At 32.3% G+C, this 106738-nt stretch overlaps 8 protein-coding genes across 11 annotated transcripts in view; 5 read left to right on the forward strand and 3 right to left on the reverse strand.

The window, feature by feature from the left end:
• Nucleotides 1–460: 460 nt before the first annotated feature.
• On the reverse strand, nucleotides 461–2202 carry LOC11441359 (RING-H2 finger protein ATL60). Its single transcript, XM_003627419.4, has one exon. The coding sequence runs from the start codon at nucleotides 1828–1830 to the stop codon at nucleotides 865–867; it is 966 nt and encodes a 321-aa protein (XP_003627467.1). The 5' UTR covers nucleotides 1831–2202; the 3' UTR covers nucleotides 461–864.
• A 22427-nt stretch (nucleotides 2203–24629) lies between these two features.
• Nucleotides 24630–32118, forward strand: LOC11445927 (receptor-like protein EIX2). Of its 3 annotated transcripts, none has more exons than XM_039828962.1 (4): nucleotides 24630–25482; nucleotides 26066–26175; nucleotides 26440–31636; nucleotides 31797–32118. In XM_039828962.1, the coding sequence occupies exon 3, from the start codon at nucleotides 29158–29160 to the stop codon at nucleotides 31618–31620; it is 2463 nt and encodes an 820-aa protein (XP_039684896.1). In that variant the 5' UTR covers nucleotides 24630–25482; nucleotides 26066–26175; nucleotides 26440–29157; the 3' UTR covers nucleotides 31621–31636; nucleotides 31797–32118. The 3 variants fall into 3 exon arrangements, with proteins under 3 accessions (XP_039684896.1, XP_024627529.1, XP_024627528.1); XM_024771761.2 differs by having other exon boundaries at nucleotides 29302–31636; XM_024771760.2 differs by lacking the exons at nucleotides 24630–25482; nucleotides 26066–26175 and having other exon boundaries at nucleotides 26182–31636.
• Nucleotides 32119–33873: 1755 nt separating this feature from the next.
• On the forward strand, nucleotides 33874–59718 carry LOC25500573 (DNA-directed RNA polymerase III subunit 2). The gene is made up of 37 exons (XM_024771759.2): nucleotides 33874–34129; nucleotides 34223–34344; nucleotides 34954–35046; nucleotides 35289–35361; nucleotides 35445–35535; nucleotides 35625–35677; nucleotides 36019–36083; nucleotides 37902–38007; nucleotides 38153–38263; nucleotides 38802–38864; nucleotides 41606–41644; nucleotides 42052–42102; nucleotides 42267–42365; nucleotides 44044–44103; nucleotides 44193–44285; nucleotides 44993–45097; nucleotides 45172–45282; nucleotides 45501–45617; nucleotides 47902–48018; nucleotides 48106–48186; nucleotides 48767–48871; nucleotides 48949–49029; nucleotides 49109–49240; nucleotides 49355–49399; nucleotides 52038–52115; nucleotides 52184–52323; nucleotides 52491–52572; nucleotides 53613–53734; nucleotides 53826–53958; nucleotides 54043–54173; nucleotides 54697–54822; nucleotides 54898–54953; nucleotides 55275–55345; nucleotides 55766–55850; nucleotides 57180–57283; nucleotides 58549–58677; nucleotides 59358–59718. Exons 1-37 carry the CDS (start codon nucleotides 34052–34054, stop codon nucleotides 59406–59408), a joined length of 3399 nt encoding a protein of 1132 aa, XP_024627527.1. The 5' UTR covers nucleotides 33874–34051; the 3' UTR covers nucleotides 59409–59718.
• Nucleotides 59719–63056: 3338 nt separating this feature from the next.
• Nucleotides 63057–66941, forward strand: LOC11444636 (O-fucosyltransferase 36). The gene is made up of 3 exons (XM_003627426.4): nucleotides 63057–64485; nucleotides 64979–65228; nucleotides 66485–66941. Exons 1-3 carry the CDS (start codon nucleotides 63284–63286, stop codon nucleotides 66659–66661), a joined length of 1629 nt encoding a protein of 542 aa, XP_003627474.1. The 5' UTR covers nucleotides 63057–63283; the 3' UTR covers nucleotides 66662–66941.
• A 1661-nt stretch (nucleotides 66942–68602) lies between these two features.
• Nucleotides 68603–72508, forward strand: LOC11441901 (uncharacterized). 2 transcript variants are annotated; one of them, XM_013589044.3, is made up of 8 exons: nucleotides 68603–69027; nucleotides 69108–69172; nucleotides 69285–69383; nucleotides 70142–70189; nucleotides 70303–70393; nucleotides 70516–70587; nucleotides 71146–71271; nucleotides 72159–72508. In XM_013589044.3, exons 1-8 carry the CDS (start codon nucleotides 68821–68823, stop codon nucleotides 72303–72305), a joined length of 855 nt encoding a protein of 284 aa, XP_013444498.1. In that variant the 5' UTR covers nucleotides 68603–68820; the 3' UTR covers nucleotides 72306–72508. The 2 variants fall into 2 exon arrangements, with proteins under 2 accessions (XP_013444498.1, XP_003627475.2); XM_003627427.4 differs by having other exon boundaries at nucleotides 68607–69027; nucleotides 70303–70372.
• Nucleotides 72509–74676: 2168 nt separating this feature from the next.
• On the reverse strand, nucleotides 74677–75863 carry LOC11445681 (lectin 1-like). The gene has a single exon (NM_001424935.1). The coding sequence runs from the start codon at nucleotides 75807–75809 to the stop codon at nucleotides 74976–74978; it is 834 nt and encodes a 277-aa protein (NP_001411864.1). The 5' UTR covers nucleotides 75810–75863; the 3' UTR covers nucleotides 74677–74975.
• A 20488-nt stretch (nucleotides 75864–96351) lies between these two features.
• Nucleotides 96352–100100, forward strand: LOC11443391 (26S proteasome regulatory subunit 7). The gene is made up of 10 exons (XM_024773347.2): nucleotides 96352–96521; nucleotides 97263–97344; nucleotides 97681–97772; nucleotides 97862–97939; nucleotides 98107–98168; nucleotides 98277–98421; nucleotides 98502–98720; nucleotides 98805–98986; nucleotides 99311–99486; nucleotides 99686–100100. The coding sequence occupies exons 1-10, from the start codon at nucleotides 96435–96437 to the stop codon at nucleotides 99841–99843; spliced, it is 1281 nt and encodes a 426-aa protein (XP_024629115.1). The 5' UTR covers nucleotides 96352–96434; the 3' UTR covers nucleotides 99844–100100.
• Nucleotides 100101–101994: 1894 nt separating this feature from the next.
• Nucleotides 101995–106738, reverse strand: part of LOC11446302 (protein STRUBBELIG-RECEPTOR FAMILY 6) — a 7212-nt gene continuing 2468 nt past the window's right edge. The window contains exons 7-16 of the mRNA XM_003627433.3: nucleotides 105795–105866; nucleotides 105644–105709; nucleotides 105473–105535; nucleotides 105036–105349; nucleotides 104603–104889; nucleotides 104042–104313; nucleotides 103656–103788; nucleotides 103165–103301; nucleotides 102640–102796; nucleotides 101995–102339 (exon numbers count right to left, since the gene is read on the reverse strand). Coding sequence (XP_003627481.1) covers nucleotides 102190–102339; nucleotides 102640–102796; nucleotides 103165–103301; nucleotides 103656–103788; nucleotides 104042–104313; nucleotides 104603–104889; nucleotides 105036–105349; nucleotides 105473–105535; nucleotides 105644–105709; nucleotides 105795–105866 — 1651 coding nt within the window. The 3' untranslated portion in view covers nucleotides 101995–102189. The remainder of the gene's footprint in view (nucleotides 102340–102639; nucleotides 102797–103164; nucleotides 103302–103655; nucleotides 103789–104041; nucleotides 104314–104602; nucleotides 104890–105035; nucleotides 105350–105472; nucleotides 105536–105643; nucleotides 105710–105794; nucleotides 105867–106738) is intronic.

Genomic DNA, 106738 nt, shown 5'->3' on the forward strand with positions numbered 1-106738 from the left:
TTAAAGTGAATATTCACTCCATGTAATGAGTGTTCTTTGTTTCTTCCTTTGAGAGGCCAAACAAAAATACTATATTGGTTCTTGTTCGGGTTTGGTTTATGTCTCCCCAACTTTCTTCGTATTTTTTCCCTCTTTTTTACGAATTAATATAAGGCGTGCGACGGATGATTGTTAGTGGTTGTGGTGCCAACCTAATTGAAATTTCAGCCACTATTGTGGTGCCTTTGTATGGCCTCTTTTCCTATTAAAAAAACTCTAAACAAAGGCTAATGTTTCTTAAACTCTATTCAATTTTAGGAGAACAATCAACATCATATATGAGCCAAACAAAAAAATATCAACATCATATTATCTGCACATGTTTTAGTCACATCTCTCAATCTTTTATCTCTTGCCAGAATCAATATTGATCCCATCTGGAAATAGAAAAAAAGAAAAAGAAAAAAAGGTTTGGAGTTTAATTTGAATGACTATCATAGTCCCATGCATGTAATTCATTCCATTTCATCCATATCAGTAAATGTAATCAGGCTAATTGCAAGTAAAGTTCAAAATGGTAACAATAACACTACAAATCTCATCTTCTGAATAAACTAAATAACCTATCATAATTTATACAATATAAACACTTCAAACTATTCACTTAATGTGCTATAGTTATAGCACAAATACTAACAAAAAAAGAAATGGATTGAATAACAAGACATCATATTAGCAGCCATCCTTAGCCATTATGTGCACAAGTATTGGAATGAAAGTAGCATAACTCTTGTGAAAGTAATTAAGAATACTAATAGCAAATCTCCGATCATGGTTTTAAATTGCAGTCTGCAACCGTAATTGCAACGATTTTAGAGGTCACTACTAGCTCTGGCCTTGTTCCACATCCATAGAACTTGGAGTTGAAGGACTAAACTTTTTGTCTCTACTTAAAAGCCTCTTAAATGACCTCAATCTTGATGCCATTGGTGATTTCATTTCATCTTCAACATACCTATTATCAGAAGGTGACAATGAGGAAGAACTAAAGTCACTTGGTAATGGTATATCAATCACCAACATTCCATTTCCATTACATCTACCACTATTACCATTATCACTACCTAAAGTAGATGATGATGATGATGTTGAACAAGGTTGTTGATGAGAACTTCCTTCTTCCAAAGAAACACCAAAAGAAGAACTAACTTGTCTTTGAGAATTCCCCCAAACCAAAACATTTGTAGGAAAATTTGAAGACTCTAAACCATTCACATGACTCAAATTTTCACCTTCTGATGACACTAACACATTCATCTCTTCACCATTTGAAGTAGTACTATTTGGTTTACATGATTCAACAGAAACTAAATTCCTACAAAGAGGACAAGTAGAATGAGATTGAAACCACATATCAATACAATCTAAATGAAACCCATGATTGCATTTTGGTAAAAGCCTAGTTTTTTCTCCTTCAACAACATCACATAGACAAACAGCACATTCCAAACCATCTTTGAAATCCTCATTCTTGAAAACCAAAACAGGCAAAGACTTAAGAATTTTAGCTTCAAGTCCAATTTGGTGACTTCCATACACAACAGGATCTTGACCAGGAGCAAAAACAAACCGCCGTCGTCGACGGCGGTTTCTTGGTTGAGGAACAGTTCTTTCCTCAAAACGCCACCAAAACCACTTTGCATATAAATGAAGCATTAGAACAAACATAACAACCATGAATAGAAAAATTATAGCTAAAACCATGATTTTTCCTGTAATTTCAATTCTATTAGAATCACCTAATGCATCACTTGACCCATTTGTTGCAGTTGCAGCTGCAATTGCACCCATGATTGTTTTTGCTTCTTACCTATGAAAATTTGTGTAAAGGTGGAAACTTTAGGATTTATATGAAAATTTAAGCACAACCCAGTTGAATTTAAACAAAATTGGAGAAAACCCAGATGCAAAATCAGTGTAAAGTTTGTGAATTTTGAAGGGAAATTGAGAATGGAGGAAATGGATAAAAGGTGTGAAATTTGAATGTGGAAATTGAAATGGGAAAGAGGGGAAATTTTGAGTTAGGGTTGTGAATTGGGTTTGAGAAATTTGTTGGTAGATAAAGAGGAAGTTGTGGAAGGAATTAAGAAGAAGAATGTTGAAGCTGAAGTTTGGACTCAAGACTTGGACTTGTATGACAGAAGAGGGAAGAAGGTGATGGCTTTGGAGTCAAATGGTCAAAGAATATATTGGATAGTACATATTTGTAATTACTTTCTTATTTCATTTTTTATTTTAACTTTTTTAGGAAAAAAATGGTTCCTTTTCTTAATTTTATTTCAAGTTCATTTCCTTAAAAACAAAAATATTTATGGTTATTAAACACTCTCTATAATGATTAACACACATGTATTGATTTTATGAGATTAATCTTATCAAATATTTATTTATTCACTATAATCATGAAGATATAAAGTGGAATATATTAATGTTGTTGATCATAATATTATTAATTAAGGGATAGAATTTGAAAAAAGTAATTAATATTACGCTGAAAATAAAAACAACACTTATTTTGAGATATTTTGATAATAATAATAGGACAAATGGAGAAAAAAGTCTTTATAATTTGGACTTAACCCTTTAATTTTTAGGGGAAAAAAGTCTTTATAATTTGGTCTTTAAAAGATTAATAAAGTTTGATTTAAAATTGTTTTTTTACCTTAATCCTCCATTTTTTAAAGGAAAGGGGTCTTGATAATCCGAAGTTCGGTCGGAATGAATCTTATTTACTACTTAGGCTCTGTTTGGTAAAAATAGCGGATAGCTGATAAGCTAGCTTATAACTTATAGCTTATAGCTGATGACTGATAGCTTATAAGCTAATTAAAGTGTTTGGTAAAAATAGCGGTTGAACTAGCTGATAAATTCAAAATTACATAAAAGAACATTATTAATTCATATAAAATTTATACTACTATAAATTAATATTTAAGATATTTGATAATTTAAATATTTTAAATTTAATAAATATTTATATATTATTAAATTATTGTTTTTCGGTAAAAATTTATTTTCAATTTATTTCGATTCAGTTTCCAGTTATTATACATTAATAAAAAAAACTAACGTATACAAATTTATTTTAAGAATAAAATAAAAAATAATCAATTCATAAGATTGAAAAAAAATTTGTTAAAAAAAACGAAGGATAAAAAAAATAAAAAATAAAAACGTATACATACATACCCAGCAGTAGCACAATTGAAAATAAAAATTACATTGCACAATTAAAAGGACAACAACAATAGAAAAAAAAAATTGTATGTATCTTATACTGAACAATGGCTTCGTGGTAGAGATTCAACCATTGTAAGCTTAATCGTGTGTACATGTAGATGTAGCATCGTTTTTGTTTTGTTTTAAATTATAATAAAATTAATTATTAAGGGTAAACATGGGTTTTAGTTAAAGTGGTAAGGGTATAAATGGAATAAAACATGATAAGCTATAAGCTATAAGTTCAAACGATATTTGTAATAGCATCTGAAAAATAACTTATAAGCTCATAAAATAAGCTATAAGTTCGTTGTAAAAAATCGTTATCAAACAGAGTTTTTTTTATCAAACGAGCTTATAAGCTATAAGCTCATTAGATGGGCTTATCAAACAGAAGTTCAATTGTTTGAATTGATTCAAAATTATTTTAATCGTTTTAATGGAAGAAATGATAATTAAATTTGAATGGTTTAATAAAAATTAAAGACATAGTTAAAACTTGCTTATTAACAAAAGTTACTTCTTGTAAAAAAAAGAGTTACTTTTTAGTTTATTTGAAAACACAAAGTTACTTTTTAGTTGTGTAAAACAATTTTAAAAGACATAATTTTTTTTGAAGAAAAATAAATAAAACACAAAGTGTTTCTTTGAAGAAAAAAACAAAGTTGAATAGTTGAATTTGAATTTGGTCATTACTAATACTATTCACAAGAATAAAGGGGTGGCTTCAAATTCTGACTTTCTAAACCTACTTTTGTCATTTCATCAAATGCTCCAAGACAGTTCACGGGATCTTTGTACCTTTTATTTTGATCATTGGTATTACTAATTAGACTTGGTCATGATATATATGGATTTAATTTCCCCTTGACCCGTCTAATGAGTTTATCTATAAATTGTTTAACGTAGAAGATGGGTTGAAAGAGAAACAAAAACTAACTAATCCATCTAGCAGAAGCGATAATGCATTTGATTATCACAACTTGCTTGCAAATTGTCCTTAATACGATTTGCGGTACTTCCCCTTGGTCTTGGAATGTTGTGTTTGATAACTACACTTTACCCAATTTGTTGACCTTTGAACTTAATAAATGATAATAGCTTTATAAATATATTTGACTCTACTTTTTGATAGTGTTGGCCATATTAGCCATGGATTAAGACCTCTTTAGCTACTTTTAGATAGTTTTGCACATTAGTCTTGCTATTCTTGATTTTGCATGCATCTCAACATTTTTTTTATTTATTTGTACAAATCATGCATCTCAACATCTTCAAGGTAATAATAGCGTTTATTTAGAGTTAGCGGATAGATGATTTATAATGTCGCTATGGCAGGATCAAATCAATGATCCTGCAAATCTGAAGATCTAATTCAAACCAATTAAATTGATTTGATTTTTTTCTTCTTCATGTTCTCCTTAGTAAAATGGTTTGGTCAAGTTGTGGTTTAGCCAGTTTAATACAAGTTTAAAAGTAAAAGGTTTATTTACAAAACCTAAATATAGGTTGCTTCATCTGTTAAGGATTGAAAGGGTTGGTTGTACTAGTCATTATTATCAAAGTTTGTATAAGTGTAATAATATATATTATTGTTTTATGAGTAAATTACACTCCCCTCCGTTTAAAGATGTTTGAATTACACTCCACTCCTCTCTTATGTTAAAATATACACTCCCCTCCCCTTTTATTCAAAACATATTAGGAAATATTTCACTCCCCTCCCTTAATAGAAGCTTGAATTACATTCCCCTCCCCTCTTAAGTCAAAACCTACACTTTACTCCCACAATAACTTTTTTTATTTCTAATAATCTAGCAAAAGAAAAAAAATCACACACTTCGAGAAAAATAGTATTGCGGGTCTATTTTATTATTATCAAAATTTGAATACATCTTTTTCGCTATTTTTTATTCACAATTTTATTAACATATAGTTTTAAACCCTAATATAAAATATGAAACAACCAAAAATAAAATTAAAATATGTAAAAAAATTACTAAAGACAATAAAGTATGGTTGCTTAAAAGTTAATTTTATACTCTAAATTATAAAATTAATAGTAAAATATTTAAATTTAATTATCATCGACACTTAAGTTATAAATTAATTAATTTATTTTACTTAAATGATGGTTCAAAATTGGTATATATTATAAAAATATTTATTTATCTTAAAATAGATTAAAGTTTAGTGTATATTTAATTATTAAGGGTGAGAATTGTAATCCAAGTATCTTATAGATGAGGAGAGTATAAATTTTATTTTTCAATAGAGGGGAGTGTATATTTTAACATAAGAGAGAAGTGGAGTGTAATTCAAGTTTCTCTTAGAAGAAGGGGGTGTAATTTACTCTTGTTTTATTTGAAGAAAATACACATATTTGGATGAGTATGAAATCAACTACGGGACAACAATATGGATACTTTCTTCATAATTTGATACTAATTTATTCAAGGAAGTGGCAATGAGATGCAGCTGATAAACTAAATAAAAAATCATAGTGACATGCGTGCATGAGTATTAATTGTGATTTAGTGCATTATCATGCCAATAATAATGTTGTTAAAATTCAACCAAAACAAAGAGTTGTTGGCAGAACTTTAATTGAATATCGGTTCTTAATTTAGTTAAAAAAATTATTGTGAGATGATAAGACATTACCAAAATCTTATGCTGCATTTCACAACTTTAATTTACCATGTACGTGTGGCTGAGGTTATGATGTCCTTATGCACTTTACATAAATTTAGAAATGGTTTCTGTGAGTTGTATTTCAAAACTATTAGATGTACTTAATGGTTTCCAACACTCTGCATAAATCCCAGCCCAATTATGCCAAAACCATTTTGCTGTGGAAATGATTTATGTGAGTTGTACTTGAAAACCATTTATGGATTTATGGAGGATGCATAAAGATTTCCTTATGCACCATAACCGCACCCATGTACGTGTAAGCGGTTACCGCTCTCAGGACCGGGATTTGCTGTTGTAGTGAAACAACATAACTTCACATAGTTAAGATAATAACCGATAAATCTTATTATACTTTTGTTAAACCAATCCAATGATTGGAATAACAACTGTGTTGTTTTTTACAGCACTGGATCCAAATATGTGCTCACAACCGTTATATCTAGGTTAATGGTTGAGATCATTTCATTGCATGATCTCAAATCAACCAATAAAATTAATTACCATGTAGTAATAAATAAATTTATCTCATTTCATTTATGAAAGTAGTTCTTTTAAAAAAAAAATCATCAAAGTAGTCACAATATAAGCTAGAACATAATCAAAAGTGTTGTGATTAGCATAAAATAATGTCACTCTAATTATTAGCTTCCGAATATTGTTGGTTTGCTTCCGAATAAAACTGAACCTAAACCATTAGCTTGATACTAGTTCTATCGCCACTTGAGTAAAAACCAAATTCAAAAGGCACAAAAGCGTTTGTCTTAGGTGCATGTAAAGCCATCGTTGGTTGTGTATCAACCTATTCCAATAACTTCTCATACCTACTTTTCCAAATACACCATTACACTAAAATGAAATTAATCACTTAATTAGATGATAGCAATTGTAAAACTAAAACAAATTATAAATGCAGATCATCATTGGAGATCACAATGTACTAAATATAATGAATACTCAATTTGTTGTGGAGGCAAACTTTTCGATCTCTTCACCTTCTACTTGAAGTCTGCCTCTAACATATACCTTTAAATTGAGGATGGATGCATCATGCATCTCGACCGATTGATAATAACTGAGGTCAGGGGACGGTTTTACCACCTAGCTAGCCTGAGATCATACTCAATGGCGGATCTCTTTAGGGATTCATGGGAGTCATGGTATCACCTAGATAATCTATAAATACTATATTAGTAGTAGTATATCATATTTTTCTAGTGGAAAGTAGAGTCTTTTCTCTCCACAAGGTCGTGAGTTCAGGTAGTGTTTAATGGGACTCGAACCAGCAACCACACAGTGCATTCAAGCAAACTCAACCAATAGTACTACTTACAATTTGTGTCTTCTCTATGTAACAATTCATATATATTATATAGATATTTATCCAGGCTCTACAAAATTTCTGACTTCGCCACTAACTAAGGTTCCTTTAAAAGGTTTCGTCTTAGCATGCAGCTGCTACGTGGAACAATATAGATGTCCTTGCTGATGCTAACGTTGTAGAAGCTCTTGGATTACAATTAGCAATTCAATTTGCTCATAGTTTTGCCTAACTTATCATTATGGTTGAGGGTGATTTCCTTAATGTGGTCAATACTTTGAAGTCGGCCATCGGCAATAGTTGTAACAATGGCACAACGATTAATGGCTCTCTATCCCCCTCTTAATCTTATTCTCTTTTGATTATTTTTGTAATTTTTAATGGAGAGAGAGAGAATTAGGAGAGGGAAGGTCAAAAATTGGAAGGAGTGGATGTAATCACTATTGTTCCCCCGTGTCTCTATGTTGATGTGGTGTGTTAAGTCTTTTTTTTCCTTCAAAACATCTCTAGATTTTGTTTTAAACAAAGAACTAGCATGAAAATAAATCCCTTTAAGTTGAGGAAAGAGTATTTTTGTCGAAGCGATATTTTTGTTGTGATTTACTTATCACACCATCCATGTTTCTCGTGCGTCTAGGATTTAAGCTTCTTAATAAGCTCTTTCATCTCCAACAAGTCAATCCTATTTTTCTTTCTCTAGGTTCTCTCTTACATTATTTTCACTAGAGATGGTTTTGGATCAATTTTTGATTCGAAATCACAAATCTGCATCTCTCTCTCTCTCTCTCTCTCTCTCTCTCTCTCTCTCTCTAATTCAATCAAAATAAGTAATTTTCTTATAGATCTATTTTTTTCTTCTTCAAAATTTCGTCGTTTGAGTGCGGCGTTGTGTTTTCTTCGTCTTGGGCGACATTGCTTCATTTCTTGTCTTGTTGTGTTATTCATTTGATTCATATTTAAAGATTTGTTATTCAATCAACAATGATTTGGGCGACAACATTTTCGATCCAAATGCATGAATATTCCGATAACTTTAATTTTATCATATTATTTGCAGGTATTTTATCGTTGTATGCTATTAATTTAGATGATATGAGTTTATTTGCAAATTCATCTTTTACGTTCTTAGCAATGTTAAATGATGTATTTTATCAATTTGAATGGATATCGTTTTTTTTTAATTGTTCATCGTGCACACTCAAAAAGGATTATATCCTAGTCTTCTCTCTCTAGGTTCCTATTTTATCCATGTTCGGATTGTACTCGTAAGTGTTTTTATGAAATTTTAGATTATATAATTTAAAAGCTCTCGCAACTCAAAAGACCAGATATTGTCATTAAATTAGTCTATAATCAAATGTCATAACAGTTCGAAAAATAGAATATGAATCAAACATTTCAGTTTTTATGATCCAAATTGTGGCAAACCCATATAAGACCCGTGTTTAACCACACTAGGATTTTTAATATTAATATATTTTGGATTTTATAAGCAAAATGTGTAATTTTTTATTTTTCTTAGAATAGAATGTCTAAAATATATATTTAATTTATATAATTTAAAATGTATCAACACAATGTCAACACACATATTAGCAACATTATGCATAGGGTTAATAGTGTTTTACCCCATGTAATATAGGTCATTTTCGGTTTGCTCCCTGTAAAAAAAAAATTTGGATTCCGTCATTGTAATTTGAAGATTTTTTTTTGTTTTAGACCTTCATGAAAAATTTTGCCCCCTATAATTTGAGGAAATTTCGGTTTACCCCCCTGCAATTTGAACAAATTTCAGTTAACCCCCCGTTAATTTGAAATTTTTTTGGTTTACCCCCTGCCATATCATCGATTTTATACACTCAAAATTCATGAAGGTCCAAAACCAAAAAACTTCAAATTATAAGGACGGAATTCAAATAGAACACTATTAAACCTTATGCCTATTTTCAACATACACAGCACCAACACACATTAGAACGATACCAACTCATGCAACTAATAAAACACATAATATTCTACATTCAAAACTAAATATCCAAAAGATACAAAATAAATTGGGTTTGGGTCATCTGGGACCCGAGACTTATGTTTTCGCCAATTATAAAAAGGAATAGTTAATAAATTTAACTATGTTTTAGGTAAAATATAAAAGTTTTTTTTCTTTTTTTTGTGCTGGTCGGGGTTGAACCTCAGACCTTGCATATATTATGCATTGTCCTTACCAACTGAGTTAAGCTCGGGAGGACAAAAAAATAATATAAAAGTTTAATCGAAGATCATGAGTGTTTAACCGAAGGTAAAATATAAAAAATATTAATTGCACTACCTAAATATAAATATATTATAGTAAATTACTCTCCCCTCCTCTCAAAGATGCTTGAATTACACTCTCTTCCCCTCTTATGTTAAAATATACACACCCCTACCCTCTTATTCAAAACATATTAGAAAATATTTCATTCCCCTCCCTTGAGAGAAGCTTGAGTTACATTTCCCTCCCCTGTTAAGTTAAAATCTACGCTTTAGTGCCTCAGTAGTTTTTTTATTTCGAAAAATCTAGCAAAAAAAATAATCTAACACACTTCAAAGAAAAATACATTGTGGGTTCATTTTAATATAATCAAATTTTGAATACTTATCTTTCTCTATTTTTTTATTCACAATTTCATTAACATGTAGTTTTAAAGCCTATTATAAAATATGAAACAACCCAAAATAAAATTAAAATATTTATAAAATTACTAAAGTCAATTAAGCATGATTATTTAAAAGTAAATTTTATACTCTAAATTATAAAATTAATAACAAAAGATTTAAATTTAATTGTCGTTGACATTTAGATTATAAATAAACGAATTTATATTTTTTAAATGGTATTTTAAAAATAAAATATATTATAAAAATATTTATTTATGTTAAAATAGATTAAAGTGTAGTCCATATTTAATTATTAAGGGAGGGGGATGTAATTCAAGCATCTTATAGGGGAGGAGAGTATAAATTTTACTTTTCAAGGGAAGGAAGTGTATATTTTAACATAAGAGGATAGGGGAGTGTAATACAAGCATCTTTGAGGGGCGGGGAGTGTATTTTACTCCATATATTACAATTATATCAGAAATGTCTACAAATAATATGATCAAATCTAAATCACCATAATACCAGTGCTTCCGGATCTGCAACGTTGATGTCCAAATCATTGATTGAATATGTGATTGACTGAAGTTGATCTTTCAAATTGAACCAAACGAACACTGCAACAAGACGCGGAATCAAACAACGCCGCACAAGACGACGAACAACACAACACCGCACTTAGACGACGAAATCATAAAAAAAAAAAAAACACAAAAGAAAACCTGGATATATGTGGAAATCACTTATTTAGATCGAAAGAAAGGGGAAAAGAAAGATGCAGATGGTGATTCTAAGTTAAAAAATGACCTAAAACCACCCCTCTTGATGAATGAAAGAGAAAGAAAATTTAAAAAGAAATTGGAATTTCTTTCGCTAGAAAGCTAGGGCTGACGTTAAAAAGAAACATGTTGATGTTTGTTTTTTGACTTACAAAAAAAAGATATTGATTAACTATGTGATCTTTTCTATTATCTATTGTAAGAGGGTGAAGGAAACATGTTTGCCAATGAGTTCGCAGGTTTAGGCTCTGAAAGAAGTTCTCTTTCATTGATTTTTTTATTATTGCTTTGCCTTTATAGTGTAGTTGCTGCCAGCTAATTATTGGAATGAGTTTTCTTTTGTTTGTTACATATTGGAATGAGTTTAGAAGAATGATGTTTTCACTTTTTTTCGTTGAAGAAGTTAAACTAACCTACCTAAACTAACCCACTTTTTTTTTCACATTTCTTGTAAAAATTAATTTTATTCAATTTACACCCACACTAAAACTTGGTAAGTTGGTTTTGAAGGATTGCTCCAATCTTTCATTTTTTTTTGAAGAAACTAAAATGGATTAAAATAATAGCCTAGAGATTTCAGCACAAAGAGTGCCAAAACCCCAGTTAAAAGAGTCAATTACAAGAGTGCCAAATGGTTAAAACATGAACAAAATAGAAGGCTATCCTGTTACATAAATATTCCTAAGCAAGGTAAAGAGTTCAACAACCATGAATGGTAAGAGAAAACAAAACTAGGTCGATTCGCTTTCAGCCACCAGTATGATTGGAGCTTAACTTTATCTAACAATTGATTAAAAGAAGCTTCTTTTTGGTGAAATATGCGAGCATTCCTTTCAAGGCAGATCACCCACACACAAGATAGCCAAATAAGATTAAGAGTTGAGCGTTTGCTGTTAGAGAAGCCGCTAAAGGTGCCAAATTGATATAAATGGTCTAACACATTTTCCGAAAACACTAATTCGTAACCAAGCCAGTGAGAAATGTCATACCAAAGTTTGCAAAAAAAAATCACAAGAGAGGAATAAGTGTTTTGCATCTTCTATCATGCCCCATCCCCCCATGCATAAATGAACATTCAGATGTAAAATGCGTCTTTTGATTAAATTGTCTGTTGTAGGTAATCTATCACGTAACAAGCACCAAGCGAAGAGACTGGTTTTTAGAAGCACTTCCTTGTTCCAAATTTCAGTCATGTGAGTAACCGCCAAGTTATTACTAGTGAATGTCAACAGATGATTATAAGCACTTGTAACTTTATAACTGTTGGAGGCATGCAAGTGCCAAATCCACCTGTCAGGATGATTAGGCTGCAAAACAATATAGATAAAAAATCACAACATTCCTGCACTTTCTCTTCCTCCCAAGCCAACAAACGCCGCCACCACTACCAAGCTTCACCCTCAACCCCCCACCAGAAGAATACATTTCAGCCACCGTTGCTAATTTATTAGTAGCAAAATCAAAAAGGCGACTGAAACTATTCTTCAAAACTAACCCATCAATCCAAGGATCCCACCAAAATAAATTTTGGACACCATCTCCTACCTCCCGCCCAACATTATCATCAAACCAACTCCCACCTCCCACACCAGCCTCATTTTTAACATTTATCAAATTATTCCACCAAACAGAATTAAACCGCTCATCCTCGGCAATTTTACCTCCTACCTCACTATATCTAGCAGATAAAACGCTATACCACAAACTTCTATTTTCAACCCGCATCCGCCAACACCATTTACCAAGTAAAGCCAAATTAAATTCCCGAATCCTTCGCACACCTAAACCTCTCTCCTCCTTTTTGGAACAAATAGTGTCCCAGTTAATCCAAGAAATTTTCCTAACCTCCTCACAACCCCAAAAAAAAAACAATTAAATATAGATTCAATGGAAGAAATGATACCTGAAGGAGCTTTGAAGAAGGAAAGAAAGTAGACCGGAAGAGAGGATAAGACAGACTTTAGGAGAACTAAACGACCACCCAAAGAAAGATTTCTACTCTTCCAACCAGATAATCTTAACTTAATACAATCAATCAACGGTTGCCAAAATTTTAGTTTTCGAGGATCACCACCTATAGGCAACCCCAAATAAAGGAATGGGACTCTGCCCAATTTGCAATTAAAAACAGAAGCTGCCTCGACCAACCAAGAATCATGAACCAATCTTTCATTATTTTTCTATTTTGTCTTATAAATGAAGCTCTATATTTCTTCTAAAAAACTAAGTGGACTTCAATAATTAATTGATTCCAAATATACAGAAACTAAATAAGTAAATAATTCTGATAAACATATGCATATTACATACATAACTTACATACAAACACTATTTGAAGTTGTGAATAAAAAAGCATCAATAAACAACATGGAAACCCTCAGACTCGGTGATACTAGATTGAAGTATCTTATAAAGAATAGTTACAAGTGCATCAGAGAAACTCTGTATAAGGTCAACCAAAGATTCTTCAAAAGGATTCACCAATTTTTGCAGATTCAGATTATAACTATGGTTACTGATTTTGCTTCTACAAAGTGGACATGTGGTATTGTTCTTCAACCAAGCACCAATACAATCAGCATGATATCTATGATCACATAAAGGTAATACCCTAACTTTTTCCCCTCTACACATTTGGCTTAAACAAACTGAACAACAATCACTTTCACTTTGATCTATTTCCTTCATTGAGCCACCAACATAGAAATAATTCTTGTAGAGTTTATCAAGAGTCTTAATTATGTTTTCTTGAAATGAATAAGCTATAAGAGCAACTATTGTGAGGAATTTGAGGATGGTTGTTCTTGTCATGTTTGGTTTTTATGGAGCTAAGAGAAATTCTAAGGGACGAGGTAGAGATTTCTAAATTGGGCACATTTAATTACTAATATAATATTAACACTATTAACTAACTACTACATATATAATATTAACACTAATATGTCAAGTAAGCCTTATATAATAAAGTGGTTGATTCCCTTACAATGTTTGGGCATCACGTAATGGTTTGTTTTGGTTGTTTGTATGACTCTAAATTTGTAGAGTAGCTCTTTCGGCACACCTTGTGCCAGAAGAGTTGCTTTTGATGATTAATATAATTCCATTTTTGATTGTTAAAAAAATAATAAAGTGGTTGATATATATATATTTTTTTTTATAAAGTAAAGAAAAGTGAGCATGTGTAACACCAGAAAAGTTTGATTTAAGAATTCGTTAAATCAGTTATGAAATGAGGAAAAGTAAGCATGTGTAACACCTTTTTTCCTTTATTTAATTCGATATTTATTTAATTAATGTTGGAGGTCATAGGATGGTACATACTTTATCAATTTAAATGAATGTATGTCCTTTTGTTTTTTTCAAAAAAAATTAAAAACTGTTTTCTCGCACCCGTTCATTTTTCCTATTTTACCCATGTTCATATTATATAGTCTCAAATGTTTTTATGAAATTTGTATTATATAATTCAAAAACTCCCACAACCCAGAAGACAAGATATTTTACCATTAAGTTAGTCTGTGATCATGTGTCGCAATAGTTCGGCAAATAGAATACGAATACAAATATAATGTTTCAGTTTTTATAATCCAAGAGGATTGGAATAAGAGGATTTCAATAATTAAGTATCTTGCTAAAAGAACCTTCAAAAATTAATTATCATTATTTCAAAGTTGTTTTTGGATAAGATTGAAATATAAGATATGTTTGAAAAACACAACACAAAGATGCAATTCTCTAGAAAAGAGGGAATGAAAAGAGGGAATACTACTAAAGTTTAATCAGCATGTTCTGTCTGTGGACGATTATTTTACATGCATTAAATAATGAAGTGTCATGTTAATTAATGAATAATACAATTAATATATTTTCATATTTAATAACAAACGTGATAGCACACCATTAAATACATGTGTAAAATAAATGTACACTAACAAATCATACTTCAATGTATTGTGGCATATGGTTTAAGAATGTACAAATAAATGGGTCTAGGCGTTTTGGCACGCCTTGTGCTTTAGCGTCTAGGTTTGTTTAATATATATTCTATTTTGACTTTTTTTTTTTTAAAAAAATGCATGAGTCAAACATGTATATATGTTGGTAGTAATTTCAAAATAAAATTACATTCGTGATCTACCTTAATTTTATATAACAATTTTATTATTTATATTTGTTCATGCCATTTCTGACCTTATAGTTCGTTTAAAATTCATATGAAAGTATGAGTGAATGATGACAATAGTTTTGAACACCAAAAACTCATATCAAAATAAAATCATGAATTTGAATCTTGAAAATTAATATAAAAAGTGATTGAAAAGATAAAAATGACACGAAAAAGATAAATGATAAGAATTATCTAAAATTAAGTTAAGAGACGACGAGTGTAATTTTGCCTAATATCAAATGTTTATTGAATATCTCTACAATATTAGTATTACAAGAGAATTGAAAAAAACATTCAACTTTTTGTTTATCAAATAATTTAATGATTGAAAATTTACATCTAAAAACGAATAAATCTGACGTATTCAAATTCTGACTTCCGCATATATAATGCTACATTCAAATACTTTAAAATTGAATTTAAAACTTCAAAACCCAAATTATGTAAGTATCTCAATATTCTACACACACATTTAATTATTCTCCAAAAAGTTAGTTAACGACATCCGAAAAATTAGTCGAATAAAATTTTCAAGAACAAACCCCCCCTGCATGCAGATCACGAGCCATTTATTTTCTTCATTGTGCTTCACCCGAGGCACTTATTTATTAAACAAATCTTTTTTCTTGGGGCCACGTGAATGCACCATACTTAATCCATTCCTTAAAAAGAGGGAATACATATCTAGTGTTTGATATTTAAGTGGAGGTGGGGTTTAGCATGAGAATTGATAGTTTTTTTTTCTTTAGGAAAGTTGCAATTTTAACCATTGATTTAATAGCTTTTTATTTGGATGACCAAAATTAATTATCTGGTAATTGTTATACTTTTTGTTCAGTTTTGTGCGACCCATATGTGGACCCCGCAAAAATCATTTATCATTTGTTTTATTTATTTTGTACTAAGACCACTTACAATGGTTTGTTTAATGGCACATTCAACACCAATTTCCCCTCCAATGGTGTGTTGAAAGTCTGTTGAATGAGGGAAGAGAAGAGAGAGAAGGTGAACAAATTCAACACAATTGAACCCTGCCAGGCCGGACACGTGGCAGCGCGAAATTGGCTGAAAACTGGCGCGTGCAACACACACGCCGACAGGGCGCGTGAGAGGTCAGACGGTCGGAGAGAGAAACGCATTTTGGAAAGATAAGGACACGTGGCGCGTTTTAATTGGTTGTCCAGATTCTTATCATTTTCATAATTTAACCTCAATTATTTCGTTGTAAATTAATTTAAAAAAAAAAAAAAAATTATACCAAAATTCATGATTTTTTTTTCTCTATAAATAGAGACTTGGTTCATTTGATTTGGACACAGAAAAAAAAATCAAGTTTTTCACTATCTTCTTCTTATTATTATCTTTCTATTAGCAAACTAAGTGAAGTTTTAATCTTATTTTTAGTGAAATGGATCCCAATAATAACCATTTCAACAACCAAAATTATTCTAATTACCCATTTAACTACGAAAATCCCAACAATTATCCAAATCCAAATCAATTTTTCAACCAACGTCCTCAAAACATACCTAATTTTGGTTTTCCACCAATTTGTTGTCTTGCATTTTAAGCTATTTGTGTGTTGCGTGCTTAGTTTGTTGTATTGCATTTTAAGTTAAGAAAATATAAATAAATTATTTAAATAAATTTTGTTTTTACAAACAAAAAAAAAATTAAGTGTATCTTTATTTTAATTTAATTATAATCGATAATTTTAATTTTATGTAATTATAAAAACAAAAATATAAAATTAAATAAAGAATAAGAAATAAAAGGTGGTGGGGTAGGGTGTTGAATGAAAAAACCATTGGAGAGGTAAAAATTGAATGAGTGTTGAATTAAGAGAGAGAAAATGATGTGGAGTGTTGGGAATGAAAAAGTGGGTGTTGAATGGTATTATTGTGTTGAACCATTGTACATGGTCTTAATAATGGTCATATATTAGAAGAAAATAATTTCATATCCTTTACGAGAAATCACAAACTTAGAAAGGTTTGTTGTCATTCAACCTAAATTGTTTCAATCCTTTCTCTTCCTTCTTCAACCTAAATGTAAATGGAGTTCTTTGATCCACTCTCAATTCCTAAGTCCTCTGAAAGAAATATGATTATCAATTTATTTTTCAAAATTTAAAAAATTAATTTAGTTTTTTTCTTAAGTCATAAAAAAGAAATGATGCTTCATTTTTATTTTTATTTTTTGTAATTTAGAGTGTTTATAATCTTTAAAAAGTATTTAACTTCAACACATTTCTTCAAAATAAAAGGTAAAACTGTATTTAAGCCAAAATAAAGGAGGAGGTAAAATTCCGAATTTTAAAATATGATAAAATCAATATTCAATTAAAATATAGGGTAAAACTATATTTAAGCAAAAATATGACAAAATCTCATGTTATCACATATGAAGATACATACAAAATATTAGACCACAAGTCTATACAATCAACATCAACAAAAATTGTTCTCTTTATATTTTGTACCATCACTTGAGCGCATTTCATTTGTTTCTTCATATTTTCAAGTCAACGTTGCAAGTGCGACTAAGTTTCTTTGTGCAACTAGGATGACATTTGAAGGGAAATTGATTACCAAAAATAGGCAACAGAATAAAAATTTTAATTTTTTTTCTTTGGATCATTACGAATTTTCTTTCCTTGGTGTAGAAAAAGTCTCGATCACATTAACGCAAACAGCAGAGCCTCTACTCGTCCACACGAGTGGTGCTCCTCTGCTTCTCGATGCTAGCCAAGCGATTAGAGGTTTGAGAGAATTATGGTTTCTAAAACGTGTAACCTCGGACTTCAGCACAATGGTTCTATTTATAGAACTCCTTATGTGTTCCGAAAGTCAGCAGTTATTGAGCTTCCGTAGGCCCATTTAGCTTTTGCTAACTAATTAGCGTTATTTGCTAAAAGCCTTCATGATAAAAGTAGAAAAAAATTACTACTTTTTTATTCGAAGAAAAAAAAATCTACTTTTTTTTTTTTTTTTTTTTTTTTTTGTGAAAAACAATATTTTAACGTTTGAAACATACATACAAAAAGTCATACAAAAATTTAACCTCTAGAATGTAAATCACTTTTCTGGGAATTAGGGAAAATAAAAGGATTTGAAATACTTAACAATCACACAATTAATCGTTAAAAAAAAAAAAAAAATCCACACAATTTTCACGGCAATAGCTTGGAGTAGAAGATAAGGTACAGCCCATGCTAACTAATTTTTTTTTAACAAGTCAAAATAAAATTATATTACCAAAAACAATAGCAATCTCTTAGCACAGGGGTTAAGAAAAATAGATTACATCATAGTTTACATCATAATTTATATAATTTCATTTTGATTACTAAATGTCTATAAACACGATAAGAATAATTTGTTGTTTTTTATTAAACTTCTTAATGAGCTTAACCTTTTGGAGTTCAACCAAAAAGTAAATAAAATTTGACGAAGATTGTTCTATAAAAAAATCAAACACAAATTCTCCTAAACAATTCATTATTTTTGTTAAACACATAGGCAATCCAAAAATAAATCACATACACATTTTATCTTCTATGTTTTACTGTCTCGTTTCCCAAAAGCAGTTATAATGAACAAGTACATTCAACAGCATCTCCCAGAATAACCTATAAGCTATACAAATACATATATAGCATCATTTCATCGGTTCCAATTTTCCTATCATGAATTCTCACATTAGCTATAAGCTACTGGTTGTCTATTAGACTTAACCGCAATAACTATCCATTATTTTCAACTACCCCAATTTTTTTAGTCTTTGACATAAATTTCTCATGTATAATGTAGTATGTAAAATCAGCCCTTAGTCAAGAAATTGTAGTTGGGTAAAGTCTTTCTTAAAATTTGAGCTCCTAATATTTGTGAATCCAAAATCTAAACCCTATGTTGTCTCTGCAGCCAGAGGTAGTCGTTAGATTCATTAAACGACTACCTCTGACGACGGCAGAGATGAGAGAAGATCTAAACTCAAATTGGTATGAAAGTAAAAAAAAAAAGGCAGAAATACTTTAAATATTTGCAGTTGAGACATGAATAAGACTAATATAATTCTGATCAACTAATCTGGATATTACATACATAATTTACATTCAAACTATCTGAAGTTTTGAACAAAAAAGCATCAATAAACTACAGGGAAAGTCTCAGTGATACTAGATGGCAGAATCATATAAAGAATAGCTACAAGTACATCAGAGAAACTTTGTATAAGGTCAACCAAAGATTCTTGAAAGGGTTTCACCAGTTTTTGTTGATTCTGATTAATATTATGGTTACTGATTTTGCTCCTACAAAGTGGACATGTAGTATTGTTCTTCAACCAAACACCAATACAATCAGCATGATATCTATGATTACATAAAGGTAATACCTTAACTTTTTCTCCTTTACACATTTGGTTTAAACAAACTGAACAACAATCACTTTCACCTTGATCTATTTCCTTCACTGAACCATGATTCTTGTAGAGTTTATGCAGAATCTTGGTTATGTTTTCTTGAAATGAGTTAGACATGAGAGCAATTATTGTGAAGAATTCAAGAATAGTTGTTGTTTTCATGTTTGGTTTTTTGGAGCAAAGAGAAATTCTAAGGGAAGAGGTAGGGATATCTAAATTGGATACATCTAATTACTTATATAATATGTCCCAGCTGGTTGTTGTTATTTATTTTATATAAAGAAAAACTTTGGTTTAAGATATATTAACTTGGTTGTTGTTGGGGTAACGTTGTTAAGCATGTGTGTGCTAGATTAAAATGTCTCAGAATTTGGAATGTTAAAATATGTTATTATTGTTGTTACTATCATTGTTTCAATTTGGGCCTACTTCTTTGTTAGGCGTAGAAATTGTGTTTGGCTGCTAATGATTTTGAATGCTGACTGGAAATTTCCTGTAATACTTATCAAAATCAAATATTAATCTCTTGTGCACAAGAAAGGTGTTGCACAAATTGTAATTGAGTCGAGCGGAATGAGCTAATCTATTATACATGAAAAGTTAAAATTTGAATCTCGATTAAAAGAGATATTTATATTTAATTTTGTCGTGTCTCCAACAAGATTATGTAATGTTGTGTGAGAATATGTGGAAAAAAAATAAGAATGTCATGAGATTGTATTTATTCACTTTCAATCTAATTTCAAGTCTTGAGTTTAAATTTAACGCTTAATATGGTATCATTTTGGTCTCCAATTTCACCTGATCTAACTCGAGAGGTTAACTATGTCATTTTACACGGGGATATCTAGTTTATTAAATAAAAAACTTTGTGTATAACTAAGTGATTATTGATTAATGACAAATCGTCCAAAAAAAATTGAGTTAAAATTCTAGTTGAAATTTTTTTTGTCAACTCACCTCTCGTTGGATTACAGATTATTAGGACCTATTCCTTAAAAACACACGTGGGTAAAGACAAAAAAAAACCTTAAATCACGTTATGTTATTTTATTATTCATATGTTCTAATTACATGGCAGTGTACTAAATTTAAATCTGAATTTTGTAAAATGTATCCGTCTTTTGGTTTTTACGTGTGTACAATGAATCCGTCTTTTGTTTTTTCAGGATTGCTATGTGTTAATGAATCTGATGTCACGTTTGATTACTCTATAATATTGTTGTTGTTGTTGTTATTTATTTATTTATTTGTATTTAGTGTAAAAGGCTGATTCATATTCCATCTTTCTTCAAAGAACATGAGCTGCTTGGTTTAGAAGAACAGAAAACTTCTGGAAACACTTAAATTCTAGTACTATCATTTTAGTTCCGTGAGTAGACTTGGAAGAAAGAATAATCAAAGTCGTTATTGGTGAATATAATAGACACCTTGACTTTGGTAGTTTTGAAAATGATGCACGTTGAAATTTCTAATAAGAACTTGAAAGAAAATTTTGGCTATTACATTTACTACTCAAGTTCTAACAGACGAGTAATTCTTTAACTTTGACTCAGAACAAAATTACAGTAGTTTATATTTAAATAAATTCATGTAAAAATAAGTTAAATTATAAATTTAAGTGTACAAATCAATTATAGAATCAAAAGTTATAAATTTTTGCTTTTAAATAGAAACAACTCATAAGCGAAATCAAATCTACTCAAAAAAAAGTCAAATATGTTATAACCAATTCTACACCCTCAAAATTAGTTTTGATCAGTGGCGGAGCCAGAAAAAAAAAGTTTGGATGGACCACTAAATTAATTATAATATATAAACACAAATTAAAGTTGTAATAAGTATTAAACACGAAGTCGAAATGACGAGTTTAGCTAAAAAGCTAGGTCAGCGAAGACTAAAGGGATGTGGGTGCCACATCAGCGAAGACTAAGTCAAAAGTGGCCTTGGGGGCCATAACTGCCAAAGATCCAATACATAGGGGGCTGTTTTGTATTTTAATTAGTTAGGGGGCAAAAATCGCAACTTTTGAAAAGATAGGGGGCCAAAAGTGCAATTAAGTCTTTAATTTATAATAAGTATAAGACCCAAGTTAGAATTGGTTCCCCCTGTTAAACAGAATGAATTGGTAAAAATGAATACTTGATTTTTTTTTTTTTTACCAAAGCAAAGTTAACTTTTATTAATAAAAAAATGTTCAATACAAGAAGGATAAGAATAAAAAATACGGTGACTAGCCTAAGAACAGGCCGCCCTAACTAGAGTATGAACAACCATGTTCGCTTGTCTCCTAACAAACTTCACCTCGAAGTTTGAATGTAAAGATAACTGATAAATAATACTAGACACAATAACATAAAATTCCGAATCACCATGACCTGGAGACGATAAAGCTTGCACTAAAGTAGATGAGTCAGACTCGAAGACAACCCGGTCCCATCCGTTCACATCAGCGAAGTGAATGGAATCGAGTAAAGCTACTGCCTCCCCCTCCAACACTGTCATATTTGCCCGCTTCCTTTTTGTTTGAGCCCGAATAAATTGTCCACAAGAGTCTCTAACACAACATCCAAAAGATGTAAAATGGTTACGGTCATGGAACGCGGCATCCACATTACACTTCAACCACGTCTCGCACGGTTTCTCCCAAATTGAACTATGACCTTGCACTCTATTTTGCTGGTGTTGCACAACCTGTGGTGATGGCTGTTTATGAACCTCTTGCCATTGTTGCCATGCCTCTAGTGCTGTTCTTCTGATGCCTGTTGAAGTATGATGAACATCATTCCAAATAACATCATTACGTGCAGCCCAAATTTGCCAAAGAAGTAAAGCCACCCGACCAGCAACGTCTCGGCTTTCTGAACAACATATATCAAAAAAAAAAAAATCTGCTAAACTGGTTACAGTTTCAGCACAATCGAAAGCCCTGCCTAATACCAACTCTCACGTGCCACAGTACAACCCACAAAAACATGCCAATCATCCTCAACATTCGTATTGCACCTGGGACAAATCACCTCGCATATTACGAGCCTTATGAGGGGAATTCACATTCCAGATTCTATGCCACTCTCCTTCAACATGGAACCGATCATTGTGTAACAACTTCATCATAGTCAGTTTATAATCAGTTTTAACAGTATACCTTCCGTTACGTTCCATCATCCACGTTATTCTATCATTCTGAACTTCCGAAAACAGTGGTGTGTCAAGAATAGCTTGCACCATATCATCTGTAAACAAAGATTCAATCTTATCAATATCCCAAACTCGTTCCTCATCAGCTATCAAATCAGACACATGCAAATTATGCACATCGTGGCTTTGTGGGGATTGAATCCAACTGCCATGAACACCTCGAATCCATGAATCATTCATCACACTAACCTGCTGCCCATATCCAATTGTCCACCTACATCAATATAATAGTAACTGACACGAATTCTAAATACTACGCAGTACCTGAATTGTTTTTATCAATTGGGTATGTTCAAGTTATTTGACACCTGGTTTTATATCAAACCAACTAACATAAAAAAAGTAACTGAATTAAACTTGTGATTAATTCCAAGGCATGTTTGTGTTGAGATAGAACAATTCCAAACTTGGATTTGGCTACCTCCAAGCCAAGAAAGAATTTAAGTTTGCTGAGATCCTTGATCTTAAATTGTTGATCGAAAAACTCGTGATATAATTAATATCTTCAAGATGGTTACCAGTCAAAAACCACATCATCAGCATAAACCAGGAGGAGAATAGTAATATGAGAATCCTAACTGTTCACAAACAAGGAATAATCAAAAGAATAAAAACCGAAAGAAATAAGGGAAGCAGTAAGCCTGACATTCCATTGCCTACTTGCATGTTTTAATCTAAAGAGATTTTTGCAACTTGCAACTAATCCAGACTTAGGAGTTGAAAAACCAGGAGGAACTTTCATGTAAACATCTTTTAAATCACCATGTAAAAAGACATTATTAATGTTAACAACTAGGATTTAATCTCATATTAAATAGATAGGATTTTTGAGAAAAATTTATAAAGAGGAGACACTAACCTTGATAAAAAAGTTTCACCTTAATTCACACCCTCAAATTGAGTGTAACCTTTGGCGACCAACCTAGCATTAAATCTTTCAATATAAAAAAAAAAAAAAAAAAAAAAACTTATCTATGTGAAAGAGAGGATTTAAGGTACAACTTATTTAGGCTAAATTACACTAGAGATCCTTTACGTTATTTCATTGTGATAAATTGGTTTTTAAATTTTTTCCGTACCACTTACATCCATTAAATTAATTAATTGTTACAAGTTAGTCATTTAAGTATTTCTCATAACACTTACATCCTTTTAAGTTATTTGATTGTAACTTTTAATAACTTAATTTTAAAGATTTGAAATCTCCTAAATTATTACGGTTAAAAATCTTACTACCTCCGTTCCTTTTTAATTGTCACATTTTGACATTTTACACAAACTAAGATAATCAATAATTGTTACTACTTTTGATGCAATAAATTATACTTTTATTATAATGACATTATTCATTTAATATCTTATTTCATATATTTATCTCCACAATAAATAATCGAGGGTAATATTGATAAAACATCATTTAATGTTGCATTGAACTTTAAAATTGACAGTTAAATAGAAGCAAAAAATTCTTCAAAAGAGACGCTTAAAAAGGAACGGAAGGAATAGTTAACTTAAAAATTTAGGTGGAACAAAAGAACTTAATAGCAAATTGTTACAATTAAATAACTTAAAGACCTATGATGTAGTTTAATCGATGATCTAATAAACTCCATCCGGTTCTATTTATAGGAAACATTTGAATTTTTTGATTCATTACATAAATAATGTATTTATCTATATTCTAGACAAGATATATCAATTACTCAATGTATCTAAAAAATCAAATTTTTCTTATAAATAGGATCGGAGAAGTATTTCATTATGAATGTTGATTGTTAAGAATGATAGGTTTACAATCGCAAAGTATTATGTGGTTAATTGAGTGAGGAATCAAATTTAATCGATGAACAATGCTATATATCAAGAAAGATTTTTTCAAGAAAATTTCAAGAATGACATGACAAAATAATCACCCTTAGATTTTATCAAGAAATAGTCCTGAAATTAATGTTAACCAATAAAATCTCAGCCTGGCCGGAAATTATGGTGTGGTGGGTGTTATGTATCTTTTTTTATGAAAGATTAATAAATGAGACTGAAATCTAAAGGTGATTATTGTGCCATGTCATTCTTGAATTCTTCTTATAAAAATCTAGCATTTTCCTTAATCGATACAATAGATATCTCATTATCTCTAAAAAAAAAAAAAAAAAAAAAAAAAAAGATATCTCATTATTTGTCAGGAACAAAAACATGTTACCTGAAAATATAGTTTTGTTGTGCTGATTTGTTTCGCAAGTAACTAGTTAACTAACTCCACATGATTTGGGAAAGTGTAAGTCTGCGAATACTTTCAGAAAAGGAATGGAGAGTCTTCATTTTCATGATTGAGCCTGAAGGGTCTTTGTTACTCTGCTTTTCCAATTTATCTCAAGGAATGTATTTGTGATTCACTCTCTACTGTGCTGATTTTTTTGTGATTCTCTCTCACAGTTATTTTGTGAACTCAATTCTCTTCAACCAAATACAATGCTTTTGTTGATTCTTTGTGGATAAAGAGTCTCTAACTGCTCCTGTGAAATTTAGTGACATGGGTTTGGCTAGATTGGTGTTTGATAAGGATTTAGTGGTTTCAAATTGTTTAGGGTTGATGGGTATGACAGAAATGGTGAGGTTGAGTTTGCCTTGAATGTGTTTGATGAAATGCCGAAGAGGGATAAGTTTAGTTCGACGGGCTGTGTAAATGTGTTAAGGTTGAGGTTGTGAGAGAGAGAGAGATATTTGATGGGATGGTTGACACTGATAAGAATTTTGTTACTTGGAATGTTACGATTAATGGGTATATGAAATCGGGGAAAATTGAATTGGCGAGTGGATTGTTTGAGCGGATGCCTGCTAGGAGTTTGATAAGCTGAAATTCGATGATAGATGGATATCAGCACAATGTGTATTTTTCTGGATCCTTCTCTGTTCATTCAAATTCAATGATGGATAAATAATTTTTAACCACTCCTGTGAAATCCACTGTCGACAAATTTCAACTTGTTCCCGAATTCCTCTAGGTAACTAGACAACCCATTCATCGTCATTATCACTTGTTGTTAGTATTGTTATTGATTTCCAAGAAAAATATACTTCCGTGTTTTTATCTGAGGCCAATGTTGTTACTTAGCAGCTATAGTGACACTATACCGTTATAGCGTAGTGGAATTTGGAAAAACAGCTATTATTCCACAGTACACTATTTAGTACAAAATGTTGACGCCATAGCACTATTGCATAGTGGAATTTTAACAGTTCACTTTTTCTACTATCCGTAATTGACAACACTGTTTGAGTGTAACATTCTTATACATAGTGTTCCCAAGATTATCATTCACGGGAATATGATTGCACACACATTGAAGCTTAATTGCTTTTTTGATCCCCCTATTTTTACTCACCCACAAAAATGGTCCCCCATTTTACAATCACGTTGTTTTGAGATTTTTAGACCTAAAAATGGTGATGTGGCATATTTTAGATGACTTGACACACGATATGATAATGTCGAATCATCCAGATGGATTAATTATTTACATTTCTTTTTTAATAATTTAAAATCACACTGTTTTGTACTCTTTTCTGAATTGTTCTTTCTTGTAGTGCTTTGTCCCTGTGATACTCCTGAAGGTGAATATTGTGGACTAGTAAAGAACCTGGCTTTGATGACTCATGTCACTGCTGATGAAGAGGAGGCACCCCTGATTTCTCTGGTACGTTTTATGTGTTTTATGATTAGCTACTATAGCTTGTAATGAATTTGCTTGTTTAATCATTTATATTAATCGAACAGTTGAAGGAAAAATTTGGGAATTATTGCATTGTTGTGTGGTTTACAAGGAAAAAACATTGATTAATATTATGCCTGTTTTGTAAGCAACTCATTGGTGTTCTATCCTGACAGTGGGGTTTATGAACTCTTCACTCTTTTCATTATGACTAAATTCGATTGAATACAATTAATTATAACCATGAAGTATTGTCAATAGCTCGCTATAAAAGCCCCTGACCACCATAGGACATGCAGTGGCAGTGCAGTTAGTGTGGTGGTTACAGCAGCTACTAAATTGCCACACCTCATAACAAGATCAAAGGTTAAAAAATTCCAAAAACCCTTATAGCAAACATTAGGGTCGGTTACAATTGATTTCTGAGTTTTGATCTATATAGCAGAATTAAATAATATGGACTTTATAGAAATTCCTATATAGCGACCATCGCACTATTTTCAATGTGTTTTTACACTTTTGGGGTCAGCCACGATGTTCAGATGTCTGGGATTGATAATACCGTGACCATGAAGCTCATTGAGGATTAAACTCTTGAGCATATGATTGTTTTTCATTATAATCAAACCAACCGGCCAGTTTTATTTGATTGGGAATTGGACTTGTGTCTGGTCTAGCCACAATATTGGATTGTTTGTCATCAAATCGGTACTGACATCAGTAAACTGTCACGACACCAAACCAGTAGCAGCTTTGCTAGAATTTTGAAAAAGGTGGAGCTGAAATGTTGAAAATTCAATTGAAAATATTGAAACACGGCATATATTAGCATGCATGAGTATAGACTAGCATGCGTGAGAAATATCTGGGCCTAAATGCAAATGTATGGGAATACGGTGCAAAACTAAAAACTGAGGGTGGTCAAAATGCAAAAGTATGAGGATATTTGTGTAATTTTTCAAAGTTCAGGGTGTGCAGGTGCACACCCTCATGATACACTGGATCCGCCCCTGAGTGTAGTAGCTTTAGCATGGGTTAGTTGTTCATAACAGCGTGTTAAGTGCCGCAAAAGTTCTAAAGAGTTAGTTTGTTAAGTGCTCATAACAACTGTTTTTATACAGAGCGTGTAGGATAGCATCTAAGCGAGTGAAGGTTTGTAGGTCTATAAATTTCTATAGCTTGAGTCTTTAGAGTAAAGAATTTAGAATAGAGAGGAACATCTTTGGAGGAACATCTTAGTAAACTGTTTCCACATTTAGCTCTGGCTTTGTTAAAAGGAACGTCTTTGGAGATGCAGTGCTTGCAACTAGGGGATAAACATTTATAGCCTTTGTGAGATGTAGTATCCGTTTGATTTGTAGAAAAATACATGGCAAACCTTTAAGTTACTTGACAACTTTTTATCCTGTATGGTGTTTGGTGGACATTCAACATTACAAATAAAAATATCATAAATTTTACTCTAATACCTTTTATGATATAGAGAGGATAAAAAGAAAGGGGGAGAGAGGGAAGAGAATGGAGAGAGAGAGCAATGGCGGATTATTCATAAATATCTATGGGGTAATCACAATGAAATTTGTATAACAAAATTGTTGTCCACAATTTTGTCAAAAAAAATAAAAATTGTTGTCCACAATATTATAAATTACACATTTTACCAATCTTAATATGTTTCAAACAATTGGGGACCAAGTTTAAAACATGAGGTTCAAAGAAATTCTATAATTTTAAGTCTGCCTTGCTTTTCTCAAAGTCTTTTTGTTTGGAGCTATTTCTTTTGGGTCTTGTTAACCGGTTAAGAAACTAATAGTAGAAATAAAAGACATGATTTACATTGAAAAGAGCAACATTTCAACTTTTAAAAAATAGAATACACAATTTCCAAGAAAATATTTCCTTTTCTAATTCCTTAATCAGTGGCCCGGGGGCACTGGTTAACATTTCCCATTTCTTTTTTCTAACAATCCAGCTCCATTTGGATCAACATGGGCTATGTCATGTCAAACAAAGTCAACCATATAATATTGTCACAATATTCATCTATGAAATGATACTTCGACAAATAAGATTTGACAACAAATTTTAACGATAATTTAGAAGGTTAACACAATTAAATATGTGGTTAATTACGTTTATAGATGATTAATGAATATAATTATATTTTGCAACTCATTCGGTATCCACTCAGGTTATTAATCACTATTTTAAATGTTATTAACCACACTTTTCATTTGCTCAAATTCAAATATACATGATTTTTAGCTGTTTAAATATATATAATTTTCATTAACTACTATTGGTGTTAAAATATACACATTAAAAATTGTGGTTAATCTTGAGCAAAATAAGTAAATAAATTGTGGTTAATGACATTAATACTAATTGTGCTAAGTGAATGTTAATAAGTTTTGACACTTTGTTCTATCCATTAACCATCAACTAAATGTAACTAAATAACCATATATTTAAACTGTGTTAACTATTCAAATTGTTGTCAAAAAATTATTTTAGAAAAGTTCTAACAAGTGTCCTTTAATAAAGAAAATATAGTAATAATGTACTGGAACTTGTGCAATAAACTCTTAAAAAGTCTAAAAAAATGCATTTTTCCAAATAAAATTCTCTTTTAGATTCTTTAACAGCTCCCTTCCGAAGGGCACTTGTTAGCATACTCTCTTATATCACTTACTCTGCTTATAAGTTGTGTCCACATACTCTTATATCACAAGTCTTCTCATATTGAAACTTCTACTAGCCAAGTTGATATGGTTAAACTGTGGTCCACATGCTTCCTAATCATTTAATAGCATCCTTCCCTGACTTTTTCCAATTTATCATGTTTGGAGCTATTTATTTTTTCAAGCTTTCTCATTAACCAACATCCTATCCAATCATACTAGAATATCTTAACAATCCACACTTCCATTTGACTTAGATCTTCTTCTCTAATCCAAACAATCTTTCATGATGACCATTCTTGTTTCACAAATGTCAATTCTTTTGCTTCTACTGTTATCTGTAACCACATTCCACAAAAGCATGTGCAGCAACCACACATTGTTTTCATGCAATGAGAATGACCGACAAACAATGTTAACCTTCAAACAGGGCCTCAATGATAGTCGTGGTATAATATCAACGTGGTCAACTGAAAAAGATTGTTGTGCGTGGAAAGGAGTCCACTGTGACAGCATTACTGGCAGAGTTACAAAACTTGATCTCAACAATTGTTTTTTGGAAGGTAAGATCAATCTTTCCATTCTAGAACTTGAGTTTCTGAGTTACTTGGATTTGAGCTTACATAAATTTGATGTGATAAGAATTCCATCGATTCAACACAACATCACACATGCATCTAACCTTTTGCACCTTGACTTATCCTACACCGTAGTTACTGCTTTGAATAATCTTCAATGGCTTTCTCCACTTTCTTCCTTAAAAAATCTCAACCTCAATGGAATTGATCTTCATAAGGAAACTAATTGGCTTCAAGCAGTGGCTACACTTTCTTCCCTATTAGAGTTACACTTAAGTAAGTGTAAACTGAACAACTTTATCAACCCATCTCTTGAGTATTTGAATTTGTCTTCACTTGTAACTCTTGATCTTTCTTGGAACAACTTCACATCTCCTTTACCTAATGGGTTTTTTAATCTGACCAAAGATATCACCTATCTTGACCTTTCGGTTTGCCATATATATGGCGAGATGCCTTCAAGCTTGTTATACCTTCCAAATTTGAGACACCTTGATCTCTCTTATAACCAACTACAAGGATCAATTCCAAATGGAATCCGCCAACTAGAACATATTAAATACCTTGATCTTAACAAAAACCATTTACACAGATCAATTCCGTATGGAATAGGCCAACTAGCACATATTCAATACCTTGATCTTTCCAAAAACATGTTAAGTGGTTTCATTCCTTCTACTCTTGGAAACCTCTCATCCTTATATTCCTTATCTATTGGCTCAAATAACTTCTCTAGTGAAATTTCAAACAGAACCTTTTCCAAACTCTATAGTCTAGGTTTTCTAGACTTAAGTAGTTTAAATATTGTATTTCAATTCGATTTGGATTGGGTTCCTCCATTTCAACTAGGTGGACTTTATTTGGCTCATATAAATCAAGGCCCAAACTTTCCATCTTGGATTTATACACAGAAATCACTAGAAGAATTAGACATATCGAGCTCGGGAATTTCATTGGTAGATAGAAATAAATTTTTTAGTCTTATAGAAGGAATAAATAATCTTTATTTGTCAAACAATTCGATTGCTGAAGACATATCAAATCTAACGCTATTGGGATATGAAATATGGCTGGATCACAATAATTTCACAGGAGGACTCCCAAACATATCAGTAGGGACTGACCTAGTTGATTTGTCTTACAACTCCTTCTCAGGATCAATTCCACATATTTGGACGAGCCTGGAACATTTATTTTACATTAACTTATGGAGTAATAGGCTATCTGGCGAAGTTCCGGTGGACCTCTTTGATTTGAAACAATTGGAAATGATTAACTTGGGAGAAAATCAATTTTCTGGAACCATTCCAATGAACATGTCACGGTATTTAGAAGTGGTCATATTGAGAGCCAACCAATTTGAAGGCAATATTCCACCACAGTTATTCGAACTCCCTCTTTTGTTTCATTTGGACCTTGCACATAACAAACTTTCAGGATCTATGCCAGCGTGCAAATACAACTTGACTCATATGATTAATTATGATAGGTATTATTATGCTATGGTTTATTCTGCGACTAATGATGCAATTGAGTTGTTTACAAAGGGTCAAGAATATTACTTGTATGATGTTAGCCCTAATAGGCGAACTATTGACCTTTCAGCTAATAACTTGTCTGGAGAAGTGCCGTTGGAATTATTTCATCTTGTCCAAGTTCAAACATTGAACTTATCTCACAATAATTTGATTGGAACAATACCCAAGATGATTGGAGGCATGAAATATATGGAATCACTCGACCTCTCTAATAATAAGTTTTGTGGTGAAATTCCTCAGAGCATGGCTCTCTTAAACTTTTTAGAGGTTTTGAATTTATCTTGCAATAATTTTGACGGAAAAATCCCAATTGGAACTCAACTTCAAAGTTTTAATGCATCGAGCTACATTGGAAATCCTAAACTGTGCGGAGCTCCTCTTAGTAGTTGTACCACGAAAGAAGAAAATCCTAAAACTGCAATGCCGTCTACAGAGAATGAAGATGATGACTCTATAAGAGAATCATTGTATCTTGGCATGGGAGTTGGATTTGCAGTGGGTTTTTGGGGGATTTGTGGTTCTTTGTTTCTTATTAGGAAATGGAGGCATGCATACTATCGATTTATTGATGGAATGGGTGACAAGCTCTATGGAATTTTGATGGTAAAGTTAATTAGATTTCGCAGAAATTGAGCTCCTGCTAGCAAAGGTTAGTGAACCTACTTTAAGTTTTATTGAACACACCATAGAATATTTTGTTTTATGCATAATTTATCTATGACATGTTTCATTGATCAAAGAGTATTTTGCTTGATTTTGTAATTCTATGCATAACTTATGTCTATTTTGTTTGCTTCGTATTTTATCAGGTGGATTATGCATGTGGCAGATCCTGCATTTTTATAAGTCGTGGATATAATTTTCTAAATAGAGCCAATATTGTGATATCAGCAATTAAGAGTTGTATGAGATGAGATCATTTGTGATTGTATCACTGTTTCTGCTGAATACATCTTTCACTTGTTGTAAAGTTTTTGTTCATTGAAAACTTTTTATACAAGTAAGGGAAGGTTGGATTCATGTTGTCAACTGTTTTTCTACGTATGTATCTCCTTGATTTTTGTGCAAAATGTAGTGATTTTGGCCAGTGTTGTTGCTCAGGTTATGTATCTCTCTTCTTTTTATTAGTTACATATGGTTGCAGAATAAGAGTTTGTGTAGAAACATTGTTGCTTCCAACTCTAAATTATATGAAGATGTCATGAGATTTTATTTGTGCCACAAATGAAAAAACTAATATTGCAATTCTAAAATAAGCTGGATTGGAACTTGCTAAGATTTTTTTGGATAGTCTCTCAAAGATAATTATAATGATATACATTAATTTTTTTGGTAGTGGTCGGGGTTTGAACTCCGGACCTTGCATATTTTATGCATTGTCCCAACCAACTGAGCTAAGCTCACGAAATTTAAAATGATGGTACGAGTGCGATACTAAAATTAGTAAATAGAATTAACAACTAATGCTTAAACGTGCTCACTATTGTAAGGACGAAAGCATTTTTTATAGTTTCTTTCCGACAACTATTTAATTGTATAAATATTTGCAATAAACAATCTCAAAATCCAACCTTAAAATTATAGAATTTCCTGAACTATTGAAATATACGCGAGTCCCTGTGAATATGATAAAGTTAACACTTTGATTGCTGCAAGGACTTATCAACCGGTTAATATAGAGTTACGCTCTGGATTCAATTGGGATGCCGCTAGTGAACAGTGAGATTGATCTCGAGATAAGTAGTCTGAATCAGTTCCATTTATTTATCTCTATTTATGAGAGAGATATACACAAATTATGTATTAGTGGAACTCATCATTGAGTTCAACTTATTAAATGGACACTTATTTTTTTGAAGAGGTTAAAATGTAATATATTACCAAATCAAAATGTCCTTTTTTGCACAAGCACAAGGTGTACCAAGGAAGAAACAACAAAGTCCAAATAATATTTACAAGTTAGAACATGAACATGAACAAATAAAGAAAAGAAATAACAATTAGCCTATGTTCATCATGGTAAACAGACTAAGCCACCAACCATGATAATTGAAGGGAAGAGAAGCAAATTTCGCCTTCAACCACATGAATGTGAGTGACTTAATCTTATCAACCACCTGCACAACCGAACATTCTTTGCCTTTGAATATCTGTTATTTCTTTCTTTCTAAATTTCCCAAACGTTAGCATATTGAATGGACACTTAAGTTGAGGTAGATAAATAAAGTAAATTTGGACTCCCTAATTAGTTAATCCTTGGTTCAAATATCGAGTTAAAAAAACGTTTTATTGTGCTGACTTGTTTTACAACTTATTACCTAACTCATTAGCTACGAAGCGTGGACACTGAACACAACATAAACATGATAGATCGACACTGAGTTCCTCAAGGTGATTACAAGTTGGCATATGTATTCAATGAATTAGTTTCTATCTCCAAAATTCTCCTTCTACAACTCAACTCAAAGTCAATCTGGTAGTTCGAGTTTTCATCTTAAGAACTACTATGAGATTAGTGTTGGGTATATAAGAGTATAACATATGCGTTCAAATGTATGTAGACATTTGATCAATTGTATGTAATCACATGTTGAACAGGGATTACAAACTCGGTTAATTAGTTATGACATTATCATAAACAGAAAAACAATTGCATTTTTTCGACTTATTTTGTAATATTTTTTTAATAGTTATTTTATAATAATTTAAAATTTTATCATGTAATAAAAAAGTTAAACAGTCTAATACAATTTAAAAAAAAAAACTCATGAATCGAGTATCCTTACATATTAGTGTAAATATTAAAATATCGAGTCGAGTATGTTTTTGTGTGACAAAACTCTTACAAAATAATATCGATATTGTTAGACTGAACATAGTGTGATACCGAGAGAGTTGTGCGTGGGTTTTAGATGTACTTGCCAGTTTATAGTTCCAACTTCCAACAGCACATAAAAGAACGCAGTTCTTCAGTACTGTACAACGTGCCGCCACCTTCATTTTCACCGTTTTCCCTTCATTCTTTTTCTCACCGCCATTCTTCTTCATCTTCTTCGTTGATTCAATGATGGACAAAGAATCTCTAACCGCACCTGTAAAATCCTCTGTCGACAAATTTCAACTTGTTCCGGAATTCCTCAAGGTAACTAATTAAACAACTCATTCATCAATCATCATTGTTATCATTGCTTCTGTGATTAATTTTCACTAATCTTCACTCATTTTGTTTTTCTAGGTTAGAGGATTGGTGAAGCAACATTTAGATTCATTTAACTATTTTGTTAACACCGATATCAAGAAAATTGTTCGTGCTAATTGTCTTATCAAAGCCAGTAGGTACCCGCATATTGAACTAAGGTACGGGTTCTAACTTCTATCATGCCTGTGTTGTGTTTGTTTTAGTGTTTCTCAACTTAATTCGCATATTTCGAAAGAGTTTTCAAAAATCATTATCACTTATTCATTTCCAACAAAATTACACTGATCAATGTTGTTAATCAGTAGCTATAGAGCAGCGTAATTTGGAAAAGCTGCTATTGTTCCACAATCCGCTGTTTAGTACAAAATGTTGTCATATAGTGGCAATATAGCTCTGTTGCGTAGAAGAATTTTAACAATCCGCTATTTGTCAACAACATTGTCTCAGTGTAACATTCTTATACACAGTTTCTCATGAATATTATTCATGGGAATATTGAGGGCTTTATTGTAATTAAGCCTATATTGAAATTAACGCCTTCTAAAAGTATTTTACACAAGGTTTGGGAATGGAGAAATGGAATCAATTGTTTAGCTTATGATTGACTCCTCTTATTTTCTTAATTTGTTCATTTTGATAAATCATGATAGTTAATTTGAATTGAAGCTGACTTTTTCAGTTGTTCTTTATCCTTGAGAGGCGGGCTCGAGCCGCTTTAAGTTGTTTTACTGATGTGCTACTAATGTACAACATGACCTATTCTGCAGGTTTTTGAATGTCAGAATTGGTCAACCGTCAATAACAAGGGATGGTATCCTTGAGTTAGTTACCCCACAGACATGCCGACTATCTGACCGAACGTAGGAATCGTTTTCCTTGGAATCATATCTAATGTTTTTAATTGGATACTGCTGAGCTATTGATAGAATTCTAATAATGCTCAAAAGCATTCTCTTAATTTGCTTCTTAAGTTCTATGTTATTTTAATTTCTTTTAGTTTACTTATACTACTGATTCGAAGTTGTAGTCAGACCAAATGCCACGTTTTTTTTTGTTGTGCCTAACTTGCTGTGAATTATGCTTTATTTTGTCTAATATAAAGGTATGATGCTCCGATATATGTCGACGTTGAATACACTCAGGGAAGTCCAGATAACAAAATTAGAGTGCCAAAGGTAACTGACCCCCATTATTATATTATCTGAATTTGACAAAGATATCTTTTATTAACTGAAGCAATTTTTTTTTCTTTCCGCAGACCGATGTTTTAATTGGAAGATTGCCTATTATGTTACGGAGTTGTTGTTGTGTTTTGTCTAATAGAGATGAAGCCGAGCTTGCAAAACTTGGTTCGTTTTATTCATTTAATTGTTTTATTAATCTTTTGCATTTCTTATTATTTTAAACAAAATCTTACCTTCAGTTTTTCTTTGATTAGGCGAGTGTCCCCTTGATCCTGGAGGATATTTTGTAGTCAAAGGGAATGAGAAGGTGATATTCTAATTTAAAATACTTCTCAATCTTAGAAATGCTGGCTGATATTTATTCTGTTCAAGGCCTACTGACTTGGGAAAAAAAATTAATTTTAGTTATTTGTTGAATTGTTAAAGAAATAATGTCAGAAGTAAATGAATATAACTACAAAAATAAACTGATATACATTTTTCATTGACTTTTTGAACTTGCATGAGATCAGGTGTTTTACATAAGAATCCCTGATAGTGTATTTTGTTTTTGTTTTCCCATCTCCTCTAAATATGACTCCTTTTATTATCATTTAGATGGTTTTCAATTTTTTTTATTTACATAAAATTCCCACGAATTTGTTTCAGGTAATTTTAATACAAGAACAACTTTCGAAGAATAGAATAATTATAGACACGGACAAGAAAAAAAAGTAAGTAATTCTTTCTGGCATGATGAAGGCTTATTCTTCATCTTTTTATCATGCGTATACATACTGGCATGACGACATGAGTACATTTATGATTGTTGTCCTAGTTTTACTTCACATTTTATCATACCTGTTAAGCAAGTAAGAAATGCTTTAGATGTTCTCTCACATTTAGTATTGTAGCGTTGTCAGAATGATCTTAAGGTTCATTTTCTGGTATCTTCCTTTTTGGTTAGGCTGGCTCTAGCATGGGTTCTGGGAAGCATCTAACTGCCAGTGAGGAAATAATGAAATATATTTTAATGAATAAATTGTTTTACATCTTGTATTTTATATAACAAAAAAGAAAACAATAAAGAGAATCCTCCAGAATTAACAACAAAACAAAACAATGGCGTACAAGGAGAAAAACAACATCTGCCAATATTTTTTATTTTTGTTTTTTGTAGCCTTTGAGAAGCTTGAAATTCCTCTTTTGAAGCTATAGCCGTCTGTAAATTTATTTTCTTCCTGTGTCATTCGGTGTACACCAAATTGCTTCCCCTTCTCCTTTTTTCATAATTTTCTTTTGGGTTCTTTTTTTTAAGGGATTCTTTTGGGTTCTGTTTTCTTTCTTTTTTGTTTCTCGTTTTTTTCAGTTTTGGTTTCTTGGGTGATTGCTTATTACTCCTTTGTGCTCGGTGCTCCTCTTCTATCTCTATGTGAACTCTCTACTTTTATCCCTAAAAGATAAGTGATGCAGAATAGATTAGCAATTTAAACAAGTGTACTATTTTGATTTATAATTGTGATGATATTTTTTTAAGGACATAGGATATTGAAACATTCGTTATTTTAAGAGATTTTGGGTTTGCTAAAAAATGTAGTGTAAAGAAATTTTAATGTTTATTCTGATTGTGTCTTAGAAATTGTGGTTGGGTCTTGTAAGACCCAACAAAACTGGCTTTGTGAGGTGAGGATTTCCCCCACTTATAAACACTTGTTCAGACCATCTCTTATCCGATGTGGGATTCTTTAAACACCCCTTCATGCCCATCACTATTGGGCTTGGTGCGTGCATATAAATGGTGGGTGGCTTGATAGCGGAAACCTGATAGCAGGTGGCCCAATGGATCTTGAACCAAGCTTTGATACCATCTTAGAAATTGTGGTTGGGTCGTACACAACCCCATAAAACCAGCTTGTGAGGTGAGGATTGTCCCCACTTATAAACACTCGTTCATGCCATCTCTTATCCGATGTGAGACTCTTTAACAGTATGTTTAATTAGGATTTATCTAGAATTTTAATTTATTTAGGATTTGTTGTGAGGTTGAACCGAAAGAGAACTTTGCTCCTCAGTAGTAACTTCGGTTTATAATCTTGTTAAAGAAGAGCATATTTGGGTTATCTGCTCTTAAACAATAGGCATGATAAGCAGCAGCTTCGGGAAAGTTTCCCCATGTGTATAGATCTGTGAGTACTGTTTTGCTGGCCATTGAAATTTCATTTTTATTTTAGTTGTAAAAATTTAAATCCTTGTTGGTTAATATGAGTCGCTGTTTCAATGGGATGCATTCATTGTTTTTGGTTATTTTGTTGGTGGTTATCTTATTCTTCCACAAGTGGTATTTCTCCACTTTTTTCTCAAATAAGTTTTCTTTTCTCTATCTAAAAAGTTATTGAGTAAATTATTTTAATTTTGTATTTGGTTGGTTGTGCGTTTATCCCTCTATGTTAGATTAGATTACCGATTGTCCTATTTCATACTGTTCTGAAGTATATTTTGGTTAGTTCACCAAAAAAAAAAAAGTATATTTTGATTTCTCTTTTGGCTTTCAGCATTACTGCGTCTGTTACAAGCAGCACAGACAAAGTAAAAACAAAAACTACCATTTTGATGGAAAAGGAGAAGTTGTGGTTAGAATTGAATCAATTTCCAAAAAAGGTTTTCCCTTGGCCTTTTTCATTTTGTCTTATTCATCTTTAGCCCACTTAGTGGGACAAGGCTTAGTTGTTGTCGTTGTCATCTTTAGCCCATCAATTGCATTATAATTAGGTTTTGGTAATTTGTTTCTTATTATATCCAATAGGTTCCTCTTATGGTTGTAATGAAAGCTATGGGGATGGAGCACGATCAAGAAGTTGTACAGTTGATTGGAAGAGATCCTCGTTACAGTTTTCTACTTATGCCATCCATAGAGGTAATTGAAATGTATATTTGGCTTTGGATGCGTTAGGATAAACAACTTATTTAGGTCTCATTCATTCAACAATTTTAGGGAGCTTAAACTAAGCACTTATTATTAAGCTATGACAATTATTGTAATAAGCTAAAACAACTTATGGACAATGTTTTTTGACAAGATGGACATAAGTATATCCAAACATCAACATAAATACTTATGTTATGAGATATCTTCAGATAAGTTATAGATAAGCTCTTCCAAGTGCCTCCTCGTCAAATATAAAAATTATTTTGCACACATTAAATTGTAAAAGGATGGTAGACGCTTATGTTATGAGATATCTTCAGATAAGTTATAGATAAGCTCTTCCAAGTGCCTCCTTTGTCAAATATAAAAATTATTTTGCACACATTAAATTGTAAAAGGATGGTAGACGCTAGTGGCTTGTATAATAATTACATACTTATCTGCTTTTTTTAGCTTAACAAAGCATTTTGTATTATTATTATTTATGCTATCTGTGATCTGTTAAATATTTTTGCCCTCTAATCAGGAATGTACAAAAATTGGTATATTTACCCAAGCCCAAGCATTGGACTACGTTGATTCAAAGGCTGTAAGTTGTTCTTTCTTATTCCCCCCATTCACCAAGGATTTCTCCGTTCACACAAAATTTATCTAGTTACAATATTTGTCTTTCAATTCTGATCTCTCCTATGTATTACCTTCCAATCCTAATGCCTTCTAACCAACTAACTCCCTATCTAACTAAATGGTCTAACTAGCTAATCGACCAGTTGTTGTCCTTCTGTCCTAATGATCCATCCTAACAAATACCAACTTAAAATAAAGACATATATAGACATATGGTAATTTACATTATATAGACATATGGTAGTCAAGATTGAGTTTCAGATCGTAGTACTGTGTGATTTTTAAGGGGTAAAGTGATCTTGTATGAGGAAAACTTCCAATTTGATGTGAATGGTTGCATCGCCGTCCAAGCATGTAAGTTTGTGTACTCTTGCAAGTTTTATGATCCCAAACATGATGCAACGAAACTGGATTTGCTAGTGGGTTCCATGATTCAGTTGCAAAAGATCAATTTTTCTGGGTTAAAAAACCTGGAATCCATTCCTCCTTCGTGCAAACCTCTATCCCTCGGCCGTCGTCCTTTCATGCATCCCATTTTCTCCTTTGTGGGACTTCTGTGGCACTGTTTAATGGGATCCTCTTTGTCATATTCAACGGGTTTTTTCCTGCAAGTGTAGTAGAAAGAATTTTGGGGAAAAGAAGATTTTCCCAGTAATTGTTCTAAGTGTTGTTCATTCCTTTTTTTTTAATATATTTTTAGTTCAGTAGTCAGTACATTAGTAGGAGGGCATTGTTCTGGGGCCATATTTTATATATAACCCATTCTATTCTTATGGTATAATTTTTTTTCTTCTCTTGATTATAACTATCAGGCCAATTTAGCATGCATAAGTGCTAGTGTGCTACATGTGGCACACGCCACATTGCCCTTATACTTTGTAAAAATTCAATCTTGAGATTTGACTGATCTAAATATGTATTCTCGACACTATTTTTTTATATTCAAATCTCCAATACTCTTCCTGGTAGCTGCTGCCTTGATAGGAACCTGAATTAAGAGTGAAAAGAAAACTAGTATTATTGGTTGAAAACAAATATATTATAGAAAATTAACCCCTGTAATCCCAGAGCAAAGCTCCTTAGAGAGGAAATAATTCTCCCTCTAAAGAGTGTGTTTGGACGAGGGAATGTTTTGAGGGAATTCAAGTCCTATTAGGTGAATTCCATTGTTTGGATAATAATTTAGATAATTTTCAAAATGATGAAAATTCATGAAGTATTAGTCCTCAAATTTAGATAATTTAGATAATTTTGTTGAAGTTAAATTTAGAGAATTTCAAATTTCTCCATTCTTATAAATTTTCAAATTTTGCATTTTAGTCCTCAAATTTTCCTAAATTTCCAAAAATTTGTAATTTGACCCTTTTTTTGGAAATTGTAAATCTACCCCTCAATTTTTTCGTATTTTGCAAACTGACCCCGAAAGAATATTTTCAAATTCTTTAAAACAAGAATATTTAGAAATGAAGTCAATTTATTTGAATTACCTAGAATTCTAAATTCTTTAAAATTTCTCAATTACCTCTCCTCCACCCTATATAACAAACTCTCTTTCTCTCTCCGGTAACTAACCCCCCCCTTCTAGTTTCCCTCTTTGGATGACTCCAAGTGGGCCTTAGACAATTACATATAAGATACCTATTATGCCTGCTACACCACCGCCTCTTTGCTTTGCCAACAAAAACACGACTCTTGACCATTACACCGTCGTATACGCTTACAGAAAATCCACTTTGTTGTTCACAAGTTCAAATTTGTTCACAATCTCATACTTTGTATTTTCTTTCTTTCATCCAATTGAATTTGATGCTTTTGTTGGCGAGATTTGTTCCCTTTCAAAATTGGGGACACACAAAATAGTAATTAGAAAATCGTTTGTCTAATGCAAAGGCCAAGGGACATATTTTATGTGTTCCTGTTCTTCACAGGCTTCCTTATTTCATCGGCACATGATTTGCCAAAGTAAATAAATAAAAGGCTTCCTTATTTACAATCTTGACTCCTCTCCCTGAAGTAACTGACTGCTTAGAATATCGCCGTATTATAGGAAGCAAATATGTCCAAATGAAAAACATGAAGCCATAAATCTGTCCAGAGGATAAAGGGAAACAATTTCTGCTAAAGATAATCTCAATGTGATTTTTGACTTACTGAAAAGGATTTATTTTGTCCGGCCTCTTGGATAGTTTTTTCTCCACACATTATAGAGGGAACGAAGAGTGGTTGTTTTGCTGTGCTTTGGTTCCTACTGTTGGAGCAAAGTTCCGAGGTTATCATGAGAGACGTCTTACCTCTTACTTATGGGTGAAAGTTGCTTTTTTCCTTTCCATCTGTGTGTCCGTTCATCCCTGAGCTTGAATTGTTTGTTCCGACTGATTTACAACGGAATTGTAGGGTTCTTTTGAGCTAATATTTGTTTCTTAATATGTCTTGTTATAAGAAGGTTGCTTATTCTATGGTTTGTTTTCTTCTCTTACGTGAATAATTCCTTTAAACAAGTTACTTAAGACCTTCTATCTATATAGTTTAGTTTGCAGAATAAGTTATGTGCAAACTTGTTGAAGTAATGTACTGATAATTATACTTCATTGGCAGCTTCCGATTTTAATGATATATTTCTGTTTTTAAATTTACATACATATACTTAATATTTTAGTATTGTTTCTAATTTATTGCTAATGGCATGTGTGCACTGCACATCAGGTAAAACGTCACGTGCCTGGAAACATGCAACCTCCAAAGGTTTCAAATCTCTCTCTCTCTCTCTCTCTCTCTCCATGTCATGAGATTGTTTATTTATGCATTCTCATTCTGTATAAAATAATGTACTCCCTCCGTTTCAAAATGAGTGCCGCTTTAGCCAAAAAAAATTGTTTCAAAATGAATGTCGCTTTACATTTCCAATGCAACTTTAATTTTTTTCTTCCAACTTTTCTCTCTCACACAATTTTCAATGCAACTTTAAGTTTGTCTTTTTCTTATAAAGTAAGGTTATTTTAGTAAAATTGGTATGACATTTGACTACTTTATTTCATTTCTTAATCTATGTGCAATTGGCTAAAGCGACACTCATTTTGAAACGAAGGGAGTATATATTTTTGTTTTTTCCTCTACAATTTTCTGACTTGTTATTTGAACCTTTTATGTAGGAAAGACAAGCATTTAACATCCTAAGAGAAACATTTCTTGCAAATGTGCCGGTATGTTTTCTTTGAATTATAAACATATTTTGAGTCATTAAGGGTGTTCTTTTTTCTGAAAATTTCATCGTTGTACAACGTGATGTTATTCTGTTGTAATACATGTAACTTGCCTTAGCTGTGTTAGGTTTGGTCTGATTAGCTGCTTCTTCTATTGTTGTTAGGTGCACGGATATAATTTTCGGCCGAAATGTATATATGTCGCTGTTATGATAAGACGCATTATGGATGCAATTCTAAATAAGGATGCGATGGATGACAAGGTAGTATCTTCTTTTTAACTGTTAAAGTTAAGAATCTTTAGATATCCCTTTAATTGTACAACTTCCTAGATTGATTGTTATTACTCGTAGAGTATTCAACTCCCTAGGCTAGTGCTTACTAATTAAGCATTCAATGCACTTATTCTAAAACCATTATAAATACAAGGTGTGTGATTTCATTATACACATGAATTTACAGAGTTTACATATTTTTACATGGTATCAGAGCTGGTTCAGATTCTGTGACATTTCTGTGTTTCACTGCTGCCGGCGGCGGCACCTATTAGTACTGTTTCATTCCTAGGCTACTTCACACCCCTTTTTGGCTGTGTTTATCACTGTGCTCATCCCTTCCGGTGACCTTCACACCCTTTCCCGCTGTGCAAATACCAGCTGCCACTTTTCCGGTGCGACTCAACACCGAGCGCCACCACCTTGCCGCCATGTAATCCTCGGGCGTGCACGATGACTATTTCTCCGCTGCCACCTTCTGATGAATGCGCCTCCACGCGCTGCTTTTTTTTCCTTGTGTGTGATTCCCACATACCGTCGCCAAATCAGCACCTAAGAGTGCATGTCCAACTATCCGGCTTACAGTTTCCAGATCCAGCCACCGCAGGTCCCCCTCTGCCACATTCAGAGGCGTTTTTCATCATTTGGTGACTCGGTGACTATATTCCCACATTTGATTATTAACGGTGCATTTTCTACCTTTTGATGATCATTTGATGGTGACTTTTGATTAGTTGTAACAAGCTTGGTGCATATGTCATGTATGCTCCAGCTTGAGGAGGGGTGTTAAAGTTAAGAATCTTTAGATATCCCTTTAATTGTACAACTTCCTAGATTGGTTGTTATTACTCCAAGAGTATTCAACTTCTTAGGCTAGTGCTTACTAATTAAGCATTCAATGCACCTATTGTAAAACCATTATAAATACAAGGTGTGTGATCTCATTATACACAGAGTTTACATATTTTTACATTAACATATAATATTCTTAGGTTACCGGAACTCAATTTACTCAATGGCCATAGTTTTTGGTTATAGCCTATCACTATCACTATTGGTAGAAACTTTCCAATGGTTTAAAAGAGGTGTTGGAACTAAATTGGAGTCAAAAGCATTTTTAGAACAAAAATTGGAGATTGTGGTGTGCGATGGTCTGTTTCTCAACAGATATCTTGGATTGCCCTGGGTTGGATATTGTGTTCTTGGTTAAAGGATTTTAGAGAAACCCTAGGTTATTGTGAATGAGGTCGAGAGTATCGTTTTACTTTAGAGTTTTGTTTATAAGTAAAAAAATATAGAACAAAAGTACAACGGTTTGGTAGTTCCATAGTTCTGTAGGTGTTTCCACAATATATATTGCTATTAGCTTTTGATTTTCGCCTTGAAGGTGAAATGATTATCATGTTCAAATCAGTCCTAAAAATTAAAGAATACAGCAAAACTGATTTGCTATTTTATAATAACATAACTTAACAACTGAGGTGACCTCACTTTATTTTCCATCCAAATTAGTGCTTTTATTGTGAAAGATCATCTGCACAATTGATATAGTTCTAACTTAAAGCCATACAACATGTACTTTGTGTGTGTAGAAATTTGTGTATACATGTGTGGGCATTGGGCAATAGCTACTATCAGCTAACTGTTTCTTTCAAAAAAATCATAGGATTATGTTGGAAACAAACGATTGGAGTTATCTGGCCAAGTTATCTCTCTTCTATTTGAGGTACTATCTTGTTTAATTTAATATACATTTCACTTGTGCAAGTATATTTTGCACAGATTTCAAGTTATTTATTCTTCTTTCTCTCTTAGGATCTTTTTAAGTCGATGACAACTGAAATTAAGTTTGCGGTGGACAAATTGTTGGATAAGCCAGACAAAGCTAGGAAGTTTGACTTTCTTACTGTAAGCTCTCTTTAATATATTTTTTGGTTTTTGGTACAAAGCTATCTTTAATACTTTTAACCAAACGTCATATGAATTAAATCAAAACATTCCTAAATCAAATCCAATCTTGCTGAAGGTGTCCAGAAGTCTCCAGCTGGTCACTCTTTAAGAGTTCCTTTTGCTCAATTCTTTTTCCATGTCATTCATCTCATATTTATTTTAAATTGTGTCCAAGATGATTCCTTTATTTATTTATTTATTCTTATTATGCATGAGATTTCCCTCCCGTGTCTAGTTAAAGTTGTTCCTCCTAAAAAACCCACAAGTTATTGAAAATTCTGTTCCATATCTTTCATTGTCTACCGATAAAACATGCCTCAAGTGAAAATATACTTTTGTTGGATACCAGTAATGCACGGCTCAGCACAGATGAAGTTGACGAAAACATATGAAATGCAATTTAGCTGCAAGTATCTGATCTTGATAGTCGTTTTTTCTTGGGAAGCTCCAAAGTTTAGATGGCACTAGAAATTTATTTACTCATGTTATTCTGATATTCATCAATGTGAATGTTTTCAATGCGGCTTGTTTGTACACATGAAAGACATAATTCACTGGTTTCATCATCTTATATGTTCATGTTTGGTGTCGTTGGCTTGTTAGTCCAACCTGATCTTAGCATCTCTGGATTTCAATTTACATAGTTTCTTTGGATGTGTTTATAGCAACTTATTAATCGAGATTGTATCACTCCCGGTTTGGAAAGGACTCTCTCGACTGGTAATTTTGACGTTAAAAGGTTCAAAATGCACAAGAGTGGAGTAACACAGGTTGTGTACTGTTTCCTTTTCTAATGTTCCCTTTTTATCTCCAAATATTTCTTCTAATGGATTTTGTTTTTCAGGTGCTACAAAGGTTATCCTTTATAAGTGCTTTGGGCCAAATGACAAGAGTCCAGCCACAGTTTGAGAAGTCTAGGAAAGTAAGTGGCCCTAGAGCTTTGCAGCCTAGCCAGGTAAGCTGAAATCCAGTTGCGGACCTTCTTGACATATCATTCTTATGTTGCATTGTTTTTTGGATAGAACAGGATGACATTGTTTGATCCTTGAAGCTGACCTAAAAGCTTTATTGTTGTTGTACTCTTATGTTGCTTAGGCCTTTTATGCTAAATTTTTAAAAAATGTATTCATTTATGAATTTATACCTTCTTTTTTTAATTCGTCTTTGCCGTAGTGGGGCATGCTTTGTCCCTGTGATACTCCTGAAGGTGAATCTTGTGGACTAGTAAAGAACCTGGCTTTGATGACTCATGTCACTACTGATGAAGAGGAGGGCCCCCTGATTTCTCTGGTACGTTTTATGTGTTTGATGTCACAGGATGATGAAATCTTTTCAAATTTATTGTTTATTAGTATAAGTAGCTGTGATTAGTTACTATAGCCTGTAATGAATTGCTTGTTTAACCATAAATATTAATTGATCACCTAAAGGACAAATTTGGGAATTATGGCATTGTTGTGTGATTTACTAGGAAAAAACATGGTTTAATAGTATGGCTGTTTTGTGAGCAATTTATTGGTGTTATATCCAGACAGTGGGACTTATGAACTCTTCACTCTTTTCATTATGACTAAATTTCGAATCAATGTAATTAATTATAACCATGCAGTGTAGTCAATAGCTCGCTATAAAAGCCCCTAACCACTATAGGACATGCAGTAGCAGTGCAGTTAGTGTGGTGGTTAAGGCAGCTGCTAAATTGCCACCCCTCATAATGACATCAGAGATTAAAAAATTCCAAAAACCCTTATAGCAAACATTAGGGCTTTTTGATTGGGTTATTTTATGAACTTTGCAATTTTAAAACATCATAACTACATTTGGGCAACACTTCTCCTATCTCACTCTATTTCACTCATGGTGGCATTATCACCCTCACACTGGTCAGTTACAATTGGTTGTTGAGTCTTTACGTATATAGCATAGTGATTCTTAAGACTGAAATTATGTTTTATTATTTCATATTATATGGGGAGAATTTACATTTATATAGGCAGGAGTCTTCCAGTTAATCCCCAAATAATAGGGAAGATTAATCAATACAATCAATACAATAAATAGTGAAGATAAAACTAAACAGTCACAACTTTTCAACATCTCAACACTCCCCCTCAAGGTGGTGCATATACATCATATGCATCCATCTTGTCACATATGTAATTATTCGAGGAATCCGTAGAGATTTAGTAAAGATATCAGCGAGTTGATCCTTGGGATTGACAATGGAGGTTCTGATGATTCCAGTGATAATCTTCTCTCTAAGAAAGTGACAGTGATGTCAGTGAACTTCAACATGCTTTGTCCTCTCGTGAATAACTGGATTGGAAGAGAGGTGTAAAGCTGATTGACTATCACATACAAGTTCCATTTGACCAAGCTCACAAAAATGTAATTCATGCAGTAAATGATTCAACCACACAAGCTCACATGTAGTATAAGCCAAAGCTCGATACTCAGCTTCTGTACTCGACTGGGCAACAACTCTTCCATGAAATTAGATTTCTTCCCTCAAAAATGCAATATCCCTATCACTCAAATCTCCTGCCAAATCAGCATCCGAATACCCACTGATATTTGGGTGGCCTCTATCAGTGAAAACAAGTCAATTTCCAGGTCCTCTTTTGATGTACTTAAGAATTCGAACCACTGCATTCCAATGATTTAGACAAGGAGAGTTAAGGAACTGACCTAAGACACTAACTGGAAAAGATATGTCTGGTCTGGTCAATTCACTCAGTTTGGAACTGACTTCACTCAGTTTGGAACTAACCTTTGCTCATTCTAACTAATTCTGAGACAAGTTATAATTTTAACTAACAAGTGCTGTGTAGCACTTTACAGGTTGTCAATGCTTAGGACAGCAAAACCCTAGATTACTACCATGTATACTCACAGCGGAAACCATGCTGAAAAACAAGAGGGAAGAAATCAGTGTATAGATCCAGAAACCAGTGACGTGCAAGTGGAGACTTGCTGCTTTCAAAACACTAAGCTGGGTGACATGACAATAGTAGCAGAGAAACAAGAATCACAACCCATATCCCTGCCCAAAGCCATTCTTGGGGGTATTGGTGGAGAAGAAACATAAGTGTAGCAAAATGGGTATTTTGCAAGTTGGGTCTAATTCTAGATCTAATGAGCCATACCCAATTTGGTGTTATTATATACTAGGTTCATTAAAAGAGGGTCTTGGATAGCCTTATTCAGGGCAAAAGACCTTTGGGCCTAACCCAGGGCATATCTAGCCCAATTTCAAATTCAGGTGGCTTAGCTCAAGTTTTCAAAACCCTTATATATATATATATATATATATATATATATATATAGAGAGAGAGAGAGAGAGAGAGAGAGAGAGAGAGAGATTGGACAGCAGTATTGCTTTTTTTGGCCTCTCCAGTTTCTTTTTCCTCTTCTTTCGTTATAAAACCTTTTTTTTTTTAAATTTGACTAGTTATTAATCTTCAATTTAATGTGTATTGTTCAAAATAGATGTAGGATAAAACATGATTCCATATACAGTATTGTTTACTTCAGGCGTTTTTCATTTTTTTGTGTTATATTACTTCTATTACAGTGCTATCTTTTGGGTGTTGAAAACATGGAACATCTATCTGGAGAAGAGCTTCATACACCCAATTCATTTCTTGTCATTTTTAATGGTATGATCCTTGGCAAGCACAGGAGACCACAGGTATTATTATTGGCCTGTCTATATCATATTTATTTATTATTTTTATTCAGATATGTGTTCGTAATTATATCTCATTTATTGTTCAAGCGTTTTGCTACTGCAATGAGAAAGTTGCGGAGAGCTTGTCTAATTGGCGAGTTTGTGAGTGTCTATGTCAATGAAAAGCAGGTGAATAGTTCTGTTGCATTTGATTCTTTCCCTCTTTTTCTTGATGTTTCATACTTTATACTATTTCCCGTTTTCTAGTTCAATAATTTTTTATTGGTTGGTGAATTCTCTTATTCGGTGGATGTTTCAATTTGTGTTTCATATTTAAAAATATGGTAATAGTGTTTTTGCTTGTAAGCATTGTTGTTCTATTGAAAATTTTCTAAATTTAACTTTTGTATTCATGCATAGTGAATGCCAAGAATATACGATTTCACTCTAGTTTTATTGCTGAAAGTGAAACTTCAAATACTATTGAATGAGTTGAAGTATACAAGCTCTAATAGAATATATAGACTAATTCTATGCAATGCTAAATCAAGAACTAAGGAAACTGTAAATACACTAATGCTGATTATTGCAATTATTATGCTCTTAATAATTACAAATGTGATTCTACCTATATTTACAACAATTGTTTTCCATTGCCAGTAGCTATGTGTTACTTAAAATCTATACTTATTGTGTTTTCTTCAACTATTGTAATGTTAGAAGGGTGTGGGATTGAAATCAGTATTAATAGACAAAAACATGTTTTCAGTGTTGTGTTTACTTAGCTTCAGATGGTGGTAGAGTTTGCCGTCCTCTCGTCATTGCTGACAATGGAATATCAAGAGTCAAAGCTCATCATATGAAAGAGTTAAAGGTAATCCCATCATATGTTTTTATCTTAATAGAGACTGGAAGCTGTTTATTAGAATATTAACTCAGATGTGCTTTCAGGATGGAGTGTGCGCATTTCGTGACTTTTTACGCAATGGCTTGATTGAGTATCTTGATGTTAATGAGGAAAACAATGCTTTGGTATGTGTTGCTCTAAATTACATCTAGCTTCTTTTGTCCTTGAATCTTTTCTGACGTCAGCTGCTTATTTTTTTTATAGATTGCTTTATATGAAAAAGATGCGACACCAGAAACTACTCATATTGAGATTGAGCCTTTCACTATCTTAGGAGTTATTGCGGGATTAATTCCATATCCTCATCATAATCAATCTCCCAGAAACACATATCAGGTTGTCCCTTCATGCCCCCCTTTGGGTTTAAGGCTGTAACTGAGATATTGAACTTGTATGCATAGCTAGTGTTCAATTCTGCACTTGAAATAACTTTTGTTTTGTTTACTGTAGTGTGCAATGGGAAAGCAAGCCATGGGAAATATAGCATATAACCAGGCAAGTAAACAGTTTGTTGTTTGTGTAGCTTAAACACTACTATTGAATGATCTTCAAACTTGATCCGAATATTTCTAAACAAATTTATTAAATTTAGATTTCTATTTTTAATGAGTCAATATTTAATAACTTCATTCTTTAGTGTGTGTGTGTGATATTAAATACAAACATATAAATTCAATGTCTGAGAATATCGTTTTTGAATATACCTGAATCACATGGTCTCTTTTCAAAACGATATGCAGCATGAATTTCAATCGAGTTGCTTCAATTTTGAAGTAATAACTTCTATGTTATTGCGCACTTCATTGCCTGGAATTTTAAGCTCTTAAATTTAATGGCCATAAATGTTTGTTATCCTATATATGTCCCCACATAAGATCTTATTTGTGCTTGAAGGTTTGACAAGGTATATGTTCTAGTTCTATCGATTTTTATTTTGATTATTGCGAAGTTAGAGGGGGTGATTGTTTGCATTGTATGCTAATTGTGCTATTGTAGAGGTGATGTAATAGTAATGTATCTAACATGTAATTAACCTAAAAGCTTTTACGGTCGTGCACAAATTTAGAAATGAATATATGTCTAAGAAAAATAGATTACACTAGGACGTGATATTAGTTTTAAAATTAGGCCTAACTATTTACAGGTCATATTATTTTTCCATGTAGGACTAGGGTTTTCCTAATACACCCCTTCACGTCCAACACTATTGGGCTTGGTGGGTGGCCCAAATTGATAGGCTCTGATACAATTTTAGGTTTTTATTTCGAGTTCATAAAGTAACTCAACTCAAAAGACTAAGTTCAAAATAAGCAGCTCAAAAGACATAATCCATAGAAACAAGTCTAGGCATCTAAGACATTATTCAATCCCGTGTTTGAGAGATGAAAGAGTTGATAGTTTCAGAAAAAACAGAGAAAAACTTTGAAACAGAGAGAGAGGTGAAACAGAGAAAAACTTTGATAGGCTCTGATACAATTTTAGGTTTTTATTTCGAGTTCGTAAAGTAACTCAACTCAAAAGACTAAGTTCAAAATAAGCAGCTCAAAAGACATAATCCATAGAAACAAGTCTAGGCATCTAAGACATTATTCAATCCCGTGTTTGAGAGATGAAAGAGTTGATAGTTTCAGAAAAAACAGAGAAAAACTTTGAAACAGAGAGAGAGGTGAAACAGAGGAAAACGGTGAAACATGGTTCAGTGAGAATAGAGAGGAGATGAACGACGGCTAGACGGCACCGGTGGGAGTGGGTGAGCAGTGGATTCCGGCGAACAATAGTATGGGTCGTCATTTAGGGTTTTCTGGACAAAAAAAATCGACTCTGACCACAGATGCACAAAAAACGCCCCTACATTAAAATGAAGCACGTTTGATCTGCCATGGGACGTAGGGTCATACGTTTCTACGTCCCAACGCTCGTTTTATGAACCTAGTCTTATGAACTTAGTCTTTTCAGTCAAGAACTCATCTTCCCCCTTTATCTTCATCCTCAATCCAGAAAGCTCATACCCACAACCTTAAACCCAAAAACCGAATCCTAAAAATCTAAAATTTATTTTATTTTCAGCAGAAGAGATAACCAATTCAAACTATTTCGTGTTTCAAGTTGACAAATTATTTGCTATATTGTGTAAATAGCTATTAAAAGAAAATTATGAATCCAAATCATGTCTGAACCCAATCGTTGTTCTAGAAGAGAAGTTTTTGCCTCAATTATCGTTGTTTAAATTCCCAGAAAATTCGTTCTCAACTTCACAGAATCTGTTCATGAATTATTGTTTTGATGCTTTGTTAGAATTTTTGGTTGAAACTAATTTCGTTGATTTGGGTTTGAGGGAAAAGGTTCAAACATTGAATATGGAAGGAAACTAGAAGAGGCACAACTAATTTTGCTGATTTGGTAGCACTTCATTGATTTGGGTTTTTATGTTTCTGATTTTTAGTGGGATGAAGGTGGTTTAGGTTTTTTCAACAAAGAAAAACTCAGTTAAATCAAATTGTTTTCAATTAAGGCAAGAATATCAATGACTTATAGGTTTGGATGTTGTGTATTTGGAAAAAGATGGAATTTTTGGATCTGAAGAACCTTAAAAAGGAAAGAGGATAAAGAGGAAGAAGATGACGGAATTATTTTTTCTTTCTTTCTTTCTTTCTTTGTTTTCATGTTATTTAAGTTTTTTTTTTTAAATAAAAAAAAAAATTAAAATAATGAGTCAGCCTCCATGTCACCAGTTTTGGACCAAAAATGGAAATTAGGATAACCTTGTGCACTTTCTAAAAAATAAAGAATCTAAACGGAAAAAAGAAAAGAAAGATAAAGGACCCCCTTGAGTAATTTTGCCTAATTTTTATGTTTTTGTGTGTGATATATGTGAAGTTACAATTTTGCCATTGAGTAGGATCTTATGAACCGTCTTACGATCCTCGTGTTTACGATCTTTCACCTGCCTACCAATCCTCCTTAGAATTTCATGTTTGACTACATTGCTTGCAACTGTTTCTTCTTGCATTTCGTGTGTAGTGTAATTATGTTGCTGCACTATGATTTTTTTTTTTGGTAGAACATGGTTGTTCCAGTAGATAAACTTCCATATTTCCATGCTTAGTGATAAAGTTTAAATTTGGGTTTTTAGCTCCGACGGATGGACACCTTACTTTATCTACTGGTTTATCCTCAACGACCTTTACTGACAACAAAATCAATTGAGCTGGTTAGTAATGTTTCCATTGTTTTATTTTTCATTGAGTCAAGGGCTCGTATTAATCTATAGTCTTTCAGGTTGGGTATGATAAGCTTGGAGCAGGTCAGAATGCAACTGTAGCTGTCATGAGCTACAGTGGTTATGATATTGAGGATGCAATTGTCATGAACAAATCATCTCTTGATCGAGGCTTTGGCCGTTGTATAGTTATGAAAAGGTATGCTATTTTATTTGGTGATTTCACTTCTCTGGTTGCAACATATTTTCGTGATTGTTTGGCACATCTTGTGCGGTAACAATTACGGTGTCCGAGTTAATATATCTCATTTTTGATTGTTCAAAAAAAAGGTAGCAATGTCAATCTTAATGTTCTTGAATGTTTAGGTATGCCGCTGTCCGACAAAAGTATTCAAATGGCACAGAAGATCGAATAGAAAGGCCCGATAGAGCTTTAAACAATATGCAGGTGATGATATGCCTTCAGTCTACACAGTAATTAACATTTAATCGATGTTACATATGTATTGAATTTGAATTGAATGTTTCTTATACTTTTTAATAAAATGTGTGCATATACAAGAAATGTCATAAACCGTGTATAATGAATGCTTCCTTGTTTGCATTTGTTAGTATATTAGGAAATCTCCCTCAATTGTAGGATTTTGAATATATAGGTGCTGTTACTGTATTTCCTAAATTAGCTTGCAATCTTGCATAAATGATTTGAATGTATCTCACTATGATTAATTGAAGATTAATTCTTGTTTACCCTAATTCTTGAGATAGTATCAATGCTCTCGAAACCTGTAAGCCGCCGCCTCTTGGTTATGTGAACTATTTTAACAGTTCAGTTTTTAAACTAACAGGTCATGTGTATTCAATCCGAGTTCTAATCACTTCTTCAAATCTTCAAATCCTTCTTCTCAACTAACAAAAAGTTGTAAATCGGAAGAGAATTAAAAGTAGAGTGCTTACCCTAATGGGGCTTACGTTTATGAAACATGGGCTTAGAGCCTAACTTAATCCTATATAACCAGCTTATAAGCACTACTTATGTCAAATCTATAAACAATGTAGAATTGAACATGTCCGTCACAGCCATCACAATGAAGGTGTTGGTTAGCCTCAATTATGGTGTCTAGTGGTGGATGCAACTAAGGCGGATTTTGAACAACTTGTCTTCTAACTTATTGCTTCCTGTAGGAACTGAAATCTATGCACTTTAGTCTTTAACTTATTCAGAAGCTCATTTGTGCGGATTCTCCATAAGCAGTTATATATTTATATGGACACTTTTTTATGTTAGCAAATCCTACTCTTCTTTGGTCGGAAGTTCTTTCCTTTATTTACTAGTTTCCGGATTTCTTTGTAAAGTTCTTCGTTATTTAGTTTCCCAATTTCCTTGTGTAATCTGACTTTATTGATGAGATTAAATACATTGTCTAATCCCTGAATCTGTTATCAGAAAGTAAATATTTTTTATTCTTGTTTTCTTGCTTCCTCTAGATACTTGATGATGATGGGATTGCTTCACCTGGCGAAATTATTAGGCCAACTGACATTTATATCAACAAGAAATCACCAACTGAAACACAGAATAAAGTGTCGTCAACTAACTTGCCTGATAGGTTTGTTTTATTAACATTTAAATTTAACTGTGGATATGTTTGTGTTAAATATATTTTTCATGTTTTTACTAAAAGTTTTCCTTATATACAGTGCATATCGGTCTAATTATTCAACATTCAATAAATGTCATGGAGGTGAAGTGGTTGATAAAGTAGCTCTTTGCAATGATAAGGATAGCAACATGTGTATCAAATTTCTAACCCGTCACACTCGGAGGCCCGAGGTAAAAACATTTTGGTTTATTGTGAGGTTGTGTTCTTAATTTGAAGTAGCTTATTGATTTCCCTGGCTGTATTTGTTACCTTAGCTTGGGGATAAATTCAGTAGCAGACATGGGCAGAAAGGTGTTTGCGGAACAATTGTCCAGCAGGAGGACTTCCCATTTTCTGAAAAAGGCATTTGTCCAGATCTGATTATGAATCCTCATGGGTTTCCAAGGTAATTCATATCATTCTCAGTAGTTATATGTGGAAACATTACAGGAACCCCTCATTTTTGGTAAATAATTGAAATAATGTGTTTATAATTACTCCAGATGCTCCTCTCTTTTCTCAATGACATCATTCTAATTTAAAAATAATATATGCTACCCCTATTCTTTAGCCTTTAAGGATACTATCATAACCCAATGTGTATGAATAGGCTTAAGTAGTCTTATTTGTACAATGGTTGTGATTTCTCTTTTATGCTTAAAAAAAGGGCCCGGTGCCCTAAAGCTCCCGCATACGCAGGGTCTGGGATGGGGTCCCACCAATTGGTGTATTGTACGCAGCCTTGCCCTGTTTTTTACACAAGAGGTTGTTTCCAGGACTTGAACCCATGACATTTAAGTCACGTGGCAACCGCTTTACCGTTGCGCCAAGGCTCTTCTTTTATGCTTAACATTGAAAAAAATAATTAAATAAATGTAATATAATATTACATGTTTCCGGATGTGAACTGATATTTTTTATGGCATCAGTCGAATGACAGTTGGAAAGATGATAGAGCTTCTTGGAGGGAAAGCAGGAGTTTCGTGTGGTAAATTTCATTATGGCAGTGCTTTTGGGGAAGAAAGTGGTCATGCTGACAAGGTTGAAACCATAAGGTATCATATTTCTCTCTGGTAACTTTTTTATGTTTTATCTATGTTAGTGTTCTCATGGTTTTCTTGCTCTGGCAGTAAAACTCTTGTGAAACATGGCTTCAACTACAGTGGGAAAGATTTCATTTATTCAGGTTCTCATTTCACTTAAGAATTCTCAATCATATTTGTGGATGAAAGTTTTATTTTTCCATGGAGAAGATTACATTACCAATACCATTTGATATTATATTTTGTTTAGAGTGGTTGTGTTTCTAAGCTTTGCATTAGAATTCATAGGAGTGTCAATAGGCTTAGCATTGATCAATTGTCTCTTGAGCCGTTGAAAAAATAAAAATGAAAATCTGTCTCTTGAATTTCCATTGACGGATAAATATGTGAGTAATACTCCAGCAGTATAGTATTCCTTTTTCTACTAATCAATCTAAGAGGTGTTGTGATTCATCTTTTTTTAGGTATTACGGGTTGCCCATTACAAGCTTATATTTTTATGGGGCCAATATACTACCAGAAATTAAAACACATGGTGAGTTTGAAATCATTTTATTAACAATGAAGTTAGTTTTATGTTTCTTGATGTTTCGATGTAAAGGTATGATCGTTTGTTTATAGTTCATACTTGATGTGCATTAATGTGGTGAAATAGCGCTGTTAGTATTGGGATCTAGAAACCCACTTGGGTTGGCCTGGTGGTATTTGCTTGGGACCTGTGAGTGTGCTCCTCTTTGAGGTCTCATTTTCGATTCTCTCCGGTGCCAATTTAGGTGGGCTAATTTAGCTTCTTCAAAAAAAAAAAGTATTGGGATCTAGATGAAAACGTAAACATTTCTTTTTATTTTATTAATTATTAATCTGATGGCATTGTACTATTGTTGTGGGAAAGTTATTCATCGTAATGGTAACTTACCCTAATAGACTCACAAGCAAAACCTCTATTGATGATCAGGTGCTGGATAAGATGCATGCTCGTGGTAGTGGCCCTAAAGCCCTGATAACTAGACAGCCAACAGAAGGGAGAGCTAGAAATGGAGGTATTAAATTTATGCTTTTGACGTGTTTTTGAATCTATTACATGTTGGTATAAAATATTTTATGCTATTTTGTTATTTTCTATATTTAAATGATATTTATGGTAAAAGTTTTTAGACCTCTATTTTACTTGTAGCTGTTGAGATCCTTTATAATAACTAGCAATTATAAGTTACTTGTCCGAGTAGTATGAGAGCCATTAGTTTTTAAGAATTTCCTCAGCTTATTTATTATTTCTTGTAAGGGATATCATGATCTTTTGGATTTATTTTCTCTTATTTAGATCTTCCTTCATTATGTCCTAAGCAACAATTATTTTTTTCAATGCTTTCACATCATGCATTTAATCACACGATATTTTGTTGAAAGTAGAGTAGCATGACCAAATATGTTGCTATATGTCGAAGGAAATATGCTCTCAATCCTAAATAGTGTGAAAAAATTTAGATTATTAACCAACCCCCCCTGGGATTCCAATATCAAACTTGTGCAAAATTCGGGAAACCCCACTCAAACGAGTTACACTATATGTCTTATATGTTACCGGTATATATCCTAGATCCGTTCTTAATTCTCCTTGTGGCAATCATTGGAGTATTATGATTCTTGAAAAATTTTGTTGTCATTTTATCCATAAAATTGTTTTTTTTAATCGAGAAATGCAATATGTATAAATTCCAAAGATTAGTTGGCTAATCCATAAAATTGTTTTTTTTAATCGAGAAATGCAATATGTATAAATTCCAAAGATTAGTTGGCTAACCGACTTACCAAGCTACTCAGAAGTCCACAGGTAATATATATATATATATATATATATATATATATATATATATATATGACAATGGATATTATTTTAATTGGTTTGAGCAAATGTTGAGATTCCATACTTTTCTATATAATTAATAAAATGTGACTAGTTCCAATAGCTGGAATCATTATTTCACAGGAACTGCATCGGCTGATTTTTTTTTCTTTTCTTGTAACTGCTAGATTGTATAGGCAATTTCACTTGCTGTCTACTTTTTGCTCAAGCAATTCAGATTGTTATCCATGCCTCTCAAATTTCCTTAATTTTTATTTAGTCTGTGCCCTCAATCTACCTAGTCATCCTCACCCCTAATCTGGGATTAATTGTACCTCCATGTGCTACATACCCGCTGTAACATATCCCCCATGTAGCATTTTACTGGTAATTATGGTGTAGAATTATCTAATAAGTGGAACGCTTTGCAATCTCCACCAATAAAGATTGATTAATGATTGAGTTTAACATCACTTGTTTCCTTCTTTCAAAAAAAAAAACATCACTTGTTTCCTTTTATGTTTAGGTCTACGAGTCGGAGAAATGGAACGTGATTGCTTAATTGCATATGGTGCTAGTATGTTGATTTTTGAGCGACTCATGTTATCTAGTGATCCTTATGAAGTTCAGGTAAAAAAATCTAGACTTTTCGAATTAATAATACATATGTATTTAGCAACAGTTGCTTTTTGTACCAATTTCTGTTTATTTCGTCATAGGTAGAATTGTTTACAACATTAGAGGAGAAGGCATTTTTGTAGACAATTTCAGTTCCAAATATTTAGAAAAGAAGGGGTAAAAGCTGTTGTTGTGTTATTCAGTAGATAATGCCAATCAGGTACAGAATATCAGTTGGCCAAAACAGTGGAATTAATTAAAGATAAAATTACTGGAATAAAATGTTTAAATTCGTGAAGATAAGCTTAAAGCTCTACTGCTCCCCCTGCGCAGCAAAGTGCCATGTGCTATGAATAACCATGATGATATATGATTTTCCATATAATCCGCTCATTTATATTATTAAATTATGAATAATGTTTATATATGGGGAAGGGCGGGAACTTGAAAGATTATGATTGTGGTAGTGTTTTTATTTTTTTATTTTGACCGAAGTGATCATGGTAGTTAAAGTCCCAATTTTAATCCTAAAATCCTACGATTTTGCGATTATGAGTATACGCAAAATCTTATTTTGGTGGAATTCTGTATAATCCACTTTTCTTTGAAACGGTTCTACAATTATGGTCCCGGTGGTGGAACAACAAAAGGCAATTTTAGTTGTTGTTTTGCGTGAGACTTATGAGTACGTTTTAATTATACAAGTATTTCAAGTGTTATGTTGTTGATATGTGAGTGATAGTGTGCTAATTACATAAGTATTTTAAGTTTTAATTGTATAAGTGTTATGCAACTTTGCTATTATGTGAGTTCTGCTTATGAATTTAAATTTACACAAGTATTTCAAGTGTAATTTAAGGTTTTTTGTCTTACCTATGATATTTATATGCATATATTTGAATTTTATGAATTTTGTGTAATCCTACAGTTAATGTAACGATTCCACAATATACGATTTTACCTCCCCTTAACGATTATACGTAAAATCCTGATTTTGCCTTGCAAGACTATGATGTTAATTGCTAGCCTTTGATTTTTGGGAAACCTCGGAATATACGTAAAATCCTGATTTTGCCTTAACGATTATACGTAAAATCCTGATTTTGCCTTGCAAGACTATGATGTTAATTGCTAGCCTTTGGTTTTTGGGAAACCTCGGAATATAAGTTTAAAGATATATGTGTGTAATTCATTTATTATTGGTTTTGTGAACAGTGAAAAGACTGTGCTTTAATTTTACAGTTGCTGATGATAGTTTCCCTTTTTATATTATACAGGTCTGTAGAGCTTGTGGATTGTTGGGATATTACAACCATAAGTTGAAAGCTGGTGTTTGTTCATCTTGTAAGAATGGAAAGCAGATTTCCACCATGAAGCTACCATATGCATGCAAACTCTTAATTCAGGTAATGTGTTGGAAATTATAATATCTTAGCTGCTAATTATTACTATAGTAGGAATAGCATATATGTTATATACTACATCAGTCTCTAATTATAAGATAATTTTGTCCAAGTCACGGGAATTAAGAAAGTTGGTAGTAGTATTAAGTTGGTTTACAAATACTATTGTTTTTACAATTTTATCCTTTGAGAGAGTGTTATTTTATTCAATATAGTATTTATTATTGATCGAAGAAAAAATATAAAATAAATAGGAGTATGTTGGTAAGAAATACTCTCTCCGGTCCTTTTTACAAGTACATGAGTGAATCAATTGCTATCATTATTAAAATGGAAAAACAAAGGGTTCCTTTAACTAAATTTAAAAGTTTCAAATTTTTTTAATCTTGCTTTCCTGTCAAATTAGTCTTTTATTTTAGGAAAATGCTAACGAGTGCCCTTGGGGCATTGGTTAAAGTTCTAAAATAAAGTAAGTTTGCCTCAAAAAGTGGTATAATTATTGCTAAGAGTCAAAAGTCAAAACTTGTATTTCCAAGACAAAAATTTTATTAAGGAATTCCTTAACTAATGCCCTCAGGGCACTCGTTAGCAAGACCATTATTATTTGAACAAGATTAGTAGTAGTAGTAGTAGCGGTGCTTGGTGTATGGTTGATCAATTTGATATATATTTCAAAATTTCAGGAACTCCAATCAATGAACATTGTTCCACGCTTAAAACTAGAAGATGCCTAAGTTTTAGAGATGATCCAACTTCAAGGATGCATGCAGCTGTCGAGTGAATGCAAAACATAATTGTTTTAGCCTCTTCGATGTTAGAACTCATTCAAACAATTTTGATTTATATGGTTTCATTTTTATGTTGATATTGAATTTCACGATGAATGAAATGGTTTAATGGTGCTTTTACTAGGAGTTGTAAAAACTTTTCAAAGGTAAAGTGATTACTCAATGGGATACCAAACAGAGCTAAGAGGATTCGTTGTCTTTTTCTTGTACGCTTCATTTAAGTTTAACATGGTTTTTAAACTTCATTTTATCTATACTGTCAAAGAAAAATCATTTTATCCATTTACGTTGTGAAGCTTTGTGTGTATCATGCTGGCATATTCGAGCCAAGTGGAATTTCGTTGTTTGAAATTTGTTGTTTTGGCCTCCACATTGCTCAGTCATAGACTCCAAAAATGAGTTTGGGTATGCTCCATTTAGGTTAAGCTTCATTTATTCCATTTAGGGTTTGGATGTAAGACATGTGGCAAAAAAATATCTAACGATTGAGATTTTAAATTAAAAAACAATAAAAGGTTGTTCCGATATGGGAAAAGAAGGGAACATGATTTGTTTGTTATTATTATGTATTTTTATTAAACAAATATTTGTTTTTTAATTTAAAATCGTGATTTGATTTTAAATAGTAGTGTCTTGTGATTTCTAAATATAGCATGACCACAATAAATTATTGTATGGGGTTGAGTTATGTGTTAATTAAATGAGGAGGAGTGTTAACAACACAATCTTTGTTCAACAAACTCCGTTCAACTTTTTCTCTAACATTCACTCTCTTATAAGGTAAAATCCATGTGGGTTCTATCACATGATATGAAACTCATTTTCAAAATGCATGATCCGCATAGATTTTATCCAATAAAAAATTAGGTGTTAAAAAGAGTGTTACAAATAAAGTGTTATCTAAAAATATTAGTGTTGTTATTTGTTAGCTCTTAACGTTAAATGAGATCATCATTATTTGATGCGTCAACAAAATCCGCTATTGCTTATATAAGGGTGACTCAGTGTCACCCTCAAGATTTGATTCATTTACACACACACATTTGGACATATTTAACCTCATTTATCTCACTGACTTGGGCGTTGGAGTATTAACGTGCTTGCAGACACCTTTCGTTTTGCCGTGAAGATTACTTTGTCGTTGTGCCAGAACACCGCACGAGACCGTTGCATCTATCTTATTATTACCGGACATATCATATCCTTGTTAAAAAAATGTGAATGTATCCAAATTGAATTCATATTTGATAATTTTCAAGCGATGCTTAGGTGATTATTGACGTTCCTATGAAAATTGTTGGGTTAACCTTTTAGTTTGCGATAAAACTCAATTGAATCATGAAAACTATGTGAAAAGAAAAGATTGAGAACTGATAGTGATAGAGATAGAAAAAGAGAAAGAAGTGGAAATTCAATGTGAAAAATCTATTCTCTTGTATAAAGTAATCAACAATGATTCATACTCTATGCAATTGCGTTCGGTGATGGGTTAAGTTTTAACTTAATCTATAGGCCCTGGTCTTCTCCCATTGTCAAACAATTTTGTTCAAGTTGTGATGCGCTTTGCTTCATAATGAAGTGTTAAAGGAAGAAGAATAAATACAATGTGTTTTTATCATGGTATATAGGTACGAATATGAATGTTATATAGATACGAAGTTTCTATTTTTGTGTTGAAAAATCTGTTTGGTGCCTCTTAACTAATTTTTTTTTTAAAACGTAGGACAAATGATTTAACTAATCAAATGTGTTTGATAGTCAGGATATGATAGAAATAAAATAGGATATGGAACTAGATAAAGACAATATATGATATAGACATTTTTTTTGAGAGAATATATGATATAGACATGATAAACATTAATATTATCATGTGTTTGATGCACACAACATAACAAACATGATATCATTATCTTATTATAATTAAATAAAAAAATTTACTCTCATAATTAATTAAATATTATAAAAATGACATGTAATTAATTATAACAACAAATCCATGTTATCATTATTTTAAAAAATGACATAATACCATGATAATAAACAAGGAAAAAATTTATAATCCTATCAGAATAATTTCTAACTCAACTTATTCTCAAGATAAAAATTACAAATGCAAGTGAGAGTAAGATAGAAAATGATTTATTTTATCATATCTCTTTGATACATCAAATATGATATTTAAACAAGATATGATTAATATACCATATTATGTCTCCTTATCCTCACCACCAAACAAATCCTTAAATTTTGAATCTTTTGCGGTGACTCATTGTTGGTAGTATAATGTTTTTTCAACAACAAAAGATGAAACATTTACCAAAGCCTAAATAATCATTTTTGTTTTTAAATGTGTAGTAAAAAATAATAATAATTTTTTAATGTATCAAAATTTTAAAATAGTATTTGATTATTCACTTTGCCTAATTAAAATAGTATTTTAATACTAACACTAACTTTTTATTTTTTTTAAAACTAACATAAGTATTAAAGGTGGCATTTAGGGTGGGTGAGGGAAAGATTTTCCCACTATAGGAAAGCAAATTTATACCACTAGATTAAAGAGAAACATTGATTTTAACATAGTCTCTCCACACTAGATTTTCCCCTTGTCTTCAACCTATTTTTAACCTCACAATCATCAACCAGACACCAATTAACCCACCACCAACAACAACTTTGATATTCAATCTTCATTGTAATTGTTGGAACAAGGAATTATCACGACAACTGTTTTTGTTCTTGTCGAGATGATGAACACAAAACACAACCTAGTATATGCTTTCTATCAATTACTGGAGTGGACTAGATAGGAATCATAGTGTAATATCATGAAAATTCTAGCATCACCATTGTATTAAACCATATATTTCTCTCATAAGACTCAAGCGATCAACTTCCGGTGACTCAACCTCCATCATGAACCCCTCTTGTGGGACCCACACACTCAACATTTCCGATTCCGATCCCTCCGCCAAGACAACACCACCGCCGTATCCGATGTCGGCGCTTACAAAACCTTCATCTCCGACTACAACGCTTCTCAGCCTCGCCGTCGTCCACGCTCACCACACCAACAAAACTCTGACATCCCTTTCATGTCATTCGACATAGATACCGTCGCCGTCTCTCCTCCTCCGGTTCAAGGATTGGCGGTTGCTCCACTAACATCGCCGATGAGGAGCCTCTCCTCGACGAGCTCGAGATCCACTGAGACCAAATATGGAGCAAATTCAATTTGGTGTTATTTTAAGTTGTATGTGATTTCTTAGATCCACCCAAATCAAATATGTGATTTCAACATGTGCAATTGAGAACTGGGTTTGATGTTGATGTTGGTGGTGGTGGTGGCGGTGGTGCTAGGTGAGTTGGGACATGGAAGAGAAAGAGAGGGATGGAAGATAAAAAAATAATCCAGTGCTGAGGGAGTATGATAAAAGTGTGTTTTTCATTTCATCTAATAGTTACTTTTCTAGGATGGGAAAATCTTTCCCTCACCCATCCTAAATGCCACCATATTTAAAGATTGTTAAGACTAAAATTAACAAAAATATTTTGATATAAAAAACTATTTGGATATGAGATTATTGTGACTCTTACATTTGTCCATTTGTTGAACTTTGTGTTTGGTAAATTGTGATTTTCATTTCTGGATCAACCGACACATTCAATCTCCTTTGCTTCAACTCTACTCTGCACATTCTTTCTTCATCATATCACTCCCTCACTCACTCACACTCTCCTACCGAGTTACCCCAACGATTCACCAAACTCACTCACTCACTTACATAAACGCCGTCGTGGCTCACACACCTATACCAATGGATTCCTCCTCCGACGAAGACGACGACCACCACAACCTCATCCACCAACCCTCCACAAAACCCCGAACACCTCCCTCTACATTCAACGTCGAAGATCTCAATTCCCGATTCCGGCGCGTCAATTTCACCTTCCAAAAAAAGCACTACATTCTCGCCATTCTCCTTCTCCTCCTCCTTCTCTTCCTCTTCTTCTCAGTCCCCAATCTCCGTCGTTACTTCACCACCTCATTCACCTCCGACTCCATCACCGATCGAATGAAAGAATCCGAATTACGCGCCATTTATCTCTTACGCCAACAGCAGCAACGTCTTTCAACCGTTTTCAACTCTTCCGATCAGAATCAAAACCCTAACCCTAAGCTAATTGAAGATCTGAAATCTGCATTATTCAAACAGATTTCAATAAACAATGAAATTCAGCAGATTCTGTTGAATCCACATAGAACAGGGAATGTAATTGATCCTGAATTCAATTTCGGAAATTCGAATTTCAATGTTGGGAATTACGATAGATGTAGAACTGTTGATCAGAGTTTGTCAAAGAGGAAAACTATTGAATGGAATCCTAAAAAGGATAAATTTTTAGTTGCTATTTGTGTTTCCGGTCAAATGTCGAATCATTTGATTTGTTTAGAAAAGCATATGTTTTTCGCAGCGATTCTTAATAGGGTTTTGGTGATTCCAAGTTCTAAAGTTGATTATCAGTATGATAGAGTTGTTGATATTGATCATATTAATAAATGTTTAGGGAAAAAAGTTGTGATGTCTTTTGATGAATTTTCGAATGTTAAGAAGGGTCATTTGCATATTGATAAGTTTCTTTGTTATTTTGCTTTGCCTCAACCTTGTTATTTGGATGATGAGAGGTTGAAGAAGTTGGATGGGTTGGGTTTGGGTATGAGTAAACCTAAGGCTGTTTGGGAGGATGAGGATACGAGGAATCCAAAGAAGAAAACTGTTCAGGATGTTATGGATAAGTTTTCTTATGATGATGATGTTATGGCGATTGGTGATGTTTTTTATGCTAAAGTGGAGCATGAATGGGTTATGCAACCGGGTGGACCGATTGCTCATCAATGCAAGACTTTGATTGAACCTAATCGCCTTATTTTGCTTACTGCTCAGCGATTTATTCAGACATTCCTTGGAAGGAACTTCATTGCTTTGCATTTTCGGAGACACGGTTTTTTGAAATTCTGGTACTACCTTTATTCCTTTTTCTGGTTTAATTTCTCATAAGATTATGGGGTGTATATACTGTTGACATGAGTCTGATGTGTTAGAGTATACTATTGCCTGAATCTGTGCATTAGATTAATCAGATATTCCTTGCATATGTAGTCAAGATCGGCTTTGATCCGTTGAATCAGCTTTAATAGCAAACTTGAAATCAAAGCGGTTCGAACTTGATCCAAAGATTTTGAGTTGTTGACTGCATGAATGCGTAGAATTTTTTACTGCAGGGATCCGAATTTGAATGAAGTGCCAACTGCATTTTCATGGCTCATGAGTTATGGCTATTCATTTTTAGTTGTTTTGTTTCATTTCATGGTTAACATGATCTGCTTGAAATAATGTAAAAAGTTATGCATGCATGTAAGGCTTTTAGTTGATGAGAAACTATCCTGCAACTTTAGTGCTCTCTTTTTCCCTCTACCATATTGCCTTACTTATCCATTTTCATGTTTGCAGTAATGCTAAAAAACCAAGTTGCTTTTTCCCCATCCCTCAAGCAGCAGATTGCATCTTGAGGGTGATTGAGAGGGCTGATGCACCCATCATATATCTTTCTACGGATGCAGCTGAAAGTGAAACTGGTCTACTTCAGTCACTGATTGTGCTGAATGGCAAGTCTGTTCCACTTGTAATTCGGCCAGCACGGAATTCAGCAGAAAAATGGGATGCTTTGTTGTACAGGCATCATATTGAGGGAGATTCACAGGTGAGATGGCAGTCCTTGCTTATTTTTTTCATGTGCTTTAAACTTAAATAGTGTACCTGGCCTAAATTCACCATCCATATCTGATCATTAGGATTACAATTTACAAATGAAAGTTTCATGGGTAACTTGGTACTTTAAAGATAGAGTTTTTGCCATATCTTAGAGAAGCGTCGAATTCATTGTGTGTCTATTCTAGGTAGTCTTATCCTGTATTTACAAAATACTGATTTCATGACTCAAGCTTGTGACCTTGCGCTAAGGATCCTCTTCTGTTACAATTTACAAAACATGCAAAAGACTAACACTGTCAAGAAGACACAACTGTTGATAATGCCCCTGGTTTTCGCTTGAATTTATTGTTGTAAGTTCTGGAAAGATTTGTGCTCCCTTTTTCCCCTTGAAAAGGCCCTTTTAAGTTTGAAGCTTAGTAAATGAAATCTTATCATTCTCTTTTTGTCACACTGTTATAACATTTTACTGTCAGGAAAAGGAAACTTTAAGAGCTGTAGGTCCTATGGTATTCAACTTGTTTCCTTTAGTTGTCTAAGCCTTGCAGCGGGATTGGCTTCAGCCCGGGAATAAGTTTAAGTATCTGTTATGAACATTTCTTTGTGCAAATCCCCAAAACGGGATAGAATTGATTAACAATGAAGATGATAACCTTCCACACAAGGCTACCCCAAAGGAGCACTCTCCTTTCACGCTAGATAATTCCCTAGTGACGAAATTTAATTATTCAAAGCTATCTTCCCCTCTACCATTCGAGGGATATTTAAAGACTCGAGAATAACCAAAATAACAACTTGTAAACACCGACTAACAAAGTTATCAACTTACCAACTAACTTCTACTAACTAACTAACTCTTAACTACTCGAACTATCAAATACTCTAAATCCTTACAGAATCCCTGCCAAATTTGGTTTGATATGGCGTAGTCACCGATTTTTTTTGTAGGCTCATAATGAAAGGATAATGCTTATATTGAACTAAAAACAATTAAACACTTGTTTATGAACTTATAGTTGTATAAGTATCTACTACTTTAATTTGCACCTTCCCTCTCTCTGAATTTTTTTGCGCAGAGAATGCATGAGAGCTAATTGTCCAATTTTTAAACCACTATGAAAGCTGATTGGCCAATTTTTAAACGACTATGTCAACAATTTGTTGTTATTTCATGAAAAACGAAACAACAAAGATACTCTCTTTCAATTTATTTCGGTGATGTTCATTATGAATATTTTCACACTGAAGGTGGAAGCTATGTTGGACAAGACTATATGTGCCATGTCTAGCGTGTTCATTGGAGCACCTGGTTCCACTTTCACTGAAGACATTTTGCGGCTGAGAAAGGACTGGGGATCAGCATCGCTGTGTGATGAGTACCTTTGCCACGGTGAAGAACCGAATATTGTAGCGGAAAATGAATGAAGATCGAAGATAATGACGGTTTTCTTGTGCCGTTGCTCTGGACCAGACACTTGACCGCCCTACCATAGGTTCGATTGTATTTTTCTTGTATGAGTAGTCATGTATGATAATAGAATTAGCAATTTTATTGATAAGTTTTGCTTGTTATATATAATTCTTTTCTTACATTGATTGAAATTTGTAAAATATACATACACGTTGATCCTGAATTTTGTGACATAACAGTGGTGGCATTTTAACATCCCATTTTATCTTTTAATTTGAAATCCAACCTTATCAATAACAGTTGTGGCATTTTAAAACATTCCATTTTTCGTCCCATTTTCGGTCCCATATAGCTTTCAACCGGCTCATTTAACAGGAGAAGCTGATAATTGTATTTAATATTGCTGAAAAAAAATAGGGAAAATGTTTAGCATTATGAAAAGTCATTGACAGACAAAATTATGAAAGCATCTCATTAGCTATTACCCTCTAATTTCTGTTTAAGCACATGGAATCTTTGAAAAGTTACTTCCTCCGTCCCATAATACATGATACAGTTGACCCTATTACGTATATCAATGCATAATTTTGAGCTTAAATATCTTGAATAATATATTAGAAAAAATTATGAAAATTTGATATTTTGAAAATAATTATCGAGACGAATCTAACGATATCTTATATGATATTATTTATCTTTGTATATTCGTAGAAAAATATGGTCAAAGTAAGTTAGGTCAAAATTGCACATTTTCAAATGGGTCAACTATTACAGGACGGAGAGAGTAATGTTTTGCATTAGTATAATGTGTCCAAAGTACTTCCTACCGTATTGCGAAGAGTTTCTATCTCTTGGGAATGGATTTCATTTCACCCATCCAAACCTTCATTCATCCACTCTTGGGACTTGCAGAAATATGAGTTTATATGAAATTCTTTGTATTATGGTTATTGGTGATGTGTGGAGGCCGTGAGACTATGGAACTTTTGGATCTGAGTTAGGCAGTCAGATCGATAAATCATCCCTAATCTAAATTTTGATATCAATATACAAAGAAAAATTTACAGGGGGAATGTGGTACGTATGATTGAAGTGTCAATTTAAAGTTACGATTGCACAAATTAAATGTGATTAACTATTTTTCTTAATATTTGTAACTTGATTAATTTTACTTAATCTATTCGGAAGGGATTGCTCTAAACTAGTATCATTTATATATAAATGAGTTTATCTACCAAAAAAAAAAAAATTTAGTTTAGAACAAATTGTTGAGTTTAGAACAATACACTCATATTTACTGGTCAATAAGAAATTGACTCATAACTTGTACAAACTTTATAACTATTTAGTTTTTTTTAGTGGTCTCTAAACCTTGTGGTCGATTGATGTGAGTTTTATTTTGATCATTAAAAAAGATAAGTGTTATTTAAACAATCGGGACAATCATAATTTACAAAGAAAAAATAGATATTTGTACGAAATTTAAAGCAATAGAGAGATAAAGTAAAAAAAAATGTGAGTAAGAGAGAAAACGGTCACAAAATACATATTCAAAGATTATTTCTCCTAAAAAAAAAAATGAGTTTGAAACAATCTACGGAAAAGAAAGGAAAAAATGGCATTACGTTGCCAATTCAAAGAGAAAAAACTTTTTTTTTTTGTAAGTAACTTTCTTTTTATAAATAGTTTAGTGATTAGAAAAAATGCGGAGCCGCATCCTTGCAAGTTTAAACTTGCGTCTCTTAAAATAAATGTCCCCCACCTGTGTTATATTTATAAGGCCACTTTACTCTATTTATTTAAAGTTTAATTAAGATACTACGACAATATATCATTATTATAATTATAATACAAACATATCTAGTCGTGTCAATCAATTAGTATAACAACTTATAGTGTTTTCATATTCATTAATAATTACATGTCAATACATTATTGAATGTGTATAGCCTAAGTGATAGAGCATACTACTGGATTAATCAAATTCATTTATTTACATTATGTAGTATGTGAACCATAACCGCAAACCCCGCCGCTTAACACATTCTTCATCACATCACATTTCTTTGAATCCATTTCTTGTTCCTCACTTTACCCATCAAATCAAATCAAATCAAATCCATTTTCTTCTTTTACCTTCACCGTTAGGGTTTAGGGTTTTTCAATTTTCACCATGAAAGCCAAATTGATCGTCTTCCCAATACGAGGCAGAAACTGGTGTTTCACCAGATCCATTGATCACACTCTCCCCGCTTCTTCCTCCACCGCCGATTTCTCTCAATCCCCTTCCACTCTCAAACAACTTTGGAAATCCATCAACACTGGCGATAAACCCTTCAACGCCAAAGCTGAACTTTTTACTGATTATGTCGCTAACAAGGTCTATTTCCCTTTCTTTCTCATTGTTTCTTCTTCATTTCGCTTTCTGGGTATCTCATTTTCTTCACATTTTTTATGCAGATGAATAATGGTTGGGTTACTTTGGAAAATGCACCTGATGGATCTTTCAAGAAGAAGATTCATGGGTCAGTTTCCTTTTTACTCAATAATTTTAAAGTGTTAATTTTTATTATTTTTGGAAGTTTTTGTTCTTGGGATTGAAATTTGATTTTGGGTTTTTTTTTTTTTTTTTTGCAGGTTGGGTTTGTGGCTATTGTCTCGTGTTAAGCCATCTGAGATTTTTTTGAAATCTATATCAAAGGATGTTACTGGTGTTGAAGTCGTTTACCCATCAAGGTTGGTGTTTAATCATAGTGTGGATGATATATTTGGTTAATCATAGTTTACTAATTCAGTTTTTTAAGATGTTATTGATTTTCCCCTTCAAAAATAGAAGAAAAAAAAGGATGATGTTATTGAATTTTTGTTCACTTATTTGATGTTTAACATGGAACTGTATGCAATGTGATATGAGAGGCATGGGACTTGTTTGGATAAACAACTTAATTTGCAACTTATAGTATAAGCGCTTATCAATTATCATGATATGTATGTAGGTATAAGCTATTTTCTATAACAAAACATAAAGATAAATATTTTTTCGTATGAGCAGAGTCACCTTTGGCTAGTAGACTTAGCAGGTAGCGAGCGTGTGAGAAAAACTGAAGCTGAGGGAGAAAGACTAAAGGAATCTTATTTTCATAAGTTGACTTTGGAGAAATTGTGAAAATAAGCTGAAAACAACTTATAAGCTATTTTCTTAAGTTCTCCCAAACTGTCTCACAGTTGCTTATTCCAGTAGATAAGCTAAAATAAGTCGATTTTTAAAGTGATTTTTCCCTGGTCAAAACTTCATTTTAAATGTAGCGGTTATTCTTGTTTGACAGAACCAGCTTTGCTTTTATGTACTTGTTGAAGTTGTAAATCCTATGGGATAATTTCCATTTGAAAATCACATGTGGGAACGTAATGCGGATGAACAAGAACAAGATTTGTCATTACATTTTTGCTTCTTTTAGCTTTAATTTATGAAAATTGTGATTTTTTTTTTGCAGTATGAATGCTCGACTTGTTCGTCGTAGACTACGACATATTGCGATGAGGTAATTATTCTCTCCTTTTCCTCACACTGATGGTGTTGGAGAAAATTACTTTCTGTGTTAATGCGGCATGTGAATAAATTTTTAATGCTACTAATATTTATTTTATATGATAGGGGCACAATTATACACCGGAAGTTCTTTTATGGTTCAGTTTCATTGATTCCTCTGTCTTCTGCATTTAGCGTACGTATGTGTTCCGTTAAGGTTAACTAATATATTATGGTTTTTTACAAAGATTTTCAAGATTGTGATTTTGCTCTTCAATTGAATGTTTGATTCATTTTTTGCTTCAGTAGATAATCGTTTTTATTAAATTTACATTTCAGATTTTACCTTTGCCTAATGTCCCATTCTTCTGGATTTTATTCCGCTCGTATTCTCATTGGAGGGCCCTTCAGGTTTGCACCGCTGATAAATTTACTTGCACTTGCATTTTATTATTTTCCCTCTCCTCTCATTCATGTTATGTTGGCTGTTTTGCGGTCTCAATCAGAGACTTTCCTTTTACCTGTCTCAACTTTCTAATACTCTTGCCAAACTCTGCAAGACAAAACTTCAAATCTGTCTAAGAATGCCAGTTATTCCTTGAAATAATGAGGGATTTCTGCTATATATTGAATCTTACTGTTTCTTTTTAATCATCACAAAATGTTATAAATTTAGGGTGGTGGTACTGTATAAATCACAGAATTATCAATGTTAAATAAACGTTGTTTGATGTCGAGCAAATTAAAGAATTTACACGGCTCATAGATAGTTGTCAGTTAGTCATGGAGGAATTTGCTTGATGTTGGTGTTTTAGCCCCACCCAAATTGGCTTCTTGATGTTGGTGTTGCATTAGGATGATATTGTTTTTAGTCCTTGGATTTTTCATATCTTGTCTGGAGCTTGGCTTCTAACTAAGTCCCCTTATCTTGGATTTTGCATTAAAATTTGCTCTGTTTTCAATTCTCAGGGAAGTGAGAAGCTGTTTCAACTAGTCTCAGATGGCAGCCAGTCTTCAAATACTTACTCGGGTAAGAAGGAAACTGAGCATGAAGACTCTGAAAATGAAAGCCTTGGTTTGGATGAACCACATTGGGTAAGTATACATATTCTTCTCTAGTATTAATTGAGATATCGAATGAAAAAGCAATTTTAAAGCTAGATTAAACACAATTTTACAAATATGCAGTGATTATATTCGAGATTGGTGAGTTTATAGTGCGCCACATTCATTACTCTAAAGTATTTCATGCATAAGCTAAATCCTTCTTTTTTTAAGCTTTTGGCACATTCATTCATTGTGTTAATTATTATTTTTTTGTAATTTGATGCAGACCAATTTAAAACCATGTAATTTGCAATTCATGTTATCTTTATTATTTTTTGGGTGCATTAGATGTGCAATTATTTATAGGCAAATGCTGACATGTGGCCATGAACTAAATATGGAAATGTTGTTTTGGAAGTTGTGTATTCAATTCAATTTTTTAAAAGTTAAAAAATTGCATCTTCTAAACTTGGGGTCGGACAATTTGGTCCTTGAAATTCTAGATCACATTAGTCCCTTGGAAGATTAGGTACTTAAATTGATTGATCCAAAAGGACCAATTGTGATTGAGTATCTTTCATTTTAGAAATTTTGGAATTTCCTTAACTCAACCGACCAAATTGTCTGACACATAATATTAAAGACTTGTCCGACACGCATGCGTAAAATCACAAACTCCCATATCTTATTATTAATTTGGTGTGCAAAATCTCTACAACTCGTGGTTTTGCACTCTTTGCTTAATATGCAATTGATGAACAAGAATCAGGTCTATAATTTTATACTTTATCATATAATCCAATTATCAACGGATATGAAATCTCTTTCCCAAGGGCATCCAAAGTAGTTATAACATTCATTACTACTTTATGTGCTGGAGTTCATTGTCTACTTGCTAATATATTATATTTCTTTTTAAATGGTGTATCAATTAGGTTTTGACTCCATCCAAAGAGCTTGAGAATATTGTTCGGCAAGAGGATGGGAATGATGGCCTTAGTAGAGGCACCATCGAAGAAATTTGCAAGATATATGATTTGAACACCCAAGATGTCGTCAAATACGAAAAGTCTACTTTTTAATCACCAGATTTGTAATACAGGTTTTTGCATAGACATTTTTTGACTCATTTTTAGGGAGGCGCCAACTTACTCAGACTTATCAATGAATTTCTTTGTCAATAACAAATCTTTGATAGTGAAAGGTTAACGGTATGAATTTGTATAAAGAATTCTTTTAATGTGTTTATGAGTATCTAATGATATTAATGGTGATGTTTTTGCAATGCTGATCATTAAATTAGAGCCATGTTTGTAAAATAAAGTTTATTGCCAATAGTATGGCTTAATACATGCTTTGGTCCCTTAATTTATTTTTGAATTTCAATTTGCTCCTCTAACTTTAAACTGTCTCAATTTGGTCCCCTAAGTATACCTCCGTTTATCCAACTGGTCTTTTATGTTAGTTTTTGTAAAAAAAACGTTAACTTTGTCCATGTTGGCTACATGGATAAAGTTAACGTTTTTTTAAAAATACTAACAGAAAGGGCCACTTGGGTAAACGGAGGTATACTTAGGGGACAAAATTGAGACAGTTTAAAGTTAGGGGACCAAATTGAAATTCAAAAATAAGTTAAGGGACCAAAGTCAATAGTATTATACTTCTAAATTGTTACATTTCAGACTTTCTTTTTGAATTAACATTTTGTAAACTTGCTTTCAACATAATATGCGTGTAACCTGGATTATAATAAGGTTTCTTTGGTATGGTGACAAGTTTAATTTTAAAGAACTAGTCTAGTTGAATTTTAGAGTTGAGTTAGGGACGAGAAAATATGTCGCGAAAAATTTAGTATCTTTTTATATAAAAGTGTAGATATTAGAAAAATCCGATTGAAGATTAAGGGATGTATTGGATTGAGATTTTAAAAGACTTTTTCGTTTTAAAAAAGTCTTGTGGTATTTAATTAAGATTTTTAAGGAATGTAAAACATTCTTGTGGTATTCAATTAGGATTTTCAAGATTTTTGAATGAGTCCAATAAAATCCGGTGGTATTCAATTAAGATTTTGCACAACTTAAAAATTGTCTATTGGTATTTAAAATTCTACGGATTTTAATGGATTGTTGTGAGTAATGGATTTTATGAGACTTTTTAGTGTAAAATGTACCTACTAACAATCTCACACATAGCCTTAAGACTTTTCCGTCTCCCCTTGAGATTTTTTTAGAAGATACATATACACTTTTTTTTGGTCTGATTTGTTGTTATGTTTTAGTCCGATTATTTCTGTACCATGTTTTTTACATTTCAATTTCTCGTTTTATTTCTTTCCTCCAATTTGTTTTATTTTTACAACAATTCTTGTTATTATTTTATTTTATTTTATGATTTGTTGTTACTTTTTCTTTCCACAATTGTTTCTAAGATATTATTTGGTTATATTGATTAATCATTTTCTTTTTATTGATATTGTGTTGTTGTTCTGGTTGTTATAATAATTATTATTATTATTATTATTATTAAATAATAAGTGAATGTTATTTTTATTATTAGGTAGTTTTTCTCTTTAATTTTATTGAATATATATTATTTGGTATATAAACATCATACTTTTGACAATTAGGAAACAACAATTGTGTTTATAAAATAACTAGTTCGTTCTTTATACATATTAGTGATCAAATGAATAAGAAAACAATCGAGAGAAGGGTAAAGACAAAGATAGTTATTCAGCTTGGATCATGGATGAAACTATTAGGTTGTTGTGCCTCCTTGTGGATGCTATAAATAGGGGATTATGTGATGTCAATAAGTCGTTAGCAAACAAAATGTAGAGCGAAACTATTGGCTAATAGTACCAAACTTTGCAAGAACATCTGCAATTGATTAGCTTCCCTCTAGACATGTTGCCAACGAACACAAGCACATACGCCTTAATCTAAAATAAGATAGTATGATAAGCATTTGAGCAACTAACATCCTCATCATATTGGTAGAGAGACAAACTTGATCCAATACAATTCAATAGCCAATGTATATGAAGCATTTAAACATGGGATCAATTACAGTATTGTGAAATTATAAAATTCATAACGTTAAACGATAACAGAGACAAACTTGATTGATAGACATCGACACTACTTTTACATGGTTGAAGAGTTAGGATAAAATCTTACAATGTAGAAAGGGAAATAAGCTTTTGGAAGTTCATCCAGTGGTGCTGTTTCAATCAATTTGTGTATAATAACTCTAATCCCGTACCGAAAAATATTGCAGGTCAAAATGCGCTATTTAAAGGCCAGAAACAAAATTGACTAAGACACTGGAATTAAGCATAGTTACCACATTGCCATGGTATTAAAGCTTTAAACCAAGTTTTTACTTTTTATACAAATAAATGCAGGCATGCTGGAGTTTAAAGGCAGTTAAAAACTTATGAAGACTTTTTCATTTGAGAAGCTGTCATAAGCTAGAAACTATTGTCCAACCTGGACCAAAAGGTTGTTACAATTCATCAAGTTCAATTTTTGTTGCTATGCTACAACTTCTCATAAAATTTCTAGCTTTTGAACAACTTTCTCTCATATTCTTATCGTGTTGGGTTGGAAATAAAAAACACATTGAAGGACATATATGATAGCATTACAGATATTATTCGGAAAACAAAAAACAGATACGATTGTGACCATTCTACTACATGATAATGACCATTTATCATCTCTGTACTACATAATGAAACAAGTTTTCAACTATGCAGACTGGACAGAGCTTGAAACATTAGCATTGTTGTTATTAAAAACTAGGCTCAGCTCCGAATGAAAAGACCAATAACGAATATCATGTTCTGCGAATTCTGCACCAGTGGCTGCTGAGAAACCAATCCTTACCCACTCAGGAACAATATCTTTCAAAGGCACAACATCACTAAGGATATAACTATCAGGAAGTCCTGGATAAGACAAAACTACACTTAACACATTAGTGTGAGCATCAAACCTTACCAAAACATTAGCCTCTCTTCCATTTTCCAAAACCCATGATGTAGTGCTTATTGACTTAATACAGTTTACATTGATGCCAATATGTCTATTTATTTTTGGATCCCAAGTATTATGAAAAGTGTCAATTTCAACTGCAACTGTTTGAATCGATTTATTGTAAGTTTCGCTGTTGAAAACTCCGAGAAATCCTGCACGCCCGATGTTTTGTGGCTGAGTATCAACCGGTGCAATGAAGAAGGCCAAACCGTCGGCAACATTGCTACTATAAGGAGCAGTTATGGCAAAAGTGAAGAGTGTTTCGAAGTTAGCCACGTCTCCTGTTTTGCTATCCCAAATATGAATAGGAGCAGAATATAGAGCTCTGCCAATAGAGTTCTTGACTGCCTTGGTAAGTTGTAACTTCCCTGTCGAGGTAGTTATGGCATTGCCTTGGAAGATTAGATTCTTTTGGTCTTGGCTAAACTTTGTGATGGTAAAAGAAGTGAGTTCTGTTGAGTTCACCTTATTGATATTGAATAACAAGATGAAGACTGTTAAGGAGATGGATAGAATAACATAGAAGTTGGAGGAGGAGAAAGACATTATTGTTTGTATTTCTTTGGTTTTTAAATTATTGTAATATGCTACTCAAGATATATCTCTATGCAAATTATGCTACATGTTTATATAGGAACACATGATTACATGAAGACAAACACATGTCCTATCTTTTCCATGCGTGGATAAAAAAAAAATCATACATAATCACGTGGATAATATTTTATTTCAGACATAATCTATCCATATCGTACCAACCAATGCAATTTTGTGTTTTATCCACCTTAAGGCCTGAAATTCTCCTTTCAAAAATAGAAATGATATTTATACGATTATTTTTTATAATTTTTGTAACAGTTTTCTCTCTAATTTTTGAATTATGAAGACAAAAAAATTAAAAAAAATGTATGCTTATTTTGGTGTGGAGGTTTTTTTTTCCACAATTCTTTTAGTAAATACATTTTCTAATAAATGATAATATTTCCGACCTTTCTTTTTTACCTTTATTTTTAATTACAACTTTGTGAGTGAAAATACAAATTCTCCTGCACATGTGTAATTTAGTTGCCTGATTTATCCCACATTAGCATACTAGAAGAGTTTTTTAACCTTACTCATATGATCACCATTGAGGAGTTGAAGAATCTTAATAAGTCTTTCATGATTATCTATTTATTTACATAAAAGTTGATTTCGTTTTAAATATTTACTTTGTATCCTAAGTATGATATTGTGTTTAATATACATGACACCTATTTTATTGTTGTAAGAGGAATAAATGAATTAATTAAGGACAACTGCTAATGGTATACTGCATGTTCTTACAACAAAAAGTGTACGCGGATTCTAACATTTATTTTTGTGACAACTACAACCGCCGTATTATGCATGTCACATGTAAAAAATTTATCATTGTTTATGAGGGTTTCAGATATACACAATCCGGTCACAAATATAAGCAAAAATTCGTGTTTAGATTCATTCAATAAATGTTATATGTGGTCTTTATTGTAGACAACATACATTATTTATTGAATGAATCTAAAACATAAATTTTTGTTTATATTTGTGACCGGAGAGTGTATATAATTCTTGAAGAACTAAATATTGAATATCAAGCATCCTCGAAGGATGGCAAAAATCATGATCTTTCTTGGTGTTGATAGATTTATGGTTGAAAATAAGATCTATTTTACCTTTGTATAACTTTTAAAATGAAATTATTGAAGAATTATACATTGGAGAATGTAATGTAGTTATCGAAGAATTAATTTGTTATTTTAAGGATCCTTGAAGAATCGCTCAAATAAAGAATTTTCTTGATCATTGTTTATAAAGATTTAGAATATAGCTCCTGAAGAACTAAAATTAAATATTAAATCATCCTTGAAAGATTGCAAAATTGTGATTTTACTTGCTTATTGTTCATAGCGTTTTGTGGAGTTCTTGACCACAATTCAAATATATAAGATCGATTTGATCTTAGCATAAGTTCTATCAAAAAAAAAAATTATGTCTCTTGAATGTTCTCTTGAAGTAGCAACATTGAGAAAACAATATCAAGAAAATTTTGGACGATAAATCACATTTGTGATTGAATGTTCTCACATGATAAATTGAACTTTATTTTTTAGATTGTATCATCCATACTGTTTGTTTCGTATAATTTGTGTTCCGCCTATTTTTTTGGTAGAATGCTCCACATAATTTCTTATCTGATGAGATAGTAGGTACAATGCTTGTGAATTTGATATTGTTGCTACTTTTGAAACAATTAAGATTTATGAACTATATTATTTTAAAATGGATTCTTGTTAGTTGACAGAATAACTATAAATGAAATTTTGTATTATTGATTCCTTCTAAAAAGTATGTTTATGATATTTTGAGGTCTCAAGCAAGTATTGCTCCTAGAACTTGGCCTCATTAAGGGGCACATTTATTTTATGTATACTTTGTTGGATTTTGTTTGTGAATGAAAGATGTCTTTTGTAAAAGACTAAAAATGACTATAAAAATTATTGAAGGCTCCAGAAGAGCAAATATATTGTTATATGGAGTAATAGAATTGTACATTGAGAATGCATTATATGATATCCAAAAGAACATTATATTATAAATTTATTACGTTTCAAGGATATCATTCTAAACTGATATCATATTGAAGAAAAACAAATGTTAAATATCTCCATATTACAAGATATAAATAAGTGTATTGAAACAAAAAAATTATCTTTGATTTATACTACACTTATATTAGTGAAATGGAAGCACATATTATTGTAAACCTGAAGTTTACATATTATATTATTAGTGCAATGGAAGCACATATTATTTTAAACCAGAAGTTTACAAATCGTTGGGAAGACCGGTTGAGTTATCCCGGATCTATTATCATGCAGAAACTAGTTGAAAAAAAATGCACATATATATATGTTACTAGTTCCCAAAGAAAGTTGACAATTTAAAAGAATGAGTCTCTCACTTACATAAGATGATATTTAAATTAATACACTGATCATGTGAATCACTTGGATATTATATGATTTGAATCAATGCATCAACTAAATGATCACATGTATATTCACAACCAGAAGTTTGTGAGATTATTATGTCAACAATTTGACTAAGAGTTTATTTTATGAACTTTTCAGAAAGCATTTGATAAGTATCATTCGTCAGTTGAAATTGACATTGAATAGCTGGTAGCATATGCTTATAAAAATGGGCTTGAAGATTCATTCTTTAGACGTCTAAATTAATTGTATAATTGATACTTATGAGACCATACTTTATAAACTTCAGATTGGTTAGGAGACCATGTCTTATAAACTCTATTTTGGGAATCAATAATCTTGTATGTTGAGATATTGATTTGCATCAAGCCAGCACATTACTATATATGCGTCTTCCCCTTAATTTAGCATTGGTTTTAGGTTAACAACCTAATATTTTTCATCTAAGTGGATTTTGGATGTGTTGTGTATATCACAATTGCTCCAATCTAAGATAAGTCTTGAAAGAATATTGGGAAAATATATTTGATATGAACCTCCATCTATCATTAATTGTACTGAACCAACTTGTTTACAGCCCAGTAGGTTGATTATCAATTGATGGATTAGTTTTCCTAATATTAGGGGGAGATAATAAGCAGCTGAAAATGAGAACTTGAAGTTCAAATAAATTATTTGAAAAGAAATATTATTGTCTCGTCTTGATCCTCAAGATATAACTCATTTGCAAAGGTAAACAAATCAAATATCAGTTGCTAATGCTCCAAAAGAAATAGATTTTCATGTCGGATAATCTAATATTGCAAATGAGTCTCAATCGTGCCTGAAGCATGATAGATCAATTGGTTCCAAATATAAAAAACCTCAAATAAGAATAGGATCTTAAAGGAAAGATAACTCAAACGATGATATAGAAACTCTAAAAGAGTTTTCTAACATAATTGATTTTTCCAGTTCCAAAAGAACTAATCAGGTACTTGAAACTTATGAAAAATTAATAAATTATGTCATGAATAAAAGATCTCAATGGAATGAGATGGAACCGAAACGAATTTAATGTTGACGTGTTTTTGCATATAATATATATATATATATATAGTTTGATATGTTCCCATAAGTGAATTGGTAAATATCTATAATTTATTTAAGAGACATATATTGTTTGAAGAAATATTCACCTGAAGCGAATTCAAGAACTTTTTCATACTTGAATAAGTTTAGTAGCACATGAAAGACTCACATTATAGAAAGATGTGTTACAATTTATTTGGCTGACTTGATAGTGATGATTATATGAAACTCCCTGAAGGATTTCATTTGTGTAAGACATACTATCAAAATTATTGAAAAGATGACATCATTTATCCATTTTAAGGATATGGAAATGAATTTCTTATAATCTATTTTATGATAATCGAATAAAAATTATTAGAACTCCGGAAGAGATTCTAAAATTTGTTATATAAATGTCGATATGAACAATTCTAGTTGATTATGTAATAGAATGATTGTGATGTCACTTGATGTGAGTAAAGATCATGTCCTCAAATAAATTGTGAACAATCTGAATTAGTTAGATATTGCAGCAAAGTCAAGCATACAATTTATAAGGAGACTTTTTCAACAACTCAATATGAAGATATCTCAAGAGCCGCTAAATTGGAGAAGAGTATGGAGATAAATCATATCATTTTACATAGTCACCTTGAAGTAAAGATTTTGGGTAACTAGCATAAAAGATTATTTGACCTTCTTCGTCTAACATATAATTGTTTTTATGAGGGGGAGACACAAATTTGTTATGCATTCTTTTTCCCTTAACCATGGTTTTATCCCATTGGATTTTCTTGGTAAGGTTTTTAACGAGGCAAATTATGATACAAAGGATGTTGTACTCTTTTTCCTTTACTATAACTTTTTTTCATCAGGTTTTTCTCTAATAAAGTTTTAACGAGGCATATCTTTCATGGACATCCAAGAGGGAATGCTATGAATAATATTAGAATACTGCTCTTTACCCAACACATTTATCCCACATTAGCATACTAGAAAAGTTTTTTAACTTTACTCCTAGGATCACCATTGAGGAGTTGAAGAATCTTAATCAAGTCTTTTATGATTATCTATTTATTTACATAAAAATATTTACTTTGTATCCTAAATAAGACACTGTGTTTAATATACATGACACCTATTTTATTGTTGTAAGAGGAATAAATAAGGTAATTAAGGACAACTGGTGATGGTATACCGCATGTTCTTGCAACAAAAAGTGTATGTCTAACATTTATTTTTGTGACAACTACAACCGCCTTATTATGCATGTCACACGTAGGTACATAATAACTCCTATTAACGTAAATTTTTAATCCACGTAATTCCATAAATTTTTATGTTTTATGCTTTTGAACTCTTCTCATCCACAAAGGACTCCACCTCCACTTTATAAAAGCACTAACTATCAGAAATATCATAACCCAGTTCAGTATCCATGGATCATTTGATTACATAACCAATACGAGAGACAAAACAAAAGCAATAAAATCATATTTTGCAAATGTCATCGGATAAGAACAATCAACAACAAGAGGAAAAAAGTAAGAATCGGTTCAACAATGAATCTAATATAGTCGTACTAGATTAAAATTATAGTAAGTATCAAAAAAAATTCAAGGTAGGATGGACTAATTGCACATAGGGGTAATTCGAGTCCAACATTTTTTTGAAAAGCCATAGTATAGCTTGGAAACAAAAGAAAATTGAAGTTGTCACTTTAACATATTACACCATGACTACCCATAACATAACAATCATGAAGGTGCATTTTAGTTTATGCTTATTCTATCTTTTTTTATTATCCAGTGGAAATTAAACTTTTATGATGATACAATTTATTGGAATTGCTATCTATCATGACATAACCAAATTCATCACAAGGCCGATACTTAGATACAATACAAAGAGACAAGACATTGCATTGATAATTGTTTTCCACTACAAAGAATGAACTTATGTAATGTAATAACTTATATGGTATCTTTTGAAGTTAAGATATGACCAAAGTATTGAGCACAAAAGAGATATAATTAAAGAGTGAACAAAACATAGTATAACAGATTTCACTCGAAGGCCAAAAACATTCAATTTGCAATATGTTATGGAGCCATAAGTAGTTCATGTTATAGGTTGCGGAAGCAACCTACGTAAAATCTCACTAATAAAAACAACAGTAACAAAGATAAAGGAAGGTGAAATTTATGTAGAGTTAGTATACATAACCGACATATATAAATATAAATAGTATAAATAAAGACGACGAAGGGAGCATAATTTAAAAATGTATTTCAATATTTTGACAACTTTTGGTGAGAGGAATACAACTATACAGATAATTGGACAATAAAATAAAAAAGATAAGATAAGATAAAAATGATTGATTTGAAGAAGAGCGTTTAACCACTATCATTTTTCTCAATATACTGCCAAAATTGAACCTTTGAGCTAAGTTAGCTTCATCGTCTCCGTTCACCACCGTCATCTCCTTCAATGTCGAAGAGCGGCAGTTCTTCATATCCCCATCCTCTTTCCGTTAACAGGGACAAACTAGGAGAAGTAAGCCCTCTTCTTCCTATTCTCCTTCTTCTTTTCATCGTTTCTTCTTTTCTACTATGTTTTTCTTCTTCTCGTTGCTGCTTTTTGATTAATGTTGAAAGTAAATGGTTGTTCTTCAAAATTTAATTAATGTTGTTGTTAATTTAAGGTGTTTAAATTTCATGTTTTTCTTAATATTTAATTAATGTTGATGAAATTATTTATGTTAAAATTGCCATTACAAATGTTGATTCGGTTCTTAGTAATTTGTTAAATGGGTTGAGGTAGTAGTTGTTGGTTTGGAATTTTACTACTATTTCACTTGTTGGGGTCAGGGTTGGGGTTGTTGTGGATTGTTTATGTTGTGATCAGGTTAGGGTTGGGGATTTATGTTTACTGTTTGGGTTAGATTTCTGACATATTAACCTAATTTTGACCTATGTTGTATTAATGTTGATAAAAAAAAAAAGTTGTCTGCAATATCAGTTTTAATTTTGTTTCTACTTTGTTATTTTCTTAATTGCATTTATTGCCTTAACGTTTGAAAATTATGAACGGTGTTTTTTTATAAAATTGTAATTTTGATTAAAAGTAAAAATATAAATGTTTTTTGCTTTCAAATTATAACAAATCAAAGTAACCATAATTATCTATTTCAATGAAACTTACAATATCAAAAAATTATATAATCTAAATTCTTTTTTTTTTTTAATTACACCAACAACAATTATTTTTGAAGGATCCAACAACAATCTTTATTATTAAAAAAGTTGTTGTTTAAAGGTATAATTGAGATAATGAAAAAGTAAGTATAGACACACTCATCTAGTTTGTTACAGGAAAAATTGAATATGTGTGTTTGTTACACTTTTATTTTAATATTTAAATTTATTCTTATTTATTTGTTACATGCGTTGTTTGTATTGAAAAATATGAATATTTTTGAAAAGTAAATTCAATTCAAAAGAGTTGAAAGAGGTAGTTTTCTTTATATATAGTATAGATAATTTGATTTTCTTTCTTTTATAGAGGTTGAATGAGGTTCCTGTGGAGATATATAATTCAGTTTATTTTGTTTCTTTTTTCGATACTGAATTACGTTCCTTCTCCAGATATAAGTTCCTCAGTCGTTGCTATTCTCTTTGTGTGTGATGAAAGCTTAAGCAAAGTTGTATATGCTGCAGCGCGCAAACACTTCTTTGACATCCTGTTAAGCATCTTGGTAGCCTAACTACCCTCTGCAAAAAAGACGAAGATTTGGAGAAAGTTAAACTCGGTTACTTAAGCAACGTTCAATTTTCTATCGAGAATATGCACGATGTTAACTTTAGCAATGGTGTAGATGCAAACAGCTGATTCTGTCTTCGGTCAATTGCAGAGAAGATTATTGTTAGTCTCTGTCATTCAATATTGACCTAAACCCACTTGAGCATTTCATATTTTCTAAGTATAAGCATAACTGCACGTCGCGTCTTGTTGCTACTTCTAACGATGCTATGTGTCATTGTCGGGACTTCTTGACCATTCAATTCAGCTCCAACATTCTCATAATGGCTTTCTCACGGATAGTTCCTTAATCTATATCATTGATGACAATCTTAAATTTGAGCTTTTGAATATTGATTCACGTGGGTTTAAATAAATTAAAGGCAAGCTTGGATTCACGCAAAGAGCGGCTGGTTTACGTCGACCGAAAAAGGATATATATACATACTTATATTTTTTAACTTTTATACATACATATACATTAATTATAAAGTTGTACATTAATTTTTTGGTTTCTTGTGTTATAGATGGTTGATTTGATAAATCGTTGCGGGTCATCAAAAACTCCACTTACTGATTTTTGCACTCCACTTATATGAAATTGGCAAAACACAGTATAACAAATTTCACTCCAAGACTAAACACATTCAGTTTGCGACATACGTAAAATACCGCTAATAAAAGCAGCAGTAACAAAGATAAAGGAAGGCAAAAATTTATGTAGAGTCAGTATACATAGCAACCATAATACTATAATTAAAGTCGACGAAGGGAACATAATTTAGAAGGGTGTTTCAAGATTTTGACAAACTTTCGGTGGGAGGAATACATCTATACAAACTATTGGACATGAAAAAAAAAAAATAAGATAATGTTGAGAGATTAATATTGAAAGCAAATGATTGTTCTTCAAAATTTAATTAGCGTTGTTGTTAGTTTTTAGGGTGTTTAAATTTCTTGTTTTTCTTAATATTTAATTAATGTTGATGAAATTATTTATGTTAAAATTGCCATTACAAAAGTTGATTCGGTTCTTAGTAATTTGTTAAATGGGTAGAGGTAGTAGTTGTTGGTTTGGAATTTTACTACTATTTCACTTGTTGGGGTCAGGGTTGGGGTTGTTGTGGATTGTTTATGTTGTTATCAGGTTAGGGTTGGGGTTTTATGTTTACTGTTTGGGTTAGATTTCTGACATATTAACTAAATTTTGACCTATGTTGTACTAATGTTGATAAAAAAAAAAGTTGTCTGCAATATCAGTTTTAATTTTGTTTCTACTTTGTTATTTTCTTGATTGCATTTATTGCGTTAACGTTTGAAAATTATGAACGGTGTTTTTTTATAAAATTGTAATTTTGATTAAAAGTAAAAATATAAATGTTTTTTGCTTTCAAATTATAACAAATCAAAGTAACCATAATTATCTATTTCAATGAAACTTACAATATCAAAAAATTATATAATCTAAATTCTTATTTTTTTTTAATTACACCAACAACAATTATTTTTGAAGGATCCAACAACAATTTTTATTATTAAAAAAGTTGTTGTTTAAAGGTATAATTGAGATAATAAAAAAGTAAGTATAGACACACTCATCTAGTTTGTTACACTTTTTAAATGATAAAGGAAAAATTGAATATTTGTGTTTGTTACACTTTTATTTTAATATTTAAATTTATTCTTATTTATTTGTTACATGCGTTGTTTGTATTGAAAAATGAGAATATTTTTGAAAAGTGAAATTCAATTTCAAAAGAGTTGAAAGATGTAGTTTCTTTATATATAGTATAGATAATTTGATTTTCTTTCTTTTATAGAGGTTGAATGAGGTTCCTGTGGAGATAGATAATTCAGTTTATTTTGTTTCTTTTTTAGATACTGAATTATGTCCCTTCTCCAGATATAAGTTCCTCAGTCGTTGCTATTCTCTTTGTGTGTCATGAAAGCTTAAGCAAAGTTGTATATGCTGCAGCGCGTAAAAACTTCTTTGACATCCTGTTAAGCATCTTGGTAGCCTAACTACCCTCTGCAAAAAAGACGAAGATTTGGAGAAAGTTAAACTCGGTTACTTAAGCTACGTTCAATTTTCTATCGAGAATATGCACGATGTTAACTTTAGCAATGGTGTACATGCAAACAGCTGATTCTGTCTTCGGTCAATTGCAGAGAAGATTATTGTTAGTCTCTGTCATTCAATATTGACCTAAACCCACTTGAGCATTTCATATTTTCTAAGTATAAGCATAACTGCACGTCGCGTCTTGTTGCTACTTCTAACGATGCTATGTGTCATTGTCGGGACTTCTTGACCATTCAATTCAGCTCCAACATTCTCATAATGGCTTTATCACGGATAGTTCCTTGATCTATATCATTGATGACAATCTTAAATTTGAGCTTTTGAATATTGATGGGTTTAAATAAATTAAAGGCAAGCTTGAAGTAGGGATTCACGCAAAGAGCGGCTGGTTTACGTCGACCAAAAAAGGGTATATATACATACTTATATTTTTTAACTTTTATACATACATATACATTAATTATAAAGTTGTACATTAATTTTTTGGTTTTATTTTTTAACTTCTTGTGTTATAGATGGTTGATTTGATAAATCATTGCGGGTCATCAAAAACTCCACTTACTGATTTTTGCACTCCACTTATATGAAATTGGCAAAACACAGTATAACAAATTTCACTCCAAGACTAAACACATTCAGTTTGTGACATACGTAAAATACCGCTAATAAAAGCAGCAGTAACAAAGATAAAGGAAGGCAAAAATTTATGTAGAGTCAGTATACATAGCAGCCATAATACTATAATTAAAGTCGACGAAGGGAGCATAATTTAGAAGGGTGTTTCAAGATTTTGACAAACTTTCGGTGGGAGGAATACATCTATACAAACTATTGGACATGAAAGAAAAAAAAGATAAGATAATGTTGAGTGATTAATATTGAAAGCAAATGATTGTTCTTCAAAATTTAATTAGTGTTGTTGTTAGTTTTTAGGGTGTTTAAATTTCTTGTTTTTCTTAATATTTAATTAGTGTTGTTAAAATTATTTATGTTGAAATTGCGATTACAAATGTTGATTCGGTTCTTAATGATTTATTCAATGGGTTGAGGTAGTAGTTGTTGGTTTGGAATTTTAATACTATTTCACTTGTTGGGGTCAGGGTTGGGGTTTTATGTTTACTGTTTGGGTTAGATTTCTGACATATTAACCTAATTTTGTTTAAAGGTATAATTTAGATAATGAAAAAGTAAGTATAGACACACTCATCTAGTTTGTTACACTTTTTAAATGATAAAGGAAAAATTGAATATTTGTGTTTGTTACACTTTTATTTTAATATTTAAATTTATTCTTATTTATTTGTTACATGCGTTGTTTGTATTGAAAAATGAGAATATTTTTGAAAAGTAAAATTCAATTCAAAAGAGTTGAAAGAGGTAGTTTTCTTTATATATAGTATAGATAATTTGATTTTCTTTCTTTTATAGAGGTTGAATGAGGTTCCTGTGGAGATATATAATTCAGTTTATTTTGTTTCTTTTTTAGATACTGAATTATGTCCCTTCTCTAGATATAAGTTCCTCAGTCGTTGCTATTCTCTTTGTGTGTGATGAAAGCTTAAGCAAAGTTTTATATGCTGCAGCGTGTAAAAACTTCTTTGACATCCTGTTAAGCATCTTGGTAGCCTAACTACCCTCTGCAAAAAAGACGAAGATTTTGGAGAAAGTTAACCTCGGTTACTTAAGCTACGTTCAATTTTCTATCGAGAATATGCACGATGTTAACTTTAGCAATGGTGTAGATGCAAACAGCTGATTCTGTCTTCGGTCAATTGCAGAGAAGATTATTGTCAGTCTCTGTCATTCAATATTGACCTAAACCCACTTGACCATTTTATATTTTCTAAGTATAAGCATAACTGCACGTCGCGTCTTGTTGCTACTTCTAATGATGCTATGTGTCATTGTCGGGACTTCTTGACCATTCAATTCAGCTCCAACATTCTCATAATGGCTTTCTCACGGATAGTTTCTTGATCTATATCATTGATGACAATCTTAAATTTGAGCTTTTGAATATTGATTCACGTGGGTTTAAATAAATTAAAGGCAAGCTTGAAAGCAGGGATTCACGCAAAGAGCGGCTGGTTTACGTCGACCAAAAAAGGGTATATATACATACTTATATTTTTTAACTTTTATACATACATATACATTAATTATAAGGTTGTACATTAATTTTTTGATTTTATTTTTTAACTTCTTGTGTTATAGATGGTTGATTTGATAAATCATTGCGGGTCATCAAAAACTCCACTTACTGATTTTTACACTCCACTTATATGAAATTGGCAAAACACAGTATAACAAATTTCACTCCAAGACTAAACACATTCAGTTTGCGACATACGTAAAATACCGCTAATAAAAGCAGCAGTAACAAAGATAAAGGAAGGCAAAAATTTATGTAGAGTCAGTATACATAGCAGCCATAATACTATAATTAAAGTCGACGAAGGGAGCATAATTTAGAAGGGTGTTTCAAGATTTTGACAAACTTTCGGTGGGAGGAATACATCTATACAAACTATTGGACATGAAAAAAAAAAGATAAGATAATGTTGAGTGATTAATATTGAAAGCAAATGATTGTTCTTCAAAATTTAATTAGCTTTGTTGTTAGTTTTTAGGGTGTTTAAATTTCTTGTTTTTCTTAATATTTAATTAGTGTTGTTAAAATTATTTATGTTGAAATTGCGATTACAAATGTTGATTCGGTTTTTAGTGATTTATTAAATGGGTTGAGGTAGTAGTTGTTGGTTTGGAATTTTACTACTGTTTTACTTGTTGGCGTCAGGGTTAGGGTTGTTGTGGATTGTTTATGTTGTGATCAGGTTAGGGTTGGGGTTTTATGTTTACTGTTTGGGTTAGATTTCTGACATATTAACCTAATTTTGACCTATCTTGTACTAATGTTGATAAAAAAAAAAAATTGTCTGCAATATCAGTTTTAATTTTGTTTCTACTTTGTTATTTTCTTAATTGCATTTATTGCGTTAACGTTTGAAAATTATGAACGGTGTTTTTTTATAAAATTGTAATTTTGATTAAAAGTAAAAATATAAATGTTTTTTGCTTTCAAATTATAACAAATCAAAGTAACCATAATTATATATTTCAATGAAACTTACAATATCGAAAAATTATATAATCTAAATTCTTTTTTTTTTTAATTACACCAACAACAATTATTTTTGACGGATCCAACAACAATCTTTATTATTAAAAAAGTTGTTGTTTAAAGGTATAATTGAGATAATGAAAAAGTAAGTATAGACACACTCATCTAGTTTGTTACACTTTTTAAATGATAAAGGAAAAATTGAATATTTGTGTTTGTTACACTTTTATTTTAATATTTAAATTTATTCTTATTTATTTGTTACATGCGTTGTTTGTATTGAAAAATGAGAATATTTTTGAAAAGTAAAATTCAATTCAAAAGAGTTGAAAGAGGTAGTTTTCTTTATATATAGTATAGATAATTTGATGTTCTTTCTTTTATAGAGGTTGAATGAGGTTCCTGTGGAGATATATAATTCAGTTTATTTTGTTTCTTTTTTAGATACTAAATTATGTCCCTTCTTCAGATATAAGTTCCTCAGTCGTTGCTATTCTCTTTGTGTGTGATGAAAGCTTAAGCAAAGTTGTATATGCTGCAGCGCGTAAAAACTTCTTTGACATCCTGTTAAGCATCTTGGTAGCCTAACTACCCTTTGCAAAAAAGACGAAGATTTGGAGAAAGTTAAACTCGGTTACTTAAGCTACGTTCAATTTTCTATCGAGAATATGCACGATGTTAATTTTAGCAATGGTGTACATGCAAACAGCTGATTCTGTCTTCGGTCAATTGCAGAGAAGATTATTGTCAGTCTCTGTCATTCAATATTGACCTAAACCCACTTGAGCATTTCATATTTTCTAAGTATAAGCATAACTGCACGTCGCGTCTTGTTGCTACTTCTAACGATGCTATGTGTCATTGTCGGGACTTCTTGACCATTCAATTCAGCTCCAACATTCTCATAATGGCTTTATCACGGATAGTTCCTTGATCTATATCATTGATGACAATCTTAAATTTGAGCTTTTGAATATTGATTCACGTGGGTTTAAATAAATTAAAGGCAAGCTTGAAGTAGGGATTCACGCAAAGAGCGGCTGGTTTACGTCGACCAAAAAAAGGTATATATACATACTTATATTTTTTAACTTTTATACATACATATACATTAATTATAAAGTTGTACATTAATTTTTTGGTTTTATTTTTTAACTTCTTGTGTTATAGATGGTTGATTTGATAAATCGTTGCGGGTCATCAAAAACTCCACTTACTGATTTTTGCACTCCACTTATATTGAAATTAGCAAAACACAGTATAACAAATTTCACTCCAAGACTAAACACATTCAGTTTGCGACATACGTAAAATACCGCTAATAAAAGCAGCAGTAACAAAGATAAAGGAAGGCAAAAATTTATGTAGAGTCAGTATACATAGCAGCCATAATACTATAATTAAAGTCGACGAAGGGAGTATAATTTAGAAGGGTGTTTCAAGATTTTGACAAACTTTCGATGGGAGGAATACATCTATACAAACTAACTATTGGACATGAAAAAAAAAAAAAGATAAGATAATGTTGAGTGATTAATATTGAAAGCAAATGATTGTTCTTCAAAATTTAATTAGTGTTGTTGTTAGTTTTTAGGGTGTTTAAATTTCTTGTTTTTCTTAATATTTAATTAGTGTTGTTAAAATTATTTATGTTGAAATTGCGATTACAAATGTTGATTCGGTTCTTAATGATTTATTAAATGGGTTGAGGTAGTAGTTGTTGGTTTGGAATTTTACTACTCTTTCACTTGTTGGGGTCAGGGTTGGGGTTTTATGTTTACTGTTTGGGTTAGATTTCTGACATATTAACCTAATTTTGTTTAAAGGTATAATTTAGATAATGAAAAAGTAAGTATAGACACACTCATCTAGTTTGTTACACTTTTTAAATGATAAAGGAAAAATTGAATATTTGTGTTTGTTACACTTTTATTTTAATATTTAAATTTATTCTTATTTATTTGTTACATATAATTCAGTTTATTTTGTTTCTTTTTTAGATATTCTCTTTGTGTGTGATGAAAGCTTAAGCAAAGTTGTATATGCTGCAGCGCGTAAAAACTTCTTTGACATCCTGTTAAGCATCTTGGTAGCCTAACTACACTCTGCAAAAAAGACGAAGATTTTGGAGAAAGTTAAACTCAGTTACTTAAGCTACGTTCAATTTTCTATCGAGAATATGCATGATGTTAACTTTAGCAATGGTGTAGATGCAAACAGCTGATTCTGTCTTCGGTCAATTGCAGAGAAGATTATTGTCAGTCTCTGTCATTCAATATTGACCTAAACCCACTTGAGCATTTCATATTTTCTAAGTATAAGCATAACTGCACGTCGCGTCTTGTTGCTACTTCTAATGATGCTATGTGTCATTGTCGGGACTTCTTGACCATTCAATTCAGCTCCAACATTCTCATAATGGCTTTCTCACGGATAGTTCCTTGATCTATATCATTGATGACAATCTTAAATTTGAGCTTTTGAATATTGATTCACGTGGGTTTAAATAAATTAAAGGCAAGCTTGAAAGTAGGGATTCACGCAAAGAGCGGCTGGTTTACGTCGACCAAAAAATGGTATATATACATACTTATATTTTTTAACTTTTATACATACATATACATTAATTATAAAGTTGTACATTAATTTTTTGGTTTTATTTTTTAACTTCTTGTGTTATAGATGGTTGATTTGATAAATCGTTGCGGGTCATCAAAAACTCCACTTACTGATTTTTACACTCCACTTATATAAAATTGGCAAAACACAGTATAACAAATTTCACTCCAAGACTAAACATATTCAGTTTGCGACATACGTAAATACCGCTAATAAAAGCAGCAGTAACAAAGATAAAGGAAGGCAAAAATTTATGTAGAGTCAGTATACATAGCAGCCATAATACTATAATTAAAGTCGACGAAGGGAGCATAATTTAGAAGGGTGTTTCAAGATTTTGACAAACTTTCGGTGGGAGGAATACATCTATACAAACTATTGGACATGAAAAAAAAAAAGATAAGATAATGTTGAGTGATTAATATTGAAAGCAAATGATTGTTCTTCAAAATTTAATTAACGTTGTTGTTAGTTTTTAGGGTGTTTAAATTTCTTGTTTTTCTTAATATTTAATTAGTGTTGATAAAATTATTTATGTTGAAATTGCGATTACAAATGTTGATTCGGTTCTTAGTGATTTATTAAATGGGTTGAGGTAGTAGTTGTTGGTTTGCGGTTTTACTACTGTTTCACTTGTTGGTTTGGGGTTCTACTATTGTTTGACATAGAGTTAGGGTTGTGGAAGGTCAAGGTTAGGGTTAGTGTTAGGGTCAGGGTTGAGGTTGTTGTGGATGGTTTATGTTGTGATCAGGTTAGGGTTGGGGTTTTATGTTTACTGTTTGGGTTAGATTTCTTACATATCAACCTAATTTTGACCTATGTTGTACTAATGTTGATAAAAAAAAGTTGTCTGCAATATCAGTTTTAATTTTGTTTCTACTTTGTTATTTTCTTAATTGCATTTATTGCGTTAACGTTTGAAAATTATGAACAATGTTTTTTTATGAAATTGTAATTTTGATTAAAAGTAAAAATATAAATGTTTTTTGCTTTCAAATTATAACAAATGAAACTAACCATAATTATCTAATTCAATGGAACTTTTTTTTTTTAAAGGAGTATCAACATTAGATTATTTATAACAAAAATGTAAAGGAAGACACAAACGTTAGAAAAAATATCCATCTCCCTAACAAATATGTCTAAAAAGTAGGTGTATATAGAACATTTTTGAGCACACTGAAATCAATATTTCCTTTATTAATTTATGCAAACCAAACTATGGAAGTCCCACAGCCCAAGAAACTTTATATCTCATAGGCTTCCATCCCTACCCTTTCTCTTGAAACAAACAAGCCCTTGGGGAGAGTCTGATGCCCATTTGAGTCCCACAATGCTCGAGGGATTAGTATCCCAGTTGCGCGCGGAAGATACCCGATTTACACCAAAAAATAACAAATTATGTGAAATGCCAAAATCAGCACAAAAATTCAAAAAGGTTAACAAATTCATAACCATTACTTCCAAGATATAATTCTATAGGAAAGTTGATATATTCAGCAAAGGTATCATTCGTCGACTAACCCAGAGAAAAATCTTCGAAGCCGTAGAATCTGTGGTCATCATATGGGACGTCTTCTTATTCAAATTTTTTATTAATAGCAAGCCATTCTTCGGCATCCAAGCTTGAATGATCCTCATCAAAGTAGGTGTAGGGCATGTCACCGAGTTTATTCGTCTTCTTGACACCCTCTACAAAGCTCTTGATTAATTTTGCTTGCTCGTTCCTGGGTGGATATCCACCTGAAATTCCAAAAACCATACCAATCACCGAATGTTTGTGAACCAAATGAAGGAGACTCTCTGCAAGCACATCATGGGTCTTCATAACTCCAGCATTATCCGTCATGAAGAGCATGCCAAAGATATTAGTGGTGCGGGTAAGTGTTTTTTATTGGAGTAATAAATTCTGGTCTTTCTCGTACCGTGGTCGATAGCCATCCACCGTCCACCACCACGTAAATTCTTAAAAAAAGCGTAAAATTTGTGATGATCCTCTATAAACTTCATTGTCCTAATCAAAATAAGCGGCGGCGAGGAATGAAATGAAATCTATTTCAATGAAACTTACAATATCAAAAAATTATATAATCTAAATTTTTTTTTTTAATGACACCAACAACAATTATTTTTAAAGGATCCAACAACAATCTTTATTATTGAAAAAGTTTTGTTTAAAGGTATAATTGAGATAATAAAAAAGTAAGTATAAACATTAATTATAAAGTTGTACATTAACTTTTATACATACATATACATTGATTATAAAGTTGTATATTAATTTTTTTGGTTTTTTTTTTTTTAACTTCTTGTGTTATAGATGGTTGATTTGATAAATTGTTGCGTGTCATCAAAAACTCCACTTACTGATTTTTGCTTTCAACGCAGGCCTCTAATCGAGCAAGCTGATGTCATAAAAAACTCCGCTTATATGAAATTGACAAAACACAGTATAACAAATTTCACTCCAAGACTAAACACATCAGTTTGCAACATATGTAAAGCAAAAATTTATGTAGAGTCAGTATACATAGCAGCCATAATACTATAATTAAAGACGACGAAGGGAGTATAATTTAAAATGGTGTTTAGGATTTTGACAAACTTTTGGTGGGAGGAATACATCTATACAAACTATTGGACATGAAAAGAAAAAAGATAAGATAATGTTGAGTGATTAATGTTGAAAGTAAATGACTGTTCTTCAAAATTTACTTAATGTTGTTGTTTGTTTTTTGGGTGTTTAAATTTCTTGTTTTTCTTAATATTTAATTTGTGTTGATGAAATTTTTGGGTACGTTAGATGTACAATCATTTATAGGCAAATGTTAACATATGTCGAGAAACTAATTATAAAAATGTTATCTTTGAAGCAGTGTATTCAATTTTTTAAAAGTTTGAAAATTGCATGTTCTAAACTTGGGGTTAAACAATTTTATGCTTGAAGTTGTCGATCACATTAGTCCCTTAAATTGAATGATCCAAAAACACTAATTGTGATTGAGTATATTTTATTTTAGAAATTTTTAAATTTCTTTAAAACCCAATTGTCTAACACGTAATATTAGAGACTTTTCCGACATGCATCAAACTCCCATATCTTATTATTAATTTGGTGTATTAAGTACAAACTCTCTACATCTTGTGGTTTTGCACTCTTTGCTTAATATGCAATTGATGAGCAAGAATCACGTCTATAACTTTGTACTTTATCAGATAATCCAATTCTCAACATGTATGAAACTATCATTTCTCTCTTTCCCAAGGGTGTTCAGAGTAGTTATAACATTACTTTTATGTGCTAGAATTCATTGTTTACTTGCTAATATGTTATTTTCTTTTTAAATGGTGTATCAATTAGGTATTGAGTCCATCCGAACAACTTGAGAATCTTGTTCGTCAAGAGGATGGGAATGAGATCGTTGATGTTCTGACATTCAATATGTCTTAGAAACACAAGTAAATGATCAAAAAACTCAGCGGTGGTTAACTGCTGTCGGGTTTCTAGCTATAAAGTCAGTGGTAGTTAACTATTGTTGGGGTGTTTTAGTATTTTACTTGTTTTTAGGAAGTTTATGATGTTAAAACATCAATTGTCTGGGAATGATGGCCTTAGTAGAGATAGCATTGGAGAAATTTGCAAGATATACGATTTGAACACCCAAGATGTTATCAAATACGAAAAGTATATTTTTTAATTACCAGTTTTGTAATACAGGTTTTTGCATAGACATTTTTTAACTCATTTTTAGCAGGAACCAACTTACTCAGATTTGTCAATGAATTTCTTTGTCGATAACGAATCTTTGATAGTGAAAGGTTGACGGTATGAATTTCTACAAATAAATCTCTCAATGTGATTTTATTTATGAGTTCTGAATCGTTGAGGTTTTAAAAGCATCGTGACAATCATGAACAAAATCTCCACAAGAAGCTTTACCTATAGACTCCCCAAGAATACCTCCATGAAGAATATCATCACAATGAATCTTAATCCAATTTTTAAAATGAAAAGATCAACTTACATACACTATCTGGTCACTATTATAAGCAAAAATTCACATAAAACAAAATTTCACATACTAGATTCATTTGATAAAAATCCACAGGCATCATTTGTTGAATGAATCTAAGAAAAATATTTTTATTTATAATAATGACTAGAATGTGTATTGGATAAAATTTGTAGCAAATTTTGAGGTCGTTAAATGATAAACGATTGCTACCTAGGATTTCTTCAAAAACAATTTTAGCTCGGATAACTAAACCACCATTTGTCGATGGAGATTGGTTGAAAATAAAGTTATTCCTCCTAAACCAAAGAGTGTCCACCACCATAACAAATACCACATGTCAACGTAAAGAGAGGAAAAGATTTCAAAAAGATTACCCAATAAATAGGGATTAATATTGTCTTCGTATATATATAACTCGGTTGGTAAAAATATTACATTATATATCTAAGGACCGAAGTTCTAAGATTGTATTCTCCACTTATTCATTTTAATGTGAATTTATAATCTTTATGCTATTCAAAAAGAAAAAAAAAAGTTAAGGATTAGTATCTAAATTATATTTGGTTGGACACAACCCCAGATCAAAAGTATTTAATCACATCACCTAATAACATTTCTCTTTTAATTTTTATCAATCATGTGTATATGCATCCAAATAAATTTTATTATTTGAGTCTGTGCCTATTAAAGACTTTTTTTTTTTTTTTGTAGATAGATGAAATGGCAAAGCCATAATAAACTCACACACACAAGTGGAGATACCGGGGTTCGAACCCCAGTCATGGCATCCGGTCTAACAATGTCGGCATTTTGTCAGTTGAGCAAATTTTCGTTTTAGTCCCTCTAAAAATTTTCTTCAACTTTTAGTCCCTTAAAAATTTTCCATCTTCACTTTTGGTCCCTCTTTTAAAGTAAACTCATATGTAGAATTCATATTTTTGAATCAAATTTTCCAGAAAAATTCATAATATTATAAGAATCTCTAGCAAAAAAAATTAGAATTTTTTAACAAAACATGAATTTAATATGAATTTTTATATTTTTTATGGATAAAAATTCATATTTAATTTATGTTTACTTAAAAAATTCTAAATTTTTTTGGGAAATGTTTTTACAATATTCTACACATTTATGTACAATTTCATTAAAAAAAAAATACTAAAATTTACTTTAAAATAGGGACCAAAAGTAGTGATTCAAAATTTTATAGGGACTAAAAGTTGAAGGAAAATTTTAGAGGGACTAAAACGAAAAATTGGTATATTTATAGGAACCAAAAACATATTTAACCCTTTTATTTTTGAGTGGAATGATTTTCATTTATTTAACTTTCTTGTTCAAGACTTCAAGTATCAGGTATATAAAGGCATAGTAGCTAAATAAATTACAAAGTTAAAGTTGAACACACAGAGTTTGGTTTTCAACATCTCAAAACAAACTCTAGAATCGTAAATTTGAATGGCTATTGACCATGAAGATGAGCTCAAGGACGAGAAGAACCCTCGCCCCCTTGACGAGGATGATATCGCTCTCCTCAAAACCTACGTAATCCTCTCTCTCTTAAACCCTAATTTCCCAATTTCTCTGTTTTACCTTCACCGATCTCGTTTTTTGTAACAATTGATTAATGTTCTACTCCTGTCTGCTCTATTGTATGCTTAGTAATATCGAATTTCAACCATGCTTAGTGTTTTTTGGAAAATTTGTTGATTCTGGATCTAGGGTTAGTTAAAAATCTGTTTTTTTTTTTGTTGGTTTTAAAATTTTACAACGTTGAAGGTGTAATCAGAAGAAAGAAATTAGTATCCTTTTGATTGATCCGCTTTTCAGATTTTGATTGGGTTTGTATAAATTGGTGCTTGTAGTAACTGTGAACTATATGTGGTAATTGTTAATATATCATGTTAATATGATGTAGATGCATAGATTGTGTTATGATGTTAGGTAAAGTTTAAACTTTTTATATGGTTTGACAAAAGTTGAGTGTACCCAATCAATATCTTTCATCAAGAATTACTGAGGTGAGGAGCTACTAGTTTGTGTGGCAATGCATTTAGGGTTGATGATGTGATTGTGGAATCTATTTGTGATATTTTTAGAGATGATTTGCTCATTTGTTGATTCATGACTTTCACTGCCAGGCTTCTTGGTTGTTAGACTGAAAATATTTTTCTCTAATCTGTGATTTACTAATTATTAGTGTATTTTTCTCTAATCTGTGTTTAGCATTCTCCTTATTTATTTATATGCAGTCTCTTATGTAATATTCTGTTCTGCTTTATGTAGGGTTTGGGACCTTATTCCACAAGCATAAAAAAAGTGGAGAAGGAAATCAAAGATATGGCAAAGAAAGTAAATGACTTATGTGGTATGTAAACAACTTCTAGTTTGTTTTTGCTTTTCTTGAATGCTTTGGTAGATGGTTGTAACTTGTAATTGTTTAAACTAAAGAAAACTGCATCTTGTTTTTCTTCTTCTTCTTGGTATTGTGGTGTATTATATTCTATGCCCCCTTGCTGTCTATAGTCACTTTGATGGTTACAATTAGTCCCTTAATTGGGTGTATTTGTATCTCCAAATTTAATCTTTAATGGAAGGAATGGCTCGATAGTTGACATTATATAGGTGTTTTATTTTGTCTTAGTTGCTTGCTGTTAACATATGCTCACTTCCTTAGATGTTAACTTCCTGCTGTAAATAATAGGTATCAAGGAGTCTGATACTGGTTTAGCTGCACCAAGCCAGTGGGATCTTGTTTCTGACAAACAAATGATGCAGGAGGAGCAGCCTCTTCAGGTGATTCTTTTCTCTCTCATTTTGTAAAATTTGTTCAAAGTGCTTTTATCATTTGTAGGAATGGCTAACTATCGTTATTTATTGAACAGGTTGCAAGATGCACAAAAATTATAAATCCAAACTCTGAAGATGCTAAATATGTTATCAATGTGAAGCAGATTGCAAAGGTGCCCATATGTCACAAAAATCTTTTCATTTACCCTTTATCTATTAGCTGCACCAAGCCAGTGGGATCTTATTTGCTTATCATTCATTTATATGCTGTTTAATATGAGCAAGGATTTGCAAAAAAAACTTAACGCTTGGTTTAATATTCTTGTTTTGATGATTTCAGTTTGTTGTTGGGCTAGGAGACAAGGTTTCCCCCACTGACATAGAAGAAGGAATGCGTGTTGGGTATGTATCCATAAATAACTTATGATAAATTATCCCCCATGGAAAGAAGAGTAACAACATCATTATGTTTTCTTCGTGTTTGCCTTAACCTTTATTTAATCATTGCAGTGTTGATAGAAACAAATACCAGATTCAGATTCCTTTGCCTCCAAAGATTGATCCTAGTGTTACAATGATGACAGTTGAAGAGAAACCGGATGTGACATATAATGATGTTGGTGGTTGTAAGGAACAGATTGAAAAGATGCGTGAAGTAAGTTTTTGAAAATTTCCATATTTCATATGACAAAGGAAATTAGTCAGGTAGCTCTAAATATTTAATTTCCATGCAAGGTTGTTGAACTTCCCATGCTTCATCCGGAGAAATTTGTTAAGCTTGGAATTGATCCTCCAAAGGGTGTGCTTTGTTATGGTCCACCAGGAACTGGCAAAACACTTTTGGCCAGGGCTGTTGCTAATAGAACCGATGCTTGTTTTATAAGGGTCATTGGAAGTGAACTTGTTCAGAAATATGTTGGTGAGGGGGCTCGGATGGTTCGTGAACTATTTCAGGTAAATGTTTTGTGTATTCTAGCTTTGCTTTTATCATTGTTTCCATTACCTGGTATCATTTGATTGAAATATTGCCTCGTGTAGATGGCCCGTTCGAAAAAGGCGTGCATTGTGTTTTTTGATGAAGTTGATGCAATTGGAGGTGCACGATTTGACGATGGTGTTGGTGGTGATAATGAGGTTCAGCGTACTATGCTTGAAATTGTGAATCAGCTTGATGGGTTTGATGCTCGAGGAAACATCAAAGTTTTGATGGCAACAAACAGGTTGGTTGATTTTACTACTATTTGGTTTTTCTTTTGTTCTCTTTTTTACTGTAGATGTTATTATAGAAGTGTCTCTCACTCTCGATATTCACTTATTTTTTATTTTTTTTTATCATTAATGTTGCACTCCAAAGTTCTTTTTTTACCTCATAATGTCTGGCCCCATCCTCCTTGGATAAAAAGAGATAAAATCAAGTTTGCAATGCTAGTTAGCAACTTCATGTTTTGATGTTTCATGGCTCCATGAAAGCTTTTCTTCGATTTGAAAGTTTTACCCCGCTATGCTGGGCTTATCATTAATGGCTTTTTGTGCACAATTTCTAGGCCTGACACTTTGGATCCAGCACTATTAAGACCTGGGCGATTGGATCGTAAAGTTGAATTTGGCCTTCCGGATTTGGAGAGTAGGACACAGATATTCAAGATACACACAAGAACCATGAACTGTGAGAGGGATATCCGTTTTGAACTTCTAGCTCGGCTTTGCCCAAACTCCACTGGTAAGAACATCTTAACAACTGGGCAATTTTTAATTTAGCTTATACCTTCTGACCATCTATCTTATAAGTACTTTGGTATTCTAGCTTATATCCCACATAATCCAAACTTGTTTTGGTTTTGAGGAATTTTTGCAACATGCTTTCTTTGTCATGACAAATTAGTTTTCTTTTCTGACCAAGATACTTTTGTTCTCTCTAGGAGCTGATATAAGGAGCGTGTGCACTGAAGCTGGTATGTATGCTATCCGTGCCAGAAGGAAGACTGTAACAGAGAAAGACTTCCTGGATGCAGTGAATAAAGTCATCAAAGGGTACCAGAAATTCAGTGCAACTCCCAAATATATGGTCTACAATTGAGTTACTCTTTCATCTACTTTCCCCAGAGACCATAACCTGTTTGTACAACATTTATTTTCCTCAGTGAAAATTATTCTTCCAAGGGCATATGGTTCTTTGATGAGCAGTTTGTGAAACTAGTCTTGTTTGAATGCATATTTCGCGGTAGACTCTTAAAGGTTGGTCTCAATTTGTAACTAACGTTTTCCTAATGTTACATCCAAAATTGTTCCAGACTTTTTGCTCTCCTTAATATTTCTACTTTGTTCCTTGCATCATATAGTATTTGCCGAAGAACAAGCATTTGTTTGAAGCTGCGACGATTTCATGTTCAAATTTCCATACTTTCACCGTGATTAAATCAAATATACAAATTGTAGCATCAATATATTTTGACTGGGGAAATAAACAGACCGTTAGTTGGTTTGAGAAGTGTCTAAAAATTTGGAGTTAAAAAGAATTCATATATCAGAATATAGGCAATGTAATTTGCTACTCCCTTCATCTCATAAAATAAGTCAGTTTTGTATATCGGAAATGATAGATCAAGCAAAAAGCAGTTTCGTGAACTGTTCCCGACTGTGCTGGCAGATCAATGGCCATTGGATTCCATTTTTATTTGACTGCTTAATAAAAAAATGTAAAAAATTAAGAACCTGCCTCCCCATGTTTTCCGGCCAGCTAATACTTTAATTGGTTGGACAGCTATTGACACTTGCTATGTAATCCTTTGGGATATATAGCAATGCTCAATTAATATTGTATGGGAAAAAGAAATTATGAATTATTTTACAAATTATATTGATAATTAGAGTTGACATGAAATGGATCACGGAAGAAGACGTATCTGATGAATGAATGATTCAATCCCCTCTCACCCACACGGGTTCTTCTATGGAAGGGGTTCCCCTTATTCTATGTGAGGTGGGGCGTACGTAAGAGCGGAGCATAGATAGAACGCGGAGCGCCGGCCGTCGATATAGTGACCATGCTTACCAGCTCTGACCATTGGTAGCTTGCTTCTCTTCTCCTAGGCGGCTCCCTGCACATGTTATTCGCGAAGAAAAGGCTTATTTATTAATAGGCCGTGAAAGATAAATAAAATTATAAAAGTAGAAAAATGAGAGGTATAAGTGGTTTTTTCTCACCTAAAAAAAAAGTGGTTCGATCTTGTTAGAAGACATAAAATGAGACAATTTTTGTGGCCAGAATGACTTGTATGGTAGGGAATGTGTGAATACTAGAATTTATTGTTTGCAATATTGTTGCAGTCTGTTGCCACTGGGGATATAATTTTTAACTCTCTAATGCACAAGTAAAAAAATAATACAACTTTCTTATGTGCTCTTGCAATTTGACCCGTCAATGTTACTTGAATATACATGATAACAATACTTATTTATTTTCTCTTGAGCGATTGATGTGTTTGTTAATATGTTTCAAAAAACGAATCTTCCATTTTGAAGTTTCATACCATAAAAAATTGAAATATTCGTAGTCTCCATTTTGAAGTTTCACATGATAAAAAAGCTTTGTTAATATTCCTAACCAAAAACTATCAACAACACAAAATCAACCGTCAAACATAGCTTCAATTAGAGGTAGGTAGTAATTGAAAAAAGTTCTTGAGGATCTCCATCCATAGTCCTTATCAACCTTGACTTAAGGTAATTAAGGTTGGTACATTCGATACTCAAGCTAAGTTCAGGCAGGAGTAGCTCGTCAGTCCCACTCCTAAAGTATAGTCTGATTAGTTGGTGGCCAGACCCTTAGGTTGGATCAAGCTTAATACCGACACTCATCTAAATTTTTGGACCATAATTTATTGAGCTATCAGGTTTGCTTGATCTTACGAGTTTTGAGTTATTGAGCTTAATGTTGACTCATCTAAACGGTTAGAACATTGCTTGAAATAGATTGTGAGGTGAAGGGGTCATTCCTATCATGAAGTCAACTCATGTGCAAATGCTTTAGCTATTATGAAATGTGCGCATGATATTCTTCTTCGACTTATTATGTGCATTGTTTTGCATAAGACAGTTTGTGTTCTTTACCTGATCAAACTAGAGTTGCTACTTCACGTTAAATTAGTTTTTATTTCCTCCGCTACTTCATTTTAAATTAGTTAGTATTTTCTTTTTCGGCCGTAAAAAAAGCTGCAATTTCGCAAACTGTTTAAATTATTGAGATTTATATAACAAATGAAATAAATAGATGTGTAACGTACATGAATAATTGTCTACAGGCCTCAATGATCAATTGTACAATATCAATCTCACTCAAACAGGTTAAAAAGAAACAATGAAAATGAGATGCATATTAAATTCCTTTTAAGCCATTCTATCAACACAAGGATTTTGTTTCCATTTACATGTCTAGGGAATCTTGGTCATCACCCCCTCGGTTGGATCCTCCTTGATCAGCTCCAAATGTCCGTTTGCTCATGTTGGTTCGTTGCACTAACCGAACTAGTGCTTGAACCACTTCTGACATAGGTGGTCGGAATTCAGGTTCCGACTGCCACAAAAATTATAAATTAGAACAATATCATAATGCATCAATATCAATCATTCAAATAGATCAAAGTTCCATGTAGTTGAGATATCTTGCATTCACACTATCATGTGATCACAGTCGTCTGATCTTTGATCAGTTCTTATTTTGATTTGTAACTTCACAAATCGTATAAAAAACACCAGGTCAAAATGTAAACCATTGTATCAAGATAAGACGGTTTAGATCTGCAACAGTGTAAATCCATGGTTGCAGGCAATCATTTTCACTATGCAAAAATACAACAAAAATTTGGGGCATTACCTGAACACAAAGAGCAATGACATCGGCGAATCGAGAAAGAGACTTGACAGGGTACATTCCTTCTAGTGCAGGATCAACCATTTTAGCCAATGCATCAATGTCATGGAGTTGAGGTGTTGCCCATCGAACCAACGACTGCTCAAACCTAGACCTTGAGCTGTAAAGGGAATGTTTCAACCATCAGAAATTAAAAAGTTACAATATTATATCAATGCATGATTTCAAAAGCAGTAATAACTATAAGTTTCCCCATACATTCACTTGTTGCAATATTCTACATATCATGTAAAAAACTTAGTACTCAATCTCGTAACAAGTGAACAAGAGACCTATAAAATAGTAATATTATATAATATGAAATTGAAAAGATTCGTTGAACCTAAAAGGTTTATGACCCTAAATCTGTATCTACTTGCCATGTATAATGGAATTGTTTTACTTCATAAATTAAACGGTGTAAATGTTTGGAAGCATGTGAGTGTAAAAGCTGTAGCTTTGAAGCCTAAAGGTGTGCCGATGTTTCACCTATCAAATGGTTTCCGTCCACTTAGAAGCTCCAACATGACAACTCCAAAGCTGTAGACATCACTCTTAAGAGTATACTGACCAGTCAATCCGACCTCCGGAGCGTCATATCCAGATCCAGAATTATTGTTCAATACCTGAACATGAGCACAAGTTAGAACTTCTAATATCTTAATATCTGTATTAAATGTCACTAGGCAAAAGGAGAAATTGCATACAAGTAAGAGCACTATTAAACAAAATGCATCAAACAAAAATATACATGCATGGGGTGCATCAAACAGAATGCAGACACCACCCTGTGACTTGTCAGAGCTACTTATTCAACTAGACATCAACATAAATAAGCCCCAAATCCCGTGGTGAAGAAAATTTCTTATGTTTCAAAAACTGTGGGGCTATATTTTTAGATTTAAAAATGGTTGGACTAAAATCATGAATCAGTTAAAATAGGGGGACCAAAACTGCGTTTAAGTCAATAATAAAATCACCTGGTTTGTATTTGGAATATAGCTGGCCAATCCACTGTCTGAAAGATGAGGATTTAGATCAGCATCAAGCAATATGTTGGCTGCCTTTATATTCTTATGAACAACTGATGGTGAACAAATTTCGTGTAAGTACCTAAGAGACAAGTAAATAGAGTTACATTACTAATTTTAATCATCAGAGAAAAAATATTATATCAATGCATGATGCACAACCCTTGTTTTCTTGAATTAAAATATCAGTTTGAACTTCTATTGTATTTAAAAATCCTTAGTTTCTTCCATAAAAGTGGCAATTTCAAAATAAGTGTAAACTAGGTTAAACATAAACCTCGCTTAAAACTGCAATATCAAGATCTTCATTCAATCAACACTAGCAAACAACTTACTCTAAAGCGCGTGCAATTCCTAAAGCAACCTTGACACGTGAATTCCATATCAATGGTTTAATGTAGTCATCAGGGAGGTGAAGAAAATCATGCAGAGATCCATTTTTGTGATACTCATAGACTAAGAGGTGTTGTCCATGCTCTGAACAATACCCTATTAACTCCGTCACATTCGGATGATGCAAACGGGAGAGGTTCGAAACTATTTCCATAAAATCATCCGACAAATTATTGGGAAGGACAGATGAATCTATCTTCTTCACAGCAAGAACCTACAATATTTTCAGTAATGAAATAAATAAGAACCATTAATACACAGATGCATATGTTCAAGGCATTGTCCACTATAAAAAAGTTCTTGTATGAGTTGTAATTAGCTTTTGCATCTAAACTTCTTTAGAAGCTCTTTTATTTAACTTCTCCAATACTGTTTATAAGCTAATGAGGACTTTTTCACAAGTTAAGAATCATAAATGTGTTAATTGAGAAATTCTCATAAGCTAAAAGCTAATCCAAACTGGACCGTAGAAGTTGATTTGCAGATAAATTGACAAGGAATACCTGTCCATCATCAAATTGAGCACGGTATACACGTCCAAAAGACCCCTCACCAAGAAGATGATCCACACTGAAGCTTCCAGTAGCAATCTGTAGGTCAGCTATTGAATATGATTTCAAATTTGCAGGAGGTGCAACAGTCTTCTTGACTACGATGGGCTTCTTTGGTAACTCATCTTCATCAAATGATTTATTACGATCAAAAGGAGGGGGTTTAAGACTTATTGCGGCTGCTGAAGTATCAAATGTCTTCAAGTCAATTACAGAAGAAGTTTGCGTTGAATTCCTTCCTACATTATTTCAGATACTAATATGTCAATTTGACTAATAACAATTTGAAATTCTATGAAATCACATATACAATTGACCTAAAACAAGAGAGACATTCTCGTAAAAGATTGAAAAAAGATTTCTCTACAGTATGCAGGATTCTGACCATGCACTTCATTTGAAGTAAGAGGAGCCAAAGGTTGGTTGTCTAGCTTTTCCACATCTCCAAACGACTTCTTCTTGGATCTTTTCTTCACCAGAAAGAATGCTACTATTGCACCAACAACCAAGATTGAAATCACTATTCCAGCTATGGCACCACCTCCTATACCAGATTTTTTGCTTCCATCACTTGAGCCAGAATCTGACGAGGGGCTATGTCCACCACCAGACTTGTGATTACCTTTGTTTTTTGTTACTGGAGGTGTACCAGGAGGAGGTGGGGGTGCAGGTCCCGAGCTCCATGAATTACCATTCTTTCTGTCATTAAATTTGATTATTTTAAAGTTTATAGAATGGTACGATGAAAAAAACATATTCTTAAAGATGGTATGATGAAAAAAACATATTCTTAAAGAAACTGTTGATAACGGGAATGCTTACTGTAGGTTTATGTTTTTCAACTGTTCTGGTATCCAGCCTGTAAAATGATTGTTCTCTATATTCCTGCGAAAACATTTAAGAAATTTAATACAACTGATATAAGGTAACTATATGGCAATATAGGAAAGGATATTGCATAGCTGTTTTATTGAACAACCAAACAAGACGCACAAATTATCAAGAGGCAGATCAGCAAGGATATCAATGGTTCCTGTAAATTGGTTGTTTTGTAGATTCCTACACACACGTAAACGAGTCAACTTAGAATGCAATCAATACCACATAACTATTGATTGGAAAAAAAATGAGATTGGACATTTACATGGTGGATATGCTTGAAAGTGAGTTCATAGTCTGAGGGAGATCTCCGGTCAAAGAATTGAAAGAAACATCACTGAAACAAGTAATAGATATTATAGTCACATGGTCTTGTCTTGTCAGGAAACCAAATTCTAGCATAGTTTACAGCGAACACCAAACAAATATAGCCCTCATTACCACTTGTTAAGAACTCAGATTGTTTAGATTGGCAAAATCATACACCAAGCAATACAGTTCCATAGCCAATGTATATGAAGCATTTTAGCATAAACATAATGAGAATGTCTTAAATAATGTGGGGGCAAATTCAATATTGTGAAATTAATAAATTCAAAATGGTAAAAATATTTCATGGCAGTAAGCATAAAATTATACTGAATATAAAGGGCCTTTTTGGGTTGGTAAATTTGAATTTATCTTCTGACACGAGTACTTGTGAGACTTTTTGGGAGAGTTTATGACATGCTTATAAGCTATTTTAAGCTTATTTCCATAAGCTCTCTAGGATAATTTATGAAAACACATGGTATGCATAGATTGTATGAAAACAATTTGACTTTAATTTTATTTTGTTATAGAAATAGCATACATAAGCACTAAACTAAGTTGTCAGTGCACTTGTGTGTGTGTGTGTGTGTGTTTTACAGCTAACATAAAAAGCCTTTTTGGATTGGCTAATTTGAATTTATCTACTGACATAAGTACTTGTGAGACTGTTTGGGAGAGTTTATGACATGTTTCTAAGCTATTTTAAGCTTATCTCCATAAACTCTCTATGATAGCTTATGAAAACACTCATGGTATAAGTACATATATGAAAACAATTTGACTTCACTTTTATTTTGTTATAGAAATAGCTTATACATAAGCACTTATATGACAAGCATTCATGGTATAAGCACTCAATTAAGTTGTTTATCCAAACAGGGCAAAACTTGATAGACA

This window comes from Medicago truncatula, chromosome 8, assembly GCF_003473485.1.
Source record: "Medicago truncatula cultivar Jemalong A17 chromosome 8, MtrunA17r5.0-ANR, whole genome shotgun sequence".
Taxonomy (NCBI): Eukaryota; Viridiplantae; Streptophyta; class Magnoliopsida; order Fabales; family Fabaceae; genus Medicago; species Medicago truncatula.

Bases quoted from the DNA above. Each gene is read 5' to 3' on its own strand.
- LOC11441359 (XM_003627419.4), bottom strand. From the start codon at position 1,830: ATGGGTGCAATTGCAGCTGCAACTGCAACAAATGGGTCAAGTGATGCA.
- LOC11445927 (XM_039828962.1), top strand. From the start codon at position 29,158: ATGATGACCATTCTTGTTTCACAAATGTCAATTCTTTTGCTTCTACTG.
- LOC25500573 (XM_024771759.2), top strand. From the start codon at position 34,052: ATGATGGACAAAGAATCTCTAACCGCACCTGTAAAATCCTCTGTCGAC. The intron at 35,362-35,444 runs GTAACTGACCCC...TTCTTTCCGCAG, and splicing joins ACAAAATTAGAGTGCCAAAG to ACCGATGTTTTAATTGGAAG. The intron at 54,823-54,897 runs GTATCATATTTC...TTGCTCTGGCAG, and splicing joins GACAAGGTTGAAACCATAAG to TAAAACTCTTGTGAAACATG.
- LOC11444636 (XM_003627426.4), top strand. From the start codon at position 63,284: ATGGATTCCTCCTCCGACGAAGACGACGACCACCACAACCTCATCCAC. The intron at 64,486-64,978 runs GTACTACCTTTA...TCATGTTTGCAG, and splicing joins CACGGTTTTTTGAAATTCTG to TAATGCTAAAAAACCAAGTT. The intron at 65,229-66,484 runs GTGAGATGGCAG...TTCACACTGAAG, and splicing joins ATATTGAGGGAGATTCACAG to GTGGAAGCTATGTTGGACAA.
- LOC11441901 (XM_013589044.3), top strand. From the start codon at position 68,821: ATGAAAGCCAAATTGATCGTCTTCCCAATACGAGGCAGAAACTGGTGT. The intron at 69,384-70,141 runs GTTGGTGTTTAA...TTTTTTTTGCAG, and splicing joins GAAGTCGTTTACCCATCAAG to TATGAATGCTCGACTTGTTC. The intron at 71,272-72,158 runs GTAAGTATACAT...TGTATCAATTAG, and splicing joins GTTTGGATGAACCACATTGG to GTTTTGACTCCATCCAAAGA.
- LOC11445681 (NM_001424935.1), bottom strand. From the start codon at position 75,809: ATGTCTTTCTCCTCCTCCAACTTCTATGTTATTCTATCCATCTCCTTA.
- LOC11443391 (XM_024773347.2), top strand. From the start codon at position 96,435: ATGGCTATTGACCATGAAGATGAGCTCAAGGACGAGAAGAACCCTCGC. The intron at 96,522-97,262 runs GTAATCCTCTCT...TGCTTTATGTAG, and splicing joins TCGCTCTCCTCAAAACCTAC to GGTTTGGGACCTTATTCCAC. The intron at 98,987-99,310 runs GTTGGTTGATTT...CACAATTTCTAG, and splicing joins GTTTTGATGGCAACAAACAG to GCCTGACACTTTGGATCCAG.